The 138,548-nt window shown below is 39.7% G+C and overlaps 4 protein-coding genes, 1 long non-coding RNA gene and 1 pseudogene across 11 annotated transcripts in view; 4 read left to right on the top strand and 2 right to left on the bottom strand.

Moving 5' to 3' along the window:
• pacsin3 (protein kinase C and casein kinase substrate in neurons 3) overlaps positions 1-16,850 on the top strand; it is a 36,286-nt gene extending 19,436 nt beyond the window's left edge. For all 3 annotated transcript variants that reach the window (XM_085408080.1, XM_085408087.1, XM_085408091.1), the window contains 7 exons: positions 1,042-1,277; positions 2,059-2,214; positions 3,310-3,485; positions 5,007-5,127; positions 9,359-9,501; positions 12,828-12,988; positions 15,323-16,850. In XM_085408080.1, coding sequence (XP_085264206.1) covers positions 1,042-1,277; positions 2,059-2,214; positions 3,310-3,485; positions 5,007-5,127; positions 9,359-9,501; positions 12,828-12,988; positions 15,323-15,438 — 1,109 coding nt within the window. In that variant the 3' untranslated portion in view covers positions 15,439-16,850. The remainder of the gene's footprint in view (positions 1-1,041; positions 1,278-2,058; positions 2,215-3,309; positions 3,486-5,006; positions 5,128-9,358; positions 9,502-12,827; positions 12,989-15,322) is intronic.
• Positions 16,851-20,635: 3,785 nt separating this feature from the next.
• LOC146679110 (Golgi apparatus protein 1-like) lies at positions 20,636-47,996 on the bottom strand. Its single transcript, XM_085408070.1, has 26 exons — positions 47,632-47,996; positions 39,975-40,004; positions 37,867-37,953; positions 37,568-37,783; positions 36,680-36,883; positions 36,409-36,480; positions 36,072-36,258; positions 35,424-35,641; positions 34,991-35,112; positions 34,182-34,283; positions 33,317-33,470; positions 29,934-30,071; positions 29,606-29,692; positions 29,428-29,490; positions 28,641-28,754; positions 28,295-28,383; positions 28,058-28,175; positions 26,231-26,323; positions 25,976-26,113; positions 25,293-25,416; positions 25,056-25,198; positions 24,783-24,884; positions 24,554-24,661; positions 23,984-24,104; positions 23,547-23,653; positions 20,636-23,330 (listed from the first exon to the last, which is right to left on the bottom strand). Exons 1-26 carry the CDS (start codon positions 47,944-47,946, stop codon positions 23,163-23,165), a joined length of 3,420 nt encoding a protein of 1,139 aa, XP_085264196.1. The 5' UTR covers positions 47,947-47,996; the 3' UTR covers positions 20,636-23,162.
• Positions 47,997-51,610: 3,614 nt separating this feature from the next.
• LOC146679109 (troponin I, fast skeletal muscle-like) lies at positions 51,611-53,539 on the top strand (annotated as a pseudogene).
• A 327-nt stretch (positions 53,540-53,866) lies between these two features.
• Positions 53,867-60,153, top strand: aph1b (aph-1B gamma-secretase subunit). Its single transcript, XM_085408063.1, has 6 exons — positions 53,867-54,140; positions 55,095-55,265; positions 55,634-55,707; positions 58,108-58,230; positions 58,737-58,864; positions 59,277-60,153. The coding sequence occupies exons 1-6, from the start codon at positions 54,028-54,030 to the stop codon at positions 59,442-59,444; spliced, it is 777 nt and encodes a 258-aa protein (XP_085264189.1). The 5' UTR covers positions 53,867-54,027; the 3' UTR covers positions 59,445-60,153.
• Positions 60,154-66,679: 6,526 nt separating this feature from the next.
• Positions 66,680-69,597, bottom strand: LOC146679107 (uncharacterized). 4 transcript variants are annotated; one of them, XR_014911892.1, is made up of 6 exons: positions 69,561-69,597; positions 69,308-69,439; positions 68,830-68,893; positions 68,318-68,470; positions 67,863-67,953; positions 66,680-67,259 (listed from the first exon to the last, which is right to left on the bottom strand). It is a non-coding gene; the product is annotated as an uncharacterized LOC146679107 (long non-coding RNA). The 4 variants fall into 4 exon arrangements; XR_014911888.1 differs by having other exon boundaries at positions 69,308-69,591; XR_014911893.1 differs by having other exon boundaries at positions 68,830-68,865; positions 69,308-69,591.
• A 1,662-nt stretch (positions 69,598-71,259) lies between these two features.
• Positions 71,260-137,979, top strand: otog (otogelin). Of its 2 annotated transcripts, XM_085408036.1 has the most exons (57): positions 71,260-71,423; positions 71,712-71,769; positions 72,245-72,302; positions 74,099-75,992; positions 76,923-77,024; positions 78,782-78,939; positions 80,050-80,171; positions 80,263-80,471; positions 81,213-81,343; positions 81,449-81,555; positions 82,393-82,502; positions 83,046-83,171; positions 83,414-83,522; positions 83,914-83,960; positions 84,970-85,115; positions 88,010-88,142; positions 88,988-89,165; positions 91,501-91,625; positions 92,018-92,230; positions 93,178-93,343; positions 94,095-94,169; positions 95,175-95,221; positions 97,326-97,491; positions 107,129-107,236; positions 107,897-108,035; positions 108,275-108,409; positions 108,560-108,706; positions 109,195-109,314; positions 109,536-109,652; positions 109,799-109,955; positions 110,538-110,564; positions 110,934-111,104; positions 114,460-114,738; positions 115,781-115,898; positions 118,727-118,806; positions 119,457-122,170; positions 122,967-123,144; positions 123,329-123,480; positions 123,571-123,660; positions 123,746-123,932; positions 124,121-124,341; positions 124,552-124,690; positions 124,897-125,085; positions 125,836-126,045; positions 126,198-126,302; positions 127,125-127,229; positions 127,343-127,444; positions 128,851-128,949; positions 129,161-129,201; positions 129,403-129,478; positions 129,669-129,847; positions 132,754-132,858; positions 133,655-133,774; positions 134,275-134,320; positions 134,725-134,796; positions 136,120-136,199; positions 136,588-137,979. In XM_085408036.1, exons 1-57 carry the CDS (start codon positions 71,354-71,356, stop codon positions 136,786-136,788), a joined length of 11,559 nt encoding a protein of 3,852 aa, XP_085264162.1. In that variant the 5' UTR covers positions 71,260-71,353; the 3' UTR covers positions 136,789-137,979. The 2 variants fall into 2 exon arrangements, with proteins under 2 accessions (XP_085264162.1, XP_085264169.1); XM_085408043.1 differs by lacking the exon at positions 134,725-134,796.
• The last annotated feature ends 569 nt before the right edge of the window (positions 137,980-138,548 follow it).

The raw sequence follows: 138,548 nt of genomic DNA, 5'->3' as shown, positions 1-138,548 counted from the left end.
GTTAGTAGCATGCTTGTTGTTTTTGTCTTTGCAGTAGGATGATGTCGGTGTAAATGTGCAGTCATATTCGTTGTGTTCCCACTAGTGCTTTCAGGTTAATCTCGTTGAAATGACCTTAACGCCACAACACGGCAAATCTCCGTTAACGAGCTACCGCCGATCGCTCCGTGCATGGGGCTAGACGGCCAACACGTTAACGAGCTAACTGCGCTAACACACTAGTTCACACCAATGTAATTGAGCATTGCATGGCACATCCAACATACTGTTTTACTTTAGTCCATGACTCGCTTACCTTCAGGGTCATACGTCACATGAAAACCAAAATAATTCCAAACGCCAGATCTGAATGAGGGTCAATTTGCCTGTTGCAAGGAGAGCTTAACTTCTGTCTCGCTAGCCTGTGCTCTTCCTTCTGACTATGCTGTCTGTGTGGAGCGCTCAGTGGATCTGCGCTCAACAGTGCAGCCTAGGCGGAGTAGTCGAACACAGATTCACTGAGCGCTCCACACAGACAGCATCGTCAGAAGGAAAATTGATAAAATAAATTACAAATGTTGTATTGTTCGATACATATGCGTACCGAACCGAAAGCACTGTATCGAACGGTTCAATATCGATACGAATATCGTTGCACCCCTAATATAAATATAAATATAAATATATATATATATATATATATATATCTATATATATCAATCACACACACACACACACACACACACACAGGAATTGCAAATGTGACATTTATGATATAAATGGGATATGTTTGGGATTTCTATTTAAATATGACCAAGATGATAATTTAGCTGGCTAAATTTTTTACAAGTTAATATTTTGTTCATCATCTAATAAATTAAGTCATCCATCTTTAATTTGGTAGCAAAGCTCACGATGTTTATGGAAATCCCCATCAAAATATCCACAGGCGAAGTTTCACAACACTGACCTACAATTAATTTTGTAAACATGTAGACAAATGGGGACGAGTGATTTTTATTTAGTGATAACCTGAAGGGGCGCTTTCTCACGTTTATTTAGGGCCCCAGTATGGTACACTGGAGAAGGCTTGGCATGCCTTCATGCAAGCGGCTGACCGACTCAGCGAGCTGCACATGGAGCTGCGGGAGCAGCTGGCGGGTGAGGACAGCGAGAAAGTACGCAGCTGGCAAAAAGAGGCCTTCCACAAGCAAATGATGGGAGGTTTCAGAGAGACGAAGGACGCGGATGATGGCTTCCGCAAAGCTCAGAAGCCCTGGGTCCGTAAGCTGAAGGAGGTGAGGGCGGCCTCAGTAGATTTTCTGACGTTGGTCTGTAGGGCAGTCTGCATCAGTGAGTGGCTGCAGTACACACTAATGGGATTTAATGGAGATGACGTGACTGTAGTGAATACTTGCAAATGGCCAGTGTCTACAAAGTTGTCGTTGAAAGGTTTCTTTTAATAAAAACAAAAGCCAGCAACTGTCTACACATCCTCTTAGCAAATGTCACACATGAAGTTGCTTTATGCTACAGTCACACTATGGAAAACTGGAGACTGTGGCGCAGACACAATTATTGTGACAGTGTGACTTGTAGTCTTGTTAAAATATTTGCATGAAAAACGGGGATCTCACAGCCACTTGCCATCTTCACAGTGACCATTGTGCATCAGGACCGAGATAAAATAGTGGAATCAGTCCACTATAAGTTTGGGACTACTGCAGACCCTCATAGACTGGAATTTAGCAATTCCTCAACAAAAAGTGACATAATTGGACTTAAATGCGAAATGGCAAAGTAAGTGCTTCTTTTGACTATAGTGTCGGTGAATAAACTTCCCTCCTTCTTTTTCCTTTTATAAGATTGTCGTATAAGATAACACAGTGGTTGAATGCAGCTATTACGTCATAGGTGATTGTATTTGAGGTAATATTATCACAGTTGTTGGATGGATGTGAGTGAGTCTGATATTACATCTGATGTGTCAATGAGGAGAGACGGGTACATTTTTGGAAAAAATTGAAGTTTAGTCTTTACTGAGTTTATAGCAAGTGTTTAACACGTGCGTGTGTCCAGGTGGAGTCAACTAAGAAGAGTTACCATCAGGCCAGGAAAGAGGAGTGGACGGCGGCTAACAGGGAGGCGCACGCCAAGGCTGACCCGACCAAGTCACAAGAGGAAGTTCGCAAGTACACAACCCGGGTGGAGCGCTGCAACCAGGACACCGAGAAAGTACGATGCACACACACGTGAACACGTACATATAAACAGAGTCCCATACATAGCTCCTCTTGTACCAGTCTGGGTGTGTCTGACTCCAGAAAAACATACCTGTGTATGTTTTTTAACTTTGAAACATGACCGGACTTGTCTCCTCGACTTTCCACTTGTAACAAACCCAACGGTTGAGGAGTAGCTCCAGGACCCGGAGAGGGAAATGATCAACCAAACAACAAAAAAACGAAGGAAATCCTGAGACGTGTTCATTTAGTACGCACAGCGTTGTCAGGCAGCCAAGGACCTCTTGAGCAATGTTGATCTCAACAAGGAAATGAAATCCAATATCATTACTCATTCACAGCTTGAAGAAAAATACATCCAAAAAAGCCTTCAGTCTTCAATCACTTGTCTCAACCAGTCTCAGCGCCCCGTGTTGGTATCTGCTGTGTTTAATCACTGCACACTTTATGTAATCATTAAGATATTTAAACATTTTATTCAGTGGGTTCTTACAAGAGTTCACAGAAGAAGAAGACAGTCTTATTATGGTGGGTTCTAGTCAACAGCATGTTATCAGTGTAAATAATACTTACTAATGATGGAGAGCTGTTCATACTGTGTGCATAATAAAAAGAAACTCCCAGAATTCAGTTGGTCACTCTTGCACTCTTGACATTAAGTATTATTCAAAGTCTCTTAGATAAATCCGGAAATATGGAAAAGTTGAGTTCTTTTGTCACTTTGAATATTTTTTTTATTACAGGAGAGGTAAACACCCTGTTCAGTTGTTCTTGTAGTTTGCTTTAGGATTTTAATTCATCTGAACTACACTGGAAGCTGATTTAAATCCATAAATAAAATAATGTTAGATAAAATAAATTCACTTAAATGATTGAACAAAAAATGCAATTCTGAATAAAGCTTGAAATGTCTCATTATTAAAATAGAATAAAACTACAACGAGCTTTATAGCTGCTTTCCAAAGGTTTTTATTCTGCTCTTTGGAACAGACAGTCTTGCACATATACTCGAAGCATGCAAGGCACATGCACCTGAGTAAGACCATGAAGTGTACGCAGTAGCTCAGTGTGTGTGTGTTTACGGCAGGTAAAGGAGCGCTACTCCAAGGCCTTGGAGGAGCTGAACCGCTGTAACCCCCGCTACATGGAGGACATGGAGCAGGTGTTCGACTTAACTCAGGAGGCTGAGCGCAAGAGGCTGTGTTTCTTTAAAGATGTCCTGCTCGACATCCATACACACCTTGACCTATCCTCCAAAGACAGGTAAGGAAAAATCCACATGCTTGTATTTATTTATCCAAAATTACGTGGATCACGAATCAAGCAATCCATGACTCACAGCGAAGGCATGCAGAGCTGCGAAGGCACGGATGTCGGTCTGAACATGTGCGTATGTACACAGGGGTTAATGGAAAACTCTTGCTGTTGTCCATTAACTGTTGACCTCATATTTTATTTAAACAAGCAACTTTACCAATAATGGTTACCATGGCAAAGTCCAGCCAACTCTGTCCAAATATTGAGCAAATTAACCCTTGAAGAAACTGCTCTTTTGAAGAGCAGTTTCTCACTGTGTGAACGTATTTTTTTTTAAACTCTGAGAGACTTCCTCTGGTATCCATGTATTTATTCCAGAGCACTGATATATATGTGTATATAAAACATTACTTAAGAAAGATTTGAGGAGTCGGAATGATCAAATAAAAAGCCTGAACACGTGTTTCTTTAGTCCCACAGTGAGCATGTTTCCTGCAGCTACAATAAATATGAAATTGTATAATATCATATAACTCACAGCCTTTACAGTATGCTTTCGTTTAAGCCTTTAGTGTTATGTCAGTTAGAGGCTGCAGACCACGTTGGATGATGAGTTAATTTATAAAGGACCAATGGGAATACTTTTTCACCCACCTCCTCCATGTGACACTAGTCAGTAAGGCTTTAAACATGGTGGGATAATATTCAACTACTGGTGCAAAATGTGTGTTCACTAGATGGTTCGTCCTGGCACATATTACAGAGAGTGGAAAGAAAATCCCCCAAAAAAACCATGTTCCATCTCTGTGATAAGTTTGAGATCCTTTAAAAAAAAAAAAAAAATTAAAAAACACTTTGAGAGTGTGTCGGGGGGGGGGGGAAGCTGCCCTCTTACCAGCTGTTCCTTTGGAAGATTGGATGCAGATGAAGAGATGTTGTTGTTGTTGTTTTTTTTTTTTTTCTTCATGTTATATCTGAGTGTATACAAACCAGCTCAGTGCTGATGAAGCTGATTAGAAAGTATGCAGCGTGTCTTATCTCAAATCCCACCTTTAAATGACGGCTCTAGGGTTCTCGATGCCCAGCCCTGTGAGTAAACAGGACCTATCAGGAACCTGCTACTGTAAATTCAAAATGCACTGTGTCGATTTTAATTCTCTCCATGTTCAACCAGCAAGTACAGTCTGTTGTTTTCTTTGACAACTGCTTCCTGCTTCAATAAGTAATCTTTTATGACTTTAGAAGATCCCCAACTTGGAAACCTGTCTTTTCCTGATGAATAGAATTCAACTTTATTGTCATTGCACATGCACAGGTACAGGGCAACGAAATGCAGTTTGCATCCATCCAGAAGTGCTTGGATGCAAACTGCATTTCGTTGCCCTGTACCTGTGCAGCATGAAGCAGGGTTAATGACAAGCGTCCCTAAGCATGCGTTACAGGTTGCAAAGTCAGATGAAAGATGGTCTGCAGATTGATGACAGAGTGTCAATCAATGTGATTATTCACTCCCTTTCTGTCCATTAGCTTCAAAGCCTTGTACCAGGACCTGGGCCAGACCATTCGTGCAGCCAACGAAACTGAAGACCTCAGATGGTGGAGGAACACCCACGGACCGGGCATGAGCATGAACTGGCCCCAGTTTGAGGTGTGAAAACACAAACTCTGTTCACCCTGTCGCGCATGAATTATTTTGTTTTGCTTTGTTTTTTTCTGTGCAGTCATCTACATCTGTGTGTGCGTTATCCGTGCTGTCGGAACGTAAATCTGTTGAAACGGTCACATTCAACAGGACTTGACCTCAGTTTGGTTAAATACTCATTATGTAAATATTGTAAATCATTAACTTTGAGTTTGAGGACTCCATTTAAAGTTGAGGAAATGATTCTTTTAGGGGTTGTTAAAGGACATTGTAGTGATTTGCATTGAATTCCCGAGGAGATGGAAACATGACTCTGTGTGTTTTAGGGGACGGACTGAATATTAAGCAGGGTTCCAGTGAAAGCCTCATTTTGTGACTGAAAGCTGAGTGGGGTTAGGAATGTCGAACACACACACACACACACACACACACACACACACACACACACAGATACACACACACACACACAGATTAGTTGCTAGTGGAATGGAACTTGCACCTCAGTGCTGCAGACAGGACCAATAAATACAAATATTTACATATGGAAAAACACAAACAACAGTGCAAATGATTGTTGTGCAGGAATTCAGATTAGAGTCTCAGGATTCTGTAGTCTGCTTAGCATATGTGACAAAATTGTTTTTTTTTTGTTTGTTTGTTTGTTTGTTTGTTTGTTTTTAATGAAACTACCGTTTCATGTAAATTCTTTTTCAAAAAACAAGAATAACCTAAAGGAAACTTTCTGAGTTTTTGTTTAATTTGCACAGCCAGGGTTACATGTCCAAAATTTTCTCCATGGTCCTGGGGTTTTGGCGTGAATTAAAGAAACTACGTACACTGTGTTTTCCCAGGCATGTTGTTTTTTCCCTTGGGATACTGTAATATTCTGCATTCGTCCATAATAGTTACATTGTAAGAAAGGTAGATTAGCGTATTCTACAATACCCTAATTATAGAATATGATTCTTATCATACAAAGGAGAACCATCATTTGGAGTATTTTAGTGGAAATGAAACAGTTACTCATTATTCCTTTCTTTTAAAAATAGAGTATACACCAATAAGACATAAAATTGTGTGGGTCCTTTTTTTTTTTTCTGCCAAAGTAGCCCTGAAGGCGAGCAGTGGTATCTGCACCAAGATGTTAATAACAGATCCTGTTGTCCTGTAAGTTTTGAGGTTAGCCTCCATGGATCGTATAGTTTTGTCCAGCACATCCCACAGATCACCAATGGGACTGAGATCTGGGGAATTTGGAGGCCAAGTAAACACCTTAAACTCATTGTTGTGCTTCTCAAACCATTCCTGAACCATTTTTGCTTTGTGGCAGAGTGCAGTATCCTGCTGAAAGAAGCCATCGGGGAATATTGTTTCCATAAAAGGCTGTAGATGCTCTGCAGCAATGCTTAGGTAGGTGGTACATGTGAAAGTAACATCCTTATGGATGGCAGGACCCAAGGTTTCCCAGCAGAACATTGTCCAAAGCATCACACTGCCTCTGCCAGCTTGCCAGCTTGCCTTCTTCACATACTGAATCCTGGTGCCAGGTGTTTCTCAGAACGAACATTAACTTTTGTGTCTTGGATTAGACCACATGGGCCGACCTTCCGGTCATACATCCATCCACCACTGTTTCTTTCTTGGACCACTTTTGATGGATACTAACTCCTGAAGACTGAGAACACACCATAAGAGCTGCAGTTTTGGAGATGCTGACCCAGTCATCTAGCCATCACAATTTAGTCCTTCTCAAACTCACTCAAATCCTTGTCCATTTTTCTTCTAACACTCAAAGTATCCCACCCACCAACAGGTGCCATGGTAAAGAGATAACCACTGTGATTCACTTCACCTGTCTTTGCTTGTAATGTTTTGTCTGATCGGTGTAAATTGTTTTTTCTTTCTTTGAAAACTGACAGCTGTTACCAGTTTTAGCAGTATTGTTAGAAGTGTAATTATTTTTAGGTACTGCAATATGCATTGCAAATTTAGGAGTGTAGGGCAACTGCACTTGAAGTCGGTAGTCTGTATGATGAAGTGCTCGCCAAGTTTGGTTTCAAGAAGTCCTTTTATCTCGCTGTTTAAAACACAAAAGAGAGAAACAGTGACTTCTTACATGTCTCCAGAATGTTACATATTGCGTACTTCCCCACCGTCTTTGCTGTCTGCTCCTGAGTCACACATTGTAAATGTTGTACTGTCCTATTTTCTCTCTGTGCGTGGTTCGGCAGAGCCTCTTCTTACATTATCTGGATTCTTGCCTCTCATCCTCCACCTTTATTTCTGGCAGCCGCACACTGCCCCGCTATGTTTGCTGTTCCAGACCTGGAGCTTTGAATTTCAAATTATAGAAAAGACTACATGTAACACGCGAACAACACAGTTACTTAAAGTCTGACAGATTTTTGGATGATCTCAAATCCATTTGTTTGATCAAACATACTTTAGCTTTTCTCTGAAGTATGTTTTTTGTTTTGGTTAATAAAAACTGAAGCATCGTTACTGCTTTAGTAGAGACGTTCGAGTGGTAGCACACAGCTGAAGATGGTTTAGTCTGAGAGCTGCCAGAGCTGGTAATTGTAAAGTACATCGGCTGTGCTGCTTGACATCTGCTGGACGTCTGTCTGTCCTGGTGGAGGGATCTCTCCACTTTCCTTATATAGATTTGTTTTTCTCAGTTCCTAGGTTTTGCACACATGCACATTTTCAGCGTTATCAATGAGTCTGATCTTTGGATTCTGCATTTTAAGATTATTAAGTTAACATTATTGCAGTGATGACAAAGTAAACACTTTTTTTTTGTTTTTTACCTTCCTCAGTTATTCTTTGCAAAAAGTAAGCAAGTGGAAGATCCTGGCAGGGATAAGTGTCTTTTCTGTCCTCTGAGGAATCTCCTGGCATTCCCACAGTGCCGCTGACATGCGAACAGAGAGCCTTTGTCCCAACACACACACACATGTCTGAACTTGCGAGGACTTTCAGTTAACTATATTCATTCATAACTCCAAGCACGATTCCCCCACTGCGTAAAGATCAGGCGAGGAGGAGCTGTACGATGGCCTCACTTGACGGGAAACTTATACACAGCACTTGTCAAGAAGTCTAATTATATCTGTGGTATCTCACTGAACACACACCTCCTGCTGATCAAGGTTCCTCTGAAGAGAGCTAATACTAACAAGTCTATCCCCAGCTGCCTACGCCTGCAAGCAGCACCCTGCTATTACATGATAGTGCGTTAGGTCTGGGTGTGATCTAAAGATTGACAGGGCTTCATGTTGAAACTTATGAATTGGTTTGTTTTTTTTTTTTGTTTTTTTTTAAGAGTGCGCTTTGTTCAGATTTGGTTTCACATTTAAAACTCTCAGGTGTTTTGTGTTGTGATTATATTTTCATATAGCTTTGTGTCTCTATGTGGTTTTCATTGTTCTTGCTCATTTATATTCGACTGTAAAACTACAATATATAATTGTCTGTATTTTAAAACTTGGGTGATAAGTGTTAAGAACATGACATCAACACTAATGAGGCACTTCTGGACTTCAAAGACAATCATTTTTTTAAATCTCTTAGGTCCATTAAAAATCGGAGAGTCTCTGATACGGCATCTTTAATATGAATATTTGTCAGTTTCAGCAGCTCTCTGATTCCCTTTGAGTTTAGCACTGTGGGTTTGACAAAAGAAGAGATCTGAAGATAACGCCTTATGTTCTTTAGCAGTTTTTGAATTGAAACGGTCAACAACGTGCAACAATGACAAGTAGTACCATGTAATGTCAAAAATTTGCTGCATCTTGGGTAACGTTATCAGTGACACAAAGCACCGGTGCTGTTGTCGTATCCTTCCACGGATCTTTAGCTGTTATTTGACGCGCTTCTTACAGAATCTGAAGAGAAACGCATTTTGGATGAAGTCTTAACAAGTGTTGTAACACACAGCACTGCTGATCTCGTCTACGTCTTTGGTTTGACTTTGCAAAACCAAACCATTTGCATATCCGTGCATCCATAACACTGCAGTGTAGCACATTTTCTTTCATTTAAATCATCATCCTTTCTTTAACTGAATGCAACAGCAGCATACTTTAAAGGCCTAGCTCTGGCTTTTGTTGACTCCCGTGGATGCATCAACAGAGTGTTCATTAAACTTGTGTCACTTATGTCGACATAAACTGATAAAGAGACAAAGACCTGAGTCAGTGTAAGCTTAAGTAAATGACTGTGTGTCTGTGTGCAGGAGTGGTCTCCAGAGGCAAGTCGCTCCATCAGCAAGAGGATGCACAGTGGAAACTCTGAGGAGAACGTGGTGACCCTCACCAACATCGTCTCCTCTGCTGGAGACAATGTCCCACCGAGTCCCATTACCCTGGACACCAGCAGGTAGGAGGACACTGTGGACATGATGTTGGAGTTTATGTTATCATAAACTCCAACATCTGTGCTCTGTTGAGAAGCTATCTGTGGAGATAATTGCGCTTGACTCACAAAGCAGTATACGTAATCTTTTAACCTCCTATAGTCTAAATGTCTACTCACAGACCATAAAGCTGAACCTGGTGGTGAGGTGAATCCATGAAATGGGAGTGAAATATTCCATGTGAAAAAAAGGCCAAGTACAGCATGCACTTAGCAGTTGCTGACTAACCAATAAATAAATTATTATTGGTATGACCTCTGACGGAATCAATACTCCCTTTTTTTTCTTTTTTTTTTAAACTTTGCAACAAATAAACCCCAGAGATGACAGGAAACAATTTGGCTTTATGAAAACTATCCATGATACAGGAGACTTGGTTAAAAATCAAATGTGCAGGTTCTGATGGCCAAATACGATAATAGCAGCGGTAATATTTCTAAAATGTGATTTTTGGGATGTGCTTTATATGTTGTGCTTTCAATTTTTTCCCCCAATATCTCCAAATCTCAACCACAGTTGCTTCAAGGTGCTTTATATTGTAAGTTAAAGACCCTTCAATAACATAGAAAAAAACCCAACAATCAGCTGACCCTGATGAGCAAGCACTTGGCAACAGTAGGAAGGAAAAACTCCCTTTGTAACAGTATGAAACCTCTGACAAAACCAGGGACTAGTTAAGTAGTTCTTGCTTTTCATTTTTCTACTGAATAGCTGCAGATACTAGGGCTGGGCTGTATCATACCGTTCACGGTAATACCGGTGTAATTTTGGGCAACGATAGGAAAATGAAATATCGCGATAGAATATGGGTAAAACGCGCATGCGCAGTGCCTTTTGTTTACATACGCACATGGCGGCGACGCAGAATGAGAAGAGCGAAAGCAGATCGTTGAATGAAACGGATGAACCAGAACTGGTTTGTAAAAATGCTGCAACTTCAGTGGTGTGGAACTGGTTTGGCTTGCGTCCGTCAGATACACAACAAAGCACTATTTTTGGTAGAGCATGCTAGCGGGACGTCGTTATTACCGTGTTGTTTGGAAAATACGGCACACTTAAAATCAATCCTTTGATTTTTCTGAAAGTCGACAGTGCGCCTTATAATCCCGTGTGCCTTATGTATGAATTCTGGTTGTGTTTACTAACCTCGAAATGATTTTATGTCGTACACGGCGCTTGAAAAATCTTTCAAATGTTTTAGTACGAAGCCGCACCGCTTGATGGATTGTCGGAGCATTACGGCTATTGTAGGCAGGAGCCTCGCAGAGTGATACGTACTGTGCTTCAACATAATATTACTGTATTGTGTGTGTATAACCTCTTTTTAAGTTTTGTGGATATTATACATAGTTATGCTGAGGATATGTCAGCCAGTTTCCACTGGAAATGCCTTTTGGTTAAACTGTCAGCAAGGAATTTGCATTTGCACTGTTAAATTTTTATATAACTTTAATGCACATAAACAGCTGCTTGTTTAAGTGAAAATACATTGATGGGGTTTTTTGCACTAATAAAGTTGTGGAGTTGTAAAGTATTTTGTCTAGTGTCAATTATATCGTCAGTTATATCGTTATCGCAAATTTGATAAATATTTTTGGTCATATCGCCCTGCTCTAGCAGATACATTTCCACATCTGCCCTGTCTGCAGGAGTCCCCACATGAGAGGGATTGTAATCACTTCTGTGATCTGACCACATATGCAGCGAAGTGCAAATTAAGTGTCTTAAATTTCATTTGCCGTTTACCTCGCTACACGTGCTTGCAACTGGAACAAAATAACAATACAGTAATTTTTTAGAGATTTTTCCACCTGAACATAAAGAGCTTGTGTTTGCTGTGCACATGCACATGAATACACAGCATCAATACATAACAAACACACTTCTTGATTTTTTTTATTTTTTTTTTAAGAAAATTTTAAAGAGAGAGCTGTGCTTGTTGGTTTTGTGAAGTTTTAAAATGGAATGTTGTGGGCTGTTGATTGCAGACTAAACACAAGACTACAATTACGTCTCTCACAGGTGTGTGTGTGTGTGTGTGTGTGTGTGTGTGTGTGTGTGTGTGTGTGTGTGTGTGTGTGTGTGTGTGTGTGTGTGTGTGTGTGTGTGTCAGAGACGGAGGTAGAAGACAGCATGTGGTTTACTTTCCTTGTTACCTTGTAGTCACCCTGAGGAGTTAACATCCTGTACATAGATGACACTCTTAATTAGTAGCTAGAACTGTGTGTGTGTGTGCGCATACACGTGTATTGCTCATGTTGCGAGGACATAAATGTGGTTTTTGTTTTTGTTTTGTTTTTGTTGTTTTTTTTTAAATACAGTCACATACTGGGGACACGCAACCCCGACCTCACCCACCGTTTGGGGACAGGTCAACATGTAAAGCAATACAGTTAGGAGTGAATGCTTGGCCTTGGAAATTCATTTAATTTGGTGTGATGTCTCAAAGGTGGAAACATGACGGTGTGAATGTCACAGGACAGCCATGTTTCCTTAAAAGAATTGCAAACCTGCTCATCTTTATGTACTCCATAATGGGTTTGTTTGTTTGTTTGTTTGTTTGTTTGTTTGTTTGTTTGTTTTTTGAAAAAGAAAAAGTGAGAAAGAGAGAAAAGAAAAATCTATATCAGTACTACAAATCTAGTTGGACTACAGTACCACATATATGTATTTTTTGGTGTCTTAAGACAAGCATAAAGAGATTTTTTTTTTTTTTTTTAATTAACAGGGAAGGCTCCTAACCACTTTGCTTTGAGCTCTGTTCTTTCCAGTGTAGCTGTTATTGCTGCTGTCATTTGAAGGGATGTAGTACAGAGCAACAAAGAGGGAAGTAAGAGTCACAATTTTTTATTTATTTTTAGCCATCCTTCCCACTTTCTAATAATAACACTGGTGTAATGTCCATTTGGTAAGCTGAGACATCACTGGACTAGATAGTTGGGTATTCTACAAGTCTACATGTGTGTGCAGGCGTGTGTGTTTCTATAACATACATACATTTTACATCTGTATGTGGTGCTTTTCAAGCTCAGACTTCTGTGAGCCTGACATTTCCACGCGCTACTCTTCCCTTTATATCTGTGATGATAAAAGCGGTGTTTCCCAGGAGATGCCGTGCAGCTGAAACACCTCAATTCAGTCATGTGATGTAAGCCAGGAAAATGGGGAAACTCAAAATGGGAAAATTTGCCTATTACCAACTTATGTCTGTGGAAATGTTCGTGTTATTTTTGGCAAATGGAAAAGTTCAAGCTTGACTTTTAATGCCTCTATCCCTCTTCTCTCACAGGGTGAAAGATTATTCATCAGACTGGTCAGATGATGAAAGTCCAAAGAAGGTGGCGGTAAATGGCGTCGGGGAGGAGGAAGAAGAGCAGGTAGAGGGAGTGCGAGTCAAAGCACTCTATGATTACACGGGCCAGGAAGCCGATGAGCTCAGCTTTAAAGCAGGTATTAACCCCTACTAATGCTTTTTAGTTGGAAGGCATCACAGAGAAGAGTGCTGGTATTTACAGTTTTTATTTAATTAAAAGTTTAGTTTTTCTGCCTTGATGCCTCATCTTAAGAACTACATACATACTCGTGTCAAACATGTTGTTCCAGACAAGATGTTTGACACTGATCCTCAAATGCAGTAAGAGTGTAATACAGAGTGGTGCATAAACACACACACATTACATCTTACTTTTTTGGAACTGATAAAACTAATGCATGAACGACTCCATCTAAGTTTCCACAGAAAGAAGTATACATGCATACTTCTCTGAGCATAAGAGGGTAGATTTGTGCTACTCTCTTCCATGTTTCTGTGGCTTCAGTTGGATCGTCATTACAAAAGTTGTATGTACAAAGCTTGCTGAAAGCACTCACATATCTCTGGATACTGGAAATGAAAACATTCAGGCTTTTGTTTGTTTGGGTTTTTTTTTTTTTAATTAGACTTAATGAACCCCACAGGAATGCTTTTATTTTGTAGAACAATTACCTTTTCCAGCTTTCACGTGAAAATAAAACGCTCAGCTTTTTGCCTACATGCATCTAAATATTAACAGTGCATTACTGTAGCTTTTCAGTGACTAATCTGGTTGTAATTGTAAGGTCTGGTAAGCTGAGTAAAGCCAAATGCCCAAAAAAGAAACGACTAATGTAAATGAAGAGGAAATAAAATAATGAATATCAAAATATTGAGTTGATAGTTAATGGATGTGTGCTTCTGTTTGTTTGATTTGTTTTAAGTTAATTGATTTGAAAGGAATACTTCAGGGTCAGTGACGCAGGAAGTGGTCGAAAAATATCACCAGACCAGTTGGCAAGTAAAAGGTGCTTGTTGTTGCTAGATGAAACTAGCTGTAAAAAGGCATACAGTGCTACAGCAAAAATCTCCTTGTCATTTCTTTGGCTGGTAGCAGGTTGCTGCTGTCATTAGTCATTTGTATGGGAGACGCCAACCACTCTTCCCAGCAGCTATGAAACTGAAGAGTTTGCTGCTAACTGGGAATGGAGAACATTCACCTTCAAAGTAAAAAGTTCTGCCTTTTCAAACATGTAGTCCAACCTTTACTTTGAAGGGAAATGTTTTCTGCCAACCTGCCTACTCGTTGGCAAATACATTTTTCCTTAGTGACCAGAAGTTGTCGGAGGGGTTGCAACTGCTCTCTAGGTCAATTTGACTGAGGCTACCTGTGTGTACCGTGTATCCTCAGGGGTTGAACATTAATTATTTTTATATTTAAAGCAACTCCACAGAAAATGTTTGGGAGAAAGCCTCACAGCGGGGGTGTAACAAATCTTGCTGCGTCCCTCCTCCTCTTTACACTCCTCGCAGTCAAGAGGGAAGAAGCTGCTGTATACCAGACAAATGGTACTCCGTTTAGTATAGAGGATAAATAATGGACATAATCAAAAGAAAGAAGGGGACGGACAAAAAGACCCCCAAAATTAATATGTCGGTATATAATATATCTCCAAAATCTGAACATGAATTCACTGGAAAATTCCTAAACTTAAAAGAAAATCGTGTACTGCAAGTTGACATTGAATAAGAAACATAAGAAATTTACAAATCTGTAAAGCACATCTGCAAATATTTGGAGGACAAACACAAAAAGTTTCTTTTCTTTCTTTTTTCTTCTTCTTCTTCTTTTTTTTTTATTTTGGTCTTTTCCAGTGGCAACCCCCCCCCCCCCCACATTCTGCTGCAGGTGCAGAAATGAGAAAAATTTAGATGAAGCTTAACGTGTTGTTAAACATAACAGAGGTTTAAAGCTGCTGTGGTGTATAGTAACTCTCACCAAGCTAACGGGACTTGATGGGACCACTGAGCTTAACCCAGCTCAGCTCAGCTGTGTAGGGAGGTTTTTATTTCCATGAAAGATTCGTCCCCGACTTTTGGGGGAGTCAGAGCCAGCCTGTTTGTATCGCACAAGCGAACTTCCAAGAGCTTTTTACTGAACACATTACAACATACAATAAAGTGAAAAAATACACAAAACCTTTAAATTCCATTAGAAGGCACAATTACAGAAAATTGATGTGCTGGGGAAAGATCCTGCGTTACTGCACTTCTGTAAATCCTGTACTGTAGATCAGAATCACAGCTGTGGAGAGCCATAAGGGTCTTCACAGCTGTGGAAACGGGAGATTTTACCTTCCTGTCTTTAACTTGTTTTAAACAGGAGGCCAAAGTCATGCGTTTTGCTTGTATTTTGCAGGCGTATCCAGTCAGTATCCAATTATTCATTTAAATGAACGTGACTAAAGCCAAACTGACTCTCATCCTTCCAGGGGAGGAGCTACTGAAGCTGGGAGAAGAGGACGAGCAGGGTTGGTGTAAAGGACAGCTGAGCAATGGCCAGATTGGCCTCTACCCTGCCAACTACGTGCACGTCATTGCGTCCTGATGGCCCCCCCTCTATGGCCACCCAATAGCAACGCTGCAATCAAGATACCAGGACTAATTAAAAGGTGTTAGTGCTGAACAGTAGACCCGCCTTTTTTGAAAACAGCCTGGGTTGTTTTGTTTTGTTTTTTGTTGCTGACTGTAAAAAAAAAAAGAAAAGAAAATGTAAGCATGTTTTTGTAAATTCAACCAGTGCAAAAGTTTCCTTATTCGTGATGGATTGTTCAATCAACAAGACGTCAGCGGCACAGTCGATTGGTAGAAGCTTTAGCTTCAGGCAGAGAAGCATCGAGAGGCTTGCCAAACAAACTGTAAACATGCATGTTTGTTCTGTCATATCTTTGTTTTCTAAAGGGATGTTTTATTGGACAACACACGTTTAGTCCAAAAAGAATAAGACTGGGTGGAGATGAGGTGAGCAGCAGCCATTACAGCTGGCTCACTCACAAGATTTCAGTGTAGGTTTTGAGTTTTCTTGGATCCAGCATCCAGGGGCCATCACCAGGAACTCCACAGCTTTCTCTGCTCAGCTGTGGTGACTGCTGCTGTTTCAAATGACAAAACCCAGTTAAACACTGACTGTGCCTTAGTCGATAAGGTCTGAAATATACAGCGCCACCCTACTGTCTGACTGAATTGCACCCTGGATATGTGCAGCACCGCGCTACTCTGATCGAGGAATTGCAGCCTGCAAATGCGCGACGCTGCCCGGCTTTCTGAGTGAGAGATTACAGCTGTCTGCTGTATAATGGGCTCATGGCCTCCTTCTAAACATGGAAAAAACCTTTAAAACTTCGGATACATTACAGTAAATTTAATTATGCAGGCAGCACTTGATTGGCTTTCATTTAGCTTGATATTTGTGGGCTTTGGTTACTTTTTAGACACTTTTTTTTATGTGACAGCTGTTTTTTTTTTTTTTGTTTGTTTTTTTTTTCATATTAAGTCACGCGAGTTTGCCGATAAACAGTTGCCGCCCCCCCCCCCCCCCCCCCCCGATTAATCATTAGACAGATCAAAGCAGTAACGTCGACTGTTACCTCTGGGTCTTTTTAATCTATACATGTTTTTTTGTTGCTAGTCTGATTTGCTATGCTGGGATCACAATGCAAAATCATCTCAGACACATAAAAACAAAAAAGTAATAAGTTAATTTTTTTTTTTTCTTTTATTATGTCAGGTTTGGGGTTTTTTCATGTTTAAATTTGTGTCTTACATACAAGGAAGTCTCTTCTTTCCCTGTTAATCTTATCCCTGCTACAGCTAACCCACATAGATGCTAAAATAGAAGATATTAGATCTACTACATTGGTCTGTGGATTCTTTCTTTTTCTTTCCATAATTGTAACATATACATATACAGTACTTACAGGGAGAAGCAACAATAAAAAGCTTTCTACAGCTGAATGTTTCACAGAACATCTTTTGTGCTCATCAAAAGGGTAAATGCTCATATTATAGCTTAAAGCTCCCAAATATCAGAACTCCAGTATCTCAGAGTATTGCATTTCCATTTTGAGTATCTTATCACCGGCACAAGGAGGGTAAGCCACAGAAGGTCATTGCTGAGAAGGCTGGCTGTTTGGAGTGCTGTGTCAAATCATGTTAATGGGAAACTGAGTGGAAGGGAACAATGTAGGAAAAGAAAACTGGGATGAAACGCCAGTTTTGAGGAGATTTCCCATTTTCACAAGTTGGTTCTTCAGCAGCACATACTGCTGAACCTCTTGTTGCTTTGGCTGGAAACATGCAAATACAATTCAGCACAGGGAAGCATCAGCTTGTGTCTTCATACATCTTATACAATGAAACTAGAACACAAACTGCTGTCCCTGTTGTCATGACAACACTAACCTTTGCATGTAAAATCCTGCAAACCGGTCTGAGTGTATTACTTTCAGATCAAAAGAGTATTTTTTTTTTAAACTTCTGCTTTACCCTTTACGGCCACTGGAGCATTATGTGGTTCCCTCCATGGATGATGTTTTCATTGTTTAATGCAGTCACCTGGAGCCCCAGACAAACCTTCCAGAGCAGAGTTATCAGGAATAATCACCAGTAATTAGGTAAAAAAAAATCTAATTCTACGCTTTATGAAATACACTTTATTCACCAGTCTCTAAACATCAAAGCAACCTTAAAATTACAGGCATTCAAAATCTACAGGAAAAAGAATTCTACAAAGGCACAGACAGTAGTCAGCAACAGCCTTGTTAAAGGTTATATTAATAAAGGCTAAAGCTAATCTTTGCTACAATATAATCTTCCAGAAACAAATGCATGAGCAGAAACAGTCCTTGCCACACAAGCTGGAGTGTCGCCCTTACGACAGGCCTCGCTTCTTGGCAGTCGGACTGCGATGCCCTGCTCTCATTCAGTGAAGCTGCAGCAGGACAGTGCCAGATAAGTGCACATAAACACATCCAAGATCCAAAACCTGGACATAAATGTGGAAAATTAAAAAAAAAAAAAATCCTGTGTAACCCATTTTCATTTCTAACCTGTCAAAAATGCCACGATAAAAGAAGTGTTCAAATTAAATTCAAAGTATATTTAGGAGTACTGTAATGATGTCTTTTTTCTGTGGCTCACGTGAAGATGAAACATAAGTAGGATGCTGTAGAGTAGGGGTGGGGGAACTCCAGCTTCAAGGCCCGGTGTCCTGCAGGTTTTAGATGTGTCCTTGATCCAACACAGCTAATTTAAATGACTAAATTATCTCTTCAACATGTCTTGCAGTTCTCCAGAGACCTGGTAATGAACTAATCATTTGATTCAGGTGTGTTGACCCACAGTGATATCTAAAACCCGTAGGACACCGGCCCTCGAGGCCTGGAGTTCCTAACCCCTGCTGTACAGCATCCTGCAATGACTCATGACTGTTGTTGAGCTGGCTGTCACTCGGTGCTCACTTACTTAGCTACACCTGTTCAGCTGTTTAACACAAATATGTAATCAGTCAACCACATGTGACATGGCTGTGGGAGTGGGTTAACACTGAGGTGGGGTGGTTAGCGCCATCGCTTTACGGCAAATAGGTCCTGGGCTCCCTTTAAGTACTACATTTATGTGTAGGTTAGTGATTTTACTTTGGTTGTCTGTGCGAATGATTGACTTCCTTCCTGAAACAGATTGGCAAACTTGACAGGCTGTATCCCCATTACAGTTGGGATAGGTTTTTAGCCGAGCTGGAAGCAGAAGAGAGTGGGCACTTGGACCAACATCTCTAAAGATGTTTCCAGAGCCTTGTTCAATCAATGCCACAATTAAGGCTGAAGGCAAAAGGGGTTCCAACTTGGTACTCAAATGTACTATCCTCACGAATACAGCAGGGACCTATTTTTATTTGCTTTCACTTCTTGCCAGTCGGACTGCAAAGCACTTGATGCAGTGCTAGTGAAGTGGCTTGTGACTGGTAAACTGGCACATCTTCAAAGGTCTCTGTGAAATGGCTTGTTGCCCCCTCCCTCTCTCTCTCTGCTCTTTAGAAGCAGAAGGATCAGCTCCAACAGTTGACACTGGATGTCAACTGTTGGAGGATGAGCAAGGATGAGCCTCTCTCTGCTGCGTCACAGCAGTCAGCTTCTGCAGAGGCACGAGGACGCTTCTGTGTCAGTAAACATTCGTCTGAGTAATGCCTAGTACTGAAAAGTTACAAATAAACAGATTTTTACTTTAAACTACATGTAATAAATTTTTATTCTTGGGCAGCAGTGACCGACATTTCATGTACGGCTCTTGCTGTAGGCATAATGAGTGATAAAGCAGTGGGTTAGGCCACAGAGGACATGTTTATCTTTGGTCTTCATTCACTCACATTCAATTCAAATCTATTTATACCACCAAATCACAACAGTCACTTCAAGGTGCTTTATATTGTAAGGTTAACAACCCTACAATAAAAAACAAACAACCCAACAATCATACCACCCATTATGAGAAAGCACTTTGGCGAAAGTGGGAAGGAAAAACTCCCTTTTATCAGGAAGAAACCTCCGACATAACCAGGTTCAAGGAGGGGCTGTCATCTGTCACAAACAACTGAGGGTAGGGGAAGAGAGACAGGACAAAAGACCCACTGTGGAAATGCAGTGTGGTGTAGATAAAGACATAAAGCATGTTTCTGAGCCTTTTGGAACGTGCAGGCTTCTTCAGCTGTGACTGTGTGTTAAACACAAAACATATAAGAGCTGTAACTTATTTGGTCTTAAAAAGGGACTCTGTCTGAGGCAAGGATATGAAAATCTGCACACATTTTTATTAAATCAACAAATTTTATCTGTACAGCAAAATCAAATCTCATAATGATAGATGTTACATTTTCATACTACATGGCATATTCCAAGAAGAACAAAACTGCACAGCGATGAAATTTGTCCACATGGAGACTTCCGTACAAAACTGGTTTTGATAGCGGTTTTTAGTTTTCTGTCAAATCTGTTATTCAACATCTGACTTCAGACAGACACAGAAACAAAAAGGTTGTTGAGAAACACTCAAAGCAGTGATCTCCTGCCAAAAGATATTTTTCCCATTTCTCAGAGTGTGTTCACTTTTTGTTAATGAGCAGAAATCAGAAATATTCATCTTTGTGACTGCTTTTATATCACTGATGGGAAATAATTCACCACAAAAAGCTGCAAAGGATTTGTTTAAAAACAAATTTGGTTAATGTCGAAAAATATTTTCAGAAATTAATAAATGAGGCTATGTAGATGTGACTTACATCAGATAAAGTGAAAAAGTTAACATTTGTTACTGTTTTTAAGAAGAAAAGGCTAAATGTTTGGATCTTTTCATGTTATTTAACTGCAAAGCAATGATTTGCATGGCTCAAAAAAAAAAAAAAAGACTCAATGATTCATAGTCACGGGATTTTGATGTAATGTCAACATTATTTAGCTTTGATTGAGCTCTTTAATGCAAAATCTACATTAGGAGAACTACATAAAACTCTCACGCTGCTCATCAGTTGTCGTTTGGGTGGAAAAGTTACCGGACGTCTCCTTTACCTGGTAGGAATGACCCAGTTCTGAGGTTCTATGATGCAAAGGACACACCCACTGCAGCCATGACCAATACACTTTTAAATCACTACTACTTTTAAATGTATCAGTTTTAGACAGTGCTGGTTCATGTTTTAAGTTTAAGACATGACCCAGCACCGGAAACCACTGTGGTTTTGATAGACTGTAGATAAAAGATGGTCTCAAAGGGAAGCCCATGTGGAAACATTCTTTGTAGATAGTTTTTTTTTTTTTTTTAGACCAATACCAATTCTGATATTGTCCATTTAAAAGTCTGATATTCCGATATACCTGCTGATATTTTTCTTTCTGATAAACAAAGCATAAACAAATTTCCCTAACATTTTCTGCATGTAGTTTATTTATATACTTGTTTACACTCCCAACTTTTCTCAGGCCAGCAGGTTGTTGTGTTTGTGGCGCTCCAAACACATGCTGTCAACACCAAAGTTGCAGAGTGCCCTCTGGTGGACAAACTACAGAATATCAACACTCAAAAGACTCACTAGTTAAATGGTTGAAGGGTTTCTCTCCTGTTGGTACTTTACATTTAATTTATCGAGCATTATAAGTGCCAATACCAATACATCGGTAAATAGTTAATATTGACTGAAATTATTAGTTAATATTAGCTCTAATACTTTGCTAATAGTCCACAGGGGATGACGTCTCATGATGTCTGGTTTCAAATTGCCAAGACGATGAGGATGTTTAAAATACTCCAGTCAAAACAGGATTTTACAAAACGAAGGGCAACATCCATCTTTAGTGGTTTTAATGGAAGTGAGTAACTAATGGTGTTCTCTTGTACATCACCAATGCCATTCAACCGCATCACAAATTTTTGAAAAAGATTTCTTTGACCACAACAGGGCAGTGCTTTACCAGCAGGTCTGCTGAAATGTGGATGGACGTGTTCTGTTGAGGAAGTTTAGATTTTAGTGGGGGAATTGTTCCTGTATGTTGCTGTCACTAGATGAAATTGGTTGTAAAGAGGCATACAGTGCTGTACAGTTTGTACAAAAGTCTGCAAACACTCCCCAACTAGTCGCAATTTTTTTTTAAAGATTAAATTTTATTTATATAGTGCCAAATCACAAAAACGGTCACCTCAAGGATCTTTATATTATTGTAGGGTCTTTACCTTACAATATAGAGTAAAACCCCAACAATCAGGCAACTCCTTATGAGCAAGCACTTGGCGACAGTGGGAAGGAAAAACTCCCTAAACTAAGTGGCTGTAAAATGTAAAAGAGTGTCACGCAGACCACAGACAGAAATCAATCACCTTCAAGACGTTAATGTTGCGTCTTGAAAAGTGTTGGTTTCAATGGTTACGTACAACTTTTACTTTAAAGATAAATGGGTTCAGTTTCCTGTTTGTGTTACACTTTTCTAAGTTTCACTACCACTTTGTGGTTAGCTATCAAGAGTTTGCAGAGATGTTGGCAAACACTCTGGGCAATCGCAGCATTCTGCTAGTGACCGCAACACAAAGTAAGCCTTTGGGCCAGGACCTCATTGTGACTGCCAGTAACCTATAGAAACCATTCACCAGAAAGTCTTTGACTGGTGTTGAAGCCTATGACAAAGGCCTTAGTTACCTGCTCATTTCCTCAAGAGGTTTTGCTTTTTGCCTCGCTACTATGGTTTAACAGAAGTACCATCTTATGGTGAAAATGAGTATTGCATGAAAGGTACAGTCCAGTCCTAGTTCAGCTCTAGTTGACATCTCTAAGTCATAGCAATTCTTTCTTCACATTCTTCTCGACATTTTAGTTAACTTTGGAAGGTTTTAAACCTTTTACAATTAGTACTTTTAAAGCTCCATCATACACAGCTGTACGTCTCTGCATGTCTCACTGTAGACTACAAAATCTGTATTTAGCTGGATTTCCAGGAAAAAAACATAAAAGATCAATCAAACTCAAAAGAAACTAAAACATCATCAGACAATAAATAAGGCATAATGTTAAAAAACAAACAAACAAAAGTGCAATGAAGTTAGCATTTAAATTAAGTTTTAAAACCATGTGCGCAGGACAATCCAGTCAATGACAATATTGAGAGCAGCTGGACCTTCATTTCCAGTCAGTAAGAAGCGAGATGGATCTGAACTGGTCCAGATGAAGGAAGAGAGGATGGGACTTTGTCACTGATGAGAAAATGTTTCAAAGCAACAGGAACTTGTCAGAATTCAACCACAAAGTTGAACGACTCAGGCTGCTGCAGTCACTTCCAAAGAAACGGTTTCCTGTTGCGCTGCATGCTCCAGTCGCCATTAAATATCACAAAAATAAAAGCGTCAGGACTGAACCGGGGGGTGGGGGGTGGGAGAGCAATTCTAGCCCCAGAAGCAACAGCCCTCAGTCACATCAAGAACAGCGCTTAGTTAGAACCTCAAACAAGATCGTCAGCGAAAGCAGATTTGTTTAAAAAAAAAAAAAAAACCATGATTGAGGAAAAACACTTGAATCAGACAGCCGGTGCTATCGCAGAGTTTGGAGATGTCCAAAGGGAGATTTTAGGATTCATTGAGGGGGTAACGGGGTCCAGAGCTGGGCACTGGTGTTGGCACTGTGCAGGCTGGCTGGTTACAGATCGGGCATCTGAGAGAGGAGGGGGAGGAAGAGGAGGAGGAAGGTAGGGAAAGGTTTAAGGGCTCAGTTCTTTCGGAAGCATCGGGGCGCTCAGTCTTCTATCGGTCCTTCAGTTCTCTCGTCACTCGCTTGGTGATTCGACCGCACAGCAGCCCCACCAGGAACAGGACGCACACACTCAGTGCGATCATGAACAGGATGTAGTTCTTGGAGGGTGATGTCATCACCTGCACGGCCAGGTCTGAGAAGCCTTCTGCTGGTGCCACCTATAGCACAGAGGGAGGGGGCTTGCGTCAGTGTTTGCCTGGATAGAGTGAAGTATCTTTACACTAATAGAATGATTAGTGCACAAATGTTTTGAGGTACTCACAGCAACTACATTACGCAACCTAACAACTCTTCCTCTGATGCTACCTGTGTGTTGGCATCAGGGTGGAAGCTCTAGTCCCAATTGTCACAGTAATCCAACTACTGATGTTTACCTTTGCAGCATAGCTCCACATGTCGATGCGGTCTTGAAGCCTCTTCTTACACTCAGGCTGAAGGCGAACTCTCTTGTCCTGTAACGCCTCCATCAGACACGACATCTCTGCATGGAGAGGGACAGAAAAATCTAGTTTTGGTGACCAAACACAGTAAAAAGAATCTCAGTGAAAGACATTCAAACCCCTCAGCCTCCTAGTAGAAGCACCTGTGGTACCAATTTGAAAATCCTATGTTGCCTGATTCTTGAGTTTTTGTTGGCATGACAACAATGATACCCCATGAGCCTTTCAGGCTGAGGTAAAGATGGACAAGCAAACTTTATTAGTAAACAGTCATTGATTGGGAAGCGGACTCTGATTAGAATACTTTCTTGACTCCATCTAACCAGCCTGACAGTTTTGCACAAGAAGAAAGATTGTGTGAAAGCACCCACGTCGTCCTCTGCCCGGCGTGATGGCAGCACAGTGGTGTTTCAGGTCCAGAGCACAGGCTGTGTGGAGGACCGGGTCCACAAAGATGTCTGCCTTACTTTCCTTTAGCATGTTCAGGACTTCCTGCAAACACAAACAAATAAGGGATATGTGAGTTTTTACATTAAGATTCAGTGAGCATTTTTTTTGTTGCTGTGAAACCTAAACAAACACACCTAAAAACAAAAACATACAAGGTTACCTGAAAGTGTAACCAGTAGCTTTTGGTGGCTAATGTTAGACTTTTTTGCTAAGTGTGCCAAATTAGCTAATGAGAGTTTTCAGCCGTTTTCCCTCCTTCTTCTATGATACTATGAATGAAAATAATGAGATCATCTAGAAGCAACAGTCACAGTGACGCTAAAGTTTTCATTTGTGTGTTCAGACTTTGGCTCCTTTCATATTTTGAAGCCTTCTGAAACATACTGTACTAGTACAGTATTCTACACACTGCAAAATGTCCATGATATTTTAAAACCAACAGAAATATGCTAATAATCAAGTTCATCTTATGTTGTACTGTGGACACGTACCTTTTTACAGGCTTCCTGTCTGATTTTAAGCAGGTTGACTTTCAGACACTCTTCCACCTGACCAGTCTGCTCCTGGGCAGCCGCCTCCTCTGCGCACAATCTGGAGATCTGCAGAGGGAGAAAAAAAAGGAGGAGAGAATTGTTCATTTGTTTGTCTTTGTGTGTGTGTGTGTGTGTGTGTGTGTGTGTGTGTGTGTGTGTGTGTGTGTGTGTGTGTGTAAGCACGTACTTCTTCTGAGCAGTGCATCTGCAGCTGTCGGTCCAGTCTGTAGTCGAGCGCAGACTCCTGGAGAATCACTCTGATCTGGTCTTCGCAGTCTGAAGACAATCTCTAAAACAAACCCCGGTCAGAAAACACACAATTTCACAACAATCAATCACCATGTTATAGATTTTCGTCTTTCACAACACTGTTGAAAGGCATACACTACAACTTACAGCAAAAACAATGTCTGCCTGTATCTTTGAAACAAACACGACCTTAGTAGAGTTGTGCTCTAACCTGGTCAGCATATTTGAGTTTGAGGCAGGCGATGACCTGACCCTCCAGTTCACCGTCCTCGCTCGCTTTGTTCAGGATGGACTGGCAGAACTTTGGGATGTCGGCTCGACATGCCTTCCTCAGCACTGGGTTCAGACGGTAATCTGAAGGGGGAGGAAGAGAAGGATGAGGACAGAGGACGCTACGGTCTTTTTTACGGGACTCTGTGTGTGGTTGTGTGTGGTTCTGTGTGAATACCTGTGTTCTGTGTGATCTGCCTCTTGGTGATCATCTGTTTACACTTGGGATCCATCAGCTCACTGTTCTTATTCTGCTTTAGACACTGGAGCACATTCCTGGCATCCGCTTCTGTACAGAACCGCTGCAGGAGAGAGTAATGGTGTTTGTACAGATAATGAGATCTAGGAACACGCTGACAATTACTCCAAAAAGACCATAAAGCCATAGTTTAGTCACACTGTGTTAAACAGTTAATGTGAGGCTGTAAAACTGTACATATAAAAGTAAATATGCAGAAAAAGTAACTGAAAGGTAAATGTGTGCAAAATCACAGGAAGTCCAGAACGTGGGTCATCTGTGAAGAGGAATTAAGTCCATTTACTCATTTCAGGTTGTAAAACACTCACGTTTTTACTCCTTTAAATCTTTCTTAAACATATAGCTACTTTTTGGTTTACAATTTATATAAAGAATATGTGCTAAGATTATAAAATGTAAACCACTGCTAAAATTAAATCAGTAGAAGTTTCCTATCAAACTATTTCAGCAGGTTTTGCAGCACAAAGGTATAGATGAGAAAAAACTTTAATAAAAGAGTGAGGTTTCACAACTCTCAGTCAAAGACACAGCACCACAATGACAGAATTCAGTCCCAGTGCTTTTCCCCACGATCTCCTCTCCCTTTTTCCTGCCTCCATCACCTTGATCATCTGTTTGCAGACTCTCATGAGCTGGTAGTCGAGCTCGGGGTCGCTCATCTCCACCTCCTGCAGTCTGAAGATCCGCTGGTGGCAGCGCTGGCTGAGCTGCTTCTTCTGCTCCTTCAGACACTCAATCATCTGAGTAGGAGCAGAGGGCCAGGACGAGTGAAGACGAGAACGATAAAGAGTGGAGGCAAACAGCAGAAAAGAACAATACAATGCTTCTATTCTTACACAACACTCTGCATTCCCTACCTGAGCGTTACCAAATGCTACGTTGGGACACAGACGACTGATGTCTGACTTGCAGGGCTCGTACAACTCTGGTTCCAACCGAATATCTTCGGACTGAATGAGAGGGAAAAAAAGGAAACTTTAGTGTTTTTCTTAGAAAAATTTTTACAAAACTGATTTTTGACAAAAGTAAAAGTAGAACCAAAGTAGAACCTGGTTTTACAGATTAAATGTCCCGTGGTGCTTTTCTGTATCACAGTTCACACAGTAGTGTGTTATTGTCTAGTTTTATAAATCCTAAAAAAACTTATGCTTAAGGAAACACTAACTTTAATGCTGGTCTATAAACTGTAGGACTTAAACATTACTTGGTGGTTCTATAGTGTCGTAGTTTACACATTCCCTTAATGAGGAAAAGATCCCTAGTCCGATTCAAGATGGAGACACATGTCCCTTTTGGGTTGTGTCATAAAGGACATCTAGTGTTTAAACCACTGAACAGCCGGAAGTAGCGGTTTCTTATCGTGAGATACTGATAAGAAAAGTTCTTTCTTATAGCGACATTCCCGATCAGTGTTGACCAGGAAAGATCAACTTTGCAAGATTTCTTTCATATTACAGTAAAACTCCAGTCACCAGTGCTGCACTATGAACATAGTAAAAAGATGGATTTATCCTCCTTGTGAAAAGTGAAGTTAATGCAGATGGGCCTCGGGTAACTCCCATGGCTACAAAAAGACTTCCAGTTGTATAGAAGGATTTCTCTATGACCTCAGTAAACACTTCCCAGCTTATAGGTTTATAAGCTCAGCTCCTGGTTTCTAGCCATATTGAATAAAACATTAAGTTAGTGAATTGTGGAGGCTGTAAAACTGTAAAGAGTCCGATACGAGTCAGTGAAGTTCACATCTATTTATCTGGAAGGTTGCATGTCTAACCTGTTGCTAATAAGTAACTGCAGCAATCCCGGCAATAAATGTGCACGTTTATTCATGTTTTTGTATGTTAGAGCCCTGAGTTCAGGTCAGGAAATTCGGCTTGCGGTAATGAAGAGGAGGCTTGCGGTCATGTTACCTCTATGCCACACTAGCACCTACAAGTTCTCTTCTCCTCTGCCTTTGGTGTAAAACGTATGCGGCTGGTCTCTAGACACATACATAAAACATCTATTCAAGATGATGGAGCGCATTAAGGGAGTTTTTCCTTCCCACTGTCGCCAAAGTGCTTGCTCATAGGGGGTCATATGATTGTTGGGTTTTTCTCTGTATCTATGAAGCGCCTTGAGGCGACTTTTGTTGTGATTTGGCGCTATATAAATAAAATTGAATTGAATTGAATCTGTTTGTTGGAACATGTCAATGCAATAACTATATTCGTTAGCGCAACACTATTTTTTTCTATTAAGCTACTTGTGTGTTTCATATATGTTTCAATGTTAGCTAATAGGTGTCACCACTGTTTTGACAATAAGGAGGCTTTTGACTTTTTCCCACACTGCAGGTTTATTGACCCATCCATCAAAAATACGTGAAACTGTCTGTACATTTTTACACTTTCATGTTGGCAACAGTGTGAGGAGCAAGTTTACAGTCATTAGCTAATTAACCAAATTTAAAGATAATCCCGGCTGAAGACACTTCTATGTTGGCTTCACTTTTTATACCTGGATGCTATGTCCATTTTTATATACAGTCTAAAATTAAGTTTAAAGTGCTGAGATCAAATGACATAAGCAAAACATTGTGTTGTCATGGATACGTTAGGGGTTAGGTAACACTGTGGCTGGCAGACTGTCTGAAAGAAGTCTGAGTGTGTTTGCATGTGTGCGTATGTGTGTGTGTGTGGTACCATCTCCAGCTCCTCTACCCGCAGCTGTTTACGACATTTCAGAGACACCCTCTGCTCCCTGGCCTCCTGCAGCGTGTCATTCCTCACTGTGGTGCTGAGGCAGATGACAACATCCACTCTGCAGGGTCACACAGAGAGTCACTTATGTCCAATTAAATCAGTTAAAATGTTAAACTAAAGCTCAACCTCAAGGAGATTTTGCACTATTCTCATTGGTTAGCAGTCATAGAGTCTCACTTTTTCTTGATGTTTGGACACAAGCGCAGAACATCCTCCTTGCAGGCCATTTTGAACTTATAGGAAAACCGGAAATCCTTCATTTGAATCTGAGAGAGAAGCACAGGGATACTATGGTGATAGTATTATCCTTTTTTCGTTTTTACAATTATTTGCATTTATTTCATTCTTGTTGTCACTATTGTGTAACTCAAAAACAATATTCAAATATTAAAGCTTCTCTGAGTCTATCAGCTCTTTGAAGATAAAATTCAAAATCAAAGACAAGAACAACAAGAAAAAGAAACTGGTATCACAGAGTAAAGAGAGAAACAGAGACAGAAAACAGAATTTCATGATCACTCACCAGCTGGAAGTGTGTAACCCCAACTGCACATTTGTCATTCATCTCCTTCTGGTGTTTATTCTGAACCAAACACTCCATCAGATCACCTGTGTCGATCTGGTTATCAGCTACATCCTGCACACACAAATAACAATGCAAACATCCAAAATCTTTCTATTTACGTGACATTCAGGGACAACAACGCACAACACCACCACAGTGTCGTTGTTCAGTGGAATAAATGAAAATGCTCCGACTATACTCCGGAAAATAAATACACGGCTCAAAAAAACGTTCCTTCTTACACAAAAGAACAGATACTGATCCTGTTGATGGGTTAAGGACCTCCTACAGTCTTGTCCAGCTCTCTAAAGTAATTGTCTCTCTTCTGGATTAACAACCCTCTGAGCTATTAAACTAACCAGACCAATATTCTAGAGTTTTCACTGACTTGATGCTATAGTCTAAATAAAAAGTGTTCCTTTGATTATTTTAACGTGTATATTCTTGAGGAACCACACTGAATAACATTTATTTTAATGCAAGCAACAGAAAAGAATGCATTAGTGTTGGCCAACCCATGTGTAGGCATGAACACAGTAAAAAAACAAGACCAAAAGCACTGTGAGCAACTGAAACATATGTTTACGTACCCTGCAGATTTTTAGCATTTGAGGTTTGAAGACAAAATGTTTTAAAGTCTCTTTGACACAATACCCACTCTACATAACTTCACAAACGGGCATGCAACAGGTTACCGCCACCACTTTTCCCTCACGTGTCCTAAGGTAAAGTCAAATATGCTCACGTGGCAGTGTGCCTGAATGACGGGCTCACAGGCTCTGATGAGGAGAGCGTCGATCTGGATGTCCTGAACAACGAAACAGACAGCAACGGGTCATAAATGTGAAGGTGAGACAAGAATCACTTGTGTCAACACTGTTTCTCTAACAGCTCCTGCCTGCTTTCGGTTTAGCTTTGCTAACCTCTGACTCCAGCTCTGTCAGGTTGCCCACGACGTCCTTGCAGCCGGAAACTAAGTCCTCCAAATGATCCTGCAGACATTCCAGCTCCTGGACAGAGGCACACATTCAGCAGCAAGAACAAGAGCATTTCAACCATTACTGTGCGGCAGCCCCTAATGTGTGAACCTCTGCATCTATAGGCCGGTTTACATGTGAACTAGACTAGTCCCAGTATTTTCCAGCCACAGGATTTATGACACTGTGTGCACATCAAAGACCACAGGCTGCCAGAATGGCGTCAGAGAACTCTAACAGATATAAGCAGCAGTAACGGCCGCTGTGTGCTCACCTGTCCAGCATCTGTCTTTTCGCTGCACCACTTGCCGAGGTCGGTCATGCAGCGTTTCTGCAGCTCTGGGTCCAGCTTCACATCCAGCGCCCTCTGGTGGAGAATCCTCTGAACTTCCACCTTACAGTCCCGAGATAACTGCAAACAAACACATACATCACTGGTCACAAGGTTGAAACACACACCCATTCACAGTTTTCTTCTGTGAGGACCCATGATGACGTGTGGATGTGTATTAAGTAGTTTAGTAAGTGCCAGGTTCTGATATATAATGAACATTATTGTCACAATCATTTGCCTTTTTTCCCCAACAGAATTGCACAGACCCTGCTGGCAGAGAACACCCTTTACAGGGTTTTATGTTTGGCGTTGTAGTTGGTTTGTTATTTGTTTGCTTACATTCTCAGTCTGCTCAGTTAGTCTCTCTCTGGTTGGGGCCTTACCCGGACTTCCAGTTTTTATCATTATCATGTTATTTTGGATGGAGGAAATGGATAGCTAGTTAATTAAATTAAATGAAATGTAGATTAAATGGGTTTCAAAGGGGTATAAATTGTAAGCTATATGTAGCTCACTAGATTAAAAGGGGGTATTATGCATGATTCATAGTTAAAAACATGGGTATCTTACACTGGGTGTTGATGTAGCCTCTCAGTTCATCGTCTACCTGATGCCTCTCACAAACAGAAGATTTAAACAGCGGTTGGTTGCTCTGAGATCATACAGAGCCGGCACTGTGCAAAAGTCCTGAGCCACCCCTCATTTCTTTGTATTTTGCATCCAAAGTGAGTTTCTTCTACTTTTAAAAAAAAAAATGGTCCGGAGCAACAGTTCTCCAGCCTTTCAGAAGATCTTTGTTTGACTTCTGCTGCTTTTCCCCTCATTTTTTATCCAGTTTTTGTACAGTCTGTTTTCAGAGGACTGTTTTTACACCTAACTCCAGGCCAATTTGAAATTGTCTCGGAATGGTGTGAAACGTGTCCCTCAAAAAGCTGAGGAAACTAGTGGCAGACCTAAAAAAATATCTACAACAGACAAACAATATAAGTAAGTCATGTCCTTAAAGAAGGGGAAAAAAACAGCAAAGCACCTGAGAGAACTGCCCACAAAGACTAGACTGACTGACTGAAGAAGGTGGCCATGAATTTCCATTTATGTTTATAATACTTTACTGGACCAGTTTCCCATTAACTATGTGAAGAAATAAGGGCTGCTCGAGGCTTTTGCATAGTACTCTATAGTAGCAGTCTGAACCCTGAGCTTGGGATTGTTTGTACTGATCGAATTTTTTGGGGAACTTTAGAACTATACAACACAAAATAAGGAAAACCATATGACCTGCACTAAAGTACTGTGTTGCAGCGCTACCTGGTGACCAAGAGATTAAACCCAGACTTGCTATACCAGCTAGGAAGCCAAAAAGAAATCCCCTCTGTCATCTTGTAAATCCTTATTTTCAATAATCTGTCATTTTCAGGAAATTTGATGAAAAAGCTAAAAAAAAACTGTTACATTCCGTGAGGCTGTGGGAGTGTGTGGGTGTGGTGTTGTCCTCTCCCTCTCCTCCTCCTTTTTCTTGCCCCTCCCCCTTGTCTCTCTTTGCCCCTGCCGTCTCCCTCAGGAAGCAGCTGCTGCTCGTCTGCCCTCGTTTATCACCAATTACCTTCCAGAGGTGATATAAGCTGGAGGAGAGCGGCGCGTTGGGTGGGAGAGGCTTCTGGTGGATTTCTGCTGTGTGGGTCTGCACGAGGTGTTGGAAAGGGCCGTGTGTGTGTGTGTGTGTGTGTGTGTGTGTGTGTGTGTGTGTGTGTGTGTGTGTGTGTGTGTGTGTGTGTGAGTGAGAGTGTGTGAGAGTGTGTGAGAGAGAGACCAGCCCACTGTGTGTGGTGAGTGTGAGTAGCTCTCAACTGAGCAGTTGAAAAATCTTTAAAAACCTGAATTCTCCTGGTTACTCATGTACTGATTTACAATAACACAGCCTGCATTGATTGAGGTCACCATCCCCATTCACCGCAGACTCTGAATGTACCATGACGCATTACTAACCTCGAGTGGCTTTTTATCTCTGTGGAACGTTTCATGCTGCCTACAGTAAAACTCTATCACGAAGCAGAACTTTTCTCCATTTGTAGAAAAAACGCATCATTCATGACAGCATTTTCAAGACAGCGCTTTCAACCATGAGCCAATCTGGATGCACTGCTTTTAAAACACGAGGGAAGTTAAATCATCACAACATGGACTGAATATGAAGCACGATTTGAAGCATTTTCTTTTGCGCCAAGTTACTTTTCAACTGCTGTTTTTTCATTATTTTTTTAAACTGATTAATTTTCATGACAAATATTGATCTTTAGTGTTTATCTGTTTAGTGGCACCACTTGTTTTCCTGCAGCTGCTCAACAGTTTCAAGTTTTAATCCAAGCGTGTTTAGCTTGCCAAATGACTGTGCATTTACACACGTAGTAAAGGCTCTTTTGTGTGGATGTGTGAAACCGCTAAAATGTCCCACTTTTCTGAACTGGCGCTCACACTGAAGGTTTGACACATGCATACACCATGATTACTGAGACCATATAATTATATCAAATCAAGCTGTCAAGGGTCTTCTTTATAATCAGTATAATTACTCAAAATCAGGGCGAAGTGGATTTCCAACTCATTAATTTTTTGGAAAGAGAGAGAAAGTGATTATACAGATTTTCAAAACAAAGCAGAGCAGTCAGGGTTCATCATTTGAACTACTGAACCTGTGACTTAGAAGGGTACAAGCCAGCACTTCAGTAGCAATTTGTGTCACGAGAGTGAACAACTAAACTGAATCCTGCTCCTAGATTAGCTTTCATAGTTTCATGATGGATTTTAAAATGTGCTCTTGTCCTCTGAAGGACTTGCTTTTACCATCTATATACCAAAATTAAGAGCACTTTTGCATTAGTTTGGGTGTCTTTTAATTTTAGGTTCCTGTAGCGTCGGCAAGATGCTTAAGACCAAAAGTTCCAGATACTTTTCATAACTTAATGCAGACACATCATCATTCACACTTTTAAACATTTGAAGTTCCATAGAAGTAAAGTTTGACATTAGACTGACTCTGATCATGCCCCGAGTTGTTCTAGCGCCACCACGGGGTTAACAGTTTGATTCAGCCTCGCTCCAACCATCACCATTACAATCATCATCCAGTTAACTCCTCACCAGGATCAGTACGAGCTGATTTAGGTAAAATCAGAGTTCTTACCTGCTTTTCAGATTTCGCCTGTTAAATTTAAAAAACAGAGTTATGCCTGCTGCTATGACCAAATATAACCCTGAACCAACCAAAATATTATACCTAAACAGCTTAGTGCGGTCTAAAGTGTTTGCTTCTGCTGTCAACATACCCGTCTTCCCTGCTCCTCTGTGCGGTAGGCATGGCGATAGAGGCAGGAAAAGACAGCACCCGGTGGCATCACCTCGTTGGTCTCGTTCCAGCCGTGTGTGTGGCAGAGGCGGGCGGCGTCAGCCTGACATTTCTTATAAAGGATGGGGTCCAGTCTGGAAGACAAAAACTTAATGGATACTAAAACACACCCACAAAACAGACCTCCTTCAAGTCCTGTTTCCTGCTGATTCAAGTCATTCTATTGTACAGTTTCAGCTGTTTTTTTTTTTTTTTTTTTTTTTTTCATGTTACCCATCACTACTCCCAAAATCATCAGCCTGCCACATTTTCTGATACACTACATGGAAAAAGTTACTGGGCCACCTGCGCATTACACCTACAGGAGCTGCTCGGGCATGGAATCCCACACCACAAAGCTCCCAGCACTCAGTTTTTGCGCTGATGTTAATGCCAGAGGAGGTTTGCAATGCTACAGTTTTTTCCTTAGCAGAGCGCTGGTGGTTTTTACCCACTGTGCACCTTAGCACTCTTTACCTTACAATATGAAACAACTTGAGGTGAATACGGCTGTAATTTGGTGCTATATAAATTAAACTGAATTGAATTGAACTGGAACTGAATTGATAGGAAACAAATGCCACAAGTTGACTTGCTGCCATAGTGCACTTCACCCTATTAGAGAACCATGCTTGAATTCAGTGAGCTGTAGAACAACGTCTTTTGCGTGCTGATGAAAAAAAGAGGCTAAGTATCTAGCTGGACTTAATATAAACCAGGAAAACAAGCTTAAACACCAGAGAAAGTTCTACAGCTGAACAATGTCGATTTGTCGCATTCCCATCAGCATCAGCGGGCACACTCACTTCCAGTCTCTGGATATAAAATACTGAAGCTCTAACAGGCGGTGTTCACAGTCCTCCACCATCTTCTCTGTGTACAGATGCTCCATCAGGCATGACAGAATCCTGCACACCGACACACACAGACATACCAGCACATGAATCAGTGTTTACCAGGGAATCCGAAGAATGAAAAAAGGCAGATTTTGAAAGCAGGCGTCCTTCTCCTGCAGGTCTCTCTTGCTGTTTTAAGCCCCCTGTTTTAAACGTTAACAATTACATGTGATGCCTATGGGATAAACATATGCTGTTTTTTTGTTTTTATCAAACTCCAATCTGCCAGGTTAAAGTCCTACGTTTCAGCTATCGCCGCACTGTATCTTACCTGCGACATGGATATTTTCAATCTTTCATGCTACAGTTTCTAAAGCCGAAAAGCAGAAGCCAGAGAAGGTGCAGTTGAGTCTAAGCTCCCTCTAGACTACTTGAATTACAATATGCTGAATGGTAATTACGTAATTTTCAACACAGTGCGGCTCCCCTTAACTTTAAGCACATACGCGATTAAATCGTGGTCATGGTAATTAAGACTATTAATTTTAGCACTTGTGTCTGTTTTGGTTCCTTTTTTAATATTCTTATGATAAAAAAAGCAGCGTGTCACTGTTGTACTCGGTCACGGTAACAGCAGCAGTGAAAATATGAATGCTTATGTACTTATGTAAGTCTTAATAAAAACTACATTTAAAAAGTATCATCTGATTATCATTTAAAATTCCGATTAAGCTTAACCTGAAAGCAGTTGCATGTGTGCACGTGTGTAACCAACTCACATTGGGTCTCCATTGCGGATGTGTTTGCAGGCAGTCTGGATAACGGACTCGCAGGCCTCGTTGAGAGCCCGGTCGATCCGATAGTCGCCTCCTGGATCAGCAGACTGGATCAGAGTCTGAAGCTGCAGTGAGGAAAAATAATATTCGAATATTCAGGAAATAAATTTAATGGCAAGAAACTGGATTTTATTTATTTGTCATTATTTTATTGACAACCTATCAACCCCCAGTAACTGCAAATCTGATCAAACAAAATTCTGCCCGACATGACACGACAACTCAGAGTACCGTGTCTGCTGTTCGTGAAGTATTTAGCCAATACAAAATCTGAATGTTCTTCACTGACAACAACATTTTTGATAACTAAATTTGCAGTTTTATTTCATGATGACTGATTGAATGAAGGACTGATTATTTCATGCAATGGTCTTACAGCGTTCTGGCAGACGCTGTCCATGGCATTGCTCCGGTCACCACGACCGATTCTCATCAGACAGTGCAGTGTGCGGCCTTTGCGGTGCAGGCCGGAGCACTGGGCCTCGATCTCCGTCCGGCAGTGAAGCACGATCTCCGGACTGAGGGAGAAATCCTCCATCAGCATCCGCCGGTAGTCCAGCATCTCCCCCTGGCATTCTCCGCTGACCGGATGCCCTGCGTAGCACAAGAACCACCTATTACTAACACAATTAACAATGAATGCACATGAAATGTAGATAACTTCACACCCTATTCATTATGTTTGCAATTATATTTATAAAAAAAGAAATACTCTTTACTTAAAGCTGTATTCATTTACTTTTTGGCTACTCTGGGATTTCAAGGTCTCATTTAACAATATATTCCAAATAAATTCTATATAGAGAGTTTAAGTCCACCACATAAGGGTTAAGTCCAATCTTTACTCTAAGTTATATTTTGGTCTCCTCCTTTGTTCACCATCTTCTAGCTTTGTCAATCTAGTGTTAGATACAGGAGATTGATATTAAGAAGATTTTTGCAACCCTGAGTTAATGACCAGTTTTTCTCTAAACACCCCCCCCCCACCACCACCACCACCACCAACAACAACACCACCACTCACCACGGTGCACAGAAGCTTCAAGGCACAGGAGCAGGTATGACAGTCGGGCTTCACGGGCACGCGGCAGGCTGGTGTCCAGGCTGCAGCGCTGCTTCCTCAGGTCCAGCTTGCAGGCTTTAGCTAACGAGTAACTAACTCTGTAGTCCTGAGAGATGAGCTTCTGACGAGTGGTGAGAGCATCACGGCACTTTGAAGGCGAAGGAGGGGAGAAAGGTTATTAGAGACCAAACAAATTCACTAAAGTTTACTCAAAAGCCCTACAGAGTTTCATCAATCACGATCGTGCAGCCCTGTCAGCCACGCCGAGGAACAAGATGAATAAATGAGATGGTTGTACCTTTTCCGACATGGCCTCTTCAAACTTGTGATTGAACAGACACTTGTAGACTTTCCCTTCTCCTGCCTGAATCTGTGGAGAAAAGTAGAAAAGGGTTTCCGCTCTGAGATGTTAAAGGGATTTGCCAGCCCCACACAGCTTGTGTTTCTACAGTTGGAAACCAAGAGAAACCAGTTCATGTATAATTTCCATATTTTCTGAATGCATTAACTGTTTGTGTCTGATCACCGGAAGCATGAACATCATGCAAGCAGCGGTAGAGCCTCCTTACGTTCTGGCAGAACCTCTCGCGGTCGTCTCGGCAGGAGAAGTAAAGGTGTCTGTCGAGGTGAAAGTCATCTGAGGAAAGTTCCGCCACCCGCAGGATCGCTTTCTGACACTCCTCTTTGATTGGATGAGCACGATCCTGTTGCTCCACCTCCCTCACTAACGCCTTCTCGAGACAAGCGATCACTTCACCCTGGGAGTGAATGTCCTGTAAAGAGACATCAGGGATTCAGAGAGAGGGCAATGACACTCTGAATATGCTGATGATCTATAGGCATGGTGTCATAATGTAGTGGTTTACACATTCCATTGGCAAGCAAACGGTTGCTGGTTTGATTCCAGCTGGCTTACAAAATTCTTGCAGACCAAAGAGTGGGTTGACTTTCTCTTCCATATAACGAGAAAGAAATTAATGGGATTTGCAAAAACTTCCAACTATATTTTACCAAATGGAACTTAACAGGACACAATGTAACGTGGGTACAGTACAAGACTCGACACTATTTATATGTTTGAAAATAACAGTAACAAGTGTTGCAAGTGCATAAATGCTAAAAATCTTAGGGTTAGTTTAGCCCGTTTCCTGGGGGTTACTAGGCAACATGATTACAATATAATATGTAATATTGATAAGAACCTTTGTAGGCCTAAGATGTACTTGTGCGCCAATTGTGGACTGTGTAGGAGGACATCATATACAAATGGAGATTTTGTGTATTATAATAAGCACTAAATAGCCTGCACTTGCCACTTGGAGAGGTGGGTTTCCTCTGGTTACGCCACCTTATTATTTTTGTCGTTTAACCCGAAAAGCCTGTAAATGAACCTTTCCTGATTTATGGACTCCATTTTATGATTTATTAACTTCTGCATATATTTGCACAGTCCTGACCTTGTGTCCTATGTTGATGCTGCCGCAGCGCAGGCTGTTGATATCTTCTTTGCATTTGTCCATGAAGCCACAGATCAACCTGTAGTCGCTGAAGATGATGCTGGTCATCTTGGTGATATACTGGTTACACTGGTACTCACTGATGTTAACACGGTGATCCACCAGGCAGGACACCAGGTAGCCCCTCCCTCGCTCCACCTCATTACACTCCTTTATCTGAAGGTGCAGAACATTTGACAGGTCAGAGGAGAGCAAAGGACAGACCTAGAACTTCCCTGTAGAGTCAAAGGCAGACTGACCTCAGTGATGGTGCTCTTACAAATCTCCATGGCCACAGATTCAAACTTTGGATCTGTGGTTAGATTGAGTTTGTAGTTCCACAGAAGCTGATTGAGGAAAAAAAAGTTAGGATTTCAATTACAATCCAATTTATATGTTAATTAGAAATGAAACATAGTGAACATGACTAAAAAAAAGCCAACTCATTAACTACAACTAGTAGCAAAGAGTTTGTGGTGGTCGTATAAAGCATTGCATTTAATTAGATAATTTCTCTTCTTTATTTTTGGAGGAGGCACAACTGTTAAAAGTTTCTCTTGAGAAAGCAGCTTCTAAACTCACAAAGTTTCTTTGTGAATGTGATGTTGAAATAGTCCAAATCTAAGTAATCTACCCTGAACGATTTTACAAAAGAATAGTTTATTCAGAGAGAACTACGCCTGAACGATCAGACAGTCCCCATCCTGAAGACTGATGATTTTTTAAGGATTTTAATGACAGAAATAAGACCTTCAAATGTGCTCTTTTTATTGTTTTCTAATACTCTGTGTATCACTTTCTTATCAGAGGGGTTCCAGCTGCAGCATCCACAAACAACAGCTACTGAAAGTCGGTCCACCGAGAAAATAAGATAGAACAAGTGAGCGTGTGACATGTCAACTGCAGCCAGTGCTTTCCATGCTGTAATAAAGACAGTCCAAGTGCTCCATAAGCCTTGTGGTGTTTCATAAAACTGCCTGCTGTTAGCAGCCCTGAACTCTGAATATTGAAGGTTTATCATCCAGAAGGCACGGAGACGAGCTTTCGGAAGCTCTTAACGCAAAAAGAGGAGAAACTCCTAATTTAAAGTTAGACGGCGTTGATGTCAGTGACGGTCATCAGCTGGCAGTGTGGAAGCTGTGGGTTCTTCAAAGCTAGTATTTAGAGTGGGGAAGAGAATGTGAAAGGACCTTGTTAAACAGAGAAGAGAGGATCATGGTCAGCGGTCGCTGATAATTAGACTGCTTTATTTTAAATTCTCTAAATGTTTCCAATAATCTCTCCGATTGTACAGTGCATTAAAATATGCAGGTCTGTGACACTGCTCCAAAAAATATACTGAATTGAATTAGTATGCACAGACTGCTTTTTAGACCGATATTGTATTAGATTCTACATTTCTACTTGTTTACTATTTATGGACATATTAAGACATATTTCTAAGATAATATAATCCAGTTTACAGTAGTGGTTGTGGCCCTGAGTCAATAAACATACTAACATACTTGCATGCAGAACGTTTACCATGTTCACTCCTTTATATGCATTTTAATATTATATAAATATATTTCATGCAAGCAGTCATCTCATTGCACTTTATATTGTAAGGTAAAACCTCTGAAATATTAGAGAGAGAACTACAATGATCCCCTATAAGGAAAACAATTGGCTACAGTGGTGAGGAAGAACTTCCATTTATCAGGAAGAGATCTCTAGAATCAGGTTCAGGCAGGGGCAGACCTCTACCATGACTGATTAGGAGTGAGAGGAAAGAGCATACAGAAAAGTATAGAGTTAAGCAAATAGGACAAAACTAAAACCAATTATATCTGCAGTAGTTGGGGATGACATAAATGTTACAAATATTTGTTATGAATAAATTAAAGGCATAACGCAGTGATCACGAGACATGGATGGAAAAGAGTCCTCAGGTGACAAAGGTTCATAAACTCAGCCAAAAATTTAAGTGTAAACTTTTCAGCAGTTGGTACATCACAGCTGTGTGTGTTAGGATGTTCTGTCAACCTTTGAAATTACATATTTCAATATGTTTGGTTTAAATTCTTTAACAGCAGGGGCAAATAACAGTAACTTTGACTTAAAAATCTGTCAGATGCAGTGAAATAATTCCAGCAGTCCAAGCAGGACAGGTATGTACCACCCTGCATATCCAAAAGGCTAATTATCACATTTGATTTCTTGGTGAGTTAACTTTAAGCCAAACAGACTTGGTTAAATTTTTGATTTGGCCTGACAGCATTAGCCGAGTATGAAGGCACGCCTCTGTTATATCTTTCTTTGTCTCACACTTGTACTGTTTGATTAAAAAGTTCTGCGTGAATTTGTGTGTTTTAAAACAAATACTCACATGGTTGCAGTCAGGAGCAATATCAATTTCCTGCAGAAAGACAAAAAGAGGGAGAAATGTGAATCTTCAATTCAATGAAATTTTATTTATATAGCGCCAAATCACAACAACAGTCGCCTCAAGGCGCTTCAGTAGATTTAAACATCTTTCAACACTCTAGTTTAATCCATGCTTCCATCAGAGAGACACAAATAGTCATTTGTGCTTTAAGGGCTACCTTGGTATTTTTACTGCCATATTTTGTCAACATGCTGCAACAATGAGATTTCCAAGTTTGGCAACACCCTAACCTAAACACGCATCGGAACCAAAAACCAACTCTGACAAACTCCAACTTTCAAGCAGCACCATAGCCAGAGATAAAAGGAAAAAGTTCCAGCACCTGCTTGTATTTCTTTGTGCACTGGTTGAACAAACTAGATATAATAAGATAGTAAGTGTGTTTAGAGGTATCGGAAGGTTTTTTGTTTTATTAGTTATATTTATATGCTGAACCTACTGCACCATGCATTGGTTAATAAACCAACAACAAGACTCAGCAAAGGCACGGTTAGTTACACTGAAACCCTTTAAAACTGTTGAGCTTGTTGGCAAGCAGTCCATTTTCCTAAGGCCATGTGAGTATAGGCAGAGTTTCCAGTTAAATGTTGCTAATTTTCATTATATGACGATTGTTAAGACTGATTTTATATCACCAAGATTTGGTCATTTAAAAATCTGATATACTGGGCAACGCTTTTTTCATTCAGACACATAAAAACAGATTTCCCTAAAATTTGTTTATGCACAGTTATCTAAGAATTTAAGACCGTTTTAATTAATATATGCATTTTTAAAATAAAGTTTGTTTTACTATCAAAAGTTGTTGACTACTGATTTACACTATGCTCAGCTATGCTTGTGTTCATGGACTTGTAAACGTGTTTCCAATACAGAATAGCGCCCTCTGACAGAAAACTATGCAACATCAACACTCATAATATGGTTGACGGGTGTTTCTCCCATTGCTTCTTTACTTTTAGTTATTGGCCATTATAAATGTTGGTCCCAATAAATCAACAAATAGATAATATTGGTTAATATATAGCCGGGTGCTAATAATTGGTATAGGTCAATTAAGTTGGTCAATATATACACTTAAGGAGCGAAGCTATATTTGTATTATCTTTTATTATCTTCACCCAATGTAGTTTAATGTTAGCATGACATCTAAGAAAAGATGGAACTGAACTATTAACAAACTGATTGGAAACTCGGGTAAATTTTGCTACTAGTAAGTAATGTGGCCTAAAAGCTAAATTTTCGCTTTTTGTAAAGTTACTTTGTACAATTTAGGACTTTTATCACAAGGTAGAATTCTTCTATCTGCATATAAAATTATTTAATGTTGCTATCCTGAAAGATGATTTTAAATGAATAAATCTGTGCTCTAGTAGCCACAAAAAGAGGTGGGCCAAGTACGATTTGCAGAAACGTTGAGCTAACACTAGCTTACATAATATCAACCCTATTTCAACTTCAGTCAGCCACTTTTCAGAACAATATACATAAGGCTTAGATAAACTATAGCCTTTCATTTTTTGAAGTTCTGTTGCCTTAGTCAATTTAGATGGTGTTACACTTTTGTTCAACAAGGGGTTTTTTAATATCTCGGAAAAAACATTTTTGTAAAACCAACCTCTGCAAAAATAAAGGAAAGCAGTGCAGACAAGAAATGTGCCTACTGACTCGCCTACTATGTAAAACCTAGACTCGTGCTCCATGGCTAAATCGAAGGTAGGATTTTAGTGCAACTGAGTGAGATTGAAAATACATAGAGTGCATTTTTGGAACTGTCCCTTTAGCTTCAGAAAGAACAGTTCAAAAATACCACCAACATTGCCCTAAAGCGCTGAGCAAAGTAATGTTTTTTTTCTCCAAAACGCAGCAGTTTAATATGAACAAAGCAGCAGAAGCTCTTCATAGACTCGCCCACAACATCCTTGACTATCAGACAAAAGCCAGCAGCAGAAGCTCTTCTTACATCTCCACATCACTTTGCTGTAAAAAGACATGAAAGCACTTTGTGATAACTCTGCTGTGCCCACGGGAACAGCGACAAAAGGCCTTCTTTTGATTTTAAACTCTCATTTCCACTAAATGCTTCAGACACAAAGAAATCAGTGTAATAAGGATACAGACCCTTGGTGGGTTCCCAAATTAAAAAAAAAACTAAAAAAAACTAGTCATACTATGAGTTATTAATTAATGAAGAGCTGATCCATTCACATCAAAGGCTTTTGAAAAAAGACCATATTAATCAACTAGACTGATCAAACTGAAGTGGAAAGGATAATTGTGCCTTGGTAAGGGGCAGAGAGATAAAACAAATTGGGGCTGATGTGTTCCACTGAAGACTCTACATGTACAACTCTATACATGTTAAAAGTAGCCTGGCTTTTTCTGCGACTAAGTCATTGAAATAACTATACAGCAGAAACTACTCATGGAGATGGACACACCGAGAGATATCACTAATTCCTTAACGCAACTAAACTTTTAGAGATCTTTTTATGTGTCATTGTAGAGGCAATGCTTACAACTTGACACTAGGAGCCCCAAGAAGAGATGAGAACTTGTCAGTTTGGAACAAGCTTTATCTGTCATACAGATGGCCTCACATTTGACTCTAGAATATTACAGTGTACAAAAGGGTTCATGATCGACTTAATAACTGAAAGGTGCCTACGCATAAAAACACAAGCTTAAATCATCACACCTCCACCACCGAATAGGCTTTTGCCCTGTTAAACCATCCAAATTAATGTAAAGGAAATAGCAGTCTATCAGAGTTAGAGATACTTCATCATCAATTTAAACATAAACAGCTTTAATTGTCCATTGTATTAATGACCCGCCTGGGGCTGTTTTTGTTTGACGGGACCAACGGTAGCCTCTTTCTCTGTGACTACATCAGCGTTTCCTTTAAATCCTGAACATTGCACTTAGGACAACGATGTTACTACGGTATAAGCAGAAACACTGAGTAAAAAAAGAATTGTAGGACTGCAAATGCTACCCATAGCTACACAGCATCCTGGCACGCTATCTCCCCATAGTTATTATTTGTCACAATGCCTTAATGACCACAGCTCTAGAAATATCCCTGGCTTCTTTCTGCTATTGCAAAGTGACTTGCTGTTACTTTATAACTGTGTTGCTGTTTCTCAGACGTCTATCAGCTGTCAGATTTCAGGGCTTACACCACCACAAATAGATTCTCAAACTGGGTGTACTGAAAGCTCATGCTGCTCAGCTGCCCCTGTTACTGCCACTATATGTGTGTGTGTGTGTGTGTGTGTGTGTGTGTGTGTGTGTGTGTGTGTGTGTGTGTGTGTGTGTGTGTGTGTGTGTGTGTGTGTGTGTGTGTGTTTCTCTAGAGAAGAGGCAGATTTATAAGAGCCATTTACCTCTTCGGGAGGCCACAGCTGTTATAGAGTCAAAGCAATGTAATTATCTCTGTAAAGAGGGCATCACTCAGGGCTGCTGGAGGAGGTGTCTCGTGTGTGTGTGTGTGTGTGTGTGTGTGTGGTGTGTGTGAGTGAAAGAGCAGATGAAGTTAACATGATGATTAAAAAAAAACTCACAAGGGAAATTTTTTTCAGGGACAGTACGGGTTGTGTAACAAATGGTTTGCAAGATAGCTCATTTAAAATATTCTTTAATGTAAAGCAATTATAATTTCTTATTGGCTATGAACACATTATATGTTAAGTCTTTTATCATCATCATTTTGTCCTCCATTATCTATTTATACAGAACCATGTAACTGTGTATATCTGTGGAGTACAGTGCAAAATGAGACTGACGTGGTGATACTTTAAGCTTTTGCTGTATTTGTGACAATGACTGAGGTTGATAAAAGACATGGAAATCTATTATCACTGTACAAAATGTCTTTTAAATGTATTAAGTCTATCAGTGAACATGTGTCATTTTCTATTGCATTAAATTATATTTTTTTCATTATTTTGCTCTATATTGTATATTGGCCAACTTATGTTAACCAGACACTTGATTAGGTAGACCTGTTAAAGTGCTTACTAATGGAAATATCTAATTAGCCAATGATATGGCAGCAACGCAAAGTATTTAGGCATGTAGCAAGGGTCAAGACAGCCTGCTGAAGTTCAAACTGAGGATCAGAATGAGAAAGAGAGGTAACTGAGGTGTCTTTGAACGTGGTGTGCTTGTTGGTGCCATGCTCTAGTCTGAGTGGAAGGCAACAGTAATGTGATTGCAAGGTATGCAGACGAGCATCTCTGAGCAAAAAACACATTGATCCTGGAAGCAGATGGGCTACTGCAGAAGAAGCCCACACCAAGTTCTTGTCAGAAAGGGAACCTGAATATAATTTGCATGGGTTCAGCAAAATTGGAAAATAGGAGACTGGAAAAAGTTTCCTGGTCTGATGAGTCTTTAATACAAGATTTTTCATGGTGGAGTCAGAATTTGAAAACATGGATGCATTCTTCCTTGTATCAACAGTGATGGTGATGCTGTAATGGAATGGTAGCCCATCAGATGATAGTTACTTCCAGCAGGATAATGCAGCATGCCAAAAGGCTCAAATCATCTTCAACTGGTTTCTTTTTTGACTGGACTCAAACATTCTCTATGAACAACAGATTTTAATCCACCTAAGGACCTTTGGGATGTGATGGAACAGGAAATGCAGATCATTCATGTGCAGAAATCAGCAGGAACTGATGCTGTCATGTCAATATGGACCAAAATCTCTGAAGAATGTTTCCAACAACTTACTGAATCTATTCCCCAAAGACTTAAGGAAGCACTGAAGGCAAAAGGGATGTAAACTCAATATTAACAAGATGTTTTTTAATGAAGTGACCAGTGAGTGTGGATATAAATAACAAGGTAGATTCTCTACCAGCCTCCTTCCTTTTTGCTAGACCTAGCTAAATGTTCAGTGCAATACAAGAGGCTCTCATGCTTTCCTGAATGTTACCAAACTACAAAGTGTGGGGTAATTATTGTAAATGGGCTGGTTCTTACAGTATCTAGCCCTTTTCTACTCTAACTGAGCACTCAAAGTGCTTTTATACGAGGAAAATTGCTGTTGCGTTTTTCTGAAATGACAGAAAGTTAAATCAGCTCCTCTTTGAAACCATTTCACCGTAAACTTTATGAAGAAAAGAGAGAATTTATTGCAGGAATGTCTTATTACTCTGCATTTTTCTCAGCTTTGTGTACCAAATTTCCTACTGGGAAAAACAATTATACATAAAACTAAATTAAATAAATAACTTAAACATCAAAGTAAATCAAAAGTGAACACAATCTATACATCTAGCATAACAGAGAAATGTCTTCTGCTTGTACTTTTAAAATAATGGAATTTAGTACGATACAAATGACAGAACAAATTCCTTATATGCTGAATTTTTAGGTCTCAATTTGGGCCGCTGAATTTTTTGTTCCTTTTAAAATATCTGATACATGTGAAATCTTGGAATAGATCTAAATTTGTGATCCCAAACCCCCACAAAAAAAGCCAAGTGAAATAAAATAACATGGTTCAAGTCAGTATTTCCAAAACCCTTCATATGGTTTTAAAATTTTTATGATTGTTTTATAAATATGAGCTAGTGTAAAGGATCTTATCAGGAAGAGATTAATGAGTAATCCGACCCTGTTTTAAGTTGGTGTGGGTGTGTGTGTGTGTGTGTGTGTGTAGCCTTTTAATCAAACTGATATATTTTTCTTTAGATTTGAATCCAACTTTTTTAAAGCAGAGACAAAAAAGCAAACATTTACAATATAAAGGAAAAAACATATTGCTGTATGTATGTATAATTATTTGTTGAATTTAAAGCATTTTTCAACTAAAACCATCACGAAATGTACTATAGTCACGTCACAAGCTCGGGTGACTTCTTCAGAAGTGCTTTAGTGTTTTACCCAAAGATGTTCAATTTAAAAATGACACGAGGCAGAAGACTTTGCTTGAACAATCACTTCTAATAGCTGCAGTGCAGCTTAGGACACTTTGCATGAGGAAACACTTTTAAAATAATTAAATAGGTAAGAAGTGAACTGACCTAGAAAGCAAGATAACAATCTGGGGGGAAAAAATCAGATTCAGACTGTAAACTTGCCTGTAGCTTGCCTCCACCAGTGTGTGAATGTGAGAGTGAATGAATAGTGGCATTGTAAAGCGCTTTGGGTGCCTTGAAAAGCGCTATATAAATCCAATCCATTATTATTATTATTATAAACACTGTATGTTTATCATATGGTCATGTAATAAAGCAGGCTGTGAGGGTATCCTTCACTGGACGCATTAAGAGTGAGACTGAAGAACTGCAAGACCACAGCGGTTACTGATTAACAAACAAATAATTTGATCTCTAGTTGTAGTAGTGTCCCTTGCTTGTTTATTTATGGAAAGAAATTAGATAAAAATAAGAGAATCTGTGCATGTAGGCGGCCAATCTTTAAACAGGCACAGAGTGTGAAAGTTGGTTGTATTCTTCGTCACTATGGCACAAAGAAACAAGACAGGAATCATGTTTAACTGGGGTTTAACTTCAGCCGGCAAGTCACCTGACAGCTGGATGACTGCACTCACACCACACACTTCACACCTCACCAGGTTAATAAGTACTGCACTGAGGTGGAAAGAGGGGTGGTAAAAGCACAAAGCACATTAAAACCTCTCCCTTAAACTACAGAATGCAGTTGAGACAGCCCTGCCAGGTGCAGAGGTCGAGAAGGGGGTGAAGTTCATTCGGGATGTCACGTGGAATAAATTAAAAAATGATTAAACAGTTAATCAGATTAAGCCTGATATTTTTGGTAGAGATTAATCTATTTGTTGTTTAAAGACTAATCAGGTTTCATTTAGCTAGTTGCTCTTCAGCCTACAGCCTAAACACAACCAGTTTATAAGCATTTATAACAGCAGACATGATTTTTGATTGTGCTCATGGAACATCAGTTAAGGCCACACAGACAGAGTAGTGTGGATTACTACAGGGGATACCTTTTATTTACTCCTGGGGCCACAGGGCAAGAGCCTCTGTGCTGAAGTGTGAACATTCCTAGGTTGAAAAACACACAATTTACTTAAACATAAAAAAGTGAGCAGATTTTCAGGATGAGGGGCTTTTCACACAGTCTCATCAACTGACCACAAGCAAGTAAGAGAAAACTAACAGGTAGATATCAATTTGGGATAAAATCTACACTTAGCACTTGAAGACCTTCAAGTTTCGTTTTTTGAAGGAACTACGTTTTTTGTTCACTTTTGTTAAAAAACAAAACAAAAACAAAACACACACACACACACACACACACACACACACACACACACACACACACACACACACACACAGAGTTTTAAAAGCACTAAATACGCCACTATCTCTGTATGCGTGTGTGGATGTCGGGTAAATCGTGGATTTTTGACGTACTAAAAGAAAAAGTGTGTTTAAACGGCTGCCCGGAGCGTCACACGGATGGAGGTGCAGATGTTCACCTCTGCATCACAGCCATGCTGACAACCGGGGTGACTAAACCCACTGGGGCGACACACCCAGCAGATACCCATCACCTCACCTGAACCCGAACACTTTACCGTGGGGAGGGCGCCTACCTCTTTGCGGTCCTGCAGACACTCCAGCACTGCCAGGTTGTTGGTCCAGGTGTGCTTGGGACAGAGGCGGGTCAGGTCCTCCCGGCAGGCCTCCTCTTCCGACAGCTTCCAACCGGTCGCCCTTCGAGGCTGTGAGGCCCCAGCGGCTGCGGCTGCAGGTGCATCCTTCGCCGGCGGATCAGCGGGTCTCAGGACGGGCGGGTTGTGAAGCTCGGCCGGGCCGCTGGCAGCCTTCAAGCCGAGGACGGAGCCGAAACTGCAGAGGCACACGGACGACAACAGCAGCAGCAGCTGAGCGCGACTGTACGCCGCCATCTTCACAGCACTGTCAAGCTAGTACTAATACATGACGACATCACTTCCGGTCAGCGAGGTAACGGTGAGCTTTATTTACCGAAATAAACACACAACTTCCGGTCACTTGAAAAATAAATAAATAAAGCTTTACTGTACTCCTTTAGTAACAGCGTCAGTGTACCCATTGTTTTTACATTGTTGTTTACTCTAGTAAGCAATACGACACGATGATCACGTCACATGATCTCCAGCTCTAGTTTATAGCGATTTATTTTCATTTAATAGCATCAAAAAGAATCAAAGAATCAACTAAATGTAGGAAAAATAACGCGAATAAACTTTTCAAATATAAATAATTGTCGTTTATTTACATAAGCATGTTTCCACACAAAACTATCAGCCTGAATTACTTTTTTAATGCTAGATATTCCCCCACCTTAAAAACAAAACAAACAAAAACAAAACAAAACTTGTTTCGAAGTTCCTGCTCTACCTTTTTTTGTGACAACAAATACATTATTTCTTTGGCATCCATTGTACAAGGACAATGCAAGTCCGAATATTCAAACAATTGTTGGATATATCCCGGGAAGTGCGCACACTGTGTCTGAGGAGGATGTGCGGAGGTGCTTCAGGAAGGTGAACGCACGCAAAGCTACTGGTCCGGACGGGATTCCCGGCCGCGTCCTCAAGTCATGCGCGGCTCAGCTGGCTGGAGTGTTCACGCACATCTTCAACCTTTCCCTCTCTCTGTCTGTAGTCCCAGCCTGCTTCAAAATGGCCACCATCGTCCCTGTACCCAAATCCTCCACCATCTCCTCATTGAACGACTGGCGACCTGTAGCGCTGACCCCCATCGTAAGGAAATGCTTCGAGAAGCTGGTCAGGGACTTCATCTGCTCTGCACTACCCGACTCACTGGACCCTCTACAGTTCGCATACCGCCACAACAGGTCCACTGTTGATGCCATAGCCCTGACACTACATACTGCCCTGTCACACCTGGAGAAGAGAGACACGTATGTGAGAATGCTGTTTGTAGATTACAGCTCAGCATTCAATACCATCGCCTCTGTCAGTGCGCCCCAGGGCAGCTGTGGCTACAATGTAGCTTGCCATCGCCAGTGTGTGAATGTGTGTGTGAATGGGTGAATGACTGAATGTAGTGTAAAGCGCTTTGGGGTCCTTAGGGACTAGAAAAGCGCTATACAAATGCAGGCCATTTACCATGCCATCGTTCCCTCGAAGCTGGACAGGAAACTGCAGGATCTAGGACTGAGTAGCTCCCTCTGCAGCTGGATCCTTAGCTTCCTGTCTGACAGACGCCAAGTGGTCAGACTGGGCAGCATCACCTCATCCCCCGTCACACTGAACACTGGTGCTCCACAGGGGTGTGTACTGAGCCCTCTCCTGTACTCACTCTACACCTACGACTGCACGGCCACTAACAACTCCAACATCATTGTGAAGTTTGCGGACGACACTACAGTGGTGGGTCTTATCACTATTGGTGATGAGACGGCTTACAGGGAGGAGGTCAGCGCCCTGACCCACTGGTGTCAAGACAACCATCTCACCCTCAACGTCGCAAAAACAAAGGAGTTGATAGTGGACTTCCGGAGGTGCAGAGAAGTACACACCCCCATCACCATCAACGGCGCTGCTGTGGAGAGAGTGAGCAGCTTCCGGTTCCTTGGTGTACATCTGGCTGAGGATCTTACGTGGTCAGTACACACAAATAAAACAGTGAAGAAGGCGCAGCAGCGCCTCTTCTTTCTCAGGAGACTGAAAAGATTTGGCATGAGCCCCCGCATCCTCAGGACCTTCTATCACTGTGCCATTGAGAGCATTCTCACTGGATGCATCACCACCTGGTATGGCAACAGCACCGCCTACAACCGCAAAGCTCTCCAGCGAGTAGTGCGGTGCTCTGAACGGATAATTGGAGGTGAGCTTCCCTCCCTCCAAGACATCTACAGGAAGCGGTGCCTGAGGAAAGCGGGGAGGATCATCAAGGACTCCAGTCACCCCAGCCATAAACTGTTCAGACTACTTCCATCAGGAAGGAGGTTCTGCAGCATCCGGTCCCGTACCAGCAGACTGAGAGACAGCTTCTTCCATCAGGCCATCAGACTGCTGAACACTTCATAGACACCTCAGCTTCACTACTGGAACTTTAACATTATGCACTCCATACTGTACAGTAATGCCACTGTTTTGTACATGTCTCACTCTGTATATTTTATTTTATATATTTTATTTATTGTTTACTCTATTTAATTTGTAAAATATGTGCACACACACACACACACACACACACACACACACACACACACACACACACACACACACACACACACACACACGTAGAAAAATATTTAGTATACACATCCAGAAATGCATATACTATTATATATTGTACATATATTTATTAGTTTCAGATGTAGCCATTCTTGTATTTTGCTTGTTTACATTATTGTATTTTGCACAACTCTGTTGCTTGTGAAGCTCGCACACAAGAATTTCACTCACATGTGCTGTACCAATGTACCTGCACATGTGATGTGACAATAAAAGTGATTTGATTTGATTTGATTTGGAAAGTGTGTGTGTGTGTGTGTGTGTGTGTGTGTGTGTGTGTGTGTGTGTGTGTGTGTGTGTGTGTGTGTGTGTGTGTGTGTGTGTTTTCTCTCCCTCCCATGATGCTCTCAGTGATTGTAAGCTTTTATTTTGAAGTTATTGTCACACCGTTTCACATCATTGCATTCAGTACAAGATATAGTAGGAAAGTATCTATATTCACAGCCAGACATTGTCAGCATTTTTGATTTATTGTGCCCATGTACAGATACAGATGTAATTGTTAATTCTAAACTGTGGAATAGTTGACTGCTTACTGAGATTATTAAGTTCTACTGAAACTTTAAAAATGCCTCAAAGCCTGTTTTGGTTTCCTTTGGTTTTTTTTGTATCGTATAGTGAAAGTGACTTGTCTCTCTGTATGGATAACCATATTTTCTTGCTTGTGTTTAAGCTTTTAATTTGAAATGTAATGTGTATTTCCCTTTTTTCCAATTAAAGTCAAACATTGCCTTGCAGAAAACCTTTATAATCGCTGTATGCTGAGCAATCACAATTTAATTCACCTTCATTACAAAATGTATAATGCCAACACGTTCTGGGATTAGGACTAAAGCTTCAAACTTTTTTATGTTGAACTTTTCGTGGCAGTTCAAAGTGATTTTACCTAAAACATGAAAGACCTTAAAAAAAGGATCCCAAGGCAGGATTGAAAAGATACCTTTCAGTGGGATTTAACAGGGGAAAAAATCAAAAGAATGGAAGCCAAACATGAGTTGAAATAAAAAGAAATGGATAAAACTAGAAAATAAAGGTTACAAAAATGAAATAATGATCTGATTCAGGTCATTTAAATGCGAAGGCAATGAGAAAAGTTTGATCTGTGATTATAAGTACTGAGGAAGTTTGTTCCTATAATGTGATATAAAAGATGTATAAATATATCACATAATGGCTCTGTGAAATGAACACAGATTTGGCAATATTAGTCAGATCAACATATTTAAATTTGGTATAAATATTAGTCATCATCAGAGATCATAAAGTGTAAAATATTCCCATGACCATTAGGGATATTGATGTGGAGATTCATTTTCTAAGGATGTCACAGCTCAGAGAAATGAAAGATACTCAGGTTAGACAGCCAACAGTGCAGGTATAGTATTAAAGCATTAACTAAATACTTATTGGAAATCAGTAATAACTTTGATATCAACTGTTTAAGTCATTAATGATATACTGTGTGAGTTTTTGCTCCTTTCTTCCTGTCTGTGCTCCAACAGGAGAGTGCGATGGCCAGGCTTCATTAAACATGAATTTGAATATTTTACTCAAATAGCCTCTGAAGTCATCAGATCATGTGATGGATGTGCAGCTGGCAACCTTGTGATGCTGTTATGTCCATTTGGACACAAATCTCTCCAGAATGTGTCCAGCACCTTGTTGAATCTCTGCCACGAATAATTAAAGCAGTTCTGAAGGCAAAAAGGGGCTCAGACTCAGTGCTAGATAGGTGTACAGTGGGCAGTGAGTATATGTTTCCTTGAAAATTTATTTGAGGATTCAGTTTGGCTGTTCAGTAAAGGAAGCACCTCTTTATTGTAAACAAATCAAGGGAAAGGAAAGCACTAGCAGTAATGTGTTATTTAAGCACAGTGCATTTACAAACTCACCTGATCAAAACGGCCTGACTGTGTTTGATAGTCATCTTCTGCCATCTTCTCCTCCCTCTCTCAGAGCTTGGTGCTGCAAGTTGGCCAAGAAATGCTGGAAGAGGAAGCCCGAGAAGCTGAGAGGGAGAAAATGCAGTACTTGGAAGAGAATTGCACAGCCCTTTTCATTCCTGGCAGTATGCAGGATCTCCAGGTAAACCTACGGCACCTGGAGAATTTGTTCATGACTGATGATTAACTTAGCAGGCTTTTTGTTCACCTATGGAAGCTGTAGTTTGGTTTTAGAGGAGAAAGTATTTGTTCTGGTGCACTTGCCTTTAACATCCATAACATCACCGGAAAATGAAAGTGTGCAAGCTCTACTCTTCCTCTGTATCCATCCCCTACCCAGCAACTATAGAAAGTTGGAGATGATAGAAAACTTGCTTTGTAAGAAAAATGTTCAGGATAGTACACTGCTGTTAAGTGTGTCGTGTTTATGATTGAAAAAACAGACAAACAAATAAACTTTCTCACTCCTTCTATCTATCATAACTCCAGGAGCTGTGTTGCAAACTTCACAAGCAGATTGATTTGGTGGATGAGGAGCGATACAACATGGAGGTCAAAGTGGCAAAATCCAACAAGGTGTTGTATTCAGAAGCTTCTTCTGCCATTATAAAGTTATACAGTTATACAGTATAATTATTATACAGTATATATATATACTGTATGTATATATAATTATACAGTTATAACACCTCCCGATGTAAGGTTTATGCCACAGCTCCCCTAAAGTAACAGTATATGTAATTGCCAAAATCATTTTTCATTTTTTCTGTATTGGCAAGATCTTTAATCAAAGTGACATTTTTTTAGTTTAAAAATAATTTTTAAAAATTTATTCTAATTTATTCTAAAATGTTTGTTGTTGTTATTACCAAAACACATATGTCTGAACAACAGTGTTCTATGTCAGGTTGATGACCTTAAGTTGAAGATTCAGTATCTGAATGGGAGGTTTAAGAAGCCAGTCCTGAAAAAGGTGCGGATGTCAGCCGATGCCATGCTGGCTGGCCTGCTGGGCTCCAAACATAAAGTGTCCATGGACCTGAGAGCCAGCCTTAAGCAGGTTAAGAAGGAAGTGAAGGACGAGGTAGGTGCTTTTGATGTTATATTAGGCAGATGGAGCACATAGTAGCATCCTTCACTGAAAAAAATTAGTAAGATCAGAACGCAACATGAAAGGCTTCACTTTTTGTTACTGCTTTCCTTTGAATGTGTTTCTTAGGAGAAGCAAACGGGCGACTGGGGTAAAAAAAATCAAAGACAAAACTGGCATGGGTGGAAGAAAAAAGATGTTCGATACAGAGCCTTAAATGTCAGCATGTTTTTTCTGCAGTTCACCACTGCCAAGATTTGCCAGAAGTCCCTTTTTTAAATAAATAAAAAAGAATAAATCCAGTGGTGTTCTGATGTATTTAATGAATGTAATTTGACAAATGCAAACAGGCTGATAAAGAGCACAGGCTGTGAATGTTCCGCATGCGTATAAATCGAGGTGAACTCGTTTTATGAATTCCAAGAGCAAGAAATGAGACAGAAGTGTTGAAAAGCAGCTGAAAAAATGTTTTCTAAATCCGTCCAGCTCATTATTAATAAAGTTTTTTTTTTTTTTTTTTTGGTAGGGTTGTCGGTCACGTGAGAATACGCGACGTCACGAAAACCCTGTGATACACTGGTTGTGGAAGTAAATCAGTACTGGCAACAGAGGGCTGCTTTCTTTCTAATATTTCCAGATAAATACCTGTAAATAGAGCAAAACCAACCGCTTTAAGACGCTGAATTACCCTTCCTCAGAACCAAAATGACAGCGGCGGTGTTTTTCGGCTGCACCTTTATCGCCTTCGGCCCAGCCATCGCGTTGTTCCTGTTTACCATTGCCCGGGAGCCGCTGAGAGTCATTTTCCTCATAGCAGGGTGAGAGTTAAACATTCACTGGTCATAACGGACGGCAATTGACTTAAATATATAATAATTTGGTAATTACAGATGCTACTGCCACGTTATATTGAATAAATCCCAACCTTTAGACAGTGTTAGCTTACTAGCTAACCGATCGTTTCGTTTCTTAGCTGATGTGCTATCATTAGCTTCTATTCTCTGGTATTATGGTCTTACACTTTGCTGGTTTTTTTCTTTAGCCATACGTCACCACATTCCGATTTACACAGCTTCATAAATACACCGACCTTTTAAAGTTTTAAAGCCCCAGCAATGCCTGATATTAGCCACCCAAAGATAGGAAAGAGCTAGCTTAATGAGAGCCTGAGGGACTTTTATTAGTTTTGTTTCTTATGGATCTTGCAGATATTGGAGGATGCTGACGACTTATGTCAGTAAAAGGTGGCTGTATACACACACGTAGTTAGTTAGCACTATGGTGGATTGGCTTTTGAAATAATTCATTGCTATTGTAGTGTTATAGGGTTCAGATACGGTCTTGACCTAAGTGAGATATAAGCTTGTGATCATAATTGTGGTTGTTGATTGATAACATACATCTTACCGGTTAATTTGTAAAAGTGCCGTGACGTTACGTTTGTGTTCGTTGACACTTTGTCTCCTTGTTATGGTCAATTAATTCTTGCTATTTGAAGTAAAAGTAACTAAATAGTCCTCTGGTATCTCAAGATAATCCTGATTGTGCTATCACTTCGGTGCTGCTCCTCAGTTCCTCCTCAGTCTGGAAGTATTTTTTTCTTAACCCTCCCTTTACTTTCATTTAATTGGCTGACCCTCGCAAATAGAACTGTTGAAAAAATAAAGGAGTCAGGCTTCTGGGCTCACAGCAATGCTGGAATTGCTGTGAGCCCAGAAGCTTTGAGATAGCAGTGTGGGTAATATCTGTTTTCTTTGTTCTCATTCTTTCAGGGCATTTTTCTGGCTGGTGTCGCTGCTGTTCTCCTCCCTGGTGTGGTTCATCTCGGTTCAGATCAGTAATAAAGAGAGCGCGGCTCAGCAGAAAGGCCTGCTCATCTTTGGTGTGGTGCTGTCTGTGCTCTTGCAGGAAACCTTCCGCTTCGCTTACTACAAGCTACTAAAGTAAGTGGCCGCCACCATGTTTAACTGTTTTATACTTTATATAGTGTGACTCCAGAGAACTGTTTCTTACTAGAAGAGCTGAAAGCCCATACTTCAACTTCCTCAACACGTATTCACTATTTATTATTTATTTAACTAAGAAATATTAAAGCATGACCTCTGAATTCTGCACTGTATCGTTGTTGTCCCTTGATGAGTGTCTGTCTCAGTTGTCTCAGTTTCACACTCTTCAGTGTGAACTTGTACAATTTTCATTGTTCATCTCAGATCATCTTCCACTAAATGACATACTTTCATAACTGACATTCATGTTCTGTAGCACACAGTGAGACTCAGAACCAAAACTCTGTGTGTGTGTTTTCCTGCAGGAAAGCAAATGAAGGCCTCCTCACTCTCAGCCAGGAGGAGACCATGCCCATCTCCATCCGACAGCTGGCCTATGGTACACTTAGTCTGCACATCATCTTCTGTGCTTCATATCACCTACTGGTAGCATATTCATTCACCCACGATTCTGCCAGAAGACAGAACATTGAGCACTGGTTACCTCTTTACAACTTTATCATTGTTTGTTTTTGGTTTTAAAACTCACTTTTGTACTATTCTGTAAAAATTTTTTTTAAATATACAAGAAACATTAGCATAAAAATGGCAAATGCACTGTATGGACAAAAGCACTGGACCACATGCATATTATAGCTATAGGAGCTGCTCAGCCATATAGACCCATACCTTGAAGCTTCCAGCACAGTGTTTGTGCTGATGTCAATATCAGTGGTTTTAATGGGGAGGATTGGAGCTCTGCAATGCCACTTAGTGATCATAAAATATCTATGGGGAAATTTCACAAACAGACTATTTACAATGATCATATTCTACTACATTGCTACACTCTAGTTCAGTGAGCTTTTTAGAGTGACCCCTTGTTTCACAAACATTTGTAAAGCGAGACTTCATGGAAAGATGCTTGATTTTACACACCTGTATTCAGATGTTAAGAGGTGTGGATCGAAACCTTTGGCCGTATATCATATGAGCACAAACTGTGAAAGTGCTCATTCTTCCCCACTAGGCTCTAACAAAAGATGCTATCAAGTAGCATCAATACATTTCTAAAGAAATTGTTAAAAATGAACATCTAGCACACTTTGGACATGATCTCTTATTTGCAGGTTGTTTAAATTTGCTTGCGGTTTACAGTAAACAGTATTTTCTGTACAGTGGGGCTGTGTGATATGACCAAAATCTCATATCCCGATATAAGAATTCCATCATCCTGATAACGATATAAATCACAAAAATGTAACATTTTCTGTAAATTCTGTGAATCTCGGGCAGCTCGACTTGCGGGAAGTGTTTCCAGCTGCGCGTCATGTAGCTGGAGTCGAGTGTTTTAACCGATGCATGAAACTATACATTTTTAGACATAAGTTGTAACGGCCGCCGTTTTCTTTGTATTTATTACACGGCGTGCTGCGGGGAAAAGCCTGTTCTAACGTTTGAGTCTAAGGTCTATTTTTTAGCACCTGGCGGCTCTTTTTTACTTCTCATCCATAAATAATCTGCTCTTTCACATGATTCAGTTTATTTTGAAAAGTCTCAACAGGATCTCGAGCTTTATTGTAAAAGGTTTATGTGAAACATAAACAAGCGGACACGCGATAGTGCTACCGTCGTTGTTGCTAACGACAAAGCATTAAAACAGGCGCTTGTCCGTGCGTAGTGTGGTTATATTAAATATAAGAGAAAGAGAGAACTTTAAGAAATGAATATAGCCACAACAGTGACCATCAAAACAATGAAAAAAATATTGCCGTAAACATTTTATTAGGCGACACCATGAAACAAACGATAGCGTAAAATCAAACGATAGACGATATCGAACAGCCCTAGTGGTCCCTAGCTATAATGCGGTGCGCTGTTTCTTGGATTTTCTTTGGTGCAATTTTGCAGTTTTTTTTTTAAGCAGCACATTGTGTTCTGCATCCTGATTGGCCGTAGACCATTGTCAATCAATCTCCTCTGTGCTGTGTCTCCTGTACAGTACAGAATGTCTGCAGCTTGTCGAATTTACATAAATCTTTGATCGCTTGCAGTGTGACTCTGAAGTACTGTACTGTATGTTTGTAAATTTTCTCCCCAACAAACACAACAATGTTAATGAAACGTTTTGCACCGTCAAAGGCACCTGTGGTAGCACCCAAAAGGCAGAGGAAGATGGTAACCATAGCACAAAAAGTTGGACTTCTGGACATGCTAAGGGAAGATAGAAGTTACCATATTTTTCGGACCATAAGGCACACTGCATTATGAGGTGCATTAAGTAAAACAAAACAGTCAGATAAGTCAAACTTTACTCAAGTCATTCTTCCACCATTGATTCATTAATGTTGAATTCTCTGGCAGCTGCTCTATTCCCATGTTCTGGACCTGAAACAGGGTTTGATCTTTGGTTTCATTCTACAATACTGGACTTATTTTTCTATGAAGGTTTGAATTTTGAGGGTGTTTAAACAAGAGAGAAAAATGTTCATGCCTGTCTGAGAAAACTGTCTAAAGTGTCTAGTGAGGAGTGTTACAGCCTTAAAACATCTATAATAATTGTGAAAAAAATGAAATTGGCTACTTTGTGGACTTCACCTATCGCGGGTTATTTTTACAATGTAATTCCTGTGATAAGGGACCATTCAATTCAATTCAATTCAATTTTATTTATATAGCGCCAAATCACAACATAAGTCGCCTCAAGGCCATTCATCTTGCATAGTGCCGAATTTGCTTTGGGATTAGCATCGCACAGTCTTTCTTATGTCTCAGCTGTCTTCTCATTCTTTTGTCTCAGTTTCAGGTCTCGGCTTCGGCTTCATGAGCGGAGCGTTCTCTGTGGTGAACATCCTGGCTGACTCAGCAGGGCCGGGGACTGTGGGGATCCATGGAGACTCGCAGCACTACTTCCTGTCCTCAGGTAACAATTAGCATGTACTTGTTTTTTGTTTGTTGTTTATTTTATTGTCAAAAACCTTTACGTTTCTGCCGTTGAGCGAGTCCATAGATTCGTAAAACCTTTTTCTTTCTTGTGTTCTCTTCTCACACACACACACACACACACACACACACACACACACACACACACACACACAGTCATTCACCAGATGAACTACTTCCACTGCTGGAACCAGAGTCCAGACGGGGAGATTCTTATTCTACTTTGGAGTATAAATGATTGTGTCTTTGTTTTTGTTTTTTCTTTCACTTTTGAGCCAGTTGCCACAAAAAAACTATGTATTTCAGAGTTTTGGACTTCTAGCTGAAACAATACAGAGCACAGAATAAATGTATTATGTTCTATTGTGTGGTCTTATTAAAAAGCATTCTGGGAAATGTTGCATTAAAACTAATCGCCGTTAAAAGTGTAACTATATTAGATTTATATGTAGAACATGATTTGTTAAAATTGCACGTCTCTTTCAGCCTTCATGACGATGGCCATCATCCTGCTTCACATGTTTTGGGGCGTTGTTTTCTTTGATGCTTGTGAGAAGCAGCGCTGGTGGGCGGTGGCAGCCGTTGTCATCAGTCACCTCTTGGTCTCCTGTCTGGTGAGTGTGGTTTGTACGGAATGTGGACTTGAGTCTATGTGAAGGCAGGAAAAAACACTAACAAGAGCTCACAGTCAAAAACTATGCAAGGAAAGTATTTTTATGTCTTAAATGTCTTGAGTCAGTTTTCTTTTTTTTTTTTAAATCAAACCTCTCAAGCCTCATAAATCTTCTCTTTTTATTTTATTATAGTATATTATAGTATCTTATAGTAAATAAGAGTCATGTTTTCGGGGCACACGACGGTGCTCGGACAAACGGCCATTTAACAACATCAACTTGGCGACTCAGATTTGTAATGAAAGTCTCTCTTGCTCTCTCTTTATATGCCTGCAATTAGTTACTTTAAAGAATTGAGATAAAATACTAAACAGTGTCCACTGATGTTTTTTTATCTCGTCTTCTACCGCAGACCTTCCAGAACCCTGAGTACGTCGCAAGCCTTGTTCCCACCTACGTCATCCTGTTCCTAATGGGTGTCTGGGCGTTCTACTCCGCCGGTGGCTCGCTCAAGAACCTCAAACTCTGCCTCACCTGCAAAGACAAGGACTTGCTTCTTGCCAACCACAGGCCTAGATAACGCAGCACACCTAGCAGTGTGCAGGACTCTTTATACAAGGATCACAGAGATCCCACACAAACACACACACACATTGGACACAGTGAGGAAGGAGTGTTAACCCTGTTAAATCTGCTATTTGATTTGAGACTTTCATCATCTTAAGCGTTAAAACATTTAAAAGGTTTTGTGGGAACAAAGATGGGAGATCGTTTTGATTCCAGTCCAGCTTGGAAAAGGTTTTTATTCAACAGTATAACATATCCATTTTGGCTAACTGTGTGCCCTTTTTGTGGTCTGCACTGTAAGAAAAAACAAACCCACAGAAGATAATTTAGATTGGGGGCTTAAAGCAGCAGCACTCTTTATACATACTCTCAGATGCTTCAAATCTTTCCTAGTGTTTTATTATTTCTAAAGAAAATGTGTATATAATTATGCATTTTTGAATTCCCTAATGTGTAAATATTAAAACCTTTCTTCAAGGTGCGATATGCTGTCTGTGGTCTGAATATGAACCTGCGTTTGATTCTAAATGCACTTGCTAATGATTACTAATTGTTTGTAATCAGTCATCAGTCAGTCAGTAATCTTGACGTAATAGACCCTTGAGCAAATAGAAAGTAGAGAATCTAAATCAAACAAAATAGTTTCTTTTGTTGTTTGTCCTTGTGTGTTTTGGTTGTTCTTATGAGTGCAAGGATTTAGGATAAAGAATTATTTACAAACATTTTGTTTCTGTGCCTGATTTTGTTTTTGATCATCTTTTGTATTTGTAGATTCTGTCTGCTGTGTCTCCCAAGGATGGGAGGTACATTAGAGATGTAAATTGTATCCATGTTTGCATTGAGTTCATTACTTTTCTGCCTTGTTTTGGCACTTTGCTACATGACAAAATGTGATTTGGTGTAGTCTTATAGGTGGAGATGAGCCTGTTAGCTGGTCAGTTGGTACACCAGGCTGAAACTGATACAACAATCCTGCAATAACTCTTACCTTCATGATGTCATGCTGTTTAATCCTACTGTAATTCAAAGAGAAGTGTTTCTTTTGTGAGTTATATCCAAGAAATGGGGAAAGAAATTATTGTGTGCTCACTTTCAGTTTTTACTTCATATTGTAAAACACATTCAGCTCTCCCTCTGCATTAAGTTAACTTTAAATTTCTTGTTTATTTCTAGAAGGTTGCATTTCCTTTTATCACCATTGTTGGATAGGTTTTAAGTGTGTACAATACTTCAATGACTAAAGGAATAATAATAAAAAATGATATTCCTGTCATTCTTTATATCAATTGATTAATTAAGCTATTGTTTTTTTAACAGGTGTTTTACAGGTGCCCATGATTATTCACTAGTGACTGTGTAAAATATATTTAAAATTGTCTGATTAGTATAAAAAGAAACTAAAGATTTTCAGTTTTCCTTTACTGCCAACTCCAAAAACCAAGCACATGTTCACACCAAAGATTTCTGCTTAAATAGGATATTTTATGACAAATTTCTCCTCTTTGTTTCTTTTCTTTCACTCTACTAGAGCAACTTTGCATGATACCAATTTCTGTACTTCATCTACTGTCTGAAACAAGGATTTTGGCTCCTCCCCCTTGCGTTAACCCAGCTTCCCACCCCCCCTCCCCCCTGATTGGTTACTCATATTAAACAGACAGTTTGAGCCAATGAGGCTTTTGTGATCACAGCCAGAGCTCTGACATCACACAGAGCCAAGAGCAGAAATAAATTGTCTGAAACTAAACTTGTGCAGTGGTTTAGACTACTTATATATACAGTCATTTAAAGATTTCAAACTTTGGTTCTGTTTCGCAGGAGAATCTGGTGGGAAATACCACTTGAAAACAGCATTCAAAGTAATGAACATTAACATGTATAATAACATCAGAGGGTGTTTAACTAGCCTTGTTTGGTCAAAAATAATCAAAAAGTAATAAGAAAGACCAGACAGCAGCCATTTTCTTTTAAGTTTATACAGAAACAGTAGGTCAGTTCATTGGACCTTTAATGAGAAGTCTACAGGGGACAAAGCAGGCGCCAGGTTTCCGATATAGTGCATGTCTGTGCGTGTGTGAGCGAGTGAATGTGAGAGGGATGAAGCAAAAAGCCTTTCTTGCTTCAGATGCTTCAGTTTGCTTGTTTGTAAAGATGAGGAGCTGTTAAAGTGGGTATGTTCATGTCATTAAAAGGACTAATCACAAAAGAAAAATGATAAATCACCTTTTAATGTTTCACCCTAAAACATTCCTCCATTCTGCCACTCCTGCGCTCCTCAGGTAATGTTTCCATTTATGAAAGCAGACACCTCCAGGCTGGGCTACACAAAGCTCACCGGGGTCTCAGAGGGTTTTGGTCAGTCAAAGGCCTTTTTAAAAAAAAAAAGTTAGACAACAGACAGACAGATTCAGGAAGCGTTTCCTCTGCCGAAAAGGCAACTTTCAAATGCAAATATGAGCCTGTGCAGCCAGTGACACCGGGGTCACCTCAACAATATCAAAAGTCTCACTCCTGAGGCTTTTGTGTCCCGCTGGATGTTCGAGGGTCAGGTGTCCAGCCAAAGATGAACTACTTCCACTGCTGGAACCAGAGTCCAGACAGGGAGATTCTTATTTTACTTTGGAGAATAAATGATTGTGTGTGTGTGTTTGTTTTTTTTCTTTCACTTTTGAGCCAGCTGCCACAAACAAATTGTATGTCTTTCAGAGTTTTGGACTTCTAGCTGAAACAATACAGAGCACAGCCTAAATGTATTATGTCCATGTATTATGTGTGGTGTTATTAAAAGGCATTATGGGAAATGTTGCATTAAAACTAATCGCCGTTAAAAGTGTAACTATATTAGATTTATATGTAGAACATGATTTGTTAAAATTGCACGTCTCTTTCAGCCTTTATGACAATGGCCATCATCCTGCTTCACATGTTCTGGGACATTGTTTTCTTTGATGCCTGTGAGAAGCAGCGCTGGTGGGCGGTGGCAGCCATTGTCATCAGTCACTTCTTGGGCTACCCTGTCTGGTGAGTGTGGTTTGTACAGAATGTGGACTTGGGTCTGTGTGAAGGCAGGAAAAAACCACTAGCTCACAGTCAAACAACAATGCAACGAAAGTATTTTTTATGTCTCATATGTCTGAGTCAGTTTTCTTTTTTTAAATCAAACCTCTCAAGCCTCATAAATGTTCTCTTTTTATTTTATTTTATATGTATGTTTATATAAATATGTTTTCGGGGCACGCAGCGCTACTTGGACAAACGACCATTTAACAACATCAACTTGGCGACTCAGATTTGTAATGAAAATCTCTCTTGCTCTCTTTTTATAGGCCTACAATTAGTTACTTTAAAGAATTGAAATCAAATGCTAAACAGTATGCGCTGCTGTTTGTACCTCGTCTTCTACCGCAGACCTTCCAGAACCTCGCAAGCCTCGTTCCCACCTACGTCATCCTGTTCCTAATGAGAGAGGGTTTTGCTTCACAAAGCACACTTTCCCGGCAAATGTTGCTCATTTAAATGTTTTAAAACATAACTGAACCCAGATACTACTTTCATCACAATGCAGCATTGCATATTACATATTTAAGAATAAGCATATTACTTATCCATTTATCTAGTTTGCAAAGTTTTCCTTCTTACCAGCAGGTGGCAGTAGAGAAAAAAATAGGTGAGTTCTTTAAAAAAGAGCTAAGTTGATTTCTTGTAAATGTGATGCAAATTGAAAACGTGGTCACAGATCTAATTTAATGCTAGTATATGTCATTTCGTGGATTCTGGATATGCGCATATATTTGTACATTTCTTTTCCCCAGTGCTTTATTTTTCTTGAGTAGACAATGATTTAAGGCTGCCAATTAATTATTGTCAACATTGCCCATTTACTGTTAACCTTGCTGGGTCTGATTTTATGTTGTCTGTAGTATTTGTCTTCAAACTCAGACTGTGGACAAGTCTGTCTGATATCAGGTGACTTTTTAAATCTTTTGTTTGGAGAAGTAGCCCGTTTCAGTGCATGTCAACTGTTCCTCTCAGGGATAAAATTCCCAGTTCCTCTCTGGTAACCAACCTGACTGACTTAATCTGTGATATGGGAGTTATTATATGTATCACAAAAATCTCTCTCACACAAAAAAATGTACACTGTAAAACCTTCATATATATTGACACACCACATTCAGTTGATTGTTTTAGAGTACTGTGCAGAAGTAACAAATAAACAGGAAAAAAATCGGGGTGGCTGTGGCTCAGGTGGTAGAGCAGATCAGCTACTGATTGGAAGGTTCACAGCAAATTCAAAAGTGTTAAATGTTTTGGTGTTAATAGTCTTCTTGCAAAAGTAGAGTTAATTTTACTCTAAGCAGAGTCACATTCTTTTAATGTAACTCTGAGGTGTAAAATGATAGTAGTTAAAATCGAGTGTTAAAAATGAGTGTTTCTATGTCAAATCTGGAGGTGTTACAATGGAAACATTAACTCTTGACCTCTTAACTCTGAACTCCTACAGGGGCTATGACACCAACAGAGTAAATTCACAGACTCCGCCCCCAGCACGGCTCCAATCGAAGCTGAAGTGAAGCCGTTTCAGAACATTTTGCTCTACATATTTGAGTTGTTTGCCATGCTTGGTAAGTCATTTTTTCAAAGATTGTTTCAATTATTATTATTAGCTTTTACTTCTGTGGCTCTTTGGAGTTGAGACAAAGCTGTGTGAAAGGCATTAGCCATGTTGCTCGCTGATAGCATAATATTCTGTTTTAGCTAGCTGAAAGGTATCGTTTGCGGGCAAATACCACAGCCTTGAAAAAAAGCTTGCATGTGAATTTTCAGTCAAACCTTTGGTCAAATACACCTAAAACAATGTCTAGAATGTGAAATGTTGGTATAATGGTGCTACTTGAAGCCTGAAAACGATCGCCCATAAAAACAAACAAACGAGCAAAAAGCAGTAGCAGGCGTCCTGACTGGGTTCTACGTTAGCATAGATCCCTCCAGAGTTTTGTGCACACGGTTTAGGTAAAAATGAAAAAGGTTGCGGTTTTACATTTAGTTCAGTATTACCTGTTGCCTGTGTCCTTGTCTTTTGGGAAAATACTTTACACAAGTAATGACTCAAAGAGGATTCCTTTTTTTTTTTTTTTTTACTGTGCTGCAATTGTTTACTGGATTATTTGTGCCATTAATTAGTGTCAACAAATTTTTATTCAATCTCCGCACAGGATATGCTTGTGAAGATGGAATATGGGGGAGAGCAGAAGTGCGCTGAAGTTCCACAAAGTGATGAATGAAGGACATGCATATTGTATTGAAGAAATAAGTGATGAGAATGCTGTTATTTGCATTTACCATGTCAGACCTTTTGATAAACAAAATTCTAATGAAAGTGAGAACATGTACACTGTTACATCTTTCAGATAATGTTTTGAAATTGTGGTGCACAGTTCAGAATAAATGTTTTTCAAAAACCATTGCGTCTTTTTAGTAAATGTTTATTTCCAAAAGAAATGTCTAGAAGTTCAGAACAGTAAAATTCCCGCTTTTTAGAATGAATTAGAAGATAACTCTTACGTAGTTAAACTAAAATACTCTTTGAGAGTTAATATATAAACTCTTAACACCAAGTGTTAAATTATCAACTCCAGACAGATTTGGTGTTTAACACTAAATCAGAGTTAACGTACCAACTCTCCAAAAAGAGTTAAATTAACACTCTCTGGTGTGGACCCATATAGACACTTTAATAGTGTTGAAATCAAATCCGACAGTGTTAATTTGGACATGCTGGATTTGCTGTGTTGGTGGTTCGATCCTTGGCTTCCTTAATCTACATACCAAATATCCTTCGGCAAGACACTAACCCGAAGTTGCCCTCGGATGTGTTCATCGGAGCGTTAATGTTGGTTAGTTTGCATTTGAGTTTAGAAGTGCTTGTGTGAATGAGGCATGTTACATACAGTGCTTTGAGTACTCTGGGAGAGTAGAAGGTGCTGTACATGCTTTAGTCATATTGATGTTCAGGCCCTGGGAAGGCCAGTCTATGAATCCATTGTGTATTTTTCTATTTGCGTATGCTTTTGCCACATTGGCAATGTGTTTGGAATCATCATCATTGTGAAAAATAAAACTGTTTATGATCAGACACTTTCCACTCGGTATTACATGTTGGATCAAAATCTGACTGTACTTTTCTATGTTTCTAATTCCATCAATTTTAATAAGATCCAACACCTCTGGCTGCTGCGCTCAAACCACGACAGAGCCTTCAACATGTTTTACAGATGGCTATAGAGACTCACTGCTCTGTCCAGTTTAGATCTCCTTTGTACACTGAAAAAAATATGTTGTTGGATTTACTTAATTCAATGGTGGACATTTGTTGCACACAGATGTTTTGCTTTGGCAGCAACTTAAACCATTGAGTTAAATTAACACAATTTATTCATGTTCAATAAACCTGTGCAATTTGTGTTGATAAAATGTGACTTAAACATGTTTTGATGAAGTAATTTGAGCTCTTGGAATATTTTAATCCTTCACAATTTTCTCACGTTATCCCAACACGATTCAATAACTTTTACCCAATACTACTTGGTCACTTAAATACTACATGTTATCTTCAAATTACATTTTGCTATTATATTCTAGTATCAAATACACAATTTTCAAATGGAGGCCTTATAACAGATTGTATTGTTCTCTTCCAAGATGGTTGCTGGCATCCACCAGTAACCTTTCAAAACAACATGTCTAATTTCACTGCAGTAGGTAAAGAATTAAACTGACATTACTCCTCTACTGAATCTATATAAATCAACAGTTAAATAATGTCAGTTCTTCCATGTTCTCTGGAATCAATCGCAGCAAAGAAATTAGACTGTTTCTTTTGAAAAATGTTGGGAAAGAACAATACAAAACATTCTATTTAAGGCCTCTGACATCAAGATTCAGTTAAACAACAATTATAACTAAACAATTTGAGGCAATGTTAGTTTCCATTAACATTAAATTAGGTTACTGAATTGGCAAACACCTTCCTATTAACACTACCCATTTTACCCCAATAACTAAAGAAATTAGCACTTGCAGGTCAAAAACTTTATTCAAGAGACGCAAAAATAACATTGATACAGTGACTGTCAAAAATTACAGCACTGATCATACTGTGACATCTTGGTTCAAAACAGCACACTTAGAAATATTCAACGTTCTTTACTTCAACTGAATGAAACTGAAAATACCATTTCACACGACCCATATGGGATATTTAGACTGTATAACTGTTCACGCTACATCTCTTCACTAGTAAAAGAAAGAAAAAATACAAAGAGAAATTTAAAAATGCTGCCAAACAGACAAACAGAACTTGTACAGAGCAAAAGGAAAAACAAACAACAACAAAAAACAGCTCGTCCTCATGGCAGTTGCAGAGTATATAAAAATGAACCCTGCGATCCGTTCCTGGAATTGAGCTTCAAAAATGCAGCAGAACAAGTGTGAGATTTAAATGTCCTCTCACCTAGAGCTGGTCACCTCACATGCATAACAGTGAGCTTCGTTGCAGGAGCAGTTTTGTCTTAGTTGTGAGCTTTTCTTGAGAGCTGAGTTGCATCCAACTCCATTACCACCCATTGAATCACCTCAAAAGTGTAGCAGAGTTGTGATGGGTAACTCATGTTGAAGGAATAAAAAAGGTCCAAACAGCATGGCTACTGCAAAGGTCACGTTATCCAGATCTTGAAGAACAACATCAGAAAAGTCATTGCCTGGCGCATCTCTGGAGACAGATGTTCATTGTGGTTTTCTCAATCTGTGCAGTGGCCTCAGGCAAGTCCTGGTTAAACACAAAACATTTCTTTAAGATTCCTTTTTAAACTCATCTCTTTTGAATCTACCAGTTCTAATGTTAGAGTAATTTAAACCAATGCAAGCAACATAGTAAATAGCTATAGCCAAAGAGTGGCCTGCCATGCTGCCATTCATGGTCTAACAGAGTTTCTAAGAGAGGGTGAAAAACATAATAATTTCAAATGCTTTACATTAGTTTTTGTTAGAAAGACACCGGCCCATCAGAAATCCAGGCTATGTCACTCAGAAGATGTTAGAATTTAGACTTTCAGCCCCACAATTTGGTTAGCTGTTGGTCAGTTGGTCTTTTTTTTTTTTTTTTTTTTTTCAAACAAAAGCTAATGTAAATACTGGTGGGATTTTCCTTTGTTCATTAGAATGACAAATTTAAAGTTTTTTCACACTGATGTGACCCCTAATACAGGGGTGGGGCCTCAAGGGCCGGCGGCCGAGTTCACTACCAGGCCTCATGTGAACTTCAAATTATTAAAGAGGACTACTGGTCCTAACCAGTCCAATGAGGATCAAGTGGATAACTAAATGCATTTTTAAAGGTTGCAAATCCACAATCTACTCATAAAACACTCACCATGAACTCCTGCACCAAGATGTTGCAATTGTCTTTCACACAGATGCGGAGCACTTTGATGAGGGACTCCGAGCATTAATGTCATCCTTGACTATTATAACAAAGAAAACAGAGATTTGTGAACTTTTCAGTAGCACAGAAGAAAATGATCCCAGACAAAAACTCTTGACTTTTTAAACCAGTCAACATGCAACACCAGCATCTACAAAGCAATATCAAAAGTTCCTGTTTGACATCAACTTTATGGATATATAGTTTCCAGAACATTTATTTTTAAAAAAAGATAAATTTTTCTCAGTGGGCCAGTAAATGCATGACGAAAATAATGGCATCCTTTTAGTGGAATCATTACTCACAGGTAATAGTTGACTGTTTCAATGGATGTAGCATAAAAATTTTACTGACCTAATGCAATACATATACACTTTGTAGTTAAAGAATTTTAAAGTTCTTACTGTCATAATGGCAGCTACATCCTTTAGCTTTGTGCCCTGTTCCCCCGATCACTTTGCAAACACTTTCAGCAGACTGTCAGAGAGAAACTCAGCTCCGTCAGAAACCTTGACTGTAAAGGCATGGTTGGGATGCACTGGAATGCTGCATTTTATCTGAAATGACATAAAATTATTTTGAAATAACAGCAGGCACTGTGCTTGGTTAATCAGTAATGTTTTGTTGAATAAAAACTGTGTTTCCAGATCTTATGGGATTAAAAAAAAATCCAAAGATGTTTGTTTCTGATTTGCAACCCAACAACCCACAAGTTACAACCTCATTTCAGTTCAAGTGTGCATTAATGCGAGTCCAGTAATCACCTTTCTGGCAATACATACAGGTATAAGTTAAACCTATGGCAGATTTTGGATTTCTCAGTTGTATTAATAGGGTGAGTATGCATGCACCTAATAATTATAAAAAACCCATTATAATTAAGTTACAGAAACGAAAATAGAATATACTTTCTTACCATAACACCTTGAACCCACAATCCATCAGCTGACTCCTGGTGAAATGCAGAATAGAGGTCGTCTCTCAATGTGCAGCAAAAAAAACAAAAACAAAAGGACAGCAGGTGAGGGCAGGAGGGGTAGGGATGTAAGCTAGCATAATGCCGCTGATGATATTAGCTAAAGCTGTTCAATGTCCAAAATCTCACTAACACCATGGTGCAGTAAATACACAATGTAACTGAAGAGTCAGTTGGCAAATCTATTCACACAGAAAACCAAATTATGTTATGAGTGCCTCGTAATTAGGTTTAATGTGATATTACGGCTCTTGTGCCAAAGACAAATTCAAATGAAAAAGCGCCAATTCTTTGACAACAGATAAAACAGCAAATAAGCTAACGGCTCTTTTTTAGCATGTTACATGGCGACACTCTAGACGTTTAACTACATTTGTCTGAAATATGGTAAATATTAATTCAAAAAATCAAGACATACCAAAAACGTAGAGTTGGCTGCTCGACTTGACTGAGATGGATGCCTTTTTTAAACCACGATCCAAAGCCCGCGAGATGAAATCACGCGTGGTTTCACGAGATTTAACGTTGCTATCTTATTGACTTACTTCACCTGAACATGATATGAACAATTTAATACACCCTTTCTGCATATCATGTAGTTTTTACACTATATAGTTACATTTAACTTTAAAACATGAGGCAATTGTGTTAAATACATGCAAGATGCTTACATAAATCCAAGAGATGGCCAGTCCCTTTTTTTCAGTGTACATAGAATGATTCAAACCAAAAATGTCATATTTGGATTCATAACCGAACTGGCCATTGTGTACCCTGCCTCTCATTGTAAGACAGCTGGGATAGGCTCCAGCCTAGGACAAGGTAAGCGGAAGAGGATGGATGGATGGATTTATCACCCTTTGACTGACACCATTTCTAAAAGGTAGGTGGATCAACGAAAAGCCAGATGCATCACTCAGGTTCTGCGTCAGGTCTTTGCTGGATTCTGTCCCCTCTATTACATTCAGTTGCTGTTCATCTGCAGTAGATGGTTTTAAAGTTCTGCCACTCCTTCTTCTGTCCTCCACGTGTCCAGTTTAGATCTTTGGGCATCACCCTGCTTGTACAAAAATACAAACTGTATTACCTTTGGCATTTTTGTAAATAATAAAAAGGTAGAAACAACATAATCAACAAGAAGAAAAATACTGGATCCGAAGTGTTTCTTTGAAATGACTAATATATATAATATATAAAACGAACCACATTTTCGCACACACATACTTGCATATACAAGTACACATACATACATACATACATACATACATACATACATGTGCACAAACAAAACAAACAATCTCTAAATGACATGAATTATAAACTCAATCATAAAGTTTGAAATGGAGTAGGAAGACGTATGTACATGTTAATCCCTACCTCACTCTCAACACCAGTGATTCACCATATTCATCGTTATTCCCACTAGTGCTGTGAGATACTGCAGAATTTGATATATTTGGTATATATTTGTTATAAGGTGGCTAATGTGTGCAGCTGTATGTCATGGTTTATTACATAAATCATCAACAATTTGCAAATTCTGAACACATTTTCATGACCACTAAATCATTGTGACTTTTACTGTGCATAAAAATTAGTTAACACAATACAACACACCTTTCAGCTGTTTGAAATGCAAATGTGCCCTGAAACAGTTTGGTTCAACGTCCACTGTTTAAATGTGCTATAGGTTATATATATAAAACAGATGTGAGAGTCAACATAAAAAGGTTTAAACATTTTTCATAGCGCATATCTGAGGTAGATTTTGTTTCAAACAAACAAAATTAAAACACCCCCCCCCCCATAAATACTGAATTGCGACGCACAAAACCCCCCAAAAAACTTAGAGGATAAAAACAAAGTATCAGTCTTGTTAGTATCAATAAAATACCAATACCAGCATTGGTTTTGATGCTATCGATATTTGTATCAGTCCGCCCACCTCTAACCCTAATTTCTCCTCCCTCCTTGAAGTAAAGGACATTTAAGACATATGTAATCCATTTAGTCCTGGTATTTTTTTATTTTTTGAAATTGAAATAACCATATGGAATTTCCCACCCTGGCGCCTGCTGTTCTGTGAACCACAAGGGGGGAGTTGTTTTCGTGGTTGCCATTCTCTCCTCCTCAGTTTTAAACAGAATTCAGCATGTTTTACAAAAAACAAGCATTCGTGTAGTTTATAGTTTTGCTAGTTAGGGTGGTGGCTGGTCAGTGGTTTTACTTACAGACAGCAGTTTCGCGTCATCAAAGCCCTCTGACTGAGCCCCTTCCATCCCCCGCGCGCCCACCTGTGCATAATTTATGCTAATGAGCAGGTGCAGCGGTTTTTGAGGCGCGCCGAGGACCGCTCGGGGATGAGCCGGATGGAGCAGCACAGGGAGAGTCGGGAGTCCAGCCGGAGGGTTCTCACCAGGTGATGCTGTCCAAACCCGACTGAGTGCGGATCCGCGAAACACGAATGGATCCCTATTTAAGACGGAGAAGGCTTTTTCACTTATTATCTTCGTGTTTTATCCTCATTTATCAAGGTGAGTCCTACGCACCGGGAAGCACGCACGCGACCCCTGATGCCGCGGGAAGGCGAAGTGTGATTTCTGAGTGTAAGAGACAGAGTCCCAACACGGTCACATCCTGTTTGTATAGGAAAAGTTTAGATACCACAGGTGCTTTATGCGGCAGCTCAGGTTACATCCTGCAGTTTAAACGCTTATTTATTTACTTAGTTATTTAGTTAGTTATTAAAGTTGGTCTCTTTTTAAAAAAGGTCACAGCCTATTGTCTTTCCTTATTTTTGCCCATTTCCCCTCTAATTTCAGCGCACCTTTCCTGGGGTGTGGAAAGAGTGAACATTTCTAACTGGGATGAATTTAATGAGTGAGTCATTTTTAAAAATTGTTTCCTTGCATTTAGTTAGTAGTTTACATAATGTTTATTTGTCACATATTCATAATTTACATATTATATGTGAAGGATTTATTTTGGTGATTATATTTGCATTAAAGCCCACATAGTTTTATATATTAACTATAAGTTGTTATGTTAAAAATTGTATTTGAGTATTGTGTGTGAGTATTATACAGTATATGTAGTATAGTATATGCTGGCTTTGAGGCATTAGGCCATACATAAAAAAACAATATGATTTAAAAAAACAACAACATCTGCTTTAGCTCATCGAAACCTGTCCATTTCATGATGCTTTAATCGATTAATTGAGAAGCATGACAGTCTGGTCAATCACCAGGTTGTTTGGTGGTCTGCGTGATTCCTGGTTGGTGGTGGGTTTGTGGTGTCAGTGGGGGTGAAACCTGCAGTGGGAACAAACCTCTCCTTGTTCTCTCTGTCCCAGCAGCGGGAGCAGCGGGATAAAGCATCAGAAATGGGACACCGCTTCCCAGGGAGGGCAGGTAGGCAGCTGCATTGATCGTTGATGCTGATGGAGCTGCTTCGGGCGGCAAACACACAGCCAGATATCTCCCAAAAAAATCAGCATTGCTCACATCACCATCGTCATCACATGGGAGTGCTTCTTCCCATAATTTATACACAGTGTTTACGTTTTTCACTTTTAATTTCCCTAAAAGACTCGATTGTTTGCTTAAGTATAAGTTAGTTGAATATATGTGAAATGCAACATATTTCTAGTTTTATTGCAGAATCTTAATGTATGACTTTTTAATTTTTAATTATAAAAATTAACTTGTTTTTAATCCAAGAAGTCTGTCGTTTTACCCAAAATTTGATGTCTGTATTCATGGACGGCCTAAAAAAAGCATTTCAAGCTGCTAAGTTCAGGCTGTCACTCAGTGTGGAGATATATATGAAAATATATAAACAGTGTGCATTGTTCCCTGCTTCCTCGACATGAGAAGGAGTCCCAGCAGGAATATAAAGAAGCTGCTCTGTTGTCTTGCTCTTCCTCTGTCAGAGCCGCTATCTGCCTGAATGTGGTTGCTCTTTTGTTCTCCCTTTGGTTCATGAGAATCCGGTCCAAACTATAGGAGCCCCTAAAGGAGCAAAGCAATTAGTAGCACAAAATATGCTAAAAAAAAATGTTGTAGGTATTTTTTTTTACTCTCTATATAATGTCCTTGTTAAAATTAGAGCAGCTTTAACTGCTCTAATTTTAGTTTAATCAGTGCATTGTTATATGCATATTGACATAGTGCTTTTACATATGTGAAGTACTCCCTCTTTGTTTTTCTGATACTGATCACTGATTAATAATTCATAGTCAGTTACCCCTTATACCCCCCTTACACATCACCCTTGCCACCTGCTTTGTTCCTGCTCTTTGAGATGAAAGGCTGGGTTTCAGAGCTCAAGTATCCAGTCACGTAAAAGTGTGGAAGCAAGGCTGGACTGATAATTTTGGAATGCCACTGTAATGAGAACGTTTTAAAACCAAACCTGTTGTTAAGGTGGGTTTTTTTTTGTAAAATATCCAGTTATCTTAATATGGAAATCGCCATGCCAAAACATTCCAGATATCAAATGTTTTCCCCCAGTGTTTTACTCTCTTGGGAACACTTTACCAGCCTTCTAATTTCACATATCACACATCGATATAGTGAAATGAAAGGGGCGAATACTTTTAGACAATAGAGGTCATCCAAAAGAGGAAACAGACACAACCAAAAGGGAGTCAGTTGGGTTGTTGAGCTGGAAAGGAAAACTGTTGTAAGTCACAGAGCAGTCGTTAATGAAAGCTGGATGACAGGTCTTTTCTTTAGAGCCTCTTCCTTTCCCATTACCACCTCAATTCCATCCTTGCCGATCATGATTCTAGTTTGGCAACATCCAGCCTAATTCTGGGAGGAATTTTTCTTCAACAAAACACTAAATTGTAAAAGTTTTAGGTATCTTACATTTTAATCAAATCTTTATTAATCTGTCACCTGAGACCTGTACTCGTTTTCCAGATTAGCTTGATATTAAACTTACAGAATTAATTCAGCAAAGCATTACAAGGACTTTATTTTAGTTTGCTGAAATTGCTCTCTTTATTTCTTTGCCAAACATTACTGAGTTCCAATATGAAAATGATCAGATGTAACATATTTAGTTGTAAGAGGATTTGAAAGATTGCTACTTTAGATCAGGTTCAAGCTGTATGACTTATTATTATTATTATTATTATTATTGTTATTGTATAGCAACTGTTGCATGAAATATTTGCTGATACAATTTTTTCTCCTTGAAGCACCTCCAGATGACAATCGCTACATTAGAAACCAACATATCTGCCTCCAGTAAATCACTGGTCAACATGGCTGCTGTGTCAAACCTTACATCATCTTCAGAAAGGACACCAAACATCTCATGGACCATGAGCTCTGGCCAATCATCTGGAGTCACGGCACCACCTAGTAAAACACCATCAAGAACAATGTCCTCCAGCCAATCACCAGGGAACACAGCACCAATCAGTCAATCATCAGCTGAGACAGCACCATCCAAACACTCACAAACCAGCCTTCTAACAGTCAGCAAATTCCCAACCACATCAACATCACCTTCTCAATCACTCGGAAGCAGAACAGAAAACAGCTCAGTATCATCCAGTCAATCACCAGCTGAGAAAACACTATCTAACCAATCAAGAACAAGTCCTGTACCCACCAGTCAGTTATCAAACTCAGTATCAGCTGTCCTTTCACAGGGTAGCACAGCACAAGCAAACAATTCTGCAGTCAATACAGGTTCATCCAATCAGTCACCAACAATGTCAGTGCCATCTAAAAATTCAGAAACCAGCTCAGCACCAGGCAGCCAATCACCAAACAGCTCAGCATCGACTAGTCTACTACAAAGCACAACAGAACAAAAAAGACACTCACCAGGCAGTATGACACAAAACGGCCAATTGCCTGGTAGCACAGCACCATTCAGTTATCATTTGGGTTCTCAATCACCAACTGGAAAAACACTATCTGACCAATCACAAAATCACAAAAGTCTAGTACCAGCCAGTCAATCATCAAACCCATCACCATCAGTTATGCCGTCACAGGGCAGCCTGGCACAAACAAGTCAATCACCAATCAGCACAGCATCAACTAGCCTACAAAGCAGCACAGAACAAAACAGCCTCTCATCAGGCAGCACAGCTCCATCCAGTCAGTCACTAACCAAGAAAACACCATCTTATCAGTCACATGCCAGCCCAATACTAGCCACTCAAACACCAAGCGTGCCAGCATCAACTAGCCCATCACGAGGTAGAACAGAACAAACCAAACAAGTATCAAGCAGCACAGCAACAGCCAGTCTATCTCCAGCTGAGAAAGCGCTATTTAACCAATCACAAAACAGCTTGGAACCAGCTAGTGGATCATCATCCCGATCAGCATCAGCTGGCTCATCTCAAGGCAGTATAGCTCAAACCAGCCAACCACTAACAACCACACCAATATATAAAAAATCTCCATCCTCTGCGATAAAATCCAACAAATTGCCACGAAGCACAACATTATACAGCCAGTCAACAACTGTGACAAAAGAACTCAAGTCACAAAATGAACCATCAATGACTACAGTGATAGCACCTAGTCAGTCATCAGGCAGATCAACACCAACCAGCCAATCAACAAGCAGGACATCTTTAGCTAAAAAATCATCAAAAAAGATACTGGCTAACAAGTTAATCTGGCTAACCAGCACAACAAGTTCTAGCCAATCACCAAGCAGCACCACACCAGCCAAGAATTCTTCTTTTATTAATGCACCCACTAGGATCATATCTGATCAATTAAAAGGCACAGGTACAAAATCTAGCAAGACAACACAAAGCCAATTAAAAGCTGTCTCAGAATGGTCAAATCAGTCGCTAGACACTCCAGATGATCAGACCATGCTCACCTTAAATACTTCACAATACTTATCATACAGTTTACCGTCTAATAATCACTCAAGGTCAAATTCAGCACCATATGAACAATTTCTGACCAGCTCAGTAACATCAAATGAATCTGGTTCAGTGTTACTTGGAAAAACCAACAATGGAGCCATTTCAACAGACCAGCATCCAGTTAATACTTCACTGCTGACGAGGCAGGTGAAGGAAGCCCTGGGGTCATCGTTTCGTAGGATTCCAGGTAGGTTCACAAAGTTCTTATTAATGATTGAAGGATGAATGTACAAATGTTTGAGGGAGAACTTCAGTATAACAATTTCTCTTTATACCATTTTCCTCAAATGTGGTTCTAAAAACATTTTAGAAGTCTGTTAAAAAGGAGAAACCTGGTCAAATTCAGTGCACATGCCATTTTCTTGGTCATATTTGTGGTAAAGAAATAGTGAAAACAACCCCAAAAGTGTGTGTGTGTATATGCATCAGAGAGGAACTTGGCAGTTAATATCTTGCCCAATGATATTTGCCATGCAGGCTGGAGCAGCCAGAGATCGACCCACAAATCTTCCAGTCAGTAGATGACCTCCTCTACCTCCCTGGCTACAGCTTGTAATCGAAACCTAGTAATGTTGTGTACATTTGGAGCAACAAATGAGCCAAATGAGTACTTGTCCCCCACAGAATGAACATGAGGAAAGCAGCTTGACTAATTGGACCCCCTCCCATGGCTGATTCCTTTATGACTTTTACCTATGTTAATGTGGGACATGGCCCACTAGGCAGACAGCATGGAAGGCCATTGAGCAGATGGTTTTATTGGAGGATGAAAAACTATCATTTGGGGGATGGTGGTTCGTTCAGTGACTGGAACATTTGTTTGAGCCACACAACTCCACGTGAAAGCAGAGAGGCAGATGGTGACTTCCTTAAATATATACCTTGCAGACAAACACTTAAACTCAGTTGTAGTGGTTATTAGGATGGAAAATTAACCAGTGGTACACATAGCTTTTATGAGAAAGGAAAAACACTATTTCTATATTATTGTTCCTGATTAATAATAATAATTTTCATTATTAGAAATAATGAAAATTATTCATGGAGTCATTCTTTCAGGTTTCCAGTCTGATGAGAAACAGTGTAATTGTTTGCTTGTCCTTTCGTTTTCTCTCAGGGGAGCCCTGTGCATTTCCTTGCCTGAACGGAGGACAATGTGTTGAGTCGGAGTCATGTGACTGCAGCTTGTATCAGGCTACTGGACACAGATGTCAGACAGGTAAACCCTGACAACACTCTTTTAAATTGGTAAGTGGACTGGTTCTTATATAGTGGATTTCTACTCTACTTCAATTCAATTCAGTTTCACTTCTATAAAGCCAAATCACAACAACAGTCACCTCAAAGTGCTTCATATTGTAAAGTAAAGCCCTTCAAAAAATACAGAAAACCTCCAACAATCAGGCAAACCCCCATGTGCAAGCACTTTGGTGACAGTGGTAAGAAAAAACTGTTTTAATAGGGAGAGACGTCTGGCAGAACCAGGCTCAGGGAGGGGCGGCCATCTGCCTTGATCGGATGGGGGTGATGGAAGGGAGACCAGACAAAAGAGATGTTGTGAAAGAGATCCAGAGATGATTATACTTTCGCACTCAAAGCACTTTACAGCCTTCAACATTCACCCATTCACATCCATTCATACAAGTACTTGTTTCTATGCTTTAAGTGCTTTCTATCTAACATTCACACACATGCAACGATCAACCAGCTTGTTAGTTGAATACAGTATCATAAAAGTGCAAAGGCCTATTATTACAGCATTAGAGGTCATTTAATGAAATTTGTAGAGCAGTTCAGGGAGGATGTTTAAGATGCTCTGAGCTATCCTGTACCAGAAATTTAAGTTACCGATCTGTTTCTCTTAAGTTCAACATATACACCCCCCTAAAAAAAAGAGAAATCAAGTCATTTTGTCTTCTACATCTTTTTAAAAATAATTTATAGTACACATTCACTCAGTTCAGAGAGATTTTTGAGTCGGAAACTCAAATGGAGGATAAAAGGAGTGGTAGAGAAGAATAGTGTCTACAGTAGACAAACAGTAACTGAATGTAATGTCCCTAAGAAAGGAAAAAATCAGCAGAGACCTGACACAGGACATCTCAGGCCTCCCTCAGGTCTCTGCTGTCCAGATGTCCACCTACTGTTGAAGCCTGATCAGAAATGGTCTCAGTGGTAGGGTGGCTGTCAGAAGCTGATCTTAAGGAAGGGAAATGGATCAAAGGATGAGGTATGCCAAATCACACAAGAACTGGAGTGAAAAATAGTGTTAACAGGTCTGATGGAGTCAGAAGTCCAGATTTGACATTTTGGTTCAGCTCATTATCAGTATGTATGGAGAAGATCAGGAGAGAGGTGCAGCAGTGAGTGTCTACAGCAATCTGTAAAGTATAATGGAAGCTCTGTAATAGTTTGGGGTTTGGGAATCTTGTCAAAATTAATGGAATTATGAATAGAGAAAATTACTGTCAGATTTTGCTCTGCCATCCAATACTATCTGGAAGCTATTGATTCTGATTCACTGATTGTGAACAGCCTTTTTTTTCTGCATGCCATAAAAGACATTGGAGTGAAAACCTGGATAAAAAAACATACAGTGTAACGTGTCAGTCATGGATTGGCCTCCCCAATGTCTGCACCTCAATAATATTGAGGCAGCGTGGGATAATCTTGACAGAGAACATAACAAAATGCCTGCTTTTGCCTTATATAGTTTATTTCCGTGTATGTTTGTGCATCTTTCACTGCATTGCTTCACCTATCTCCCATTTTCCTAGCAAAGTATAAAAAGGAAAAGGGGTGACTCAGTACTTTTACACAGTACTGTACATTTAACAAGTGGACAAAAATACAACACTAATAAATACTAAAAGGTGCTAAATTGAAAAGCTTTGTTAGGGTGTTTTGTAGCATTTCTGTGTCTTAATGGCTAATTAAGTGATATGAAAAGAGAAATTTTCATGTTTATATTCCTAGTTCCAAATTCTGGCTTTGAGAGGGAGATGACATGCAGGACGTGGGGTCAGTACAACTTTGAGACCTTTGACGGCCTCTACTACTACCTCCCAGGCCGGTGCGCCTATACTTTACTGAGGGACTGTGAGGAAACCACCCAGGCCAGCATCGTTGTCCAGGTGAGTCGTCCACATGGACCTGGGCTGGGGTGAAATAAAACCTCCAGGTGAGCAGCTGCCCAGTAGTTTTCGGTTCAACGCCTGCCTCCAGTTTGGGGAAAATTTGGACTCTGTGGCCTCCTGCCCCAAAACACATTCTTTTTTTTCAGACTCAGCCTGAGGAAAAGATCTACTCTGAACATTAGTGAAAGCTATCTGGTTATTAGAGTCAATTACCATTAAATGCTGCAATTACCCACTGTGCCTTGAAAGTATCTGCAACAGACTAGGACTTTGTTCCCCCGAACAGGCAACAGATACCTTATCTGTGTAGGGAAAAACCAACCTAAACAGGGGACATTAGAAGATCCAAATGTAGTTTGGATTAATTAAATAATGAAGTTCAGTAATGATAACATATGAAAACACAGTGCAGCAATCCTAACAGAGCATGTTACGAGGAGAGGAGATGACATTTTCCTTTGTAGCAGATAAAATGACGCACTCAAAAATGTTACAAAGTGGCAGGTGTGTGTGTTACTTTTAGGATCACGTTTCAGCTTTTTAAATACTTTTGCTTTTTAGAACTATTTGGTCCATTGGTTCTAAATGAATGTAAATGAAATGCGATTTCTATGTAATTTTTTAAAATAGCTGGATTCAGTTTCTTTTCTTTTTTTTTTTTTGTGCAAACAATACATTTGTTATGGACTATTTTCAGCACTGGATTTGAACGAAACCCCTAAAGGTTTGTGCATTTTGGTCCAAAACTTTTCCTTGTAAGTTCTATGTCGACCTATGTCGCAATGAAGGCTGATTCCTTGGATAGGTAGCTTAAATTCATTTACAAATATCTTGTATTGTTGAGGTAAATCTGACTTGAGGAGAGTCTTACTACTGTTTTACAACAAGCTAAGAATATATAACTTGGCTTGATTTTCATTCCCCGGACAGTTTCTAAAAAAGAATTAGACTAGAAAAAAAAATTAAATGTGCATTATAAGAATTCTGTGACAGGCCAAGAATAACATGAAAATTGTGACATTTTCAATGACACAGTTTTTATTTGTGCGCAGATCCGTAATGAACCCACACCTGTTTTAAATTAATGTCCCACCTCTCTGTTTGTAGGTCCACAACGACCCGGCCTGTACTTCAGACCCCTACACTTGCCAAAGATCTGTCAGCCTCTTCCTGCCATGGGAGGGAGAAGTCAGGCTACATGCCACCAATGTGACCTTCAAAGGCCAAAGGTTAGCTGCTTTCTCTCTGTATGTTTTATTTTACATCTCTTCAGGTAAGGTGGTGTTTATATGATACTGGAATCGCCCTGTTTGTGTTTAGTTTGCAGCTGCCTCATCACATCCACGACCTGCAGCTGGAGCAGATTTCACAGTACGTGCTAGTAACGCAGCAGCACGGCTTCACGCTGGCATGGGAGGGACGAAGCGGCTCTGTCTACATCAAGCTCAGTCCAGAGTTTGTGGGCAGAACTTGCGGCTTATGTGGTAACTTTAATGCCGACGTCCACGATGACCTGAAGATGAGCTATGGTGAGATCATTTTCAGTCTCATTGCTCATGTAGCATCTGCTTATGTCTCTTTCAGTTGTGTAAATCCACAAAGAGCAGCAGCTGATCTTAGGGTTTCTCACACCAGTTGAATTCCAATTTAACCCTTGAGTATACAAATTTTTCTCTTTAGGCGAGGAAGCAAAGCCACCCTCTACAATGCAGGCAACAGCAAATAGAGATAGATTTTTTAAAAAAAAATCTCTTTGTTTTTATCTGCTTTTGTTCTTCATGACACATACAATACAAGTTGAGTACGTTCATTAGAATTATAAGAGATGAAGTCTGTATTCCTTTTTATTACAGTATTTATATGACATGAGTTTTAGTTAACTTGGCAAAAAATAGAAAAGGAGCTAGTTCTTTTTTAATACTTTTTTAATTTCAGAGTCTGTACTTTTTAATTTTTGCTTGAGTAAAGAAGTTATGTCCATGAAACAGATTATTGAAAAATTAAGTATCTGTACTTCTATTTAAGTGATGAATCTGTGTACTTTTGCCATCTCTGCTGAGCCATCACTGGTAAGCAGTGGTTATAAGTTTAACATTCAGCTAAAAAGTGAAAGGTCAAGGTTAAAACTGATGGTGATCCTTGAACCATGAAGTAGAAAAGACACGGCTCACTTTTTCTTTTAAAACACTCAACTGAACTCCAGATGTGAAGAAGTGTAAAGGAGGCAAAACTACTGACATAATTAAACAGACATGATATCTGTTTCTTAGGCGTGCTGACTCATGAAATTGAAATGTTTGGGAATAGCTGGGTAGAGACACATCCACATGAGGAAAGATGTCCTATGGTGCCTTCTGGCTTCCCTTCACCTTGTGCTACAGTCGAATCTCATGTTTTACTGGTAAGGTGTCAAATAAAACAGCAACTGCGAGATGAGTGAAATGAAACTGAGAAAATTACCTACTAGATGAGTAAAAAAGTGTTTTTATGTGTTTTGTGGTGACAGAAGGTGGAGGAGGTGTGTGCAATGCTGCTGGATCCACCATTTCAAAGCTGCCATGACTTTGTCAGTCCGCTGTCCTACATGGCCAGCTGCTCCAACGACCTCTGCATGTAAGAGCAACCGATTTAAGATCTAGTTGTTGGAAGGGTTTCATTTTGAGGAAAAATCTGAGTGTTGTCAAAATTATATGGTATGAACCATTAGTATCCATAGTTTATCCTTGCGAAATGTGTGGAATCTTTCTCCTACTTTAAAATTAGAAGAAACATTTATTTAGTTTCTGCTGATATTGTTCATGACAGCAGAGTCATGAACAATGACTCTGCTGTCATGAACAGCAGAGTCATTGTTCTGAATTACTGATACTAATTCTGAAGCAAATCAAAACATCATAAAAGTTTGACACATACGTAACATTATCTAAAAATTAGTAACATCCTGTACAGGTGGTTGGAGAACCCTTTTTTGCACATATCCTTATGTACCCACATTTTAGTTTTTGCATTTCAATCCATGTCCTCAGACTGTGAGCACTTTGGTTACTTACTCGTTCAAAATGATCCCACTCTAAAAGACACTCAGTTGTGTCTTTCATGGCTCACGTCCATGATCCTGAACGTACCCCCCTCTGAGAGTAACATTAGCCATGGCAATCTGTTCCTACAACTAAAGAACTAAAGAAAGAATTTACTTTATGACAGGATTCACTTGGTCTGAAATCATCACTGTCATGACTGACGTAGCTACACTACAATTTTCCAACTATAAGCATAAAACTATATAGCTTTATTTATTAATTTTGTATGCTAGTTGGAAACTGGTGAGAGCAGCTGGTGAGTAGTTATTTATTTGAGCTGCACAGTCTCATTTCAGCATAACTGGCTCTGTAGCTACACCTCTCCTGGCTCTTCTCAAAGAGTTCCTTTTTGTTTTTTACCCTGTTGAAGGTCGGATCCCAATGGTGATGTGGTATGCCAGGTGTTCACCGAGTACGCCCGGGCATGCGCCCATGCTGACCACCCACTGCATGAGTGGAGGCAGCACATTCCTCAGTGTGGTACGTTTTTCCAGGTGTTTTAAAATGTGTGCCAGGACGAACAGAAGAAAAATGATACATTTAGTTTTACTTGTAGCTGAAATTGTTCTATTTTTTATTTCAGATGATAAATGATATATTTACAAGGTTAAAAAAAATAAAGTCAAGTCCAAAAACATGATTTATAAAGATTTATAAAAAAGGGATTTACCTGAACATAGTAGATAAAACAAAATATGAATGTGGAATAATTTACAGGCACAGATGCTGGGTTAAAATAATTTATACTAGTAGAATAGTTATAAAGGGCTATCTAATGTAAAATAATTAAGAATATTTAAGTGTGGAAGTTAACTGGAGGGCAGGTTATTAACAGGCTAATGAACACCAGCTAGCTAGAAAAGGTGCTAATTGAGCACATTTGTTTATGTTTTGCAGACGTGTCAGGTTCAAATTTCAGTTTATAACCTGTATTTCAGTGATCATGGCAGCAAGAGTAATTGGGCTTTACAGAAGCAAACTTAAAGCTTTGACGTATGTGTTGTGTTTTGTTTCTGTGACCAGTGAAGCGGTGTTCTCTAGGACTGCAGCACAGGGAATGTATCAGCTGCTGTCCGGAGTCCTGCAACCTGGAGCGAACGTGTATTGACAGTAAGCTCACCTGCCTGGATGGATGCTATTGTCCCGATGGTGAGTGTCTGTTGAGATTCTGCTTCTTATGTTCCTATTCAAAATAGTTCCTTATCTTTATAGTTTGTCTTGTGTAATGACCTTAACATAAATCTCATAATAATAAAAAATACTGTTATTATATTGCCTATACTTTACTTTTAACACATTATTTGCATTTTCTGTCTTATCAGTCTTATGATTTTTTTTTCATCCCCAGATGATCTGAAGTCTGAATCTGAATCTCTAATCTTTGTCCCCAGGTCTAATATATGAGGATGGAGGCTGTGTAATGCCTTCTGACTGTCCCTGTGAGTACCACGGTATGTTTTATCCATCTGGTCAGACGCTGCAGGAGGAATGCAACACCTGGTGAGCAGTGGTAACACTTCTGTTACCTTGTATGCCATCATAAATATCTGGATGAAGAGACTTAAACGTCTTTGGTTTGTCTGTTTAAATACTCTTCATCCCATAAAAAGCTAGGGAACAGTGAGGCGTGTTTTATTTTTACAGTTTTTTAATAACATCTCTGGCAACACTTCATAACGTGACAGCTTTGATTTTCCTTGTGTAATAAAAAATTGCAGTATTGTGTATTAAAGACAAGATATTATCCTACGCTCCCCATACAGTCCTTTTAATCTTCTCAGATCTGACCACCTGAGTGCAGTGAGTCCAATTTCTTTCAGTGATCCTGCTGATTAGCTCAGCCTTTCATGTTCCCAGAGCCACCTGTGGACGTCTCTGCTTTCTGTTTCAGTGCATGCGTGGGTGGAGTGTGGAACTGCACTGACTACAGCTGCCCAGGTTTGTCCCTTTCCCCTGTGGGAAATGTTTATTGATATACTCGACTAGTAAATTTTTCAACAAGATTCAGTGAATTTGATTTCAGACTTAAATACTTTCAGTCTATACAATGATTCCATGAAAGTGTTTGATGGGGACTGTGAGAGTTAGGTTGGAGAATCATTCCCAAACAGACTTGAGGCTGTCATACATGCCAAGGTGGCTTAAACCAAGTACAAAAGTCTAAAGAAATAAATTTTAAATGGATAATTTTAGTAATTAGTGAGTGATTTTAGTCACTTTAGTGCATTTACAAAACACTTCTGGCTTTGATGGTTCATTGTTAAGTAATGTGCGAAAACTATTTTTGAGAAGAGAGAATAGACAGTGTACTAAGGGAAGAGAAGAGTTTATTGGTAAGGTACTATAAAACACCTGCCCCTGTTGGACAGTGAAAAGAAAGTTGGAATATATGCTTATTTTTGAAAAAGAAAGATGACTAAGGCAAAAGTTCTAATAGAAGGACAGATTTTGCCTTGTTAGAAATGGGGAAAAAAAAGCATGGACTCATGGAATCAAGAGGAACAATAATTCTTGACATTTTCAGAATGGTAGCAAGTTATTAAAGGTTGAACTTGTTGATTTTAAGAGACACAAATTAAAGAAATATGCAGAAGAATGCTGTGGTAGAATGGAAGAAAAAAAATCTTTATACTTAAGGGGGAAATAAAGTTTGTGGTTCGTGTGCATAGAAAAACCAAGCTTCCTTGTAAAAACCAAGTGCAAAGCAGTTATATTAGATATGGAACAAAGCAAGGCTGGAGAAAGCTCACAATAATAGCTGTGGACCAAAAACAGACGAGGTGTGATATTTACACAGAGAGAAAAACATAAACTGTCAATTGATTAACATGTACAGGACTGTTTATTTATTGCTATAGTAGTGCTATGGAACGGGATACATTTGCATTAACTTTTGTTTGAAGTACACACACGGACACTCGCAGTAAATGTACCACTCTGTCTGCAGGCGAGTGCTCGGTGACAGGCGACATGTATTTTCAGTCCTTTGATGGACGGATCTATACTTTTCCTGCAACATGCCAGTATGTCCTCGCCAAGAGTCGCAATTCAGCAAAGTTTACAGTAACCATCCAGAACACCGCCTGTGGAGCTGTGAGTTACACATCATCTGCTTGCTTGTTCTGACATGATTGTTACATTTTCCTACCTATTTGACAGACTGCACAACTCCCCCACTTTACCTACTGCAATCAGAACTATTCACTTGCTCGGCTTACAAATACGTGCAATTTGTCTTTCATGTAGATCATAATACTCCCCTCAGTCCAGGTCATTTTTGTTTTAGAGCCTTGCTACAACTGCTCTGGCCGATAATGATCATGAAGAAAAACCTACAAAAGACTGAGAGCTTCGTCTCTTTCCCCCTCATCTCTGAGCCTTCAGTTTCCCGGCAGACTTTTGAGCTGCTGAGCAGACAGGTGATGGGAGATATGAGATGTCCCACTTGTCAGAGCCAAGGCCCGAGACCTCTAACAGCCAACTAAACAGGATTACCTTATCTAGCCTGACTGACAGAGCTGCGGACAGCTTTGTAGTGAAGTGGGCACTGGAAGGGTGGGGGGCTTGGACAGAGAGGAGGTTATGCAAAAACAGGAGGTGAATGATGGGAAGAGTAGGAGGGATGATAAAACCTTTTGGTTACGGGGCTTTGCCATTCATGAAAGAGATGATTCATAGCAGCAGGTTGTTTATTGTCTCACTCAGACTTCCTTACTTTTGAAATAAAAGTGAGCCAGAGTAACTTGGGTGATTTTGTGAATTAGTGATGGCCTTGAGCATTTATATTTTATAGCTCCATTAAGTTTTATAGTCAAACTGTACAATCTGCTGATACATTATAATAAATAAGACTTTTCTGTTTTAACAAGGCTTGGCCCAAGGAGTGGAATATCTGTCAGTGGGTATTGTTAGATGTCAACTGCTATAACCATTGTCACCAGTTATGCCTGGTATTTATGTGATTGTTTTGCATAATTGTGCATTGAAAGTTCCTAAAACACTTGAATTGTCCTGTCACATAAAATTAAAATGACTTCATTATAGCTATAAGAAACATTTTGACATTAACAATGGACTGCATAGTCACCTGTATGTCTGAAAGATTGATTGATTGAAATTCTTTAAGCTTACTTGGTTTCATGTGTGTGTTTTTGCTGGTCTGATTCACTGCCACTGTTCTCACAGTGCTGTTTAGGAGAGGAGTTGCAAAAGTTGCAGCGGGGCTGAAAGAAACCACCAGTTGCTAGTTTCATCAGCTTAGAGGGTCATTATATTATGTCAGTGCTGTATTTACAGCCTTGTTTCCGCTGCCCTTAAGAAACAACAAAAATCTATTATTGTAGGTTTATTGGCACCAGTGTTGAGTGATGGAACCAGACAGAACAGGCAACATAGTCGCCAGTTTAAAACTCACATACCAAACCATTCATTCCAGCCTTCTTAAAACCCTGTTGATAAAGAAATACAGTGTCTTCATTTATTTCAGCAGATCAGCACAGTGAGTTGCAGAGCATGTTCCATGTGCCTGTGATTATTTATTTCCATATATACCATATAGACTGTTCGCTACTATTGTCACCTGATTCTATTATTAGCCACTTTTTATTATCTGATAAGCTTTTAAACTCTGGATCTATTACTAAAGTTGAGCCTTAATGTTTTTGTTAAATGAGTATGCAGTAGCCTGCTACCAGTGTTGGTCAAGTTACTTGAAAAAAGTAATCAGTAACTAATTACTGATTACGTCCTCAAAAAAGTAATCCCGTTACTTTACTGATTACTTATTTTCAAAAGTAATTAATTACTTAGTTACTTTTTAAAAACACGATTTACAACCTGAAGAGGTGATAAAGCGATAGATCTTTCAGCCCAATTCTACTTTTTCTACATAATCCATCATACAAAATGTAATCAAATGGAAAAGTCTCTTTTTTTTTAAACTTGTTTTATCAGTCCTGTAAAGCAGGACTGCGGTAGGCGGAGGTTTACCCTGGTGCAGGTGTGCTGCGGTCAGTTGAAGAATCCGCGAGTTTCTCTGTGAGTTTCCCATTACGTCATAGGGCACTCGGTGCTTGCTTGGAAGTTTAGGGTTTTTTTTCGCTGTAAAAAGAAGTTTTCTTCCCACGCATGATGGACGCTAATGTTTTCGTCACTTTTTATGGAATCAAACTCAAAGTAAGGTCAGTACTTCCACGCTTTAAACGCTGCACGCTCATACTCTCTCCCACAATCGATATGTGATCCATTGTTGATCTGCACACAGCTGTTGTCTCTAACGGCGCACTCGCTTACGTCACTGTCGTGAGACATTCTCACAAAAAATCACGGTTTTAGTAACGCAGTAACGCAGCGTTCCCACGGGAAAGTAACGGTAATCTAATTACCGTTTTTGCAATAGTAATCCCTTACTTTACTCGTAACGCCCATCTCTGCCTGCTACATATGTAGCTTTTCATAGAAAATAAAAGGAAATATGCATACTGGTAAATGGTAAATAATAAGAACAAAAGCAGGTCTCTTGCATCTCCATTTTCTTTCCTGCATGCAACAAAAGCGTGATAAAGTGTGATTGATCAACAAAAAAAATAGCGATTACCAATATCCCTTCCTTCAGAATTTGCATGTCCATATGCAGAGATTTGTTTCTACAGATTAAACTACCAGTAATGGTGGAAATTTTCCATCTAACATCATTGTAGGGTGGGTTATGCATAGTACACTCTGTAGGGGCTACGGTGCGACTTCAGACTTTTCCTTAGGTTGAAATCAGAATATTATTTTCCATTTTTATAGATTTGGGTATTTATTCCATCACTGCACACCAGCAACCTGTCTAACAGACTAAAGCCCTCTCTCTTTATTATATTTCCCTCATTTTTTCAGGAAGAGTGCTTTATTTGAGTGTGTTTCTTCCCATTATTTCATTCTGCTTAACTGTTTGGGAAACTGTCTGAACGCTTTATCAGACCATCTCGTCTCATTTGCAGAATCTGGATGGGGCCTGCATACAGTCAGTTAACCTGGTAATTGATGAAGATCCAAGAACAGAAATTACTCTGAGTCACATTGGAGAGGTCTTCATTGCTGGACAGTACCGCATCTCCCTGCCCTATTCTGATGGTAACCTCCTCATCTTTTATCACCTTCCAGCATTGTTCTCATCCAGGGCCCGACTTTATTCAGCACTCTGTGGGTTATGGCAGGGACAGATTGAATGACAGCTGTGCTATTGAATGAAAATTTTTCACAATACTTTACTGGGTTAGCTCCTACATTGTGTTGCACAAAATGTCTTTCCTCTGAGCATTACTCATTTTACATGAGTAATGCTCAGACCAAGTCAACAGGCTTTTGTGTGCTTTATCTGACAGCGTCTGAGAGTGATCTGATATTTTGAACCTGAATGAATAAAAACACTAATAGCTATTGCTCTTTATGTTCTGTTACAGATTTTCCATTCCTTCATTTTATACAACTGTACTTATACACATAAAGAAGAAAAGGAAACAAGTTCCAAATAAAATTCCACAAACAGCTTTAACTGAAATGGCTGTTTTATTATGAATGACATACTTTTGGGATATAGGCTGTTGTACAGTCTACACTGGCACCTACCTAAAAGCTGGATTCCACTAAAATATGTGTTTGGATATGAGTGATATAAATTTCATCGTCATTCTTACTCAATTATGCTTTATTTATTAAAGATTCCGCTATAGAGTTTGTAACTACAATTAATTAATCAATTAATTAATTAGTATTGGTGCACAAGTGCTGCTGATGCCCCGTCTATAGTGATAATTTGCAAAGTGATGTAAAAGTGTACCAGGAACAAAGCAAGGAAGATGAAGATTTGTACACTGGTAGCTTGATCCATAGTTTGGGGAAAAATTATAAAGTAAAAGAACAAGCTTTGCACACCACCAGCTTTGAGCTAAATAATGTCCTATATATATCTCCTGCAGACCTCTTCCACATCCAGGAGCTATCATCAATGTTTGTCCAGGTGAGGACGGCGTTTGGCCTGCGTCTGCAGTACAGCTGGAAGGAGTTTCGCCTTTACCTGCAGGCGGATGAGCTGTGGAAGGATGATACAGTGGGGCTGTGCGGCACCTTCAATGGCAACATTCAAGACGACTTCCTGTAAGTGTGTGCTGGCTGACCTTTGATCCCTCTTGCGCTCTTGGTTAACCCCTCCTCCAATAATACAGAGAGAGTGCATGCTCCTGTTTCAGAGGCAAAGAGGGAGGTGATGGTGAAGTGCTCTCCCTCTCACACTTACTCTCTCTGTAATGCACACTGGTCGGCGGCTCAGCATCAAAAGCCCAGCTCTATGATCAGCTCTTTTAGGGGGACTAGATGAGCGCCCAACTGGACACGCCACTTCAACAAGGAATTTACTGTTAGCGGAATAGGAGCTCCACTGTACCGTATCGTAATGGCTGACTATAAAGGGCGGATGTTGTCTAACAGCTGTAAATGGATATACATCACAGTTACTGACTGAAGTGCCCGTATGCTGCTAAGGAGTCACTTTTCCTGAAGCACTACTAAAAGACTGTAGTTAAAGTGATGACTTGCACAATTTTAACCTTTTGTTTTGTTTTTGCTTTGCTTTGCAGCTGCAGTCATTTCAGACACTTAGTTGCATAGTTAGTGGCAAAAAAAGAAGAGGAGTAAGTCAGAAAGAACTGCAGGCAGCTATTCTACTTCAAAGAGAATTGGGTGAAACCCATCTGATTAATAGTGGCTTGGGCGGAGGTGGGACTCCCGTGTCAGTCGCTTCTAGCTTGCTATTGTACTCGTATCAGTTCCAGGTCCAGCATGTTTCAGAGAAGGATCAAAGAAGTACAAGTAAAATGTGTATTTAATACTGCACATATTTTCTTTAAAAGTTTAAAAAATGCAGTTCACTTCAAATAAATGCCTTTAAATTCAGTTTTATGTATGCAACTTCAAATCACACCAACAGTTTTAAAGAGCTTTAAGGGAAAGACCTGACGAAAGAAAGAAAGAAAGAAAGAAAGAAAGAAAGAAAGAAAGAAAGAAAGAAAGAAAGAAAGAAAGAAAGAAGAAAAATCTCAAACAATCAAAGAACCCTCTATGAGCAAGCACTTGAGAACAGTGGGAAGGAAAAACTCCCTTTGAACAGGAAGAAACCACCACCAGAACCAGGTTCAGGGAGGGGCAACCATCTGCTACAACCTGCTGGGGTGAGGGGAGGGAGCCCGAGATGAACTAAAGTGGTGTATAAACATAGCGAGTGAATGAAGGAGAACAGAACCTCTCAGTATATCATGGGAAGCCCCCTATTGCAGTGTAATTAAGGGAGGGTTCAGGGTTACGTGATCCAGCACTAACTATGTGCTTTATCAAAAAGGAACGTTTAAAGCCTAATCTTGACAGTAGAGATAGCGTCTGTCTTCTGAATTCAAATGGGAGCTGCAGAAGAGGGGCCTAAAAGCTGAAGGCTCTTCCTCCCGTTCTACTTTTAAATACCTGACGAACCACAAGTAAACCAGCAGTCTGAGAGCAAAGTGCTCTGTTGGGAAGATACAGTGTAATTGGGTCTTTAAGGTAAGATGGGTCCTGATTATTCAAGACCTTGTATGTGAGGAGCAGGATTTTTTAATTTGATTCTGGGTTTAACGGGGAACCAATGAAACATGCTCTCTGTTTGCAGACCCTGTCAGTACTCTCACTGCAGCATGTTGGGTTAACTAAAGGCTTTCAGTGAGTGTTTAGGACAACCTGATAAATAATTGCAGTAATGCAGCCTACAAGCAATAAATGCATAACCAACTTTTTCAGCATCACTGAGACGGGATGATTCTAATTCAAGAGATAAATGCAAGAAGGCAGTCCTACATATTTGGTTAATATGCACATATCCTGGTCAAAAACAACTCCAGTGTTACTGAAGGTCAATGTAATGCCACCTAGATTCAGTAAGTCAGTAAGACACCATGTTTGTAAGATTTTTAGGACTGATTACAATAATATATAATCTCCTGCCATGCTCAGTGACCCCTGTTTCAATCCATGGGGTCGATGTGGATGTCACAGTGCACACTCTTGATGTCACATCCTCTACAGAGAAAAGTCAGTATAATAAGAGGGGCACCTCAATGTCAACTACACACATTTAATTTTGTGTAACATTCAGTAATATTTATAATTATAGCTATTTTGTTATATTTTATAACTTGTAATATATTGTAATATTTAATTTAATTTAGTTGGTTACTGTTCTTACTGTCTTTGAGCAACTGTGACCACATAATTTGCTCTGGGATTAATAATTATTCTGATTCTGATATTATCAGAATGTTATTTTGTGAACACAACAACACTTGTAACCACAAAAATCAAAAGGCAACTCTTCATTCACACGATAGCACTGGACTCACTTTATAAAAATGACTTTTTTTCTATCTGTGTGCTGTCATACTGATTCCTTGCTTTGGTTTTGGTTCAGATCTCCATCAGGTATGATAGAAAGCACTCCTCAGCTCTTTGGAAATGCCTGGAAGGTTTCGTCTGCGTGTTTGTCCAGCCTGAGTACGCCTCAGCTTGATCCCTGTGATACACACCAGCAGGCTGGTCAGTTTCTCTTCCTCCTTTTTTCTGTTTCAGTAGAGAAAAATAACATATTTACTCAGTCGTATAACATTTATTATGTTAAACTGCGTAAGTGGTGCTTTATAAAATAAAACATATGTATTATTATAAAACGTTTGGACATTTTGATGTTGATATCACAGTAAAAATGTATCCCAAGCTCTGTTTAAGGTGTAAATCAGTTTAGTTTCTACTTTTATTCTTATATTTTTACACACATATTTATCTGTATTATCCAGTGAATTTACAATGATTATGACATAAATGAACAACTTTAAAAATATTTTATTTAGGGTTTGTATTTGATTCATGACATCAGAATCACAGAGAGCAAGACTTGTTTACTTGAATTATTTCTAAACTATTTTTAACAGTGACCTATGCTTCAGAAATGTGTGATGTGCTGAATCAGGATCTGTTTGCTGCCTGTCATGAGTACCTCAGTCCAACACCCTTCCATCAGCAGTGTCGCTCCGATACCTGTAAGTGTGGGACGCCTTGCCTCTGCTCGTCGCTGGCCCACTATGCTCGCCACTGCCGTCGATTCTCCGTCATCATTGACTTTCGATCACAGATATCTGACTGTGGTGAGTCACATTCACGCCAAACATATTTTGTCCAAGAATGTACCTGCTGCTACAGAGATGTCAAAATTAGCAATTATTTCTGACATATTTTTTGTTTTCATGTCTAATATCAAATCCAAATATTTCTCCCAACTCACCGTTCAAGGTCACAGATGATTTTCAAATTTCAGCTTGGAGGACATTTTAATATTTCAATATATATGTCAGTATGTCATATGAGTTATTGGCAAGACTGTTCATGGAAGTTTAATCTTTTAGGGAATGACATGGAAAAAAAAATCAGTTTAGATCAAACAGTATCAGTGCCAGCTTAGGAGTAATTTTGGAAAATTTTCCTACCAAAAACTTTCCCAAAGAAGGTATGGGATGTCTTGAAAGGTGAAACTACACTCAAAGTGGTCACCCACAGGTTTAGGGTAATCACGGGGCAACCACAGGAGTTTGTCATCCTATTTTTATTCCAGTGTGAGTCATTAAGTTAGAACGTGAGTGCATTTTAATGAGATCCACAACAAACATCATTCTTTGTTTAAATACTGGAGCACACTAATGACATGTGCCTCACTGGTTTTATGGATGACAACAGATATCAGGTCTATTTCTTGAACGTTACTCAGTGGATGAACTGATGTCACGAATCTGAAATGATTCTGCACTGTCCATTCAGCTTGCCTTTATTGGCTCTCTCGCATGTCACACACTTTAGAGATGACTGGACAAACTAAAGTTTTAAATGATGAATTAACAGACGTATGTCTTTTTTCCCCTGGAGGGGAAAAAAGTCATACACAAACCATCATTCTGCTCCAATCAGTAGCTCTACACTTTGTTGTTAAATTTGATAACTTGATGAAGAATACAGTGACGCCATCATCAAGTTAATTCCCATTAAAAGGCCAAACTGACTGTGAGTCTGAGTCTTTGCTGAACTCTGTCTTGCCCTGCAGCTGTCACCTGTCCTGCCAACATGCAGTACGGCACCTGTGTGTCCTCCTGCCAGCGCCGTTGCTCCTCCCTCTCTGTCCCGCAGCACTGTGGGGAGGAGTGTGAGGAAGGTTGCGTCTGTCCTCTGGGTTCCTTCTACAATCACCGAACACACACCTGTGTGCACAGGTAAGGACGAGGAAGTGATATTCGTAGGTAGAAGTATGTAAAGGCAAAAAAATGATGAAATATTTATATGATGAAGCAGGTGGGACTTAATACCCAGAGCAGCTTCAGTACTACCTGCTGTGCTGATGTGGAGGGTGGTGAAGCTGGAGTGACTCCACCAAACCAATCCACTCAAAGTGATATTTGTATCTGCTTTGAAGTTTAGGTCAGCTTCTAAGTAGAAAACCTGGTATCTTTGCTGCAGACATTGTAGACCCAGAGGACCTCGGTAATTGTGCTCTCCTTTTTAGCTTGCTCTGCCCTAGAAGACATGCAGCTTAATTCCTCTTAAATGTCCCAGGTTTTTACATCCTAGTGCAGCGCCATGCCTTACTTACCATGTGATAGAGTTACATCAAGGAATTCATCGTGAAACCCCCCTTTCATTCCCACTCGGGCTGGGGACGACAGATATCTGATAACCAGTGAGAAAGAATTTGTAGTACAGAAGCTGATGTGTGGCACTGGCCTATATGTTACAAAGGCTTTTAGCCTTAGCTAAACATAAATTACCACAATGTATATTATATAAATCATACAATACTGTATTTTTTTCAAGTAAGACTGGTCTATTTTGCTCCCCTCCACTTCTCCTTAATTAACATTGGTAAGGAAAAAAATTAAGCAGTGAATGTATATTTATGGGGGGAACCAAAGTCGGTCCATTTAGGTTTGTCACAAGTTCAAGTCAGGTTGTCTCTTTTTTTTCCAGGAGCGAGTGCCCCTGCAGTTTCCTCGGAGCAGATTATGAACCAGGAGATGTGATCATGACTTCAGCAGGCGTTCAGTAAGCTCCTCCCCTTCATTTCTACCTTCAGTCTAGACTTATGAGTGTCAGGCTTTATTTTTGTAAATAAATTCTGTAACAATGAACTGTGACATTACTGATATTACATGAGGCAGTTTAGTTAGCAGTTAGAGAAAGCACAGAAAACACTGGGAACTGCCTTTAATTTAGTCAGTTAAAATAATGCAGTACTGAGGAGCAGAATTTACTTTCAGAACAAAGGAGTCTAAAGTTTCTGGTTTGCTGTGGTTCAGATTTCCTAATTTTTTCTCAATAAAAAGCTCTACCTCCTGTCAGTCACGACCACGTAAAAGGAAAATCTGTGTAAGAAAAGTTTATATTTTTCTAGAGATATTCTTTTCAATCAAGTGTTTCAAGTCAAATGTTTGAATGAACAAAAGACTCCAGAAAATTAAAAAATTTTCAAAATAGAAAAAAATTGCTTTGTTTAATTCAAATTGTTACTTTAAGTTAGGCCAAGAGCTTATTAGGTTCTTCCCTGCATATTAAAAATATTACGTTTTAGAGTTCCACAAAAAACAAAAAACAAAACAGGAACATTTCTTTCCTGTTGGAGATGATGTTGGATTTCTTGCAAGTTCTGTCCAGAGATCCAACATCAGAAGACTTCTGTCAAGTAATGTAACACAGGCTGTTTGTTTAAATTGTATAGGGACCAGCTGTAATCAGCAACCTTTTTGGTGAAACAATACAATGTGTGGAAGAAAGCTAATATAATTTCCACCTTGAGAAAGACTGAATCACCTGGGGAGTATAAATCTGTTCTTTAAATTTCTAATTTGGTGAAACTCATATTAGGGAAATTACCAAAAATGAGCAAAGTCAATGTAAGAGGACAAATAACAGAAACTACATACATTGCAGTATATTGACATTATCACCAAAGTACCAAACCTGTATTTAATTTTAAATATGTGAAAATTCTATGAATTTTCTCCAGTTGCCATCATTAAGGTGAGTAATGTCTCTCTGTGCCTCCTGCAGGCTCTGTCTGAATGGTAGACTGGTGTCCCAAACACAAACAGGCACAGGTGAGTCCATTTGATTTTGTTAATCTGATCTTTTTTTTTAATCTTAAGGCAAAAACAAGAATTGAATAATAGAAGTTGAAGAGGAGTTTAGAGCTCAGAGTTCAGAAAGATATTGAGACAAGAGCTGGATGGTAGGGAAGAGTTATAGATGACTGGAAGGGTATAGCTGAAGTCGGAAACTACCAAGAAGGCATTTGTCCTTTGGACAAAGAAATGAGAACAAGGAGACTTGGTGGTAGAATGAGGAAGTACAAGACAGTGATAAAAGGAAAAGGTTAGCAAAGAAAAGTGGGATAGTCAGGGAGATGAAGAAAGCAAAGAAGTAAGTTTGGGAGGCTGGGTGAACAGCAAAGAGAGAAGAGGGAAAGGAAAGTGTTTATAATAAGTTGTACATGAGGCTGGAAAACAAGGAAGGACAAAATGACTTGCGTTGATTAGGTAGGGAGGGAGACTGAGTTGGAAAGTATGTGCAGCAGGTTAGTATGATTCAGGATAGATATGGAAATGTAGTAACAAGTGAAGAGAGCATGTTAAGAAGATAGAGGAAGTATTTTGAGTTTATGAATGTAGAAAATGAGAGAGAGAACAGATGGAGGAAAGTTAATGAATCAGGAAGTGCAGAGGATTAGTAAGGAGGAAGTGAGGGCAGGTATGAAGATGATGGAGAGTGAAAAGACAATTGGCCAATGTGACATGTCTGTGGAATAATGAAGATGTCTAGGAGAGAAGGCAGTGGACTTTTTAAGCAGATTGTTTAATACAGTCTTGGAGAATCAGAGGATACCTGGGCAATGGAGAAAAAGTGTACTGGTACCAGTTTTAAAGAACAAGAGTGATGTGCAGATCTGTAGTAACTACAGAGTGACAAAGGGGATGAACCTTACCGTGTATATGTTGAAGCTCGGTCAAGAAGAGAGGTGATGATCAGTGAGAAGCAATATGGCTTCATGCCAGGAAAGATCACTGCAGATGTGATGTTTGCTTTGTTATTGGAGAGTATAGAGAAGGTCAGAAGAAGTTGTACTGTGTCTTTGTGGATCTTTCTTATAGCCAAGAGAAGAAGAAGTATGTGAGGATAGTGCAGGACATTTAAAAGGACAGTGAGACAACGTGAGGTATGCAGTGGTGGGGGTGGTATTACAAATTGTGATGGAGGTCAGATAGAAGTGTCTGTGGATGATATTTGCAGCTAATATGTTGATCTGTAGTGAGAGTAAGAAGCAGTTGAAAGAGTCTGGAGAGGTGGAGGTATGCTCTGTGAAGAAGAGGAATGAAAGTTAGTAGAAGGAAGACAGAATATATTTGTGAAGGGAGACAGGAGGAAAGATGGACATGCAAGGAGGAGCAATAATGAAGTTGGATGAGTTTGAATACCTGGGTTGAACCATCCAAAGCAACAGACATAAGAAAAGTAAAGAATGTTCGAGTGTGGTGGAGTGGGTCTAGATGAGTGTCAGGCTGATTTGTGATAGAAGGATCGCAGCTAGAGTGAAAGTTTACAACATGGTAGTGAGACCTGCTATAATGTACGGTTTGGAGATAGTGGGACTGACAAAAAGATCAGAAGCTGAGCTGGATGTAGCAGAGCTGAAGATGTTGAGTGTTTTTGAGACCAAGATGGACAGGATTAGTCATGAATACATCAGAGGGACAGCTCAGGTTGAACAGTTTGAGAGGCAGGGCTGAGATAGTTTGGACATGTGCAGACGAATTATAGAGAAGATTCACAGATGTAGTGAAGGAGCACATGCAGAGGGTGGGTGTGACAAAGGAGGATGCTAGGGATATAATGAGATGGAGGCAGGTGACTGACTGTGATACCCCCTAAAGGAAGTAGCCAAAAGAAAAATAATCAGTGGATATATATGTTTGTGTCATATCAACTTTCATACTGTGAGTACTGTGAGAAATTACAGTCCTAAGAAAATGTGAAAAAGTGCCTTTTTTGATAGTGAAGATTAATAATGCATGAGCTAAAACATTGATGTGTTTATGTTGTTCAGCATTCATACCTAACAAACTAATTTTTCACTCTTCTTCACTGTCAGTTTAAAAGTGACACCAAAAATCTACAAAAAATCTGTGATGTCATTTTTACTTACAGACAGATTGTGTCCAGAAGGTCAGATCTACCAGAACTGTTCAGAAGGGGAGGATGGCCTCCTGCCGGGAAGGGGTGTGTCCTGTGAGCGCACCTGTGAGTCTTACCTGCTCAACCTCACCTGCTCATCACACGAGCCCTGTCTGGCTGGATGTGTCTGCCCGCCTGGGTGAGTGACAGCTAGTACAAATGTATTCTGTCCATTGGTGAATAGTTATACATAGAAGGTAATGGCTGCTTTATAATGTAAAAAAACTCCTTTTGATTGGACAGTACTGCACTTTTAAAATCCATTTTATTTTAATTTGATTGTAATTCTTCATTTCACAATTTTAAACAAAAGCTACTCTCGTTGTTATGGAATCCAAATTTAAAAAGGGAAAAGGAGAAAAATAGAGAATTGAATATAAAAAATAGAAAAGGTATCTGGAAAAATTTATTTGCTTTCATTCAGCTGACTCTCTGGGATGTGTGATCTGTAGCAACAAACTAGTAAATAACAGAATTCAAAATAGAAAGATCAAACTGATTATTCACACTTCTCCACTCGTAATAACCCTGAGATTCTTGTGCATGCATTGGTCTTTAGTCACAGTGCAGAGTGGAAGTATGGTCAGACTAAAGATGGAGACTGAATGTAACAATTTAACATTTTTGTTTCATATCAGGGTAAAACAATGAGGTAAAACAAAGGGTTCCAAACTCCTGCTTAAGTGGTACAGAATCTTGAAAAGTTCACACATAGCAGACTGTAGTTATCCTAGTTAACTGTTTGGTATCAGGTTGATTGAGCAAAGGAACAAGATGTTTTTCTTGAGCAGTAAAGGTCAAGAAATGAGTGTTTCACTTAATGAAATCTTATGCTGTTAGTGTACCTGACTGAAGCTGATGTCACAGAGAAACTGGCTGCAGGTTGATTAAACTTTCTTAAAATGTCACAGAAGCCTGAAATAGTCTTCCACCCCCCTCCTTCCCATACCTGGTGATGCTGCTTGTGTGATACATGTAGTCAGCACTTCATTGTAACCATTTGTTTCCCAACATAAAGTAATAAGCAGACGTAGCTGTTCATTTTGTGTGGACAGTTTTAGATAAACTTAGCCCAGTTGTTCTGTTAACCTGACTCATCTTCTGGTTGAACTTGCTAATTCCCTGCTGGCTTCTAATACATGAATTTTCCTGGTTTTTAATTCCTTTTTTTTGGGGGGGGGGGGACTGCCTTGCTTCATCTACTGGTCAGACCAGTAAAATGTATAAGTTGGAATTAAGTTTTTTTGGGGAAATTTTTACATTTATAGATTTAAAGATATAAGCCTTGTGGAAGTGTCTGTTGATGTGACATAAGGAAAAGTGCAGATTTTCTGTGGCAGACAAAGGACGGGATTCCAACAGATGAGGTGAACAGACATTATGGGTAGAATACAGTCATCTGACCCCTTTAATCCTCTCTGGCTGTCAGCCTGAAAGGGGGGTTAAGTGGTTTCATTCTGTGACATCAACCAGGAGTCATCCTGATTACAATACGCACAGGCAAGGGTTAGTTTAAGGATGTCGCATCTTATGACATATTTGCATAGATTATATAGTTGATTGATGAGAGCGCTACACCTGCAAACAGAAGGATTATATTTCTCGATTTTAGAACTGTCAAAAATATAAAATCTTTGTTTTTCATGTAAAAGCAGAAGAGCTGAATAAGTATACAAAAGAACAATGAAACAGTGTAGCGCTAAAATGGTAACTCTTAAAAGACAATCAAAGATTCTATCTGTGAACCTCAAATCACGTATTTATGAAGGATTTCCATTAACAAATAAAACTGACCTTGTTAGGCTTTCTGACATTGTCAGAGAATTTGGCCCTAGCTTTAATTTGAGAAAAAATAAAACCTATCGCTTAAGGTGATTTGGAAAACTATCTGACCAATGAAAGTCTTACATTTGGAAAACATAGACACCACTGAAATGAGAGACCATCTGGTTTGTTGCCAATATACAGATCAAACACCAACATCCTTGTATAGAGGGATGCTTTTGTAAACATTGACTCGAGTCACTTGTAAATCTGTGAAGGCACCATTAACGGTGAATGCTATATAGTTCTGGACTAACATGTACTACAAAAGATCATCAGCAAGACAATGCTGAACAAATAAACTTTAAATAAATATATATTGTACATATCACGTCAGCATCGATGATCAGGCTCCAAACTGACCTGTCTCAATTCATTTTTGTCACCCATTCACACAACTCACTAAACCCACATGACCCCAAAATATATCAAAGTAGCTGATGTTTGACCGTTAAGCATCTTGTTTGTATCCACCACCATCCACCACCACACCACTGAAAAACCATTAAAAATATAATTCAAACAACTAGTAATTGTCTAAATGTGTTTTTAAATAATCTGAAGTACTACTGTACTGTGCTATGTGTATTTATATAGTCAAAAAAATGCTAAAACAAGACCAAGGTTAGATTTTTCTTATTATATGATGAATATAAATAAAAACTTTACATTCAAGACTTGTTTTGACGGAATTACAATGAGTACTAACGGTAACATTAACATTAAAACGGAGCGATCGTGGTTCAGGGACTTGGGAATCTCATCTTGTAACCGGAAGGTTGCCGGTTCGATCCCCAGCCCTGTCTGTTTTGGTCGTTGTGTCCTTGGGCAAGACACTTCACCTACTGGTGATGGCCAGAGGGGCCAATGGCGCGATATGGCAGCTTCTGTCAGTCTGCCCCAGGGTAGCTGTGGCTACAAATGTGGCTTGCCTCCACCAGTGTGTGAATGAATAGTGGAATTGTAAAGCGCTTTGAGGGTCTCGAAAAGAGCTATATAAATGCAATCCATTATTATTATTAAAACATATCTGCTGTCTCTCCAAGAAAATAACCCTAATGTATGTCAGTGAAGACTGCCATTAGCTTAAATTCTTAGTGGTTAAACTGGTGAAAATTAAAGCATAGTCTTTCTCTAAATCTCATTTTGAAGCATAAATGGCAGAAATAATAGAAGCCTTAAGTTTTACTGAACAATTAGACTAATTTAAAAAAAAAGAGGAAACAATCAAAAGTTCTCACAAACGTATTTTTTTATTCAATAAAAGGGCAGATCCATCCCAGAGTATATTGCTATCTAGTTAACTAATATCCATCATTTCTCTGTCTTATTTGTTTTTCCATATTTTTTACCCTCAGTGCCTACCCACCCGTGTTCCTGTCAGGTTAGATGATTAGATTTCAAATTTAAATGTAAAATTATGACATTATACTTGACCTGAATGCATATGCCTTGGTTCACTGGATAAAAAGGGGATCTGTTCTTTAGTTAATCGTTGCCATGGTGAATCTTAGTATTGAAGCTCTGTTGAGGATTGCTTTCTTTCTCTACAAACACATTCAATTCAGGGTCAACATACTCAGAGTTGATTGAACTTACTTTGATCATCCTACTTTCTTAAAGAGGAAACTGTGAGTTGCTGATCTCAGAGTAAATCAGCTCGGAGTTTGTGGTTAGACTCAGAGTTTGTTGAACCGACTTCCTGGAATTTGGCCTTGCATTGAAGCTCCCCTTGGTTACTTTAGCTCCGTTCTATAAATAGCACCAGTCTGGGTTTTCTGCCTGTTACTCAGAGCACTATCTCAGCAAACCTACTGAAATATAGTGATACGGTGAAAAGGTCGGAGAGGGGCAAAAATGGTCATCTGAACCCTGAGTCACCTTTGCTGACCTCACTGGTGTGATTCAGATATCCCTGTTCACTACATGGAGCAAACTGACCTTTTGGGTGTCAACAACATCATAACCTCTAAATCTGTCGTCCAGTTGTAGCTCAGGTGTTTAAAAAGTCACTGAAACCTGAGTTAAAAAAATATGGCACAAAGAAATCTCATTCAGCCCTTCTGCTTCTTGATGACAGATGTATTAATGAGTGTAGTGATAGTGAGACAGTTTTAAGGTTCACTGGGAGATCAACTGATCTGTATGAGATCAGCCTGGAGTCATATTCTGCTACATAGAAGCCTGTTTGTTTTTCTGCTAATCAAGGGTTGTTTTTACAGAAGAAACCTTTATTATGATTCTTATTTTAAAGATTTATAGAGTTCACAAATCAGTGATGTTAACATGACTCACCACACCCTCCCCCAAAAATTCTAAATAAGTTTAAAAAGCAAAATTTAACTACCTTAATATTGTATTTTGGTAGCATTAATGTTGGCAAACATTAAATTTAGTCTTAGCTAGCTAGCATTGTGTTTGCATTAGCAGGTATTCAAAATAATTCATTCAGTATTGATATTTAAGTTGTCGAGGGTTAGGGTTACGAGCTAACTGGCAAAATTCTACAGGGTGAGTTTCTCCGTACTGTTAATATTAATGTCATTGCTCTTATATATATATATGTGCATTTGTGTGATAAATACAAAATATGCAATTTTATTTCCTAATTCATATTTAGAACATACTTTGTGGCTGTTCACTTTGAAAAGTGCTGCTTTCATGCCTTTCGTCCACCTGTAATTTTTCTTTCAGGGCAATGCATGATGGTCTACAGTACTGGGGGCTGTCTTTCTAGTCTTTCACATTTCATCACCAGTCACCAGAATGAATGATAGCAGCTTATTAGCAGCTTCGTTACAGATGCAATCAAGAAATGTGGCTTGTCAGAAATACTTAATCAACCAGTCTGCTATTAGCTATTAGCAGACTGCTAGCAGACACAAGCATAATGTGAGCTTTGTTTCCGGACCTGTTTATTTCTGTTAATTGAACAATATCTCAAGGCTAAGTTCTCTGGTGAAATTAAGCCATCTTTGGTAGAATAGAATTAATAGGATGAGTAACAGTAATAGCTTTTTTTCAATTGTGAACATTGAGCATTTGGGAATTTTTGTGCACAACCTTTTTATGAGACACTGTGGGATTCAGTGAATACACTGTATATTATGTAAATATTCAAATTCACTATGCATTTGGACAGCAATACTAATACCAATAGTGTAAAGGATGAATCTGATGAATAGTTTTTTGCCCAGTGAAAGCATCAAAACAGGAGCTGTTTTGAGGAAAACACCAGGATTCAGTTCAAAACTTACCCCTGTCTGTTTATTGACTAATCTTTGTTAGCATTTCTCAGCAGTTAGTTTATCTACCTTCTCAGATTCTCTTGTCTCTGACCTGAAAGGGCTGAGATGCATTGGCATTTCTTTGTACCGTTTTCAAACAACTTAGTTCTTGAGTATTTTATAGGATGATGTTGGTATTTACTATGCTTTTACAACTGTCTGAGCTTACAGCACGATGAGGTTTGTATAAACACTTTAAAAAAAATAAAATGTCAAATGTCACAAATCTTTATATAGAGAGTATTTAAAAATCTAAAACAGTTGAAACTGGTACATACCAAATTTATTGCAGCTTATTTTCTATATAAATGATGAATTTGAGGACAAATAAAAAAACACATCTTCCCTAACCCTAACCCCCAGACCTGAGATGTAGCTTTTACTTTTAATTAATTCTTCAAACCCTAGTGTCATATTTACATCTTGGACATTGAAATAATAACCTTTATAAGATTTCTGATTTCAATAATATTAACTATATCTCCACAGCTTTAGTTGTGTTTACTAAAGCAGTCAACAAATGATAAGCAGCTTCTTCTTCTTCTTATATTAACTCTACACTTAAATGACTATCAAAATACAAAAACCCTTTCTAAACTCAGAGTCAACTGCAAGGTATTCATCTGAAGCGGGACTTTAAAACCTCTAATGGGAAATGATTAGCTGAGGTGCAGACAGATGAATCCATTGTGTCTGCATTCACAATGGCACACTTTGTTTATGATCAAAATGTAGACCATTCATTCATTCCTTCTGTGTCAATTAGTCCAGCTGAACTCATATGAACCTGGACTTTCAGGTGCAAAACAGAAACATGCAGCCTGCTGGAATTTGGTTTTGGTTACAGGTTTTGTTTTAGTTTAGACTCATGAGATGATTCAGTGTGTTGTAAGCAAAAACAAGTTTAGGTGATAAAGATGATATACCTTGTCAGGTCTGCTGCCTTTTGAAAGAGCTAGTGTCTAGGATAAGTGGGGAACATCTGGTTAAAAAAAAAATTATTTACTTGCAAAATGTAAAAATGTAGTAAAGTATATCCTCCTCATCCCAGACTTTGCACTAAGACGCCCCAGTACTGAAAAAATGAGGCAATTTGTAGCAGAAATTATTTTATGCATTTTATTAACTGTGAAATGGTCATCATGTCAGCATGTTTTGATCTGTGTGTGATAGATCTCACACACAGGGTGGCTGTGGCTCAGGTGGTAGAGCAAATCAGCTACTAATTGGAAGGTCGGTGGTTCGATCCTTGGCTTCTCCAGTCTGCATGCCAAATATCCTTGGGCAAGATACTAACCCCAAGTTGCCCTCTGATGCGTTCATCGTCATCAGAGGGTCTAATTGCTTTCTGGTCATACTCATCAGTATGATGAGTATGACGATGTGTGAATGTACTTTAGTTTGCACTTGTGTTTAGAAGTGCTTGTATGAATGGGTGAATGAGGCATGTTGTATACAGCGTTTTGAGTACTCCGGGAGAGTAGAAAAGAAAAACATCAGTCTTTCTTTAAATTATTTTCTGCCCCAAATAAACGGATCAATTCACCTGCTAATCTTGTGAATGTAATTTACGATTGCAAACGTCATTAATAATCTAGGCCATAGGCTGCATACCGTCAGGGATAATTTTCAGCTTATTGTCTCTACTTGGTGTGCAACACTTGGGAGTACACTCAATGCAAGGCAGACTGCAGTCGAGCCATTGCGCTGTTTGACTCATCTGTCATCATGTTTTTCAACTACTTATTCCTCAGTCCACTTTACATCACACGAAAGAATGAAATTCAAAATGAGGGCTGTGTTTATGAGAATTTATTCATAATGTGCTCATAGGTCAGAACAATAAATGATTTTCATATCTTTGATCAGAGAAATTGATACAGCAGTTTGGCTGCCAGATAAAGGAAGCTGTTAGCACCGTTTTATCTGTGGTGTAACTCTACTCAGATGAACCTGAGGTTTGTGGCGAGACTATTCAGTATGTCACGGCAGCCTCGCCAGTGGATATAGCTCAACCATGGATATTACAAGATACTTATCAGCTTCGTCTTGCAGAGACGAAAGCAAATGGATGGTTGCAGACAAAGACTGTTTCTTTCTCTATCTCTGAGAATCCTAATTGTCTGGTTTTCTCATGTAGCTAACATGAGCGTTACAGTCCACAGTCGCCCACCCCTGAAATTTGTTCTGGGTTCCTGGCATCTCTCTGCTCTGGAAGCAGACCTGCTTTGGCTCTACCTCTGTTATTCTCTTGGCAAAATGACAACGCTATAACTTGATAGCATGCCTTTAGGTCACTGTTCTTCAATAGTTAAAAAACACTACTTTCAGAGAGATTGGATTATTTAGATGCAGAATTTTGAATTGAATTGAATCTTTATTTTGAACATGTTTAAATAGTATAACAACAACAACAGAGAAAAAGAGACAAGCAAACAAAACAAAAGGAAAACAAAGCAATAATAATTATAAATAACTTAAATATAAATATAAGTTGCACCCACACACACATATACACATCCCCAGTGTGAAAATAGTGGGTGAGACACCCGATCAAAACCCTACCTCCTCCCTGTACTTTGCAAAAAACATATTTTTGAACTGAGTCATGCTGATTGCTTCAGTTCTTCACTTAGTCTATTCCACAGCTTCACTCCACACATAGAGATGTAAAAACTTGTTAATTTTGTACGGATACAGGGATGTTTTAAATTAAATTCAACATGATCATTTGGAAATGATTTGCCTATTTAGATTTCAGGAGTGATTAACCCTCCTCAATGAGTGCCTTACAAATTAAATCATACTCTCTGGTAGGGGCAGAGCTGCTTGTGCATCATGTTCATTTGGTAGTAAACGGTAAGCGGTCTTTGATTTTTAATTAATGTCTGGCTGGCAGTGGGTGTTTGGTTAGGGTCAGGGAAAGTTAGTAAGTAAACGGATATGTGTAGGCTGTTATAGATACTGTTTTTGGTGTAATTATTGGACAATTATTTGTCCGTCAACTTAAAATGAACATAAAATCATGTTAATGGAATTTAAAAATGCATAGTCTTACATCGGTTAGGTTCCTCAAGTGGTGATTGTTGGTTTGTACTTTCATGTTACTCTGTAAACATGTAAATAGCTGACAGAAACTGTCTCATAATCACCATTTAGCAACATAAACCTGAGGCTACAACCCCACACACCAACACAAATCCTTAATGAGGACACACATGTCTAAAATCTTTCTCATAGTAGAATACAACGCTGACCGCACATAGCAAAAAAAAAAAAAACAGCACAAGTGAGCGATCGCCACAATGATTCTACTTTAGAAGGATGAACAGGTAGAAAGGGAGGCTGCAGCCTCACTCCTCATCTGCTTGTTGCCTGTTGAAGTTAAGGGTCTGCATACTCAGTTTGGTATTCACTCAGCTTCCACTCTGGGTTCTTAAACCCAGCTTAGTCTTGGCAAGCACCTGCCAAGACTAAGCTAGTCTTGGCAGGTGCTTGCAAAGAACCAAAGTTGTGTTAGCAGCACAATGCGGTTGTTTCTGTCTTGGATGCAGTTTTCCACATTACCATTTATAAATTTCCATATCCATGCTCTAGACTGCCTCTGACACACATAATTGCAGTACTGGGAACCAGTTTCCTACAAGAACTGGTTCTCGATTCCTATCCGTAAATATCATGGTAATTTTAGATTTCTAATGATTATCTGTTTGATTTTCATGGCACAATACATCACAGCATACATCTTTAAAAAGCAAGACCTGGGTACAGAAGTTTGAATTTACTTTGGAAATTTCTCTAATCCACACAGGGTCAAAAGTATACATAAAAGATCAGATATATACACATGCCCCCACTAATATTTCACTAAGCGTCCTTTAGGAAGTTCCACCTCGTTCAGATGCTTGTGATAACCATCAGGAAACCTCTGGCAAACCACTTAAAAAACAAAACAAATATCACTTCAGTTTATTGGGCTTTGCAGGTATTCATTTATGTACATTTATGATTTTGACTCTTTTTCAGCCATTCTGTTGTAGATTTGATGCTGTGTTTGTGATCATTATCCTGTGTTATGACTCAGTTTTAGCAAATTTTAAGCTGTTGGAAAGATGGTTTTACATTTAAATAAACTGCTTCACATTTAAACATGTCAGATACATTTTCAGTGGCAGTGGTGATGAAGGCAAGTCCAAAGCACTGCACCACAGTAATTCAAGATGCTTTCAAGATGTCATGTGCTCCTGTTTTTTATCGAGACTTTGTATTAAAAAGGATATAGATTCACACTAGTCTTGTTGTAAAATCTTAACATCTTTATACTCTGTCTTGGTGTTTTGAATAAGAATAAGCTTAGCAAGGGGCAGGTGCGACTAAGAATGACTTGTTAATCACACAATGAAGCATACCCACATTTAGTCTCCTTGTTGACTCTAATGAATATGTTTATAACATCAAGATATGTGTGCAGAGAGATGAGTAGAGTGCTTGACAACCAAGTCTTTTTGATCCCTGCTGGCTATTAGAAAAAAACATGCTGATTTAAGGCACTTTAACACTGGCTTTACTTTTCAGCCCCAGCATACAGAATTCATTGGTCTCAATTCTACATAAACTCAGTGCTTTAAAAGTGTTTTTCCTTTAACAGTTGGGTGTTTCCCACAGGCTGCTGAAACATGGAGATGAGTGCTTTGAGCCCGCTGCATGCCCCTGTCTGTGGAAAGGAAAAGAGTATTACCCTGGTGACAGAGTCTCTTCGCCCTGCTACCAGTGGTATGTTTCCACAGATTCAGTGTTTTTAGAAAATTTTGTTCATTAAAATTGAAAATCTTCCTTTCATGTTACATATCTTCACATATCATATTTCCCTTCTCTCTATAGGCAATAATTCATTTTGTCACGCTTTACAAATTTGGTCTTGGCCTCGCCAACAATAGCTGTCAAATTAATATGATCATCAAGCGTTTGCTTAAATTTCTAGTACCATCGCCAATTTTTCAAAGTCAGATTTAGCCTGAAAGCTCAGAATCCCGAGGTTGTCAGAGCATCGAAAGTGGCCACCTGATATCTATAATTCTCTGCTATCACAGCACAGAAAAAGGCCTTGAAAACAGAGCGGGCCCTTGTATGACTCTTTGATTCTCTGCTTCAGACTGTTCATCGCTAGTGAAAGGAAACACTCTCCCAGTGATCTCAGTCATTCTCCCATCCTTCCATTTCTTCTTCAAGCCTCAGCCAGGGAAGAAGATGTAGATGACAGCCTAATAGTGCAATGAGCTGCAGTTCAGCCTTTGACAATTCACCGGTCACTTTTCTGCCTTCTGTAAACCTGAGGCTCTCAACAAAAGGAGGCCATTAGATGTGAAAAAAATGTCCTCTAACTAAGTGGGAACAAGTTGATGCCGAATCACTGAGGCATTGCTGTCTTTGTAGTGTTTGCCAGCATGGGACGTTCCAGTGTGTATTTCAGCCGTGTCCATCGTTGTGCACGGCTTACGGTGATCGCCACTACAGGACGTTTGATGGGCTGTTATTCGACTACGTTGGAGCATGTAAAGTTTATCTTGTAAAGGTATGTGAGAAAAAGATTATTATAGCCATTACATGAGCATGTGATATACTTTTTGGTCCATAACAGTGGACCCCCCCCTTACACACACACACACACACACACACACACGCACACACATGCACACACACACAAACCTGCTTTACTCTGTAATAATAAACACTAAGCCTATTGTTACACTGAGATTTCTAAGCTATAAAGACATTTACTGTTACAGCAGCTGTGTTTTCTCACCTCCACAGAGCAGTGCTGATATAATGCTCAGTGTCACAGCTGAGAACATCGACTGTTTTGACAGTGGAATCATCTGCAGGAAGTCCCTGCTGATCAATGTTGGAAGATCCTTTGTTGCTTTTGATGATGACACTGGGAAGCCAGTAAGAGTCACTTTTAAAGCAATTTCTACTGCTAGCGCAGAGTGATGTGCTGCACAGTGTCTTTGTGTGTCAGCTTTGTTTCTTCTGAATAAGATTTAAGGATTTTTCAGTGGATAGCTGCCATCTAACTACAGTCACTCGTTTATGCAGAATCCATCCAGTGTGATTGACAGGAAGCAGATAATGTTCATCTGGCCAGCTGGGTACTTCACAGCGATTCATTTCCCAGAGGAAGACGTCACAGTCCTCTGGGACCGAAAGACTACAGTGCATGTCCAGGTTGGACCTCGCTGGCAGGTAAGATGCTGGTTCAGTGTTTTGTTTTGTTTTTTGCAGATCTTCAGCTGATCTTCAATATAAGGTGACTCCACAAATGATACCTAATAAACTGATGTTATACCAGTTTGATATTTTAGGATTTTTCTGGTTCCTAATTGAGCTGAGTGACCTCTGAGTTATCTGCAGCCATGATGGGAATCACTTGTAGTTTAGCTGATTATTTTTGTGAAAGGTCGGACGGTATGTTGCTATGAATCGTGGCACGTCCTTTCCTTTCACAAAGGAACATACAGCGAATCATCTCAGAAGCACTGAAGAACTTAACAGATTTTTTTTCATTCAGACTGTTGAACACACCACTCTCAGAGCAGCATCCAACAGGCAGTTCTGTGTTACTGTCAGTCACAAATTTTAAGAGGCTATGATATAAAGTAAAATGTAATATCATGACGGTATTAACAACATATGAGCTAACAGGCTAAAAAGAGGCGATGTGATGTGTTCAGGGGAAGCTGAGCGGATTGTGTGGGAACTTTGACTTGAAGACAGTGAATGAGATGCGAACGCCTGACAACATCGACTCCCCAACACCACAGGAGTTTGGAAACAGCTGGACTGCAACAGAGGTGAGCAAAACATCACCTGTATGTTCATCATGCTCTGATGATCTAATGAAGGCAATTAACTGTGAAATTAACATTTCACTTGGACAATAACTTGCAAGCCTATTCATCACAACTTCAGTTTATTTGAAAACTGAAATAGTGATTCATTTATAGTGAAATTGATCTTTCTCATTTGACATAAATGTTTCTTTTTATCTCCCTGTGTATGTGTGCGTCTTTAGTGTGTAAACAGTCCAGATATCAGACATCCCTGCACTCTCAGTCCACTCAGAGAACCTTTTGCAAAACGACAATGTGCTGTCCTGCTCAGTGAGATCTTCCAAGCCTGCCACCCAGTGGTGAGTAACAAAACGTCTCTACCCTGGGCTTTTTACAAGTACTACAGACTTTTTAATTTTTAATTAAGGGGTAAAATTCTACTTGCTATTAATTCATCTATTTGTAATAAATTTGTAAAAAAATTATTTCTTATATTTGCCCTTAGGTGGATGTCACCTGGTTTTACATGAACTGTCTAGCAGACACATGTGCCTGCAGCCGAGGAGGCGACTGCGAGTGTTTCTGCACCAGTGTGGCGGCGTACGCCCAGCGTTGCTGCCACCAGGGTGTACCTGTGGACTGGCGTTCTCCTTCTCTATGCCGTGAGTCAGTCAGACCACAGGGAGTAAAATTCCCATCTAGTGTTTCTTGCTAACGTTTGCAGATTTTATTTGTTAAAGCATTCCTTTTTGAACATTTTAATGTAGACATTGTATGTTTAATTAATTACAGAGGAATAACTGAGCTTCAATAGCTTATCTGGAAAAAAAACATAAAAACTAAAAAAAAAATGATGTTCTAATTGTAGTTACATCGTTATCAGTTAAACTGCTATCAGTTGAAAAGCGGTTGTTGAAAAGCAAATTATTATTAATAGTTGTCATAATTAATTATATATAAATTCTTCTCAACAGTAAAATTAGATAATTTATGTAAATGTCAAGATGGAAACTATAAAAGGGAAGAACTTGATGCAAGTTTAAACTATGTTGTGGGGCATTTTAAATGACCATATATTGATATTGATCTTAAAATCCTATACTGGTTAGGCTCTAATAAAAATTAATATCTACTTTTCGTGCTTATAAAGTACCTTTCAGTACTACTTTCATAGTATTTATATCATTATTGATAGTAGTAGTACTCATCCTGTTATTAATAAGAGTCTCTTTGTTTCCGTGCAGCGTACGATTGTGAATTCTACAACAAAGGTATAGCAATTTCTCCACACATGCGCACGCACACACACACACACACACACACACACACACACACACACACACACACACACACACACACACACACACACACACACACACATATGTGTGTGTATGTATAGAGAGAGAGAGAGAGAGAGGGAGATTTCTATATATAAATGATATGCCCTGCACTTTATATAAAGAAGTATAAATGTATTATTAAAATGCAATAATATGCAATGCAACATTGATTATTTTAATGAAATGACCACTCACAGTCAAGTATTATGCAGTGATAGAATAGCAGTTTTTAGGCTGTTGGAGAAATTATGAGTTCAAAGAGGTAAAATCCTACAATAAAGTGTGGATGCCTGTCTGCAGTTCTGGGTAAAGGTCCCTTCAGGCTCTTTACCTTCAGGGATCGGACGACACTGTTGGCAGCCAGCAAATCCAGCAGCTTTGTGTTCCTGCAGCGTGGCAACATCAGCGACACCCCTGACATCATCTCGCTGTTCATGATGACACCTGGCCTCAGCAGAGCGCGACCACACGGTGAATGAATTTGTTTAAAATGAAAAGGTTTACTTTGTATACAGAGAGAGATTCATTTCATTGCAGGAAAAATAATAACTGCTCAAAAAACTGATTTCGTTTTTTTTCTTCTATTTCAAATGATGATGTCAGCATTTTAATTACAACTGTTGACAATAATTATGACTTCCAAGAGGAAGGAAGTTTCTTGTGTTTTTATATTTAGTGAGTGTGGGAAACTGGTTAGTTCAGAAGCTTTATAGTTTTATTTTACACTCATTTCTTTTCAATGTAGAAAACAGTCTGTGTCTGCTTTACTAGTGTAGGGTTTGGTGGTATCAGTGCATGAAAGAGATCTTCTGTAGTGGGTTTGGGAAAGTTTGATCGTTGTGTAGATACCACAGTGGTATATTTTCCTGTCAGCAGAATACAGCAGGCTCCTGAATGAAAGAGACGCAGGTATGCTGGTTGAAAGCCAGTAGGAAGCTGTTTAAACAGGGGAGCTCTGATGTTAAATTCACAGCTAAAAAAAAATTTGTTTCTTTGGCCAAATCTGTAATGTCTGGTTTCTCAACTCTGACTCTTTACCTTCTGGTGACTGGACAAGGAGTCCAGTTCTTTTTTCTTGGAAGAAAAAAAACAACACGAAGGAAAAAGGCGTAAGAATGCAAACTTTAATATCTATTCTGTAAGTGTGGTAGACTCTATTTATATATATTCAGCTATCAATTTCAAAATACAAAGCTTAGCAATCAAGCTGAAAATACAGCAGCGATATATTATCATTGTAAAGTTTTAGCAAATAATTGTTAACCCAATGTTTTCTCTTCTTTTAGCTGTTGATTGCTGTTGCTATTGCACTCATTGTTTGGTTGGCCTTTGCTGAGCAGATGCTATCTGCCTCACACCTTTTAAATTTATTATTAATAATAGTGAACATAAAAGTTCCAAAAACCAAAACATGTGTTAAAAAACTCCACTAGACTGAGAGCAGCTGTGTAAAGTTTGTTTAGAGCAGTGGTCCCCACGGGCCACGGACCGTTAGTTGTTTGGTACCGGCCCACGAGAGTTGAGGCTCGGGTGTGAGATTTATGGTTTCCAGGGCTTTTTATTGGTTTTTATCTTTTTTTTATTTATCGTTTTTATTGTTAACTCTGTTTCCCTGGGCCTTTTCATGTGTGTTATGAATAAATCTTTTTTTTTTTTTTGTACCGGTACTGGTTTTATTTAGTTGTATCTGTGACCCCTTAAAGGCTGGTCCATGAAAATATTGTTGGTCATAAACCAGTCCATAGCGCAAAAAAGGGTGGGGACTGCTGGTATTTACGTCATAATTAATGTTAGCTTATTAGCGCTTTAAAAACTGCCTTGTGGTGCCTTCTAGTGTTTGAATTTAAAGTTTGAGCTTGAACTTCTTTTCCTGATGAAAGCACGATTCCTACATAACAGACATGTGTTTGACATTTTATTTTCTGGATGATCTTTCTCCATCCTGTCATCTTACATTAATGAGAAAATCAGAGTTTCACTAAGAATCTCTCTCTGCAGCGACTGAAAACAGGCTAGCTGGCTTTCTCATCTTTCACTGTTTCCTTTGTGTTTGGCAGTGTTTGGAATGATTTGAGTGCGACCTGTGAAAACACTGATGGAGGAGATGGACTCTCATTGACTTACATTGGTAGCATGGCCCAGAGATCAGATTGCTAAATGCTAATATAGCAACCTGAGCTGCAGGCTGGTGAGCAAGCCAAGACACTAGCTTGTTCCAAAGCTAGTCTCACTTTTTATCACATGTGAGCGGAGATACTGCTGCACTTTGGATTATTTTCATACAATATACATTTTCTTCCACTTAATAAACTTTAAAAATTATTTTACACTTGAAAAGAGGACCGAGGAATGTAATCAAGTGATAAGCATAAGAACATGTAATATGGATTCAAAACTTCTATTGTATTTTGGCCTTCAGTTTTGGTGAAAAAGTGAAAATAAAGCTGCACCACTAAATAATTTCTATTGTGAGTACCAGTAGGTTTTCTTTGTGTAAAGGCTGTGTTCAGCTGCCATGTTAAATGTGCTGCTATGAGGATCTTTCTTTCTTTCAATTTTATTTATACAACTCCAAACCACAACAACAGTCACCTCGAGGCACTTTATATTGTAAGGTAGACCCTACAATAATACATACAGAGAAAAACTTAGAAATCATATGACCCCCTATGAGCAAGCACTTCAGCTGGCAACAGTGGGAAGGAAAAACTCCCTTTTAACAAGAAGAAACCTCTGGCAGAACCAGGCTCAAGGAGGGGCAGTCATCTGCCATGATTGGCTGGGGAGAGAGAAGGAAGACAGGATAAAAGACATGTTGTGGAAGAGAGCCAGAGATTAATAACAAGCATGATTCAATGCAGAGAGGTCTATTAACACATAGTGAGTGAGAAACGTGACTGAAGAAGAAATACTCAGTGCATCACGGGAATCCCCCAGCAGCCTGCACTTACTGCAACATAACTAAGGGAGTATTCAAGGTCACCTGGTCCAGCCCTAACTATGCTTTAGCAAAGAGGAAAGTTTTAAGCCTAATCTTAAAAGTAGAGATAGTGTCTGTCTCCTGAATCCAAACTGGAAGCTGGTTCCATAGACGAGGGGCTTGAAAATTGAAGGCTCTGCTTCCCATTCTACTTTTAAATACTCTAGGAACAACAAGTAAACCTGCAGTGCAAGGGTGATAGGGTACTATAAGGTCATTAAAATAAAATGGGGACTGATTATTCAAGACCTTGTATGTGAGGAGCAGGAATTTGATCTTTGTTGGTTTACACAACTGAGTTAAACAGTATGTAACTCAGTGTTAATAATAATATATAAAAGCTGTTCCTTACAGTGGCAGTATGCTGTTTATACTGTATTTATACTAGAGAGCAAACAGTTGAAATAAAGGTTGAATTCAGTGAATGAATCTAAGCATCATCAGCTTAAGTTTAATTTGATCTCTTGATGTAACCTAACACTGACTGAGAACACCGCAGCTACTGTGCACCAGTCCAACATAGTGCAAAAGAGTACTTTCATGAAACCTTTCAATACCACAAAGTTAGTGTACTATTGTTTGGCAAGATGTTTCCCAGTATGAAAAAACACACCTTCATATCATATACAGGTCCAATATCTGATTTTAAAAAAAGCCATTTTTTAAGAATACTCCACCCCAACTTATTCAGATTTTTTAACACCAGAGTGTGACTGTGCATAAGTAGAACTGGTAAATTCAAGCAACTTGTCTTATTTGTCCTTTAAAAAACATAATCACAGTAGCTCTTCTGCTTTGCGAGCTTTTCTTTATACTTATGAATTTTTTTCTTTTTTTTTTACTCAGACACGTCACGAGTTTCCTTTGAGGCAGCTGACAGGCCAAACTACTTCCTGTCTGCTAGCCCCAATGGCCAGTTGACGTTGGCCAAGTGGCAGGAGAGCGAGGCATTCTGGGAAAGAGCCACCTTCATCCTCCGCAGGAACACCTGGATCCCAGGCTATGACTCACTCGAGTCCCATGCAAAACCCGGCTTCTTCTTATATGCTGCTGTACCTCGCCTCTACCTAATCAAATACAAACACTTGGACAGCTTCCGCAAGGCCACGCTGTTCAAACTGTCAGGTCAGCAGCACATCACATAACACTCAGTAATCATCAGTGTTGCTGATTTTTTTATTTATGATCATAACAAAAAAAATAATGCGGTCATGATGACAGGGCTGGAACTGGAAACTGGCTGCTTAAGACCTCACAAGCACAACTTTTTCTAACCTAACTTTTTTGATGTGAAAGACTTACTTGAACCATGACTTGCATATAAACAGACTTCCAGCATGTTCTAGAGTTAAATCACAGTAGAGATGTTAGTTACCTCGACTGTTTTGGCAGCGTTTGCAAGCGTGATATTCTTTCTGTCTGTTAACACGAAAGCTCAAAAAGTTTTAAATGAATTCTGGTAAATCTTTGTAGGAGTGTAGAGGGAGTCGTGTTAATAATCCATTAAAATTTGCCTTACTGTTATGTAAGGATTCTAAATATCACATTATAGTTTGCATTCAAATATCATGCGACATTTGACCTCTGACCTCACTTTTACATCTTACATCTGCTCTTGTTTTCTTTGCTCAGTTCAGTTTGCTTCTATATCAACATCCTGTTTATTTAGATGTTTACCTTAGGGACCTTGGGTTAATTTGCTGCTTTATATTTTTGACTCGGGTATCGGCAAGGATTCAGTGGGTCGTTATTGCTTCTCTGTGGTGCCAAGGGTCAAGACTACTGGCTCCTCTGCTCATATTTTCTGTTAACAGGGCAGTGAGGCTAATAACTGATGCTAAAAATATATCAGCAACATTTGCTGATGGCAGTAAATGCCAGTCCAGATACAGACATGCTAATGGTGTTGATCTTTTTCTAGTCAGTCCAGATAGAAAATGTGATGTTTAATATACAGAAACATTTAAAATGAGCATTATTTTTGTTTCATAATGTAAATTTACAGAATGAATGATATTTGCATGAATGAATGATACTAAATCCTTGTTTTGATTGTTTCTCAGCCATGTGTACATTGTAACTTTAGGGGTGATTAAACTGTCACATATTACCATAATGCTTACTAAGCTTACTAAGCATTTAATAAGTATTGTGTGTTTTTGATCAGGCCCAAACCCAGACGCCCCACCAGCTCCTCGCTGTCAGTGGAGGTACGACGCCTGCGTCAGCCCCTGTTTCAAGACATGCAGCGACCCGTTCGCTGAAGCCTGTATCACCATCCCACAGTAAGATCTTCCCCTTTACTTTGAACATTACAGCCAGAATTATCAGCTTGAACAGTCAGTTCTACGCATACATTAAAGACTTCAAAGACTGGGACCAGGTCTTCAAGCATGTGCATCCACAAAGTGACTCTGCTGCATCAAATCAGCAATAAGATAGCATCATTCTAGTATCAGTTTGTGATTAAATGAGATCAATCTGTTTGTGATAATATGCTGATTAGCTGTGATAAATTTGCAAAAATTGCAAATCTGTTTTCATTCAGAGCCCAACCAAACCTCATAGATTTGAAACAGAAATCCAAAAACACTTTCACGAATGGTAATGTAGTTCCTGCAGCACAGCAATTTAACCTCAAAATGACATAGGCGCTTGGGATCCTTGCTTTTACTTAGGAATATAACAAGAGGACAATCAGTTGGCTACCAATTGAATCAAGTTCCCTACTGCAAAGAGACACACTGGAAACGAGTTGTGCTCATCAGTGGAGACTGATTCAGATTGATTGCAGCGTAATGGCAATCTATTTGTTTACCTGCAAACTTTCTCCAACCCATCCAGCAGTGACTGCAGTCAGTCTGAGTTGGGCCTCACTTGTTTCGATGCAGCTTGTCTTTCTCTGGGTTAACTGTGAAGTTTCTTCTGTGTAATCTCTTTCCAACCAAAAATGGTTGGCCAGAGAGTTGCACAGTCAACCACTGGGTGAACGCTTGGTCGCCACAACTACTTGTAATTGCATTGATTTTCCAGACTGCCATCCTATTTTTACTCTAGTATGACATTAATCAACCTGACTACTTGCAAATACATGTTTAGTGAAAATGCTGAGCTGATGTTTGAACTGACAGAAACTTTACAAATTTCATTTTTCAATTCATACTTAATGAGAACTTGGGGGGAATCACATAATTATGAAACTGGGATCTTATAATCACAATAAAAGATCTTGTAATGACGACAACAACAACAACAACAACAAAAATACGCTTATGGGAGCTATCCATCATTACTATACTTGAGAGAAATGTGGGATTATTGCTCCGTCATACAATTTATGATCTTAAATATTAATGAAAATTTTTTGAAGTATTTTTTAAAGTTTATTTCAGAGATGTTGCTGAAACTTTCCTGATGCTGATCATGATATTGTTTAAAAAGAGAATTATGACAGTGTTGCTCTTTTAGAAATAAAATCCTTGATTAGTTTTCCTTCTATTTACAGTGGGGCAAAAAAGTATTTAGTCAGCCACCGATTGTGCAAGTTCCCCCACTTAAAATGATGACAGAGGTCAGTAATTTGCACGAGAGGTACACTTCAACTGTGAGAGACAGAACGTGAAAAAAAAATCCATGTATTCACATGGTAGGATTTGTAAAGAATTTATTCGTAAATTAGGGTGGAAAATAAGTATTTGGTCACCTCAAACAAGGAAAATCTCTGGCTCTCACAGACCTGTAATGTCTCCTGTAAGAAGCTTTTCTGTCCCCCACCTGTTACCTGTATGAATGGCACCTGTTTGAACTCATCATCTGTATAAAAGACACCTGTCCACAGCCTCAAACAGTCAGACTCCAAACTCCGCCATGGCCAAGACCAAAGAGCTTTCGAAGGACACCAGGAAAAGTATTGTAGACCTGCACCAGACTGGGAAGAGTGAATCTACAATAGGCAAGCAGCTTGGTGTGAAAAAATCAACTGTGGGAGCAATCATCAGAAAATGGAAGACATACAAGACCACTGATAATCTGAATGACCTGCAGAGAGCTGGGACCAAAGTAACAAAGGTCACCATCAGTAACACACTACAACGGCAGGGAATCAAATCCCGCAGTGCCAGACGTGTTCCGCTGCTGAAGCCAGTGCATGTCCAGGCCCGTCTGAAGTTTGCCAGAGAGCACATGGATGATACAGCAGAGGATTGGGAGAATGTCATGTGGTCAGATGAAACCAAAGTAGAACTTTTTGGTATAAACTCAACTCGTCGTGTTTGGAGGAAGAAGAATACTGAGTTGCATCCCAAGAACACCATACCTACTGTGAAGCATGGGGGTGGAAACATCATGCTATGGGGCTGTTTTTCTGCCAAGGGGACAGGACGACTGATCCGTGTTAAGGACAGAATGAATGGGGCCATGTATCGTGAGATTTTGAGCCAAAACCTCCTTCCATCAGTGAGAACTTTGAAGATGAAACGAGGCTGGGTCTTCCAACATGACAATGATCCAAAACACACGGCCCGGGCAACAAAGGAGTGGCTCCGTAAGAAGCATTTGAAAGTCCTGGAGTGGCCTAGCCAGTCTCCAGACCTCAACCCCATAGAAAATCTGTGGCGGGAGTTGAAAGTCCGTGTTGCTCGGCGACAGCCCCAAAACATCACTGCTCTCGAGAAGATCTGCATGGAGGAATGGGCCAAAATACCAGCTACTGTGTGTGCAAATCTGGTAAAGACCTATAGTAAACGTTTGACCTCTGTTATTGCCAACAAAGGTTATGTTACAAAGTATTGAGTTGTATTTTTGTTATTGACCAAATACTTATTTTCCACCCTGATTTACGAATAAATTCTTTACAAATCCTACCATGTGGATTCATGGATTTTTTTTTTTTTTCACATTCTGTCTCTCACAGTTGAAGTGTACCTCTGGTGCAAATTACTGACCTCTGTCATCATTTTAGGTGGGGGAACTTGCACAATCGGTGGCTGACTAAATACTTTTTTGCCCCACTGTATTTTGTATGCGCAGTCCTTTGTTAACAGCTCTTAATGCTTTGGCCTCTGAGTACCGATGCAGAGTTTATAGTCTCAGCTGTCAATTGTTTTCTGTTCAGAGTGGAGGGTTGCCTTCCTGTCTGTCCCCCACTCATGGTCCTGGATGAGGTCACTCATCGGTGTGTGTACATTGAAGACTGTGAGTATCTGTGTAACACTTTATGATGAACAGTATTTATAAAGGCTAAACATACTAGTTAGTTGGTAGTTTTTTTTAAATATTAGTAAGCACTGATACTGATACTTGATAATTTTTGCTAATAAAGCTAATAACAGGTTTTTAAGGTATATATGTATATTGTTCGGATGTCATTGAAAGGTTTCAACTGTTAGTCATAAAATTTTGTTCTGTCATTTTTAAATCTTACCTTAGTGTCTGTATTATAAAAATTTATATACTTTCCTCAATTTGTTAATAGGTGTTGTTTAATAGGCAACCTATAGAAAAGCTATAGGTAAAATCAACACAATAATATAGTAATATAACAAAAATGAAAAATGCGAATTACATTGATATTTGCGTTAGGTAATATAGCTTATTAAATTCTCTGTGTTAATCAAGTTAATAGTTAATATTGCTATGGTTTTAGTAATACACCTAGATGCACAATTTTGCACATTTAGGAAAACGAATTTACAGTTGTTTCAAATTTAACCTAATCATTGATATCCCTGCTAAAACGCTAAAAGTATGAACAAACTCATCTGCACTGTTTCAGTCCACTTAATGACCTGTATCTCTTTTCTGAGCTTGTTATTTCTCTAACAAACCTTTTATTGGCTGAACAGGTATCAAGGTTCCAGTCGCTGTGCAGCCCGTTACACCGTCTGCTGCACAGCCAGCTGCCACTTCTACAACCACTGCAAGTACTACTGCCTCCACCAGTACCTTTAATACCACCACCTCCACTACTGCTGCCTCTGCTGCTCCTCCACACACTGCTCCCACAACCAAAATCACCTCCACTGTTCCAGAGGCGAGTCTGCACACCAGCTCCTCAGAAACACCACCTGCCATTATCTCTCCTTCTGCAAGTCCTGAACCTTCCAGTACAATAGAACCCCCAATGCCTCCGGCAGTGCCCACTCCTGTGAGACCAGAGGTGGTGGAACCATTGTCAACTGTCAAAGTGACAGTGGCTCCGCCCACTACTATTATGGGTACAACAAAATGGATGAGTGGACCGTTGAGCTCTGCTGTCAGTCCCTTTGGTCCCAGCACCTCTAGGACAAGTAGCACCTCTTTCACCACGACACCCCTGTTCTGGCTCACTTCTACCACCAAGTCCACCGATTCCCTCCAGCCACTATTCACCATCACTCCTGTGACTACTGAGTCAGCAACCACCACTGCAGCTCCGACCAAAACCTCTCTAGAGGGGACAACCACAAGTAGCACTCCTATAGTTGTGCAGACCACAGAGGCCACAACACATTCCACAGGGATCGCTCTGATCATCACAGCTTCCAGCCCCAGTCCTGCTCTGGTCCCGGAAACTTCTGTAATTACAGAAAAAACTATAGTTCCCAGTACAACTATCTCTGCACACACTGACACCAGAACAAAATCTTCAACAGTGGAAGGAACTACAGTTACAACATCCATCACATCTGGCTCACCAAGCACAGCCTTCACAACAGCTGTAGCTCTTCCAGCTTCTCCTTCTGTGGAAACAGTAACTACAGCTTTGCCAGAAATCATTTCAACGAAGATGACGGAATTAGTCACACCAGCTGCACCTTTTACTACTACTAGAACAACACCACACATCATAACACCATCTGTAACCACAGAGAGGATGTTGCGCACCACCTCTACAGACCTGACAACGCCCACAACAACGGCTCCCAAATTAACGACAACAACCCTCACTCATTTTGCACCAAGCACACACGTACCATCTCCCTCTACCTCAGCTACTACAGACTGGAGAACAATCACAAAGAAAGTGTCTATAACAGACTCCCCTGCATCTGGCACAGCACAGGCTGAAACCACAACTGCTCCTTTGTCCAAATCTACAGTCTATACTGAGAAAACTTCCTGGTCTGCAGCTGTCCCGGTTACAGACAGAATGACCATCACAATTGCCACTGCAACCTCAAGACCTCCAGAAATACCAAAAATATCCACTGTGTCTACAGTTCCTATAATCACAACAAACCTGATAGAAACTACTCCTGTGTCAAAATCCCCCATAACTGATAGCTCCACCGGTCCACCTACTACTATTAGTATTTCAGAACCTTGGCGCCCCTCTCATTGGCAGAGCTCCCCCACCCCAGTCTACAGAGCCACAGTGGAGACGACACCAGAGGTCAAATCTGAAACTGTTGTCCATGTGGTCGCGTCCACTGCAACTACCACAATTCCTCACGTTCCACTAACAACTGAGCCAACTGTAACATCTGCAACATCAGCATCGATACCTACCACTGCCCAAACCAGGACACCTCCTGAAATATCAACTGCAAAATTCATAGCCACCACAACCAAAAAACTGTCTACACCCCTGCCTATGCATTCTTCCCCTGAGACAAAGCTTATCACAGCAACTGCAAGTGCACCACCTACTGTTGCTACCACAACACAAAGACCTGTCATTGTTCAACTGATTACAGAGACAATGCATCCACTAACAGACAGAGTCCAGGTGTCAACAACATCTGCAACCACATCCCATCCATCTTCATCACCACTTGGCACTACTACTTCCACAGCACCTCCTAGGACAACAACTATCCTGGACAAAGTCACCACCCGGCTGGTGTCCACTTCAAGGGTTACATCCACTCTGACAACTACCATTATCACACAGACGACCACCCTCAGGACAACACCCAGACTTCCTGTGACAACAAGAATTACTCCCAGAACCACGTCGACTGAGCGTGCAACCATCAGGCCATTCACCGCTAGGGTAACAGTAGCAACAAGGCCAGCAGCAGTAACCACCAGATCAACCACTGTCAGCCCACCAACTGTCACACCAAGCTCTGACACAACAACTACATCAGAAGTGACAACTACAACCATCACAACATCAGCAGAGCCAGTTACCACAGCAAAAACAACCAAACCTCCTGACACAACCACAGCAGAACCTCACTCGACCACCATAACTACTCCACTGCCTCTTCCTACTTTAACTACACTCACAACATCTACAGCTATACCAACTTCAGTCCACAGAGAGCCAACCACATCTGAGGAAACTTCAACAACTACAGAGACTGATGTGTCACCATCTGCATCCCAACCGGTGACACCAGTGCCTGATGTGGTGAGCTCCACCCAAAAACTCAGTATTCCCACATCTGCTACAACCTCCCGTCCATCAGCCATTAAAGTCCAAACAACTGTGCTGGATAAAGTTGATCGGACGAGTCCAAGTGAAGCAACATCTCCAGCGCTGGCTTTTCCTCACACACCAGCGGAAACAACCAGTCACACAACAGAGGGAGCAACATCTATGAGTTTATTACCTACAAGGATGTGCACGGTGGGCTCACTTATTATTCAGCTTCATTTCAGTTTATTATTGGATTACTTCAGGCAGGCTACAAAGTCAAACTCAGGCAGTAATAGCACATCAGCTGATCTCAGTGCTTGCATCTGCTTCTTCTTTTACACAGATAGCATGCTTTAAGTTTCTTTTGCCCACCTGTAGTTGCTGCACATCTGCAAGCCACTTTGCAACCCACCTTCATCCTAGCTTCTCTTTCTATGCAGTGTCTGAATTGTTGTATTTTTTGTATTCTCTGTTCTGCACTGGATTTATTTTTGCTACTCTTTCCTGAACTTCATGGTTTTGTGTGGAAGGGAATTGCCAGGACAAAGCAAAGCTGACAAATATAATATATTTATAATATATTTGTAAACATATTATATATTATATAAATATAATATATAATATTTCCTGCAGAGGGAAATTTCAGCCTTTTTTGACTAGTGGTCCTGACTGAATATCTAGGACTGTAGAATTGTTCCTTTTTTGTGTTTTTCCTGGTTTAGCACAGCATGCTTATTTCAGACACAGAACATCTAAAGATTAAGCTTAGATATCTGATTAAATATTTAAGGTGCACTTAAATCTGGTCTGTTATGCAATTATGATCTACTAATTATGATCTTGCAACTAAATATATTTTTAAATAATAGAACGTGAATCTTGAGTGTTGCTCACTGGTTACTGCAATGCCAAAAAACATGGTTTTACTTTCCTAATTACAAACAACAAATAACCTTTATTTTGATTTTTATTGGGTTTTTTTTGTTTGTTTGTTATTTTGCACCAGCCTCCATATGCAGAGATCGTTGATGATTGCACCAAGTATATCTGTGTCAACAACCAGCTTGTCCTGTTCAACAAATCCCAGAGCTGCCCTTACACTGCCGACCCTCCAAACTGTGGCCTGCTTGGCTTTGCTATCCTCGTAAATGGAGACAAGTGCTGCCCTAAGTGGGACTGTCCATGTGAGGAAAACACATAAATGAAGGAAACACATTATTTATTTATTTTTTTTACAAGAAAATCTGCTCCACACTTTTAAATTTTGCTCTGACTGAATGATGATAATTCTTAAATGTCTCCCATAAATATTTGGCTTTGGCAGATTGTTATCTTTAACTGTGCTCTTTGGTATCCCTACTGTGCCAGGTCGATGCACAATGTTCCCTGATCTGAACGTGATCACATTTGATGGGAACAGCGTTGCCATCTACAAGGCTGCCTCTTTTATAGTGACCCAGCTGCCCAATGAAACTGTCAGTGTTCTGGTTCAGGAGTGTCCCGCTGACTCACAGTCACCAGTGAGTAAATGTCACACATGCCAGTTGCTCTGACAGTGATCTGGACAAAAGTTTCTGTTCTGTCATCTGAGTTTCTTTTGCTTTTTAAAGCTCTTCTGGAATTTTACCAACTTGTGTCTGGTGGCACTCAACATCACCCATAAATCCAACCACATCATTATCAACAGGCTGCAGAGGAGGGTAGGAGATACTCTGCTTCTGATTAAAGCTAAAACACTGATAAAAATCTACGTGATGACATTTAGTTCTTGATGCTTTCTTTCAGCTGTATGTCAATTCACGGTATGCTAAACCTCGATTCAAAAAGTACGGCTTTGAGATTTACGACACAGGCAACATGTACCTGATCCGCAGCCCGGCCGGTCTTAAGTTACAGTGGTACCACAGTACAGGGATGATGGTCATCGACACTGACAGCTCCAGCAACAAACTGCCCACCATGGGCCTCTGTGGTAAAAAAACCATTTCTTTCTTTTTAACATTACACAGTAAAGATATCATTCTGGTAGGTTTAAAACCTGTGGCATAGTGACCCTGTTTTTCTCGGCACACCATCAAAACATTATTTCACTTTTGTGGACACAAATGTCATGATATGTCACGACTGAGGTGATGTTCATGATGCAAATGCATGTCTTAGGCTTCTGTGATGGAGATCCATCAAACGACCTGATTTTGGCAAATGGGACCACAGTGGGTGAAAGTGAGGATCCAGCTGTGTTCATCGACAGCTGGCAGATTCCTAATACCACAAGTTACATCAGCCACAGCCGCCGCCGTGAGCTCAACTGCTCTACCAGTGACTGCTCCAGCTGCTTCTTCATGCTGCAGAACCAGGCCTTTACCCCCTGCCATGCCTTTGTATGTAAATCCATACATTCATTCATTTCCAGATGTGTTTAGTTACAGGGAAGCTTTCTGTTATTTCTGAGTAGAAGATGTCAAAAGAGCAAAAATATCATTTTAAATGACTGCAGATTGTTGCAAATATAATTACAAAATAGGGGTATTCAAATATACTTATGTAACAATATTACTAGTTTCAAGTAATTGCTCTTTCTTTGTTTTTAGGTCCCACCCACCACGTTTTGTGAGGTTTGGGTACGAGACTCGGAGTATGTGAACAACCAGTGTGTGGCTCTGGCTGCTTATGTGGCTTCCTGTCACAAATTCAATATCTGCATTGAGTGGAGGAGTCCAAATTACTGCCGTAAGATTGTTGTCAGATTAAACCTTGTTGTGTAGCAAGCAAACACTTTAGTTTAATGTCCAGCTGTCACAACTTCTGTTATATTCGCTTCCATCTGAGCAACTCTGCTTTGATTTTGGTCTCCAGTTAATCCCATTGATCTGTTTTTAGAGAAAGTGCTAAATAATGGATTGATGGCACTGACATGTCTGCGTCTCCTCCTGCAGCCTTTGTGTGTCCCAATACTCTGAGGTATCAGGCCTGTCTACCAGCCTGCACGTCTCAGTCCTGCCCCAATCACGACTTTGATTCTGACCCAGATCAGTGTTCTGGTCTGACTGAGGGCTGTGTGTGCCCTGAGGGAACACTCCTTCACCGGCCATACTCTGCACTCTGCATCCCACCTGACAAATGCGGTAAGAGCCCAGTTTACCAACAGAGCACAAAGCAAGAAGGGAAGGTCTGTGTATTGGATTATTGTGATGGGATCAGAAGAAAATGCTGAGAACTATGCAACTGTTTAGTCTAAGGAAACTTGTTTTTGCCTATGAAAAAGGAGAAAAGATTTCAAGTTATTTTCTCAAAATTTTGAGTTAGTAAGCTGAAATTGTGGGTTAGCTCTGCTAATCAAGTGTGTGAATAGCATCATTACCTTTTTACCTGGTAGCAGATTCCACAGTGAGCTACCAATGTATAGTAAACATGAATAAATTGCCATTGTTTTGAAAGTTTGCTAATTTCTGACCTGCCTGTTTAGCATTGGGAGCTGACAAGGAAATGAACCTTCATGGAGCATCCTGATTGGCAGAGCTAACTTTAAATTTTGAGTTATTTTCTCAAAATTTCAGCTCATTAACTCTATGCACTTTGAAATGCATAACTTGAAATTTTGTCTTCTGTCTTGTCGTCTATTCTCAGACCCATTTCATTATCTTTAGAAACTAATGCACATCCAACTTATAACAAAAGCACAATTCTATAAATACTCTATGAATATAGCCCTACATTGAAATCTGTGTGAAAGGTCATTCGTATACAATTATTTCTTAGTTTGGGAAAGTTTCCCATTTGAATCAGCATCAGTCAGCTGAACCACATTCTGTTTGAGCTTTAAAAGATTCATTGTAGTCATGTGTATCTAAAATAGAGTGTATGTTTGTCTGCAGCCTGCACTGACAGCGGTGGTGTTCCTCGTGCACATGGTGAGGTTTGGAAAGCCGCGAAGGATGCCTGCTGCATGTACCGCTGCGACAATGACACCATCGTTCCCGTGGAATACAACTGCTCCAGCATGGTGGCGCCTGCGTGCCGTCGAGCAGGGGAGGTGATCATCAGTCTGGCTGATGACACCAGCTGTTGCCCACAAAAAGTCTGTGGTGAGTTTAAGTGCTTTTGTCTGAAACATGCAAGATAGCCTCCAAATCAATAACTGTTACTCTTTAGACCTGAGACTGTTTTGATTTATGACATAATAAACAGAAAAAAGAATGAGCTATCTAATGAGACAATGGGATTTCTAACTTTGCAGTATGTAACCAGAGTCTGTGTGACCAGCTCCCTCCTGAGTGCAAATATGGGGAGAAGCTGGTGTCATACTACAGACAGGACTCCTGCTGTCCAGACTATGTTTGTGGTGAGTTTCCAGTTGACCACTTATTATGTACACTGTGATCACTGACAGATGATGACACATTTTTAAAACTATCACATTGTAGTTTAAGTGCTGTGTAAGTACTGCACACAAGGAATTATTTTATATAATATATTTACTGTAATGCCTTAAGAAATGTCATAGTTTACAGAGACAACATTGCACATTCAAAACTGCAGAGCAGTTTTCAAAGACGAATAAAAAAACCAAACAAAAACCCACTGCTTTCTTACAGAGCCTTAGATTAGACAATTTCATGCTTGTATCATACCTAGGTTAGGTTACCTCTTGTATAAAGCATATCTACATTGCTGAAGAAAATTAAAGGAACACTTTAAAAACATGTCAGATCTCAATGGAAAAAAATATGTGGGATATCTATATGCATATGGACTGGGTAGTGTGATCAGCCTGCAGAGACCTGAATTCAAAAACACCTGAAAATTAAAATGATGATGTGATCTGTAGGGTCTAGGTATCACCCCATCTCATGCTACCTGCAGTGACACAGACCCAAGCCAAATGCAAAACTAGTGAAAAAACTATCAGAAAAGATGAGGAGGGAAAAAGGTCAGAGATGAGGAGGGGAAAAGGTCAGTGTCCTTCACCTGTAAAACCATTCCTGTTTCGGGGCTGTGTCATTGTTGCTCCTCTAGAGCACATGTTCTTAATTTTATTATCACCAATCTTGCAACCCGTAGGCACACAGAGGTGGACATTTGTCTTATTTCTTGTAATCTTGACAAGTTAAACTATCAAAAGTATAAAAAAAAGAGAAAGCAAATCCTCTTTGTTGTGTTGCAGAATGTGATCCAGTGCTCTGTGAGTCAGACATTCCCACCTGCAGAGACGACCAGATTCTGATTGCAACCAGAGCTGAAGGCAGCTGCTGTCTCGCCCACATCTGCAGTCAGTTCAAAAAAACTGATCACATTAACTTCTCTGTTCTGTGGCACAACATTTAGCTATTAGAGAATAATTTAAAGTTATCAGTGCGGTTACAAATGTATGTTTTCATACAGTGTGTGCTCCCTGTGTGGAGACGCCTCCCCTCTGCCAGGATGGTGAGATTCTGACTGTCGACAGCAACACCACAGATCGCTGCTGCCCCACCTACCAGTGTGGTCAGAGCACACGTGCTTTCACTCACACACTCACACACCTGTAGCTTTAGCTAATAGTTGGAGTAAAAAAGTGAAAAGGTCTAAGGTCGGCTGATTTAACGTGTCACTTGTGTTTTTTGTAAATATCTGTGACATATAACTGTGACAAAGATGTGGGTTCTCAGCTTTTATTCTTGGTTCTTAATCTTAAGCTTTTTGATAGTTGGATCATTTTAAAATTGTAACACGACTTCAATTCTTTGTTACTTAGAAGGGAATTATTATACTTTCCTCATTTTCTCTCATACGTCTACTGTTACAAAGGCGGCTGTACACATTAGACTTGCTTAGAGATTCAAATACTAAGGTCAGTGTGTGCATAAGTAATCCCTGAGAGCCAAAAGCTTAGGCTGCAGACTCTCGGTTTTGGACAGTTGTGTTTCTACCCTTGGTTCTGTATGATGTCAGTGAGAGTGAATATCTCTGTTTTGTAAGCCCATGTTCTGTTCAAACATTCTGTTTAGGAGGGGCCACTCAGAAAAAAACTAGTGTGTAGCGAGCAGTGTTGGTCAATTTACTTGAAAAAAGTAATTAGTTACTAATTACTCATTACTTCTCCAAGAAAGTAATCCCATTACTTTACAGATTACTTAGTTTCAAAAGCAATTAGTTACTTTTTAAAAACACGAATACGTAATAAAGCAATAGACCTTTCAGCCCAATTCTATTTTTTCAGCATATTCCATCGGTGGAGGTCTGCCCGGTGCCTCAACAGTCATGTCAGTGGGGGATCTGGGGGTTTCTCTGTAAATTTCACATTCCCGTGGCAGTGTGCTAGGTGCTTGCTTAGATTTAAAGTTTAATTTTTTGCCGTAGAAAGAAGTTTTCTCCAAACGCAGAGTGTAGAGCGGACGATAATGTTTTTGTTACTTTTTACGGAATCAAATTCAATGTCAGTGCTTCCAAGCTTTAATGGTCATACCCTCTCCTGCACTCCATATATTATCCATTGTTGATCTACACACGTCTGTTGCTGCCACAGGCGTCGTACACTCGTACGTCATTGTCATGAGACACTCTCACAAACGAAATCACAGTGTAGTAACGCAGTAACACAGCGTGTTTACAGGAAAGTAACAGCAATCCAACTACTTTTGTTTTTGCAATAGTAAACCGTTACTTTACTCGTTACTTGAAAAAAGTAATCGGATTACAGTAACACGTTGCTTTAACATGTTACTGCCCATCTCTGGTAGTGAGGCCATGTGTAGTAGACCCTTTGTTGTTCTGAACTATGACTCATGTAAAGTCACTGCAGTGGAGTCCAAGAATAAAAATGCGCTGATCCACTTCATGTTAAAATGATCCCACTATTGGACAGCTAGAACGCATAAATGACTTGCATGTTTTTCTTTGTGTGTGCACAGTGTGTGAACCCTACAGGTGTCCTCAGCTCACGTGTCCTGTTGGGATGTCAGTGGTTTCTGTGTCCAATCCTGGTCACTGCTGTCCCAACCAAACATGCGGTATGAGGGGAAAACCCTTCCATGATAGGAACAATAAAATTAGTCCAAAGCCTTTCTTTCAGATCAGTACTAGGCCTGTCATATCTTTTTAGAACCACAATTTAAAATGACATTACATTTGTTTTATGACAAAGCAGAGTATCTGGTGTTGTGTGGTGTCATCTCAGCTAAACAACTTAATAATGGTCGTTTTTTTATTTTCTGTCTTCAGAGTGTTCCTGTGAAAAGATTGCCTCCCCAAAATGTGGCCTGGTAAGTCCTGAACCTGTTGAATACACTGTATCTCCAGATTATTGCTCATAAAACCTGACTTTATGGGTCATATATCCAGGTGTCTGTCTGCTGGCTCTGTGTGTTTTAATATTTTTGGGTTCCTTGTGTAATGTACTCTTTGTATATTCTGTATGCATTAATACAAATCTGTAACCCTGGTTCTCTGTCTGTGTTCTGCAGGGGGAGGCTGCCCAGCTGGACCGGGCCTTTCTAGCCGATCCACAGAACCAGTGTGCCTGCAAAAGATACAAGTGTGGTACGTTCTGACGAGGAATTCATTTTAAGTTTAATCTTACCAAACCTGCTCTGAACTGAGCCAGAGTGCACGTTAGGGCATGTTGTTTTTATTCTGTTTGTCTAATGTTTGGTTAGTATTTAAAACAGATGTTTTTACCACTTGTAAGTGCAGCCTGCAACTTTGGACCCTCTGACCTCTGTGTGTTTAGTGCGTGAGGCTGTGTGTGTGTTTGGAGAGCGAGGAGTGTTGAGGCCCGGTCAGACTCTGGTTGAGCGTGGAGACGACGGTTTGTGTTACAGCCGGCAGTGCAGCCGCAGCCTTGACCCAGCAAGCGGCTTCCATGTGCTCCACACTTTCAGCGTCAACTGCTCTAACCAATGCCAACCAGTAAGACCGCGACACACCAGCACAGACCTTTTATTGAAGATCTTGATCTCACTGACTTTATGTTAAGGTTCCATCCTCATTGTTAGTCTTGTTTCTCTTTATTTTCTCATTAAAAATGTGTTAAATATGAGAAGAGCTACCAGAAAGTTTATTTTTGTGATTAATATTTTATTGAATTTTTAGAACACTACAGTCCACTGTAGATACAAATCACATCACATAAAAATAGCATCAGCATAACAGCCGACCAGTACTACAGTAATACAAAACCAAAATGAGGGGGGACAAACAAAACAAGAGATAAACAAACAAACAAAAAAACCCAAAACAAAACAAAAAACCACCCAAAAAAACAACAACAACACAGCCAGCCTTTGACTACGTGGGTCTTGCTGCATGCCACACTCTGTCATCTCTGAGAGTGCTTCGTCAGAATCCCAATGTCTGTCCCACTCTAAGTTCTAGTCTGATCCTTTTATTCTGATGATAGCGCTGTGCAGGGTGGCTGCTGTGTTTCTTCGGATTACTCCTCACCCCCCACCCACCCCTGTGGCTTGTCATGTCTTCACAATGTTGTGCTGTGGACATTTATGTGCTTTTTTGTGCAAAGGAGTTTTTTTGTTTCCTGTTCTCATGCTGTCCTACCATGGAAGCACAGCATGAGTAGGGGTCTCTTTTTTCCTCTTGTACTTTCCCCACTGTAGTGTACATTTCAATGTTTTTTCCTGATTCTACCAATCTCCGACCTGTATCCCCATGTAATGTTTGTGCTATATGTGTAAGGTCGGGGGGGGGGGGGGGGGGTCCCATTTCACTGCAGGGCAACCTGCATGTGACGAATAAAGCTTTAATTGATTGATTGATTGATTGAACAGATATGGATCCCACTTCAGGTGGAAGCTCTCCAGTGTATTCAGATGCCTGTATGAGAGTTGTTCTAGTGCAGCGAGTCTCCCTAGTTGAATATGCCATACAGAGACAAGTGGGGTGGAAGGGGCCTTCCACTGGGAGATAATAAGTTTACACCCCAGCATCAATGCAGTCTGTACCCACTCAGGAGCCTTAGGCAGAGCGTGTTTAAGGAGTGATTGGTCCCCCAAAACGAATAGTCTTGGCGAAAAAGGAATATCCCATCATATAGTTGATTTGATAGGACAGCTCCAAATCATATGGGTCAATATGTGCCCACCCCAGTCTGACATCTCCAGCATTCAGGAGACTGTATGAGGTTCACCCTGTACAATCTGTGTAGTGACCAGTAAATTCGGTGTAATAATTTGAATTGGATTAGTCTAGTTCTAAGTTCCCTGGACATCTTTTTACTATTCTGCAAAATTACAGTCCATTCCTGGTCTGTAAAAACCACACCAAGGTCAGCTTCCCGAGCTAACCGTAGGGCGGTTAGCCCTTTACTCATGCCCTTAATTAGCACTGAGTAATATTTAGAGACTTCACGAAGATGTTTTTTTGATGTAGCTGAGATAGTCAATAGTTGGAGGTGGTGTGGAGACCAAAGGTTTTGAGCAATAAATGCCAGAGCTGCAAATACCTCCAAAACTGACTCTGTGGCAACTGAAACTGTGCTTTAAGGTCATTGAAGAACTTGAGAATTCTCCCCTGATTACAGGTCTCCAAGAACAAGTATCCTTCTCTTGACCCACAGAAATGGAGACTTATTAATGCAGAGTTTGGGATTGAGCCATATGGAGGCCTCAGTATGAAGGTGGGAGTTAAAATTTAACGGCAAGGCCACCTTCTTCCAGACCGTCTGCAGGAACGAAAGAATGGGGTTGGTTTGTATATCTGATGAGAGCTTGGTGGTTAAAATGTGCATCAGAGGGAGTGGTGAGCACAGGGTACTCTCAAGACTAAACCATGGGGGGGCTTGTTCTGGAGAGATAGCCCAGTGAACCATGTGTCTCAGACTGAATGCATAATGGTAAAACAGTAAATTTGGGACCCCCAGGCCACCCGACTCCATTGGTTGCTGTAGCTTTTTAAGCTTTATTCTAGGGCTTCTGTTATTCCATATGAATTGGTTGCATAACTTGTCAAATTGATGAAAATATTTTGATGGGATTTTTAGCGGGAGTGTTCTCTACCAGAAAGTTTTAATCGAACATACAATTATTGCCGAACGGGTCTTCACCAAAATTCAGCTCAGAGTCAAGATCGCATTTGGATTTTAATTCTCATTAGTCTGTGTACTATAGCGAGCCTATGACAAGGAAACATATTACTTTCTTTCTGTACTTCACACATTAAAATAACCTGTGAATAGTGATGGACTGTGATCTGGATAAGTATTTGATGGCCCACTCTAAAGTTGTGATTTTTTGGCAGTTTGTGACTTAAAAGCACATTGGTTAACACTGTTGCCCCCAGACAAGTAGGGGGAAGGTTCCTGCTTGGGTGGGGGTCTTCCTCTCTTGGTATCTTCACTCATAGGTATGTTTGGTTGTCTGCCTCACTGTATTAGCCCTATGTTGGACTGGCAACCTACACATTTCAGCTGTGTCATCTCACTTGACCAAAGTTTAACTAATAAACTGCTGCACACAAACAGAACTTGTTGCTGAAGCAGGAGAAAAAAAGGATTTAAAGAAAAAAACTGTTAGCTTCATTTATGTTATGTCTGCTTTCTTGCTGGTGTGTAACGTACTAAACACAGAGCAACATTAAACTTAGCAGACTCTGCGTTGTCACAGATACCACAGCATCCCTAGTTACAGCCCTGACCTCACATAAACTTCTCCCCTGAGAGCAGAGCACGAATCTAGAAGCTTTTAATTTTGTTTGAACTGTCACAGTTAATCTTTGGATAAGTGGTTATGATCATTGACTCATTAAAGCTCACTGTCACAGTATTTTAAATGAAAAGGAAAGTAATCATGTTTGTTTTTCAGAATCAGATCTACGTGCCTCCCAAAGACCAGTCGACGTGCTGCGGAATCTGTAAGAATATTTCCTGCATCTATGAGCATGAGAATGGAACAACAGGTCTCTATAAGGTAGGAAAAGATGTTCAGCAACATTTTGCATCCAAATAAAAAACTATTTTAACATACACACTATATTGTGGCGAACTGAGGGATCTTAACAAGAAAGGACCCACGCAGAGATTGAGTCTGTTATTCCACCCCAAGCAGGAAGGGGGAGCTCTTTATTGAACAGTTCCCCGTGCTACACTGTGCTCGCACATGAACTCACTCATGGTGTAACATGTCTTTCTATCAAAACAACATCTATCAGTGAACAGGAACGGTCATATGAATTACTTAGCCATAACAAATGCAAATACACAGTTTAATCGTCTTGAATGGGAACACAACCCGAGGCATGATGGGAGATAACTAGCTGCTCCCAACATGCCACAATATTATACAAACAGTCTTTTACATTATTCTTCAGTCTTGATGTGTACTTGTGTAACACTTTGGTCTGCTGGTGGGAACTGAGTTGAAGTTAGCAAAGCTAGCTTATTAGCTAGCTAGCATATTATGTAGTTTTTTGTTTAACCTCAGCAACACAATCATGGTAAAGTTTAACACAATATTTATTATTGTATATTTTTTCTTATCTTTGAAATTGATTACTGTTAGTTTAATTAGTCGATGGTGATTTGACAGTATAGTCAAGTTGGCCTTAGTCCTAACTTTGTCCAGCTTTGATTTAAAAATGATCTCAGGCGGACTCACACAAAGTAAGAAGGCTGATCATACGTCACCAATCTCTTTCCCATTTTGTTGTAAGTCAAATTAAGTTGCTCACTGTAGTTCAGTTGCTGATGTTGTCAATGCTTTTCAGCCGGGAAGATCCTGGGTATCAAACTGCATGAAGTTTGACTGCACAGACACTGTGGCTGGGCCCACACTCATCTCCTACTCCTTCAGCTGCCCTCCCTTCAATGAAACAGAGTGTGTAAAGGTCAGCATGCAGCGCACACCCACGCACGCACGCGTGCACACACACAACACACATTCAAAGAGACATCTCTTTCTTCAAATAGATAAAAGATACTGACTGATTATAATTTGTCAACGTATCCTTTGGAAGGGAAATCTTGCAGTTTTAATCTTTTTAATTTCTTTTTAATCTTTTTTTTTTTTCATCAAAAACATTTTGCTGTGTGATAATGATGTAAAAAGGTGATTCTCAAACAGACAGCCAGGCTGATCCATATTAAATTTAAGTTTAAGCAGGCTCAAAGTAGTTATAACTACTGCAAGACTGCAAGATGACTTTTTTCTATAGAATAATGGTAGCTCACTTAAAAAGTTTGATTAACAAATCCACGGCATGTTCAGTAGTTACACAAAAGTTTAGCTGAAGAATATCAAAGTTCAGAATCTGTGCTGGCCAAACTGTGGAGGAAAAATACATTTTTCTGTGTTTGTGTTAACGTTGTGACTCTCGTCTGCACTCAGATCGGTGGAACTGTTGTAAGTTACATGGATGGATGCTGCAAGACGTGTGAGTATCTAATGAGAGCATCACAACAGCAGTTGTGTAGTTAGCGTAGAGCTGTAGCCTGCAGCTGACACTGAAGAGCGCCTTCATCTGCCGCTCAACATGTTTCCGACATGTTTGCCCTTCAGTTTGCTCGTTTCAGTCTAAAATCCTCAGTCACATTGTCTGAATTGGCTCACGTCTGGATCCCAGCTGCTGTTTTCCGTTACATTTGTCTTCTGTTTATTTACATTAGAAAACTGTCAGTGTGCTTTTCAGTGAACTCTGTGTCATCAGTACAAATAATGACAGACTTGCTCTAAAATGCCAAATGATTAAAGCTCTTGTCACTGAAAAGCAACTGAAGACATACAAGTGGGTTTATGGTTTATGTGCTGCAGCTTACCATCGTGTACCAATCCCACCAGGTACTGGATTCCCTCTCTTCCCTTTCCCTGTTAGCCCCCTGACTCCCACAGTTAACACAAACTGTGAAAGAGGTACCAAACAACAAGGCTTACCAGTGCCATTGTTGATATTCAACAATGTACTCCCTCTAAGAAAAAAAACAGAACACACACAGGAAACCCCAAAGTCTGACTGACACCTACTCCCCTCTGCAGAAAAGTCCTCTCATCTGTTGTCTCACTCCAAGTCCATGTGGAAAAAAACATAATTGATGTAGCTTCCTCTTTGCTTTCTACCTCACTTGGCTTTAGAAAATATGCTGTCCAATTGTCTAGTCTAATTGGTTTACATGAAAAATGACATCACACTTGAGAGGACAGAACCCCCCCCCCCCCTTGATCCCATGTGTACATGTACACAACAAATAAACTTTTTCCCCATTTAGCACTGTTTGGGCAGTGCATTGTTGATTGCCAACAATGTACTGTTGGTAGTGGCCCAGTAGTCGGGCTTAGATATCTGCATGTGTCACTAGATAGTGAAGTGAGATGATGCTGGGAGTGCTGCGGGTCTTTTTTTCATTGAACTGCTGAAGATTTGCATGCTGCTGCACTATAGCTGCAGCCCTCCAAAGGGAGCTGTGTGGGAAACAGAATCTTCTGTGTGTGGCATTTCATCCTTTTAGTAGTATCATCTGTGCAAACAAAAAAGCAGTAATTCATTTTAGGGTGGCAGGATTAGGGGTACAAAATAATTTGGTTTTACAATAAAATCTTAAAATAAACAATAAGATGAGTTCAATTGAGTTATCTATGTAAGTTTACAGAGAGTAGCTTCAAACAAACTAACACACATTTAGTCCAGATCAATGACACAACAGCTTAATAACACAGGCGACAGTCAAAGCGGTAGAGAAAGTGTCCTGAGATTTATTCTGAGAAAACTAAATGGCACTCATAACATCTTAATTTAATGCTATGTGTGTTGATGGCAGATTTCATGTTTTGTTCGTGTTTCTGTCTTTGTTGTATTTGTTTAAACATCAGTTTATTTTGTTTTTAGTCGAAGCTAATTTATGTTGAGAATAAATGTATGACAGATTTTATCCTTCCAGCAGTTTTGAATGTTTATGCTGAGTCTCATTGATCATTTCTCCCTGAGTGGAAAGTTTTCTCATTAATGCTTTTAGCTGCAAAGTTCTTATACACACACCCTCTGTTTTATTCCTTTCAGGTTATGTATGGCTAAACTACTTCTGCATGATCAACAGCTTCTGAGCTTCTCAGGGCTCTTGATCGCTTTCCTTCCTCTGTCCTCATCCTCCCAATTCCTGGTGTTTGTTCACATCCTTATTATCTTATGAGTATTTTTTACCTTCATTCCAATGAATTCCTTCTGGCTTGTTGTGTGAACAGGCAAAGAAGACGGAAAGTCATGTCAGAAGGTGACAGTGAGGATGACCATCAGGAAGAATGACTGCCGCAGCAACAGACCGGTAAACACTCATGTCTGACTTTCTGTGGTTGCAGCTTGTTATTAGCATCCTATTTTAACTTTGCATTTCTTGCAGTGTGTGTAGAGTTTTCGTTCATGCAAGTGCAGCAATGCCATTGGCTGGCTCAAAGTATTCTGGAAGCTGTGGTGGTCATGATTTCTCCAGGAGATTATTTGATGTGCACCATCTGAATAGTTAACACCAAATTTTTTGCAGCCATCAACAGGAGTTATTTCAATTTTCAGTATTTGGTGTTTATAGTTTTTGATATTGCTCATGTTTAAGCTTAACATGGCTGCCTCTCCCTCCCAAAGTTTATTTGTGCATTTATTTGATGGCCTTCTGTCTGCTCCTTCTACATGAAAGACATCTGCCCTTCCATTTTCAGGTGAACATCGTGTCGTGCGATGGAAAGTGTCCTTCTGCCAGCATCTACAACTATAACATCAATACGTACGCTCGCTTCTGCAAGTGCTGCAGAGAGACTGGTCTGCAGCGGCGCTCTGTGCAGCTTTACTGCAGCAGCAACTCAACCTGGGTCAGCTACACTATCCAGGAGCCCACTGACTGCTCATGCCAGTGGTCCTAAACATAGTGCATCCCCACACTCACATGCAAATACAAACACACATACACTGTGTGTTCAGAGCTACATGATTTAAACTCACAAGATACAGAAGAATAAATGTCAGCTGTGTTATTTTATGATTTTGGGCAAGATGGATACTGAGCTATGATTAGCAGGTTCAGCATGATTTATGGAGATTGTATAAGTGGCTATGTTGGTAGTAAATGATCACAGAAGTCGTTTTGCTGCCTCTGCTGGCAGGGAGGTGGTAACTGCAGGACAGACAAGCAGGTCTCCTTCCTTAGCCAGTAGCTGCAAAGCACACAAGCTGGAAGGAAGGAAGCACCTTCAATCTCAAAACATTTTTTTCTTTTTACTATTCATTAAATTATCAAGTTGAACTAAAAGAAATGTTATGAGCACTGACTCATATTACTATAATCATTCATCTTGTTTAAACTGTCCGTTAAAAATCCCTTTCTAATCTGCTTTCAGTTTAAGTAAAGGAGGACAGCCTTTTTCTGAACAAAAATAGGTTTGTTGCTGTGTTTAGTTGTGTTGTTTCCATTGCATGTGTTGTCAGACTGACAAAGATGTTTTCTTGATTTGCTTTTTTCTTTTGTTGCAGTGAATTGAGCTCTGCTGGCCAATAAATACTCCCTATTAAAAAGTCAATCAATGGCAGGTCTCTAAAAGCACTGATTTTAACTTATTGAAGTTTGTAAAGGATATAACCTTTTTCCTAGCCTGTGGTTGGTAGTAGCTTTAGTTAAAATTATGCTTTTTTGTGTAATTTCAGACCAAGGCATTTGTGGACCAAGGCATTTAGAAATTAAAAACCCATTCCATCGATTCATTATCCATTCATTTTCTGCTGTTTATCAGTGCCCAAGTCAAGTATTTCTAGGGCAAAAGTTTTAAATGTGAGGATTTCCATCATTAATTAGATACTCAGTCTATGCAATATGAGAATATGATAAAAAGAAAACCCCGTCACGACCTTAGAGCTCAAGGTATTTTCATCACTTTTGTTTTGTCCAGCAATCAAAAACCTAACAAGAAATCTAAGCAAACGATCCACTGAGAAAATAAAATGAGTAAATATTTGCCTTGTGACTCCTTTAAATAATGTTTCTCTCATTTGCCAGAGGATTTTTCCCTTACACTATCGTGATGATTTCCTAATTATTTCTAGACTCCTCCCCCCCCCCCCCCCCCCCCCCCCCAATGTGTCTAAAAGTTGTGCAATAGATCACTACTGAAAGTAAGAGACCACATTTCCTCACCAAGACAAATAGTTTCCTGTATTAATTATGTGAGGATGCTGATAATTGTGTGACTTATTACATGGTGAATAAAGAAGAGTAACGAGCCTGATGCAGTTGCTAACTTGACTGGTTTGCATTACAGTTTTTAATATTTTAAATATTGAATTGTATTTTCTATGGCATTCAAACTTGGCCATCACTTGTAGTAGAAGCACATCAGAAAGGCTCTTTTTTTCTATTTACAGCATTGTTTAATGCAGCAATACTGGCAGTTCTTCCCAGGCCTGCCCAGGAGTCAGTTCTTAAAACCAAAATCACTTACGTCCTTTTAACGTAAGTGGTTATTTCACAGATACACAAATGTGCTAATGTAACGAGAAGCTGGTACCTTTAAAATTATGCTGTGCAGGGTGAAACTTTCTGCTTTTGTGTCTGTACTGCCACCTCCCCACCAGTCTAGAGAGAAGAACGTGTTCAGTGAGGGGAAAGGTCTTTTCTGAGCTTGTTCTGTCT

This window comes from Rhamphochromis longiceps, linkage group LG1 (genome assembly GCF_057381845.1).
Source record: "Rhamphochromis longiceps isolate RC_006_pf linkage group LG1, R_longiceps_female_GT1.1, whole genome shotgun sequence".
In the NCBI taxonomy this organism is placed as follows: domain Eukaryota; kingdom Metazoa; phylum Chordata; class Actinopteri; order Cichliformes; family Cichlidae; genus Rhamphochromis; species Rhamphochromis longiceps.
This window is presented reverse-complemented; position numbering and strand designations above follow the sequence as displayed.

Coding starts and splice junctions, on each gene's coding strand:
- aph1b (XM_085408063.1), top strand. CDS start 54,028: ATGACAGCGGCGGTGTTTTTCGGCTGCACCTTTATCGCCTTCGGCCCA. Junction 54,141..55,094: donor GTCATTTTCCTCATAGCAGG/GTGAGAGTTAAA, acceptor TCATTCTTTCAG/GGCATTTTTCTGGCTGGTGT. Junction 58,231..58,736: donor GCACTACTTCCTGTCCTCAG/GTAACAATTAGC, acceptor CGTCTCTTTCAG/CCTTCATGACGATGGCCATC.
- LOC146679110 (XM_085408070.1), bottom strand. CDS start 47,946: ATGGCGGCGTACAGTCGCGCTCAGCTGCTGCTGCTGTTGTCGTCCGTG. Junction 33,471..34,181: donor TTTATATCCAGAGACTGGAA/GTGAGTGTGCCC, acceptor TTTGTCTTCCAG/ACTGGACCCCATCCTTTATA. Junction 25,199..25,292: donor GCAGATCACACAGAACACAG/GTATTCACACAG, acceptor CTCCCCCTTCAG/ATTACCGTCTGAACCCAGTG.
- otog (XM_085408036.1), top strand. CDS start 71,354: ATGGATCCCTATTTAAGACGGAGAAGGCTTTTTCACTTATTATCTTCG. Junction 109,315..109,535: donor ACAGCTGGACTGCAACAGAG/GTGAGCAAAACA, acceptor GTGCGTCTTTAG/TGTGTAAACAGTCCAGATAT. Junction 126,046..126,197: donor TTGCCCACAAAAAGTCTGTG/GTGAGTTTAAGT, acceptor CTAACTTTGCAG/TATGTAACCAGAGTCTGTGT.